Source organism: Amblyomma mixtum, chromosome 3, assembly GCF_055824585.1.
Source record: "Amblyomma mixtum isolate Tamu chromosome 3, ASM5582458v1, whole genome shotgun sequence".
Taxonomy (NCBI): Eukaryota; Metazoa; Arthropoda; class Arachnida; order Ixodida; family Ixodidae; genus Amblyomma; species Amblyomma mixtum.
In genome coordinates this window covers 418787056-418911984 of record NC_143014.1, presented here as the reverse complement: position 1 = coordinate 418911984, position 124929 = coordinate 418787056, and the positions used below count along the sequence as shown (strand labels likewise).

The 124929-nt window shown below is 48.5% G+C and overlaps 4 protein-coding genes, 17 non-coding genes and 1 pseudogene across 21 annotated transcripts; all 22 read right to left on the bottom strand.

The window, feature by feature from the left end:
- Positions 1-52249: 52249 nt before the first annotated feature.
- On the bottom strand, positions 52250-52331 carry TRNAI-GAU (transfer RNA isoleucine (anticodon GAU)). Its single transcript has one exon. It is a non-coding gene; the product is annotated as a tRNA-Ile (tRNA).
- A 195-nt stretch (positions 52332-52526) lies between these two features.
- TRNAS-GCU (transfer RNA serine (anticodon GCU)) lies at positions 52527-52608 on the bottom strand. Its single transcript has one exon. It is a non-coding gene; the product is annotated as a tRNA-Ser (tRNA).
- Positions 52609-52929: 321 nt separating this feature from the next.
- LOC149357838 (uncharacterized) lies at positions 52930-53794 on the bottom strand (annotated as a pseudogene).
- A 2490-nt stretch (positions 53795-56284) lies between these two features.
- TRNAS-GCU (transfer RNA serine (anticodon GCU)) lies at positions 56285-56366 on the bottom strand. Its single transcript has one exon. It is a non-coding gene; the product is annotated as a tRNA-Ser (tRNA).
- Positions 56367-58680: 2314 nt separating this feature from the next.
- Positions 58681-58762, bottom strand: TRNAS-GCU (transfer RNA serine (anticodon GCU)). The gene has a single exon. It is a non-coding gene; the product is annotated as a tRNA-Ser (tRNA).
- A 1672-nt stretch (positions 58763-60434) lies between these two features.
- TRNAS-GCU (transfer RNA serine (anticodon GCU)) lies at positions 60435-60516 on the bottom strand. Its single transcript has one exon. It is a non-coding gene; the product is annotated as a tRNA-Ser (tRNA).
- A 195-nt stretch (positions 60517-60711) lies between these two features.
- Positions 60712-60793, bottom strand: TRNAS-GCU (transfer RNA serine (anticodon GCU)). The gene has a single exon. It is a non-coding gene; the product is annotated as a tRNA-Ser (tRNA).
- Positions 60794-60988: 195 nt separating this feature from the next.
- On the bottom strand, positions 60989-61070 carry TRNAS-GCU (transfer RNA serine (anticodon GCU)). The gene has a single exon. It is a non-coding gene; the product is annotated as a tRNA-Ser (tRNA).
- Positions 61071-61265: 195 nt separating this feature from the next.
- Positions 61266-61347, bottom strand: TRNAS-GCU (transfer RNA serine (anticodon GCU)). The gene has a single exon. It is a non-coding gene; the product is annotated as a tRNA-Ser (tRNA).
- A 195-nt stretch (positions 61348-61542) lies between these two features.
- On the bottom strand, positions 61543-61624 carry TRNAS-GCU (transfer RNA serine (anticodon GCU)). The gene has a single exon. It is a non-coding gene; the product is annotated as a tRNA-Ser (tRNA).
- A 5077-nt stretch (positions 61625-66701) lies between these two features.
- Positions 66702-66783, bottom strand: TRNAS-GCU (transfer RNA serine (anticodon GCU)). Its single transcript has one exon. It is a non-coding gene; the product is annotated as a tRNA-Ser (tRNA).
- A 3734-nt stretch (positions 66784-70517) lies between these two features.
- LOC149357829 (uncharacterized) lies at positions 70518-71708 on the bottom strand. Its single transcript, XM_089576673.1, has one exon. The coding sequence runs from the start codon at positions 71706-71708 to the stop codon at positions 70518-70520; it is 1191 nt and encodes a 396-aa protein (XP_089432799.1).
- Positions 71709-73783: 2075 nt separating this feature from the next.
- TRNAS-GCU (transfer RNA serine (anticodon GCU)) lies at positions 73784-73865 on the bottom strand. The gene has a single exon. It is a non-coding gene; the product is annotated as a tRNA-Ser (tRNA).
- Positions 73866-78875: 5010 nt separating this feature from the next.
- On the bottom strand, positions 78876-80049 carry LOC149357827 (uncharacterized). The gene has a single exon (XM_089577976.1). The coding sequence runs from the start codon at positions 79917-79919 to the stop codon at positions 78978-78980; it is 942 nt and encodes a 313-aa protein (XP_089434102.1). The 5' UTR covers positions 79920-80049; the 3' UTR covers positions 78876-78977.
- A 426-nt stretch (positions 80050-80475) lies between these two features.
- On the bottom strand, positions 80476-80557 carry TRNAS-GCU (transfer RNA serine (anticodon GCU)). The gene has a single exon. It is a non-coding gene; the product is annotated as a tRNA-Ser (tRNA).
- A 53-nt stretch (positions 80558-80610) lies between these two features.
- Positions 80611-82169, bottom strand: LOC149357825 (uncharacterized). Its single transcript, XM_089577975.1, has one exon. It carries the CDS (start codon positions 82167-82169, stop codon positions 80658-80660), a length of 1512 nt encoding a protein of 503 aa, XP_089434101.1. The 3' UTR covers positions 80611-80657.
- Positions 82170-84886: 2717 nt separating this feature from the next.
- Positions 84887-84968, bottom strand: TRNAS-GCU (transfer RNA serine (anticodon GCU)). Its single transcript has one exon. It is a non-coding gene; the product is annotated as a tRNA-Ser (tRNA).
- Positions 84969-85164: 196 nt separating this feature from the next.
- On the bottom strand, positions 85165-85246 carry TRNAS-GCU (transfer RNA serine (anticodon GCU)). Its single transcript has one exon. It is a non-coding gene; the product is annotated as a tRNA-Ser (tRNA).
- A 1497-nt stretch (positions 85247-86743) lies between these two features.
- Positions 86744-90190, bottom strand: LOC149357822 (uncharacterized). The gene has a single exon (XM_089577974.1). It carries the CDS (start codon positions 90165-90167, stop codon positions 88983-88985), a length of 1185 nt encoding a protein of 394 aa, XP_089434100.1. The 5' UTR covers positions 90168-90190; the 3' UTR covers positions 86744-88982.
- Positions 90191-90417: 227 nt separating this feature from the next.
- Positions 90418-90499, bottom strand: TRNAS-GCU (transfer RNA serine (anticodon GCU)). The gene has a single exon. It is a non-coding gene; the product is annotated as a tRNA-Ser (tRNA).
- A 196-nt stretch (positions 90500-90695) lies between these two features.
- TRNAS-GCU (transfer RNA serine (anticodon GCU)) lies at positions 90696-90777 on the bottom strand. Its single transcript has one exon. It is a non-coding gene; the product is annotated as a tRNA-Ser (tRNA).
- A 196-nt stretch (positions 90778-90973) lies between these two features.
- Positions 90974-91055, bottom strand: TRNAS-GCU (transfer RNA serine (anticodon GCU)). Its single transcript has one exon. It is a non-coding gene; the product is annotated as a tRNA-Ser (tRNA).
- Positions 91056-124929: the final 33874 nt, after the last annotated feature.

Here is a 124929-nt window from a genome sequence, read left to right as displayed (position 1 = left end):
TCATTACCTTCTCTTTCGCTCATTTGCATTTTCATTTTTTGGTTGCCTGTTTTCTTTCCTCTACTTACTCCTTCCCTTCTTTCTTGTCTTCTTACTGACCCTTCTCATCTAATTCTTGGCTTCATTTTTTTCTTTGTGTTCTTCTCTTCTTCTTTCGTCATGTTGACCTCTTTCTTATTTCTTCGATTCTCTCTCTTCAATTCTGCCCTCTTCTATTTCTTTCTTCTTTTTGTATCTTCTGTTCTACCTCGGCTTGTATTGGCTCCTGGTTTGGCTTGCCACGGCTTGTGGATTTCTAAATCTACAAAACTACGGACTTGTGTTGGAAAACCATTTTAGGTTATGCCCGTATTCGAATAACGGCTTTCGACTTAAAAAAAAAAAGAAAATGATCTTATCCCGACTTTAGAATGGCGTAGAAAAGGACTGGTGCAGAAGAGTAAAATAAGAATAAACACAAACAGGGCGTGATCGGGCCGCCCAGCTGGGAAGCCTTGCTGAAGAAAAAAATAACTTGTAGACGACGTAGAGACCTGCCCCCGTGGCTATATCCCTGCTGTATAGCCTCAAATGGCCGTAAACAGGGTACTGACACATGTGGCGGTATCTTATAAGTACGAAACAGCTGTAGCTTACCGGTACTCAACTGTGAAGCAAAAACGTGGAAGGTTACCAATAGGGTTGAACTTAAACTGAGGTCGACGCTGCGATCCATTGGAAGGAAAATGTGGCAAGTAGCAGTAAGAGACAGGAAGAGAGCACAGTGTTTCAAAAAAAAAACAGAGGTAATTACACCCCAGTTGAAATCAAGAAGATGGAATGAACAGTGGTATGGCATGTAATGCGAAGACAAGATAACCGATCGTTGCAAGGGGTAAGGAATTTCACGAGAAGGCAAGCGCAGCAGGGGCGGTAGAAATATAGCTGGGTTGGTGAAATTAGGAAATTAGGAAGTTTTCGGCGATACGATCGCCCCGCTGGCACAAGAACAGGCTAACTCGAGAGTTGTGAGTCAGGCACTTGCACTGCAGTGGACCAAGTAAGGCTGATGATGATGATAGGCAGCATCAAGCTCTGCAAAGGAATTTCCAGGAAAGATATGCTGAAGGAGGAGAAAGAATAGGAGGAGATTATTCAGCGTCTCAGGTTCATAGTGGAAATGGCACATATGATTTGTATCTTGCACGCATGATGCCTAGGATTGCATCAACAGTAAAAACAGCTTGCTTAAAACGGGCAGTCGCCCACAAAGAAAAGCAAGGAAGTGCAGAAGAGGGCCCTCATGGCAAGCTATGCCAAACAAAATTGACGAAAGTTCGTTGCAGTTCTGCAGAACCTTAATCCAGAGCGAAACGTGCTTTTGTGCAATTCCATCTGCAATTCTTGACACATTTCTTTCTGCACTTCTTGCTTCAATTGTTTACACATTTCTTCCTTGAATTCTTTCTCACTTTTTAAATTTTGTTTTTATTTTTGTGTTTTTATTCTCACTTATGTGTAATTCAATTTTATTTTTATTTTTCGTTTTCTTTAGTTTATATAATTATATATATATTGTTATTATTTTATGGCTTATGATTTTTGTATGTTCAATTTATTATTTCATTTTATTATAGCTGTAATTTAGCAGCCGAAGCCCTCCTTTGCCAACGCCGCATTGTTCACCGCTCTGCAACGGCCTACTACCCTCAAACGAATGGCATTACTGAACGGTTCAATCGCACATTGAGCGACATGATCGCCATATATGTTGCCTATGACCACTCATATTGGAACCGCATTCTCCCATTTGTGATATATGCTTACAACACTGCCAAACAGAGCACAACTGGCTTCTCTCCCTTCGTTCTTCTTTACGGCGGCGAGTCTACCTGTACCATGGATACCGTGCTTCCGTATCGTCCCGATGTCTCCGAGTCTCTTACCCTTTCTCAAGCAGCGACCTATCATGAAGAATACCACCAGCTTACACGCTTTCTTACAATGCAGGATCAGAATCGCCAGAAACACCTTCGCGCCCCTACCAGTCCGCTTCCATCTTATACCCTAGACTCGCTCCTGTGGCTTTGGGTTCCTTCAACGAGTCCCGGTCTCCCCACGAAACTGATTTCAAAGTACCAAGGCCCGTACCGAGTCGTCTGCCAGACCTCTGAACCGCTTTCGCCGCCCCAAGATGCGCGCCGTCGCGGCCGTGAAGCAGTGCACGTCGACCGCCTCGAGCCTTACTACGATCCTCCTACCGTGTGTGCTCCCAAAGTCGGCAGGATGCCTCCTTTTTCGCCTGGAGGTAATCGTAGTGTAGCAGCCGCGCTCTCTCACTGTGGGGAACTGTGTGGGTGAAAGATGACGACGATTCAGAGGCGTGAAGCTCGCTCGCAGCCAGAACCTTTGCCTGGAGCTTTGCTGCACGTTGGAAGACGACCAAGGTACTGCTGAACCACAACACCCTCTTACATTGTTTTCATTTTCTATTTTGTCATTTTTATTTTGCTGTCGGCTGCCTCCAAAGGTCGGTTAGCATAGCGATATTAACTTGAAGAAAATAAGCAGTAGAGATTTCGGTCTAAAAATCAGCCCTCTCATTCATAAGAATAAGGCAGGGAAACAACAAAAGACGCACATATATCCGGTTTGATTATTTTAGGCCTTTAAAAAATTAATCTGCATCAGCTGGAGAAATGACATCGCATTCCTCAGGACATAACTTTCTGATCGCCTTAACCATCACCAACAATTCTGCGAGGGATATAGGCCCGAGGAGATGGCTGCCAGGGTAGGTGGGCTTATTTACCTGAGTCCAGATAGAATGAATTACTTCCAACGCCAGTCTTTTCTTCACAATTTGCAGCATCAGGAGCAGCTATACTGTACGACAGGTATTGCGCTAAGTGGCCCTATACCACTCTTCCTGAGCACTTACGCACAAGTAAATACTTAAGTTTTCTCTCCCGCCACAAAATATTACGCTTTGAGTATCCACTATATATCGTTCCTCCAGAAGTTTTACGCTGCCATCCAAGTCACTGACTTGATATCTTATTTAGCTTTCTTGAATGCTGTTTTCTTTGTTATTTGTTATTTGCTTAATTGCTTAGCGAGGGCCTCGATTCTGGCAGCCTTGATGCCATAGGAAGCATAAGAGGGTTCTCACACAGCTTCCACCCTCTCCGTTCGATGACGTTCTACGTCACACCTGCGGTAACTCAGGACGTTCTACGTCCGCCGCTTATGAACGTGGGTGGCGCTGATGAACACTCTCAAGGTTAGGTTACTTGTAAACATAAATACTCCCGAAAGCAGAAGGTTTGACAGCCGTCGCCGTAGCTCAGAGGTAGAGCACCGGACGCGTAATTCGGAGGTCGTGGGTTCGGATCCCACCGGCGGCATGTGGTTGTTTTTTCTTCTGCTTTTCTAGTCAATTAGCTTGAAGCGATGACATATATTAAATTGATCAACACCACAAAATAAATAAATTAATTTAAAAAAATAAAAAAAATCCCCTGTGCCCCTTGGTTTCTGTGGCTGTTGGCTTCTGTCATATTTAAAACGAGCCCCTCATTCCCCTTCCTTGTTTGCTTAATTGCTTAGCGAGGGCCTCGATTCTAGCAGCCTTGATGCCACAGGGAGCATAAGAGGGTTCTCACACAGCTTCCACCCTCTCCGTTCGATGACGTTCTACGCCACACCTGCGGTAACTCAGGACGTTCTACGTCCGCCGCTTATGAACGTGGGTGGCGCTGATGAATACTCTCAAGGTTAGGTTACTTGTAAACATAAATACCCCCGAAAGCAGGTTTGACAGCCGTCACCGTAGCTCAGAGGTAGAGCATCGGACGCGTAATTCGGAGGTCGTGGGTTCGGATCCCACCGGCGGCATGTGGTTGTTTTTTCTTCTGCTTTTCTAGTCAATTAGCTTGAAGCGATGACATATTCTAAATTGATCAACACCACAATATAAATAAATTATTTAAAAAAGAATAATAAAAAAATCCCCTGTGCCCCTTGGTTTCTGTGGCTGTTGGCTTCTGTCATATTTTTATCCGAGGTCAGCCAGCAGCGCAAGCAGCACCGTTTAAATCATAATACGCCGGCATTAGGGAGTATGTGGGTCGGATTTCATTAGTCAATACCGCGAGTAGGGAAGTGAGATATGCAGGCAGAGATATTATTACTGCTTGTTTCGTGTCTGTTTTCTGCACAAAATTCGCAGATGGCGAAAGCCTGCGGTGTTGCTCGAACGTTGGACATAACAGAATTTATGCGAACCACTACAATCATCATGTCACTGAAACGATGAAGAGGCTTAAAATCGCGACCTCGCGAGGCTGGCACATTCCCCGTGCGCGTGCAAGCGTTCTGACCCGGTTCGATTTCAGAGCCGAGTCTTCTCTAGGTGCTGCCCATCGTCGCCTCTTCGTCTCTATTCAGGGCTACTGTGCAACCTCAGCTAGCAAGGCATTTCCACCCAGAGTTCACGTAAGTATCCTTGCAGCCGTCATCGCGTCCACAGTGACGACCTTTGAAGGTGCCACCAGACGCAGTGCCGCAAAGCTTTTCTTCTGTTTCCTTTTCGGGCGCAGGCAGACACTTTTATGCAGTCTGAAGCACCGAACATGTGCTGCGGCCATGCCCGCGAGCCCTCAAGTCTGGAAAGCCAGCACCCCTCCAAAGTCCGGGAAGCGGGAGCTCAAGTTTCGCGCTCGCCCAGTTCATGCAATTGGTCCGGTAAGCCACGGGCCCCCTAAATTTCAGAAGCGCCGAATTCCGCTAGAGGTTGCGTGGACCTCACGCGCTTCGCAATATGCGCCGGCATTCTCGAAAGGTTTCTCGCTCGCAGCCCCATTCACTACACCGGCGTTCTTTGCATTCTGCAACTAGCTCAATAATACGATCATCGCAACGTTTACTGGCGCTTGATAACGCCCCGGACAGCTTTCCGTAAGTTGGGCTGTCCGCCAGAGCAGAAATCGATGCGCTAAATACGATTTGACCGCGAGCTTCGGGGTAAAAAAGGCTGTCTGGGGATACGGTTGTGTTCAGGCCCATTCATTTGTCTTATTTGTCTCAGACCTTAACCTTTGCAGGTGGAGATAGGCGGTTTAGCCACGCGCGCGTTCTTTCTCCGCGCTGCATTAACCAACGTGGCAGCATAGACGTGAATCCCAAGAAACCGTAGGGACACGTCACGTGATGCCTGCTCCACGAGCAAATGCTTCGTTGTGTGAATCTACTTAACGGTGCTTTCATGCTGGGCATAATCGTGGTGACACCAGAAACGCGAGAGCGTACCACTAGGTACAGGTACAGCCTCTTGCTACACACACAGCACTATTAGCTTATTTGGAGAAGGAAATCGTTCCTTGCTGCCCATCCTGTGTTGTGTGCTCATGTCATTCTCGACAGAACCTCTCGGCAGAAATTGCCAACGCGAGGACAGTTCACAAAAATGCCGATATGGCCATGACACCGAGGTTCGCCAGTTGCTTCAATGGCAGCCTTGTTGTGTTTACAAACCCACTTTCTCTATTCAGTGACAATTGCGACTAACTTCCCCTTGGAGGTGGATGATAGGAAATTCTGCTCTTTTCTTTAATGCTTTTCTCATTTCTCGTAGCAAAGAAAAGCGCCGATGCACCCAGTGCTTTTATGTCTCGGGTACGACTTCGCGCAAAAGAATAAAAAAACATGCACCAGCTTCTTCTTCCTCCTCTGGCGTTTCAATATCTAGAAAGGGATGCTCTGTTCCATACTTGCCTCTTGCTCAGGTCATTCTGGTCGACGCACTGGCATCGGAGCACGCCATGGTCATCTCCCAGCACTACGCCTTCGCGGTCGAGGACGGGAACCAACCGTTGGGCACGGCATCGCCACGGCACCAGCCCGAGCGTTTAGGGTGAGTGCGCTTGCAGACAAATTGAAAGGCCCTTCTTATTAACAAGCTCCGCACGTTGAACGTCCCCGCAATATATGCAATCACTGGACGCAATGCCACCCTCTCTGGACCCATTTGTGGACTTCTAAAGCCATCCCTTGCGAAACGGATCTTAACACAACCAAGAGGCTGTGCTAACTGCCGTCTTATGAAACTTTATAACTAGCAGAAAGTAATCCTGTGCAGGAAACTAGTTAATAGGATTGGGTGGCTGATTGTTAACGTAAGGAAGGGAACCAGTGATGCATGGTGAAGCGTCACGCAGCTCCTTCCGCGGATGTTCGGCAGAAGCGAACAGAATGAGCTTCTTGTGGTCCCCGGTCACTGCGGTGTCCTGCTGGACGGCTGTGTTGTCCTTCAGAGGACGAGGGTATGTTAAATACGACGCCATCGTAACGGACCTTTTCATGCTGTACACACAAGTGTGGTGTTTTGCGGTGCTGTTTGTACTAAAGGCGTCGGCCTTGACCTGAATTATCGACAAAGTAGTCCGCACGACCACAGAATCGCTGGCACTATGGATAAAGAGAAAGCGCTTCGTATCTCTCTTGCTCGGCTTACAGCGTACGTCTGGCCGCCACGCGTTCGCAAGAGCTCAGACCTGAAATGACACTGAAATGAACGGGTCGCTTTATAGTCTTGCGAGCGCTGTTTAAATAACAACAACCACCTGAGCTCTCCGTCGATGACCTGTTTAAAGCCATGCCACTAATGCGCAGGGCCTCCTCAGGGTTGGACTCCAAAGCGTGCCACTGGAGTACGCCAGCGAGCTGGGTCATTCGCATGGTCAGGCCTCCGGCACTGAACTCGGACCAGACTCAAGCAGCCTACTTCAGCGACGTTGGTGCAGCCGTGCTGGGCCTAGCTTGCTGCTTCAGCCACCTTGGCGAGGAAACCGACTGGTCACTGCCCTCTGCTTCGAAGGCTGCTGTCAACGGGGAACGGAGCAGCGGGGTGAAAGGCGGGGCGAAAACCGCCCGAGAGTTCCTGCGCTCAAAGACAGCAGCCCAAGGCGGACCCCGTCCGCGTGTCGCACTAGTCGGCGACTGCGGATTTGCTGCTGCGGCACCAGGTATTCACAAGGGGTAATTGGAGGTGGCTGGCCGATCGCTTCTTACTGCTCGATATAAGAGGGTTCTCCCTGGTATGGAGGAATTCTCCGGGGGGAGGGCTCATGGCGGCGGCGGCCGCGGGGGAAAACACACCACACTTCTTGCTGCTGCCGCTTTCTGCTGCTGCTCCTGTTTCTACCGGCAGCGCTCTCTGCGAGCTTCTTCTAAATCGTAGCCGGGAGTACTTATATAGCGGCGCTACTGTGAGCGGGGAGACCTGGACACCTCGAATGTTCTGCGGAAGAGACATTTGGCAGAGGGGAATTGCAGCGCAGGTGGCTCGACTGGTGTGCTAATAAGTCTCCCGGCCGCTATCTTGTCGAGAGTGTAGCGTAGGAGCGGCCCTCTTTCCACTCACTTCCGGTCGGTAATTCTGCGAACAAGAACAACACCCCAAAGCTGAAATGGCGGAGCTTGCATCCAGCGGTGCGAGCCTGGACACATTGCACCCTCCATTCCAAAACGTTTCAGGTGGCGGTGACGCGTCGATAGAAAAGCGGGATGCCTGCGACGCCACTTTTACCGAATAAAAGGTCATTTTCCATCGAAATGCTTTGAGGCGGGCCTTTTCACCAATCAAGGCTTCGAGAAGCGATCTACAGAGCAAAATCAGCAACGATGGGAGATTTGTTAGCAAGAAAATTTCGTTTATAGTTGGGGCATAACTGATTTTTTTATGATCTTACGCTACATTTATAACGTTATTATCATGTTGTGATGTTGGTGCGCTATACTTATGTTGCGTTATCCTGGCGAGCCTTTGCGCCAATGAAGGCTTCGAGTACCGAACTGCCCAGCAAATTCAGATTTGATTTGGAGGTTTCTATCCAGGACATTTTGCGGCGTGACCTACAGTGACCGGTCTCGCCGCATCGCCTGGTCCTTGCGTCCACCATACTGCGCATGCGGGAGGAGCGAGTGACGTCACCGCGCACAGCTGGCGCGCCTCGCCGCGCGCGCTCGCCGCTGACGCTGCTCTCGCCAGAGCAGAGCCACGTGATGTCACTGTTCAAGCTACGTATATGCTGGCATAGCAGAGCTAAGCCACCGCCAATTTTTTTTTTAGAGTAGGGTACTAACTGATTTTTTTATGTTACGCTACAATGATCACGGTATCGTGTTGTGATGATGTTGCGCTATCCTGTTATACGCTGTCTAGGATTTATAGTTTGTCAACTAGTCCACCATGTTCTTTTCTAACCTCTCGTCTGCAGCTACCCACCTGCGCAGCTTTATATGAAGTGTATACAATATGACCAAATGTAGAGTCCTGCTCAATAAGAGAGAGAAATAAGTCTGGGGATTTATTCATAGACATCTGCTTGATTAAGTGGACCAGCCCAGTTGTTAAAGTTATCAGAAATATTGCGAATTTGTCCAAAACCTTTGTCCCTCTCACATTCACCTCACGTACAGTGACCACGCAGGTCACCCGTAGGGTCTACTGCAGGACAGCTGAAGACCGTAGTTCAAAGCATTAAGCACACAAAGCGGGGTCTGTGATGATTATCATCTACGGACAGAATGAACGTTTGGGGGTGCCATGATCCACGGCATAAGTATTTTTAAATCAGTTTCAGTGGTTCATTTTCTTTTGCCACTGTTAGTACGCGGTGGGCTTGTAAGGGGGTAGAGGCATTTATTTTATATAGGTCGACTTAGTGTTACTCAGGGGAGGCGTCTTCTCCTTGGAAGTAACGGATTCGTTGCGTCATAATATTCTTATCGCCCCTACATTCGACAAACAAGCGACGCAAGTGGTTTGAAGCACCTGCGCATATTATTTGTGCTTATATACGGGAACCCGCAAGTAAGATCTGTAGCCGAGTGATCCATTAGCGCAATAACGGGACAGGGCTGGTAGCACTGGCACAATCGCTTTCATGCACTGAGTGCAGCTTTGGGTTTGGATTTTAAATGCGTTCTTACTGCAAGATATGACTGTTGTACTTTCTAGGCCGCGGTAAAAGAGTAGAGATTTCCGCTTCCAGGCGCCTTTTCACAAGCATGGCGTGGGCGACTCCTACAGGATTCCCCGCGACCGGACGTTGAATTGCTTATCGAGCTGTCCTGTTTAGTCGCAGTGATGTGCTCAGGACGAACTGGTGGGCTAGTTGGTCACACATACCGAATGAATGTCGCCGCGCAAGAAAGAGGCGAACACTGACTGAAAACGCATCACAAAGCGCCAGTCGCAGTGACGCGAACGTCGAAAGCTGTTGAACCTCTTCTTAAGGCAGCAGCTACTCGAAAGACAGTTGCGAGACTTTTGGGATTCGGCGCAATCCGATGAATTCTACCGACCACTCACAGCCGCGCTACAAACAGCGCGAAAAGAAAAACCATCTTAGCTGTTTGTGTGTCATCCGTATGCAGAGCACTCCTGACGTTGAATTCCATGACAAATTACTGTGAACGCTGAGAAATATCAAAAATACCTAATCTTCGCCGATTACGTCGCCAGGGCTGTCTTTTACAGATCGTACAAAAAACAAAAACTTTTTTGATTTCTTCGTATTGCACGCAGCCCTATCATGGCGTGAGTGTCATTACGAAGACGAGAACAACGTTCTCGAAGTCATGCTAGTTGTTTTTCAGGTGGCTGTCGTTTTCTCTGCTGAACAACGCGAACATCAGCTCTGCTTTACAAAACACGCAAAGATGACCCGCACAATTAATTTGTAGCCAACTAAAAAGATTGGTGGGGGCTTAGCTTTGGTTAAGCCTGGTAGGTTGCGAAAGCGAGTGCAGCGCCTCTAACGAAAGGACGCGGCACGCCGCGTCTAAGTAAGGAAGACAGTGCGCCGCGTCTACAGATCACGCGTGGCTACCGGCCGCCGCTGCGCGACGACTCGACTTGGTAGCCCATCTCTCACCCTTGTTTGGTGTCACGCTATGACGTCACTAGGCGTGGCATGACGTCATAGGTCATTGTAATTGTCACGCGTGGCTAACCGCCGCCGGTCCGCGTCGACTCCACTTGGTAGCCCATATCTCACCCTGGTATGACGTCAGAGGTCATTCTAAAGATCAAAAGTGGCTACCGGCCGCCGCTGCGCGAAACGCCGTTCATGAGCGCATTATTGCTTTCGCAATAAAATCACGGCATACGTTTTTGGTGATGCTAGGTGTATTTGTTTCTATCTTTATTTGAAACGTTTGTGCGCAGTTACGCCCGAGAAGAGCCTGACGTGACTATGCCACCCTACAGCGCTCGCAAGAAACGCAATGCCAAACAAAGGGTTTTACAGGATTCGCACACAATACATGCATTGAGATCAAGGCAGCTACAACAATGAATACGTATTCACAGTGTCTAATTTTCAAGAGCGGATACTAGAAATCAGCGGTGGATTATAGAAATGAAAGAAAACTGTTACGCTTCTATAATAATTTGTACAGTCAAACATTACAGTTGTGCTTGAGTACAAATTGTGCCAAGACGCACAAAGGCAAATACCATTGTTTCAAATTTCCATCAGTGGCACCGAGAAGACGCTATGGACTGAGTTTCAGTATCATATCTCATCGAAGATGTGAGGCATGACATGTATCGACATTAGTGTGTCACCACCACGGCCAACGCTCATTTTACGGCCATTTCATAGCTGTGGATGGTTGAACATGCAAGAGCCGCTGCCATTCGCGTTACGCAGAAGCGTGAGTGCGCCTTATATTGCTTGGTCCCCTACCCAATTTGGAAAGTGGAACTTCCGTAGTTTCACATTTTTTAAGGAGGTATCTATACAAACCCCAAATTTTCAGTAGCGGTTCCTTTTCCTTTACAAACCAGTAGCTTTGACTATGTCCCTGGGCATGCAGCCTTGAGCACCTGGCGCTACGAGGCCTGGACCATTCTAGGAACAGCGGGCTCCGGGGCCAGTTGTGGCACGGAGTGGCGTCACCCGATGAAGCCGTGGGCGAGATTGGCTCCCCGTCGAGCACCCCGCCGGAGGCCACTCTTCGATGCCCACCTGGCGTCGTTGACAGAGAGGACACCGACGCAGCGGTGGACAAGCCACACTTCACCGACGTTCGTTAGCATCGCACCGCCGCGGTAAGCGAGCTGAGTCGCCGTCCTCGCTAAGTTGGCCTTGCATTCACTTTGTTAGTGTGTGCACTAGACGCCCACGGCTCCTCGCCAAATGCTGACGCGAAGCGCGGCTCGCGCCCTCAGCGCATAGAGCGCGATGTATTTGCTCAAGAAACACTCAATGCCGGAGGTTAAGACCGGTACAAACAGAAAGCGAGACTTAAGCCTATATTCTTCCGTGTGCTGGTGAGCGTCTGTCCAGTGAATTAACACTCACATGCTGTCTTTAGGTGCATATGTACTTTGTTTTTCGTTGCTTTCGTTTAGCGCGCAGTCATATATGAGACGTGTGCGTTCCGCAAAGTGTCTCAATGATCACTGGCGTGGTCCACGGTTACTACACCGCACAGAACTCTTACAGAAATGCATGTTGATTTTTTCATTTCAAGTGTAATGATTTCAGGCATCGCACTCATTTCTGATTGGAGCTTGCGATGCACAGCTGAAGAAATTGGTTGCTGTGCTGTGTTTCCGCTAATATATGTTTTTTTGTGCTTGAAAAGACTCACTAATTTGTGGTTGCAAGCTTAAAGTGCCTTTGTATATGTTTCATAATACATTCAAACTGCTAAGCAGTGTTTTGGGAAAAAGAAAAATTAAACATCCAGACAGCCACCTTCTTTCCAACGTCTTTTCAACACCACATAGAATGGACTCTTCAACAGGGTGTTACTATTCAGAAAAAAAAAGAGATAAATGTTAAATTTTGGTTGAAACGTGGAACTGTGTGGAGCACGCCATGGCGAACGGCTGCGGCTCTGCGTTTCGGCTTGAGCGTGCGGGAGATGGCGCCAAGAGCCCGCGCAGCTAGAGCAGCACGCTGCCCCGGCTCCGGAACTGGTTACAGGGGGCAACGGTGACGCCGCGAAACGCTGGAACGGGCGCCAAAGGGATGCGCTCTAAAGAAAATGAAACACCCGGAATGCCGTTTTCTTTGTAATGCCTTTTCAGCACTACATAAAATTTCTGCGTTAATGGTCTCTTAAACAGGCTGTAAGTACCCAGGGGAAAAAAAAGATATGTAATATTTTGGTTGAAACATGGAAGAGTTCAAAGCAAGTCCCATCAATTATTTAAGCAAACTGCGCCCCTCTATAATCTCAAGCTAGCATTTAACAAGAAGATCGAGAAAATGTTGGGCACTGTTATAAAATGAAGATATATGCCACTACGAGGCATTGGCCAAATTCGAGCTGTTTTTAGGTACCGTACTCATCTAACTCCAGAGCGTCACGCGCGCCACTAGCGGTGGCACGCGCGTCCATAGTGAGAAGGCGGCGCGCGTTCAGTGAGATGGCGACGCTCACTCGCCGGAGCGGCAGTGAGCTAAGCAGAATTTTTTGGTACGCTTGTGATGTTATTTCAGACGCCATTGAACTTCGTAAGGAGAATAACAAATTGTTCTCTTGTATGCTGCCTGGGAATTTACCGGAATTTGCCTAGGACCAAGTCTCACGCGCAACTTACCGACCGAAAATGGACACGGTAACGTCCTTTTCACTCTGGAACTCGTCGACCTTTTACTTTCATTGCGATTCCGTATAGCACAGCTGACCGTGTGAAATATCTCGCGAAGATAACAGGTCTAGTACTGTCTTCTAAATTTTGAGGTCGGGAGGAAAGCACGCTGTGTGTATGAAAAAGACAAGACAGACATTGTTTACTGCACTCGGTAATGAATTATATCCAATCGCTTCTTCAGAGCACAATATGCGCCCCTTGCCGTGCGGCTGCTGAAAAAGAAATAATTTCTCTTCTTGCGTTTTTTGTTCCCAGCAGCGTATACCTTCTTAAATGCACCCCAAATTATCGGCTTTGAGATAAAAGCTTAAGGTGGGCGCAACATTTTCTATGTGTCGGGCGACATGCTGCTGGTCATCATTAAACGTCATGCAGCAGCAACCACTGTCAAATTTTACGACTGCCTACCTTAGTTCTAGTTATGCATGGAATCCTTTGTTCTTTTGAATGAACTTGGTTCTTCTGGGTGCTTATAGAGAGCTCGGCTACTATGACATGTTTTTCATATATTTCTGCTCCTGCATCTCAGGGACTTAGACATATTCACCAGATATATTTTCATGCATATCAGCGTTTGAATACAAATTCCTCCTAGAAACTCAAAGCACCAAATCTTGTGGGGAAATGCCGTTTTTTCTGTATCAAAGTCGCGCCGTTCGGCACTGTCCCTTAGCTGGGGAATTCGGGCCACTCGCTTGTCCCATTCGAGCAGTTCAATTGTGCCTTCTTGATTGTTTTCTCTAGTAGGAAGGTCTTCGCGTCCTCCCAGTCCCTCGGCTCGCAAGAGCTGATTCTGCCCGTATATAATGCCTACAAAGTGGTTGAGCATATATTCCACCTTCAGCAGCTTTGCATTCCCCAAAAAGAACAAACATAAAATATATAGCCCACACAAAAGTATCTTGCAACCATCAGTGTTTTCCTTTTGTCTTGAGGGTGCATCGCGCAGACATGCGCGATGTACCGGGCCAGCACTTCACGCCTGTCTTTCGACAAAATTTCTTTCACGTCAGGTACGTGAAAGGATTAAAAAAGCTTGATGCCGTTAGCCAAGTTGTTTCCTCGAAAAAAAAAACAAGCTTCTCAACCCAAAGGCAGACGCAGCAGCGCACAAGTGTTGTCATGTAGTCACGGAAAATCGCCTGCTACGGTGCTGAGCCATCTCACTCGGGACGCCAAACTGGCCGTTGGTGGCGCGGCACGCAGCTCCGCTGGTGGAGGCGCCTCGCGGGAGCACGGTGCCTAAACCGCCGTCTGTAGCTCATATAATGGTAATAAAATAAAAACAACAGGTGTTAGTCGTGAGTTGCTAACTTGCACAGTTTTCTCAAATACATTGGGTCATACGTATGCAATAAATAGCAGGTATAAGCCAGGAGGTTTCACTGCGAAGTTCTTTTAGTTTGTGTGGATCTTTGCTGCATGAAAAATGAAAAAAATCCGCAGCGCTACCAAAAGATACTGCTCTGTTGTCTTCCTGCATCATAAGTTGCGGTGAGAATTTTCAATGAGAAAAATTAATGCCGCAAGTACTGAAAATTTTAGGATGACAGTCTGATGGAAAAAGTTAATGCAAAACCTCCTTCAAATTCCATGCCACCTGTCTCATGCTGTATCATAACAGAAGTTGCCATTGCGATTAATTTCCGATTACTCACGATAAATCAATTTATTTATAGTAACTTCAAGGGTGACAAGGTAAAAAACGGATTCAAAGAATATATTCGGCCAAACAATAATAAAATAATTACAAAGGTTGATTGATTGTGTAGTAACAGTTAAGGCTATAGTCCATGCGGAAAGGCGATTCGATTCCTTCACGTACCGTGTTTGCTTAATGTAACTGGGCAACGGTGGTTTGTTTCGTAGCCCCGTGGCGAAGCCCTTACCGCAGCGCTTAAGCTCTGAATCTTTGTAAAGCAAGGTGAATCCTTGTCTTCGCGTTGTGATACCTTTAGGTCTTTAGAGGTGCCGTAAAGCCTCCCTTAATCCAAAAACCTGCTGCTCGTTTTCTTCGGTAGATTGTATACGTGGCCGAAATGACAAAAAAAAAACATTTCGTCTGCAGTATGGTGTGCCGTCCATCAGACTATGATAAATACACGAAAAGTTATGATTCTGAAGGTGCATATGTTGAAGGCGTGAATTTGGACGATAAAATATGGTATGAAAAACACAAAGCAGCGAGATGGACAGATTATAGACTGGACATCATTATGAGTGTGCTGCCTTTTCTGTTATGATTAGAATGAAACATACTTAATTTTTTCGCCATATTTTAATGACTGGATGAGGTAATACTGATTAGGGTCCCAAAGATATGTGCCGTATTCGTGTTTGAAACGAAATAACAATAATGATTTCAGAAATTCCACACGTAATTTTGAGGAAGCTCTGCCGAGCCCAAATCATGAGTGCTCCCACATTTCTCGAATTACTCGCTTTTCCAATGTCTGTGCGTTTCCGAGGCTAACAGTCTGCTATCGCTGTGCGCTCCGCTCCTTTTCCTGTTCACAGATGTGCGCACTGCATGAAGCACCGAAGCGGGAACTGGATTTGTGGTCGCCGGTGTGCATTCGTCAGCAGTGCGCTTGTACGTGGAGGCCTCGTAGGCACCGAGCCCACTGCGCGCTGACGACAGCGACCAGGAGCGTCATAACCAAGCGCTATGTGCGAATTTTAAAGCCTGCCGATAAAGAAGTCCTGCAGTGTCATTTTCAGCGTCTGGGTGTGATTTCGTACCTAACATACACCGTTGTTCTCAGTATCAAGTCGTGCTTTTTACGGCATATTTACGGCAACATGCGCAGGAATTTTTTTCTGGCGAACAGCATAAACTCCGCTAGAAGACGATGCAGTTCAAACTGAGAGATTCTGAAGTCTTCATAGATACTTTCTTTCCAGTTTCACACGCAACTTACCTCGCTGATTTTAACAGCTGATGCAATGCCTTGGTTTTTCAATGTTTGCTAATGTTCACGGATTTTCTAGAGGCCAGTCCCATAGTGTTTTGTCTCCGCTTCGGACAGTTTCGCATCCCGCGCTACCACTGCCTGGAACATGTTTCGATGGGGACTCACTGCCTCTTTTGGGTGACATTGATTTAGGAATCTCCCCACATACTTTGACAGAACCTAGGGCAGTGAACGTAGAAGGCAGGAACAATTTTTCTCTGTTAAGGGCATAAAACAGCACGGTTTTATGCTCAAAAATACGAACTTACTTATTCGTTCAGCTTGAAAAAGGTCACGTGATTCAATTTTACATGCTGGTCTTCGGAGACAGCGCACCCTTGCAATATGCTTCATGAGAGGGTTGAAGTTCTCATGAGCACACTCAACATGCAATGTTGAATTCAAGTTGGTGCCAGGATGGCCTAGTGTTTGTGAATTATTGAGGCTCAGTTGAAACTGATTGGAAAAGTGGCCACCATGCTAGAGATGAGCATTCTCAATAAAATTTCTGCATTGCTTTCATGTTGAATTGATGTTGAAATTTCTGGGGTGAATCAACACATCATGTTGAATCTCGGCTGTGGTAAAAAACAACCCTTGGAATACATTCGAATTGCGCCAGATTGACCGACTACCGATGAAATTGTTGGCGGTAGATTCACATGTATTGCTGCAATTTCTGGTTGACGTAATTCTGACATCCGCAGTCGTGTAGTGCTCCACGCATACAAACACGTGTGTGTGTGTGTGTGTGTGTGTGTGTGTGTGTGTGTGTGTGTGTGTGTGTGTGTGTGTGTGTGTGTGTGTGTGTGTGTGTGTGTGTGTGTGTGTGCGTGCGTGCGTGCGTGCGTGTGTGTGCGTGTGTGTGTGTGTGTGTGTGCATACGCTCTCGCCTTATACATCCATCAGAAAGAAAGCATGGAACAGTATTGCACACGAGGCTCAGAACAAAATTTATTGAAAAACAAGAAATACGTAGCTTACAAAGGCTCACATATGAGTCGAGGCAACTGAGGGCACGGGCCGTGCTGAGGCAGTGTGATACAATGGGAAAAGTCTAGAAATTAAAAATTCCAAATATATGCGATAGCATTTTATGGAGTTCATTGATACAAAAAGAAAAGAAGGCAAACGAAATGAAATAAACTCCTGCGGGAGCTCCGGCCACACAGCATGTTTAATACTCTGCAGTCAGTGGTCCTTTGGGCGCACATGTACAAGGAGAGACGTGGGCCTGCGACTTCACAAGCAAAAGAAAATTAGCAATACAGGCCCAAATTTCCAACACACATTGTGGGTGGGCAGCTGAAAAGTCGCTTGATGTGTTGCAAAGGAATAGGTTAGTATGCTGTCAGAAGTTCCACGGTACCCTTTCTGAGTTGGATGTGGCGGGTCGACCACCTGCGGAGGATCCTTTGCTCACCAAGGGTTCAGAGTTGACTATCTAGGTAGCCCTACAAAAGCACCGACAGACGTGCTAGCATCGGGAACATGAACCGACGGGGTTGTCGCGAGTGTTCGGCTGCGTTCCTATTCTGCCAAAGGATCAGGCCGATGGATTGCGTCAAGAGTCACTCGAACGCCCCGCGTAGTTTCCCTTCGCGCGACCCAGGGATGGAAAAAGCGCGTGAAGCCAAACGGCCGAATGTCCTAACCTGAACACACTCATCAAACACATGCGTTTTTGACTCAACTTGGCCACAGTTTACGCAGCGCCAGTCACAAACCATACCCCAGGAGTGGAGCCTGTCTCGACGCGCCACCGGAAATCCCTCACCACGTGCGGTAGATTGCTAGAATGAACGTCCACCCACTTCGGATGAGGCGCGCACGAGTGACGAATGTCCAGCGGTAACTCGGAGAAACAAAGGGCCTCACGAAGCCTGGATGCAGTCAGGTCGCGCCATGGCTCATCTGGAAACATCTCTCTCAACTGCGTATACATGCGTGCCGAGGCGGCGTAGAACGCAATAGGGGTTAGCGCCGTTGGTGCGTTGTTCCCCAGACCGCGCGGTACCAAGACACGCCGCTTACTTCTGAGCCAGTATAGCAGTAAAAGCCGCCCCACATAGTCTTACTCGCCCACAAGTTGTGCTGTCCATTTGACGCACAGAACCCGGCAAATGGTAACTAGACACGGCATACTCCACCACGCTCTCGTGGGCGAAACGAAGGTGTGTACGCGCGACGAGCTTTGTGCCGCCTTCTTAAAACCAGCTGAAAAGCAAGGTATTAAGCTCTCGCACGACATGAATGGGAGGGAGTGCCACAAGTGCCACAAACCAGAGTTTAGAGCACAGGACATTCTACACAAAGTACGCCCTCGCCGCCAGCGGCAAGGAAGACTCAGATACCGCGGCCACTTGGTGATGCACGGTGCTCACAATCCGCTGACACGTGCGCGGAGAAACGCCGCCAGCCCAGAATGTCACGCCAAGAATGGTGACTTGCGCGGTGAGAGCAAGGCCCCCCGGTAACGAGTCAACAGAGCGTCCCAAACACAGCGCCTGGCTTTTACTATAGTTCAACTTACCGCCAGAGAGGAGGGCGTACTCAGCATACTCGCGCGAGAACCACACGAGGCTGTCTGTATCGCGTTGCAGCAGGGTGACGTCATCTGCTTAGGAAACGGCTTTGACATGCGTGGTGCTCGGCAGCGGCGTGAGACGATGAATAATTGCATTCTTTTCTTTCGCCTCCTTCCGCGGAACTTTCCTTGAAATTCCTTTGTACAATTTAAGGCTGCCTATCATCATCATCATCAGCCTTACCAGGCCCACTGCACTGGAAATTTATCCCTCATACCTCTCGAATTAGCTCGGTCTTGTGCCAGCGAGCCGACCGTATCGCTGGAGACTTCATGAATGACCAGGAAGCTTTTCGTATCTGTCTTGCCTGGCTCAAAGCGTACGTTTCGACATCAAGCATTCCAAAGAGGTCGGACCGAAAATGACACTGCAATTAATTGGTCGCCGTTTAGCAGCGTGAGCCTTCTTCACATAACGACAGCCGCCTGAGCGCTCCTCCGAAGACCTGATTAATGCCGTGCCGTTATTGCGCAGGGCCTATTTATCGTTGAAATACATAAGGCGCCAGTGCGGTACACCAGCGACCTGGGTGGGGCGGCTAGTCAGGTCTCCGGCGTTCAAATGAACCCAGACTCAGGCGGCCTGCTTCAGGGACGTTGGTGCCGCCGTGCTGGGACCAGCTTTCTGCACCATCCACGCTGTCGGGGAAGGCGACTGGCCACTGCCCTCTGCTTCGAAGGCGGCTGTCAACGGGAAACAGAGCAGCGGGGCGAAAGGCGGGGTGAAAGTCGCCCGAGAGTTCGTGCGCCCAAAGCACAGCCCATTGCGAGCCCCATTCGCGTGTCGGACTATTCGGCTACAGTGGGACTGCTGCTGCACCAGGCAGTCCCAAGGGCCCAGCCAAGTGAGGTAAGTCGAGGTTGTTGGTCAATCGCTTCTTCGTGCGCGATATACGAGGGTTGTCCCTTGTACGGGGACGGGTTCTCCTGCGGGAAGGGTCATGGTGGCGGCCACGAGGAAAAACGTACCACACTTCTTGATGTGTCCCCTGCTGCTCCTGCTCCTGCGTCTATCGGCAGCGCTCACTGCGGGCTTCTTCTAAATCACAGCCGCGAGTACATCGGTGCGCTGCTGAGGTTGAGAATGCCTGCACACCTCTAAGGTTCTGCGGAAGAGAGGGTGCATGGAGGTTGATTGGAGCGCGGGTGCTCGACTGGTGTGCTGGCGAGTCTTCCGGCGGCCATCTTTTGGAGCGTGTAGCGGTGGAAGCTGCTGTCTTTCGACTCATTTCTGGTCGGTAATTCTGCGAACAAGAAGAGCGCCGCCAAGCTGAAATAGCCGCGCTTACATCCAGCGGTGCGAGCATGGGCGCATTGAATAGTCCATCCCAAAAAGTTTTATGTGGCGGCTACGCATCGGTGCAAGACGGGATGCCCGCGATGCGACCTTCACCGAATAAAAGATTATTTTTCATCTGTGTTTTGAGGCGGGCCTTTGCATCAATCAAGGCTTCCATAACCGATCCTGCCCAACATACTGAGTAACAATGGGGAGATTTCGGGCGAGGAAATTTTCATTACAGTTGACAAACTGACTCATTTCTTTGTTACGTTCCGCTACAATTATCACGTTATTATCATGTGATGATGTTGAGCTATCCTGTTACACAGACTAGGATTTATTCGTCAACTAGTTCACCAGGTTCTTTTTCTGGTGAACTTGCATATACTTGCATGGCTTTATATGAAGTGTTTGCTATTCCACCAAGTCTAAAGTCGTGATCAATAAGAGAGGGAAACAAGTGTAGCGAATCATTTATTGATACCTACTTGATTTTATTGATCCAGCGCAGTTGTTTCACTTCTATAACTTCTTTTTTCGCATACAATATCGAAATATCATACACAAATTTAATGTTGAATTAACAACAAATACTGCGAATTTGTGCAAAAGGTTTTTCTCTGTAGTATTCATCTCACGTAAAGTAACCATGCAGGGACAGAATGAACTTTTTGGCGTGCCATGTTACACGGTATAAAATTTTGTAATCAAATTGAGTGGTTTATTTGCTTTTGCCACTGATAGTACAGTGTGCACTTGTATGGGGATTTCCATCATAATATTCTGATCTGACGTATATTTGATAGGCCAGCGGTTTGCAGTACCCGCGAATAATATATGCGCTTAGACACGGGAATCCGCAACTAACATCTGTCGCCGAGGGATTCATTACGCGCAACGAAGGGACAGTGCCGATGGCGCCGGCACAATCACTTTCATGCATCGCGTGCAGCTCTGCAATAAATGCGTCATTACTGCAGGCTGGGGAAGTTATAAGTTCGAAGCCGCGGCAGATGGCAGTGATTTCCCCTTCCAGGCGACCTCCTTATCACAAGCATCGCGTGTGCGACTCCAGCAGCATTCCCCGCAACCAGACGTTGAGTTGCTTATCGAGCGGTCCTGTTTAGTCACAAGGATGTGCTCAGGAAGAACTGGCCGGCTAGTTGGTTACGCATATCGAACAATCCCCAGCGCACAAGATAGAGACGACGACTCACAGAAAACACACCACAAAACACCTTTCACAGTGATGCGATCGTAGAAAGCTGTTTAACCTGTTCTTACAGCGGCAGCTACACGAAAGGCAATTGCTATCCTTTTCGCGTTCGGCGGCATCCGATGAGTTCTCACGAGCACTCACAGCGGCGGTACGACCAGTGCTAAAAGGAAAAACATCTAGCTGTTTTCATACCATGCGTACGTAGAGCACTACTGGCGTTGGCGGCACTGAAAAAATAGCCAGAACAGAGAGCTAGAAATACCAAAAAAGCCTAAGATTCTCAGATCACGTCTTCAGGGCTGTTGTTTACAGACCTTACAAAAAAACTTATTTCTTTTCATTGCACGCAGTCCAACAATGGCGCCAGTGGTGATCACGAAGACGAGAACAACGTTCTCAACGTCATGCTATTGCTTGTCAGCTGTCTTTCGTTTTGTCAAGTGAACAACGACAAGACAGGTTCTGCTTTATAAAACACGCATTAGGAGGACACGCAGAATTCGCTTGAAGACCACTATAAAATCATGGCACAGGTCTATACTGACGCTCGGTATATTTCTTTCTAAATTTTTTCAGGCGTTTTTGCGCAGTCTTTCTGGAGGTATAACAAAAGCCCAAGAAAGCCCTGACGTGAATACGGCACCCTACAGCACTCGCATGAAACCCAATCCTTAACAAATGCTTATACAGTATTCACATACAACATATGCGTGAAGATAAAGACAACTACAACAATCAATACCTACTCAGTGCTTAATTTTGATGAGCGGAGATTACAGACAAACGGTGGAATATATATGTAAAAGAAAACTTACGCTTCTATCATAATTTGTACAAGCAAACATAACAGATGTGTTTGAGTACATATTGTGTCAAAGATACACACAGGCAAATACCATGGCTTCAAATTTCTATTAGTTGCACCGTGAAGACGCTATGGACGGAGTTTATAGTGTCACATCCCAGCGACGTTGTGAGGCAAGACGTGTGTCGAGGTTAGTATATCACAACTCGTGCCAATGCTCATTTTACGATCATTACACAGGTGTCGATGCTTGAAGATGCAAGGGCCGCTGCCATGCATGTTACACAGAACCCCGATTGCGCCACGTATTCCTTCGTTGCCCAACCAATTCGGAAAGTGTATCTTTCGTAATTGCCCTTTGTAGAAAGAATCTATACAAACCCCAAATTTTTACCAGGGGTTCCTTTTCAATTATAAATCAGTAGCTTTGACCACGTCCGCGTGCGCGCAGCCTGGAGCACCACCTGACACGGCAAGGCCTGCACCATTCAAACAACAGCGGGCTCCGGGGCGAGTTGTGGCACGGAGTGGCGTCGCCCGAGGAAGCCTGGGCGAGATTGGCTATCCGTCAAACATCCTGCGGGAGGGCGCACTTGTCTTCAATGCCCACCTGGCGTCTTTTATAGAGCACGACGACTCAGCGGTGGACAAGCGACGTCGCACCGACTTTCGCTAGCATCGCTTCGCCGCGGTAAACGAGTTGATTCGCCGTCGTCGCTACGGCGGCCTTGCTGGCTCTTTGTTAACATGTGCAGTAGGCGCCCACAGCACCTCGCCAGATTCTAATGATATGATGCGCGGCTCGCGCGCTCATCGTATAGAGCGTGTTTTAGGTGTTCAAGAAACTAGAAATGTCGGCGGTTAATACCAGCACAAACAGAGAGCAAGACTTAAGTCTATAATCTCGCTTGTGCCTGTAAGAGTCTGCGCAGTGTATTAACACTCACATGTCGTCTTGAGATGCATATGTACCTTATGTTTTTAGTTCCTTTCGATTAGCGTGTTGTCATATATGAGACGTGTGCGTTTGCCGAAGTGTCTCAATGGTCACTGGTGTGGTCGACGGTTATGACACCTAAGAGATCTCTTATAGAAATGTTTGGTTAGCTTTTGATTTCAATTATAATGATTTAGGTATCATACTCACAGGCATTTCTGATGACTTCTGAGTGGAGTTTTCTATGCACAGGTGAATAAATTGGTTAGCATGTTGCGGATTATATTTTTTTTGTCCTTCAAGAGATTCTCACTAATTTGTGCTGACAAGGTTAAGGTGCATTTCTGTATGTTTCGTGATGCATTCAAAATGAAACATCCAGAATGCCATTTTCTTTCTAACGTCTTTTCAACACCAGATAAAATTTCTATGTTAACGGCCCCTTAAGCAGACTGTAAATATCTAGAAAAAAAAGATATATGTGAGATGTTGCCTTAAAAGTGGAACAGTTCAGAGCAAGTCACGGCAATGATCAGAGCAAACTGCCCCGTCGATAACCTACATTCACCTAATTAGAGCGTTTTATACAGCGGGCTCAAGCTCATATACTGGCAATAAAAGACAACCTAAGTGTTGTTGGCTGTCTATAATAGGCACAGTTTTTCGCTAATAAATTTGGTGATGCGGATGCAATATATAGTAGGTAAAAGCCAAGAGGTTTAAGTGCAAATTTCTCTCAGTTTATGTGGATGATTACTGGATATGCAATAGAAAAGAAATGACTCTGGAAGTGCTTGAAAAAGATGCTGCTGTGTGTTCTTCATACATCATTAGTTGTGGTGCAACATTTTCCATCATAAAAGGTAATAACAAAACTTATCAGGCATATTATAATTTAAGTCTGATGCAAAAAGTTAATGCAATACCTATTTAAATATCTATGACATCTGTCTCGTGGAACACCAGAACGGAAGTTGCCTTTGTGATTAATTTTTGATTTATCACGATAAATATAATTATTTATAGTAAATTCAATTCGGACCGGGTACAGAAAAGGAATAGAAAAGGAATAGAAAAGAAAATAATGGGACAAACAATAACACAATTGTTACAAAGGTTGATTTATTGTGCCCTATTAGTTAAGGCATATTTGAACAAGTCCTTACCTTGAATGGCTATCGTACGTGCGGAAAGACGATTCCACTCTGTTCACATACCGTGTTTTCTAAAAGTAACTGGCAACGGTGGTTTGTTTCTGAGCCGCGTGGCGAAGCACTTACGGCTGCGCCTAAGCTCTGAATCTGTGTAAAGAAAACTGAACACTTGCCCCCACGTTTTGACTCCTTTCGGTCTTGAGAGGTTCTCTACAGCCCCCTCATGCGGTTGAGAAGGAAAAACCTGGTGCCCGTTTTCCTCTGGTAAAGGGTATAGGTGGCAGAAACGACGGTAAAAAAGCTCTGGTTCTGCGGTATGGTATACCGTCCTTCAAACTCTGATAAATACACGTAAAATCATGATTTCAAAGGTGTATAAGTTCAAAGCGTGAATTTGAGTGATGAAATATATTATGAACAAGAGAAAGACGCGAGATTTAAGGAGAGAATCTATAGTATGCAGAGTATAGACTGGAATTTAGGAGTGTGCTATCTGTACTTTTATAATCTTGATGAGGGTCTCAAACAGTTGTGCCGTATTGGAGTCTGAATAGAAATAATAATAATGATATCAAAAATTCAAAAAAATATATATGGAAGCTCTGCCGGCTCAGATTCATGACTATTCCCTCATTTGTCGAAATACTCGCTTTTAAAATGTCTTCTTTTATTCCCTTTCACTCCGTTTCTTTTCCTGTTCACAGATATGCGCACTGAAGCACCGAAGCGGAACAGGATTGTGGATCGCCGGTGTGCATTCGCAAGCAGTGCTCTTGTACGCGGCCGCCTCGTAGGCAGGCCACTGCGCGCTGACGACAGCGGCCAGGAGCGTCACAGCCAGGCGCTATGTGCGAAGTTTTACACCTGCAGATAAAAAAGTCCTGCAGCGTCATTTTCAGCGTATGCGTGTGATTACCATTCTAACACACACCGTCTTTCCTGGTATGAAGTCGTTCTTTTTACCGTATATTTACGACAACATGCAGAGGAAGTTTTTCGGGCAAACAGGAAAAACTGCACTAGAAGACGATGCAGTTTAAGCTGGGAGTATTTGAAGTCTTCATTGGTAATTTCTTTCAAGTTTCACAGGTAACTTACCGGGTTGATTTTAACAGCACACGCAATGCTTAAGTTTTTCAACCTTTGCTGCTGTTCACACGTTTTTTAGAGTCCAGTCCTGTGGTGCTTTCGGATTGTCTCTGCTTCGGACGGCTTTGCCTCTGGCGCTCCCAGAGCCAGGAACTTGTTTCAGGGGGATCTCATTGCTCCTCCGGGTGACATTGATTTAGGAATCTCCCGAAAAAAGTTGACAGAAATTGGGCCAGCGATCGTAGTAAGCTGCAGTAATTTTTATCTGTACAGGGAATACAACAGCACGGTTTTGTTGTCAGAAATACGAATTCATTTAATCTTCCGGATCTAAATAGGGCAAAATAATCAAATGGACATGCTGGCCACAAGTTACCGCGCAAAGAAGTCCTTCAAATGAAAACAAAAATCACTGCACATCTAGAAAACGTTTGCCTGACTTTACAGCATGTAGTACACTATTAGTCAAATCCTGAAAAAACACGGTACTCGGCAGTTTTTTGTGATATTTGAAAACCGCACCGCATAAGCGTTCTGTTTTGGCGAGGAGCTGCCGCATAAAGTTCAGTTGAGCTTTACTGGATTAAGACCGCAGCCAGAACCTGCTCTGATCTTTCTTTTTCAATAAGTTCTTTTTTCAGTTTCTCTCGTTTATCACGCCATTTTGCGGAGTGCGGGATAAAATATTGTTAAACAGCGCCGCCAAATTGTTTTCGACTTGTCTCTTCGGCAGACGAGTCCGCACTCAAACATCGAAGCCGCGTTCCGTACCGGCCGGCGAGCGTAGAAGTTCATGTCGCAGCGCATATTATATTTAGCTGTTACCGCCCGATATTGACATGAGCGAGTTCGCGTGCTTCCTCTTCGTGCTTTGTAAATTGGCATCCGACACAAGCGGTTGGTAAGCTTTTTATGCTGCATCAATCTCGGTGTTGGTTGTGTTCGCCTTATATGAATCCATCGGTCTATGGGTGATGATGTCTCATTGCTTTGCGATAACTCGTGTTACAAAATTGAAAACATCGTCCTTAGATCGTCCCGAAGCATCGTGTCTGTGAGTAATCATCATCGGTCAACGTTCCTCAAGACACTGAGCTTTTATTTTCTCCCCTACGCCTACGCGTTAGTGCCTACGCGCTAGATTAGCTTGTAGATTGGCCGCAGGCTTCCGAGACCCGCCGACTACGGCGAGTCTTGCTCTGAGGGGGAACAAAGAAGCGACGACACCTGATGACACAAACAAGACGTTTATTGCGGAAAACATATTACGCCAGCTAACAAAAAATACGCTAAGGAATCGAGGTCGTCCGACTCGAAAGCACGGTTGCGATCTATCATTCGCGCATGATAGGGCAGGGGAGAACATACAAGGCAGGACGGGACGAGGTAGAGGGAAAGTGTCCGCACTAGGCCTCGCCTCGCTAGCTGAGAGCGGCGCGCGTTCCCGAACCTCAACGGGCATCGAGTTTCCGCGCGCGCAGCAATAACGCCGTCCGTGGCGCTCGTGGCGCTGCGACGGCGGTGGCCACCCTTGCTAGTTAAGGCAACTAGAAACGACACCGCAGGGAAAGCTGTGAAGCGAACTAAGCGAGACAAGTCCTCGCCGCGCTGTATGACTATTAGGGCTATGAGATTTCATTAAAATAGTTTACAAACTAATGATAAGGTGTTTTCATGGCACATGAGAATTGCTAATGACGGGATAGGTGTTACTGGTGTCAAGTGAATAGAATATCGAAGCCCCACGTATGGCATATATCACCCCATATCTCTCGTGGCTGTGCGGTGCAATCCAAGAAAGGCACTTTGGATATTCCCTCACGCCTCTGACGTCGCCGATTAGGGAGAGAAAAGCGCTCAAAATTGTGGCAGTGTTTTTTGTCTAGGTGCGCTCTTTTTTCTTGATTTCCTTCCTTTTATCGTTCGCGCTGCGCCGTTTCGTTGTTGGACATCTTTCCTTGAATGTGTGTTTTGCGCTACCGTTCGAGGCCGCAAGGAAACGGCGAGTCTGCGCATACCTTTCTGATGACGAAAAAGATGGCTTCCCGTCCGCGTTCAGGCACCTGGCTTCATGGAAGGGAGAGTCTCTGTGCCTCTAAATGGAGAGTGCGAATTTTTTTCGGTCGCCCCATTTGGACACCAGCAGCATTTCATTCCAGCCGTTGATTCTTCCACCTACGCATATACGAAAGCACTTCAGATAAATGCCACGGCGCCGAAGCGAGAAGAGGCCTTCAGGTGACCAACAACTGCAACGGTGAAACTATCGTTAGCAACCACTGTTCTTATTTGTTCATATGCTACCTGGGTTGTGCACAGATCTTTAGGATCGGCAGGCCCTAGAAAGGTCGAAAGTGTACGAGGATGATTAACGATCGAAAAGTTTTGAAAGCACTATTTTCGCCAAATTCGTAACCACTTCGCGAAGCTCAAATTTGGTGTCATTAGTCACACCGGATTCCAGAACGACGTTCGTGCCTTCCTTTCGGCGTACAGAGGGCAAAACACATGCCTAGAACAACCAAACTGGCTGTTCCGGAGCTCCCAACACCGCTGCGACCAAGAAGGCAAAAAATGACGATAAAATCTTATGAATTTATCTGCACATCTTTACATCCAGACCATTATTAACTAAATCTTATCGCTAGTTATCGCGTGTTTTTGGCTTAACACGCGATAACTAGCGATAAGATTTAGTTAATAATGGTCTGGATGTAAAGATGTGCAGATAAATTCATAAGATTTTATCGTCATTTTTTGCCTTCTTGGTCTCAGCGGCGTTGGGAGCTCCGGAACAGCCAGTTTGGTTGTTCTAGACATGCGTTTTGGCCTCTGTACATGTTGGACGGGGATTGCGTCATTGTTACAAAGCTAGTACGCGCATTGCGCGTGCCGTGCTTCCATGGAACACAAAGCGACGCTTTGGATAGAAAGAGCGTTTATTCACATAGATCAACCAGCTTATATAGGTGACCGGGCGAGGGTAAGGGGAGGACGGGACGAGGGAAAGCGGGAGTAGCATGCGCTTGGCGTTCGCCGTAGTGAAGGCATAGCGTTCGCCATTGTGAACGCAGAGCGTTCGCCATAGTGGAGGGAGAGTGTTCCCAATATTTCTCTTCCCTTAATAAAAAAGTCGCTCTACTGGCTTCTTTTGGTGATGATGGTGAAAAACATTTATCGGGTATTAAATGTTTACACAGAGATGATTGCGGTAGGCCCTATTGGCCCTTTCCGTTTACAATACTAGGTGGAGCCCCTATTCCGGGGCCCCATTGGCAAGCAACGCCGCCCGCGTCCGGTGAACCAAGGCCTTTTGGCTCTTTAGCACCTGACAGCCGAGCAGGGCTGCCTCCCAGTCCTCTCTCCCAGTCCCCACAGAACTGGCACGCGCCATCAAAGGATGTGTTGAAGTGTTTCAGCACCGCCGGGCACAGTACAATGTTAGTGAGAATTTTGATGAGGAGGCGCTCGTCAGCGCGACCAAGCCCCTTACAAGGGGCCGGGTAGCGCCGGTGCACCTGCTTGTAGTAATCGGTGATGTGTTTGAATATAAGGGCCAGATTGACTGATTGGGAGTAGGCTTCCAAGAGCAAGGAGATAGCCCGGGGAGAGAGTGCGCGGGCGGCCTGATCGGCCTGGTTTCCTTGGAGTCCCTGGTGACCGGCGGCCCAAATCAGGTTACGCGGAGCAGGATCTTCGCATCGGCAGCTATATTGCAGAATGCGCCAGGCAAGCGTGGGAGCCCAGCCCAACTCATAGTTCCGACAGGTCCCTCGCGAGTCGGTGATGATGTGTTTCGACTTGCGATTAGTGAGAGCCAGAGCAATGGCAATGTCCTCCGCGTGTGTTGCGCTCTAGGCTTTGATAGTGAGCCCGTTAACTGTGTTTGTGCTGTGTACGACAGCGGCCGTGTACCACCCCCGTGGTGTGGGCCGGCAACGTCCACGTAATACACTTGTTGTTGGTTACCATAGTATCGCGCCAAAGCTTCCGAGCGCGCCTGGCGACTACCGCTATTGTCTTCTCTGGACATGTTGCGGGGAAAGGGTCGGACCCGGAGGGCGCGTCTCCGGGGTTCTGGCACTCTCTCCCTTTCCTCAATATGGTAGTCATGTTTGATGTGTAGCCGGTCCAAGAGCCGGCGACCGGAGGTGATCTGTGCAAGCCGCGTGTATTGGTTGGCTAAGTGGGCTTCTCGAAGCTCCCTGAATGTGTTTACCACGCCTAAGGCCAGAAGTCGCTGGTTGGACGTAGCGACCGGGAGGTCAAGAGCCGGCTTAATGACTTTCCGGTGGATGACCTCCAGTTGCTCACCATCGTGTTTGCACAGGTGCAAGTAGGGGGTTGAGTAGAGGATTCTACTCATTACGAAAACATGGGCAAGCCGCAGTGCATCCTTGCTTCGTAATCCGCCCCGCTTTTTGGAGACCCGGCGGACCATGCGGCCCACCTGGTCTCTCACGTGCGAAGTTTGGCTAGGGTAGTGTCCACCCTGCGTTGATGGTGTATGAAGAGGCCAAGGACGCGGATTTCCTTGGACTCCCGGATCGGTCCCGAGGGGAGACTGATTCGAATCGGGGTTGTGTCCCGAGGGGAGGGACGTATGTGCACAAATTCTGACTTAGATGGGGCGCACTGGAGTCCGCAGTAGGTCGCGTAGTCGTCGACTAGGGTCGCCGCTGCTTGCAGGCAGGATTCCATGTGGCCCCGTTTACCTTGCGTGGCCCAGATCGTAATGTAATCCGCATAAAGACCGTGATGCATCCCGGGCAAAGAAGAGAATTTGGAGGGAAGATGAAGCATTGCCAAATTGAAGAGCATGGGAGACAGGACCGCGCCTTGGGGTGTTCACCTCGAGCCGATAGTGTATGGCCCATGTTCCGCATCTTGTATGCGTATGTAGGCTTGACTGTCTGTAAGAAATTGTCTTATGGAGTGGAATATTTTGTGGCCACAGTTGGTGTTACTGAGGTGGTCCAGGATTACTTCGTGTTTGACGTAGTCGAATGTGCCTTTAAAGTCAAAGGCCAGGATCACCTTGTCGTTGTGAGGACATTCGACAGGATCTAAGATGTCGTGGTGGAGCTGCAGAAGTATATCCTGGGCTGACTTGTGAGGGCGAAAACCGAACATTGTGTCCGCGAAAGTGTGCTCTGTTTCGAGAAAATCAGAGAGTCTGTCGCGCACCATGGTCTCCATGACCTTGCCGACACAAGACGCGAGGGAGATGGGGCGAAGGTTCTCCACATAAACAGGTTTTCCAACCTTCGGAGAGAAGCTCATGACAGCCGATTTCCAACCGAGAGAGAGAGGAGTCTCTCCAACCCAAATGCTATTGGTGTATTTGAGGAGCGCGGCGTAGGCTGCGTCGGGAAGGTTGGCAAAGAGCTTGACCGTAACCTTGTCGCGCCCGGGTGCAGTGGCCCGCTTCATCTTGCTTAAAGCCGCCCGGATGTGCTGGAGCTGGAACGGCTTGTCCAGCTCCGTGTTCTCTCTCGCCTGCATACGAGTACGACGCCTGCCGGGCGTCCTTAGTGGTGCACAGGTATCGATCCCTGAGCGTGTGCGCTAGCTTTGTTGTCTTTCGTGTAAAGTTGTGCAAGGCATGGGCGTTGGGTTTCCGTGCGTGTTTGTATTGCATCGATGAGAGCGCGAAACAGACGCCACGTGTTCCGTGCGTGGAACGTCGCTGTGGTGGCGGCATGCACGGTGGCTGTGTCGATGCAGTTTCTTCCTGCCGCTGCCGAGAGCCTTTTTCTTCTGTGCTGCTGACGAATCCGCCGGTGATGTAGCCACTGGACGTGGGGTATCTGCTCGAGGGACCGCGCGCTCGACTTCTTTGTCTTGCGAGACCGGCGATGGCGTCTTCGCTCGCAAAGCATTGCCTTCCGCTGGGTTATGATCTTGCGCACGTGGGGGAGTTCTGTGTCCGACACGCACCTGGTCGACATGACACCTGACCGGTCCGGCTGGTGTCTGTACGGTGACCATTCGTGACCCTCCTGTAGACGTGACTGTTCCAGGGAGCCATTTTTCACCTGCGCCAAAGTTACGTGCATACACTGCAGCTCCAGGTAGAAGTGGTGTCCATTCATCTGGCTCCGAGACAATCTTTAACGATGGGAGGGAAGCATGTGTCCAGACGAGACCGGAGGCAATAGCCAAGAAGCGCATTTGAAGGAGACTTGCCCGAGGTGTTAGGTATCCTTCTGTAATTAAAAAGCAATCTGGAAATTTGGTTATCTAAACTCCCCCCCCCCCTTCATCTTTTTTTAGAGGCCACCCTTTATCGTTCTGACTGCTCTTTCAGCCAACCCATTCGACTGTGGGTGATACACTGGCGATCGAATATTATTCTTTTTCATGAAGGTAGCGAATTCATCACTGGGGAATTGAATTCCGTTCTCAGAGACTACAGTCCTTGGAATGCCAAACCTGCTGAATATCTCGAGCAAGCAATTCACTGTAGCTGTAGTAGTAGCTTGCCTCATAGGAACTGCCTCAACCCACTTGCTGTGCGCATCCACTACAACGAGAATCATGCTTCCCACAAATGGCCCTGCGAAATCGACATGCATCCTTGACCACGGTTCTCGAGCAGTCGGCGGGCTCTTTGGCGGTGCTGCGGCTGGCATGGGCAAGTTTTGGATATAATTCTGACAAGTTGCTGCTAGTCGTTCTATGTCGCGGTCCAATCCTGGCCACCAAAAGCATGATCTGGCAACTGCTTTCATAGCTGACGACACCTGCTGTGTTTCATGCAGTAGGTGCCAAACACGACGTCGTGCTTCTTTCGTCACTATTACTCGGTGACCCCAATAAACCAGCCCATGGGCCAACGAGAGACCTAGCCTTTTATCGAAAAATGAAATAATACTTCCATCTTATATACCTCTTGCGGTCGATGGCCAGCCATGCTTTGTCAACAGCGCAACCCTTTTAAGTTGCGGGTCAATAGCAGTTAATTGCTTCAGTTCATCAACTGACACTCTTCCGTCCTCGAATCCTTCCAGAGCAAGAATGTAATCAGAGGGATCGTCTGATTGCAACTCTGTCGTAGGGAGTGGCAGTCGACTCGGTGCGTCGGCATGTAGAAGCTGCTTACCTGTCAAGTACTGGAGCTTGTAACGGAAACCTGCAAAAAACAGAGACCAACGTTGTATGCGAGCGACTGCCAGCGATGAGGTCGGTCGATCTACCCTCAGCAATCCCAGGAGAGGCTGGTGGTCGATAAAAACTGTGAGCTCTCGACCTACGAGAAAATCTCGGAACTTGTTACGCCAAAAACAAGGGCAAGGGGTTCGTGTTCGAGTTGAGAGTAATTCCTTTCAGCCTTTGTTAAGGTTCGCGAACGCAAATTTATAGGCTTGTTCACCTTGCCATAAGCGTGGAATAGCACTTCGCCAACCCTATGTTGCGACATGTCACACTCCAGCTTTCGGTCTGCAGCCGGATTTAAATGGCAAGTACCTCTTCCTCACGAAGGCCTTGGCTTGCATAAATGCTGCCTCTTATTCGGTTCCCCAAATTCATCGAGTGTTCTTCTCTAGCAGCTCGTACAAGGGTGAAAGGACGGATGATAAATTCGGCATGAACTTTGCGTAAAAAGTAATCATGCCCAAAAATGCACGCCGCTCCTGCACATTTTGCGGACAATGAGCTTGCATGATTGCTTCGATATGCTGCTCTGTAGGATGTAAACCTTCGCGGTGAATTCGGTGACCTAAGTAGGAAACAGACGCCTCGCGAAATTTACATTTGTCCAGTCTGAGCTTAACCTCGTGCTCCTGGAAACGCTGGAGCACCAACCTTAATGTTTCGGTGCCACCGTGTTTTTCCGATATCTGTATATCGTCGAGGTAAGCCTGGACACCTGATATGCCTTGCAAAAGAGTGTCGATTTTCAGTTGAAAAATTGCAGGCGCAGAAGCTATACCGAAAGGCACGCGGTTGTAGCAGAAAACCCCCCGGTGCGTATTAATAACGCACATTTTCTTGGACTGGTCATCGAGAGAGATCTGATTATAGGCGTCACGCAGGTCGAGCGTGCTGAATTGCTCGCCGCCATTCAAAGACGCAAAAATGTCATCAATGACAGGTAGCGGCTATTGCTCCAGCTCATATGCAGGGTTTAGGGTTACTTTGAAATCTGCGCAGATTCGAACGGTGCCATCCATTTTTTAGTACCGGCAAAATTGGTGTAGCCCAATCTGCGTGTGTTACAGGGGACAACACTCCGATGGTTACAAGCCTTTCAATCTCTTTGGATACCTTTTCGCGCCAAGCAAATGGAAGAGAACGGGCCTTGAATAATTTTAGTGTGGCTCCTTCTTTCAGTGGAAGATGCGCTGGCGGTCCGTCAATCAGGCCCATTTCTTCTTTCTTTCCTTCTTTCCTTCTTTCCTTCCTTCTTTCCTTCTTTCCTTCTTTCCTTCCTTCCTCCCTTCCTTCCTTTCTTCCTTTCTTCCTTTCTTTCTTTCTTTCTTTCTTTCTTTCTTTCTTTCTTTCTTTCTTTCTTTATTTCTTTATTCAATACTGCAAACCTTATAGAGGTCCAAGCAGGGTGGGTAAAATGACAAACAAAACAATAATAACAAAGTTAGTAAACATCAAAGTGTGGCGAAAGGCAATAAAGAATCATTCCAGTCCGTTACTGTGCGAGGAAAAAATGAAAACATGAATAAATCTGTTCGCGCAAAATACGGCGTCAAAGAATTAGGATGATGGTGGCGTGTATACCTCCACGTTGAAAGCGACAGATATGGGGCAGGGTTAATAGATAATTCTTGTTTCCAAAGCAAGTAAAGAAATTCGAAACGTAAATTTTTTTCTTCGTTGTGCAAGACATTGAATACCATTAACCTGCATTATTTCAGAGGGTGAGTCATACGGGGAAAATTTAGAGTAAATAAACCTTACAGCTTTTCTCTATACCTTTTCTAGGCGGGTGATATTGTGTTTAGTAAACGGGTCCCAGACAACGCATGCGTATTCGAGTTTCGGTCTAATTAGTGAATTGTAAGCAAGTAATTTTACGCTAGGGGGAGAAGTTTTAAGCTTATGTCTTAAGAAGTATGGTTTGCGGAGTGCAGAAGAGCAGATGTTATCTATATGTAAATTCCATGAAAAAGTGTTAGTAAGTGTTACACCCAAATACTTATATTTAGTCTCTTCCAGCAAAGGCGACGAACCTAGCCTGCAATTAAAAGAAAGCGGAGCTTTTTTGCGAGAGAAGCGAAGAAAGACGGTCTTATCAGTGTTAAGTTTCATGTCCCACGTTTCACACCATTCAAAAATCTTAGCAAGAGAGGAGTTAAGATAGATTTGGTCATCAATTGAAGTTATTTCATGAAAGAGCACACAATCATCCGCAAACAACCTGATTTGCACATTCGGATCAAGTTCACTGGGAATGTCATTAATATGCAATAAAATAATAATGACCCCAGCACACTTCCTTGGGGCACGCCAGAGCCGACTGGAAGGCAACCTGATTGTTGCTCATTAACTGCGACAAATTGGTAGCGATTGGTTAAATAATTTGATATCCATATGATCGAAATTTCCAGAAGGCCAATGCGCCTGAGTTTCAATATCAGTTTGTCATGGGGAACTCTATCGAAAGCTTTGCTGAAGTCAAGAAATATTGCATCAATCTGGGCATTCTTATCAAGACATGAAGCGAGTGAATGTATAACTGTCACTAGTTGTGCAATTGTTGAGTATCCTTTTCTAAACCCGTGCTGGAAATTAGAGAGGACTGCGTGCGCATCTAAAAATTCATTAATCTGGTTGGCAATATGTTCGATTAGTTTACAACATGGTGACGTAAGCGATATTGGACGGTAATTTTGTAATAATGCACGGTCACCGTTCTTGTGTATTGCCACAACCCTGGCTATCTTCTAGTCGCTCGGTAATCGTGCATGAAGTAATGAAACACGAAATATAAAAACTAGAAACTTTGCAACAGATTCAGCATATCGCTTCAGGAACACGTTTGAAAGGTTGTCGGGACCACATGATGATTTAGTTTTTAAATTCAGTTGCATTGAAACTACGCTAGGGTATGAAATAAAATTTACATCACAGAGGTCAAACACTGCGTCACTGAATGTGCAAGCACCGGAATCTGAAAAGACACTGTGAAAGTAGTCATTGATGTGGTGCGCAATATCCCCGTGATCGGTAGCTACAGAACCATCAACCAAAATTTGCGACACTGGTTTCTTTTTTTCGCTTATATAATTCCAAAACTTTTTTGGTTCCTCTACAATGAAATTTGGAAGCACTGTATTAAAATTGTGTTCTTTCGAAGAGTGTACTGCGCGTGCAAGCCCTTCTTTTAAATCCTTGAAATGATCTAAATGCAAGTGCTGTTTCTTTAACCTTTTTATCTTTCGCATTAAGTGGATTATTTCACGCGTCATCCATGGCGTTTTTCTGTGAACAAGTTTACCTTTGCTCGGCACAAACTTATCTATACAGTAGTTCTACATACCTTTAAAGCGGCGTCAAAGTGCATTCAAATCAGTATCATTAATATTGATGAGGCATGTTTCCAAATGTTCTATAATGAAAGCATCATCTGCACGTGAGTAGTCTTTGACAGACCGTTTCACAGGGTTATTAGATTGAGTACAAGCGACAATGAGCAAGCGAACACTGACAAGCGGGTGGTCGAAGATGCCTTCCACAACTTCAACAATGTATTCAGGTAACCCTCTAGGCAAAAATACCAAATCCAATACAGATTTGCTAGTTCCTTGCACACGTGTTGGTTCCTGGACTATTTGAATTAGGTCATGTGTTAACATCATGTTAAGTACGCTGTTTAAATTATTGCTGTTTTGAGGAAGGGATTCAAAACGCTCCCAATTAACGCCTGCTAGGTTTAGGTCACCAATAAGTAGCAATTTGCTTCTTTGGAACCGAGACATGTGCTCTTCCAGTTTGAACAGATAATCAGCTGAGGCATCAGGAGGTCTATAAATGGCAATCAGAATGAAGTTATAGCCCCAGCATGAGATATTTAAGCACAAACATTCAAGGCCGGGAATCTCCTCCAAGAGAACAGCCTGTATGTGGCATTTAATTAGGACTGCAACGCCACCTCCCCTGAAAAGCCGATCCCTACGAAAAACTTGGTATCAATTAGGGAAGACATCCTCGTCGGCTGTTTCAGTCCGCAGCCACGTCTCCGTTATGACTGCAATGTGTGGGTCATTTTCTAGTAAAGAAACCTCGAGAGATTCTGTTTTGTTTACTACCCTACGGGCATTTAAGTTGATTATACGCAAGTGCTTGTCATATTCTTTGGAAAGGCGTCAAGGCTCGGGCTGCTCAGAGCGTTGATTGTTAATCTTGACGCGCATGTTTTTTGTCTCATGCCAAAAGAAGAAATCTTTATCGACCTCAGGTTTATCATGAAGTAGGTGTACTTTTTACCCTGCAGTTTATCTTTCGCACTTTCCCACAGGAGCTTCCGTTTCTTTTGCGTTGCTTGCGAGTAATCGTTTTGTACAGACATGTCCGAATCTTTAAGCTTGCTGCAGTTTTAAAATAGAAGTTTATTTTCGTTAAAATCTTGCAGATAGATGATTACCGGTCGTTTGTTTCCTTGTCGGCCGAGCCTATGAATGCGGCCGATTGATTCGCACTGTACCTGCAGCTTATCCCTCATTACCTCGGCGATAACTTTTTCCTTGAGGGCCGCTTCCGTTTCATCGTCGCATTCAGAAATGTCATGAATAATTACGTTTGACCGCCCATTTCTGTCTTCGGGATCAGTTAGTTTCTTTGACTGGAAGCCAATAACGTTTTCTAAAGACTTTAGAGTAGTTTGAACCTGATCCCCTTCGGTCGCACGAGATTCAGATAACCTTTTGTCAAGTTGAGTGTATGTCTGTTGAAGGCTGTTTATTAATGTTTCGATGTTAGATATTTGAACTTTTATTTCTGAAATATCGTTACGGATAACAGCTTGACCCTCAAGCAACTCTTCAAACATTTCCTTGTGCGTGGGACCTGGGTTCGTTTCAATGTCCCCGCTGAGAAGCAACTTGCACACAAGAAGACATTCATAGGCAAGGTCAAGACACTTCTGTGGGCACGGCAGGACAATAATGCCACGACAATCAGTCCGTAAACAACTACTGTGGGGACTAACCTGCAGAACGCAGAACAGGGTCCTGGTTAGCGTCATTGCCAATCCGTGTCCGCCGTGCCCACAAAAGACGAACTGGTATATACTATCCCGTATACTGTCTTGCCGTATACTATCTTGTCGCGCAGCATTCTATCGAGCATGCTTCCGAACTTGCAGCCATCCGCTATTTGGCGAATTTCAACAATGAATGTATGAACACACTCACCTTCCGCGCTGACGCCGGTTGAAAAAGCGGAAGCTCTCCGTTATTTCGTGGCGTTTTCAGTCAGAATACGCAGTTAGGACTCCAATTACTTCTTCGTACTTCAGCACATTAGCCTTCTTCGGTGATACTTTCCCTGAAAGTACTTGTACTGTTTGTGTGCTCAGTGCAGAAATGAGCAACGCCCTCTTCTTCATTGAATCTTCGATGCCATTTGCTTCGAAGTAGGCTTCAACTTTCGTTAGATTAACTCTCGATTTGTCACAGCGTTCGTCATACTCGAGAAGCTGGTAAATCTTCCATGGCCGAAATGGTTGTGTCCAACGACTCCGCCTTGAGGGTCATTTCAGGTTGGCTCTCGTCGTGGATTCGCTTTGAACTCGTCGCCACTGTTACAAAGCTAGTTCGCGCATTGCGCGTGCCGTCCTTCCATGAAACACAAACGGACGCTCGGGATAGAAAGAGCGTTTATTCAACCCCAGCAGCCAGCTTATATAGGTGACCGGGCGAGGGTGAGGGGAGGAAGGGACGAGGGAAAGCGTGAGGAGCATGCGCTTGGCGTTCGCCGTAGTGAAGGCAGAGCGTTCACAACAGTCATCCATCTGACACTCGTGAGACACTGAAACACTGAAAGCAACAGAGCGAGAAGCTGCCAGACTACTATCGACGCAACATAGAAGACGAGAAGCCAAAAAAACTAAAGGAGTGGTTCAGGGCGGTCGCCATGATATGAAAGAGAAAATTTCAAATCATGACCGGACCTGCAAAACAACAACCGCGCTCGATGGGGTCATAGGTGGGCAGACACGAGAGACGTACTGTGATGTGCACACGACACTGTCGAGGGATTTTTCAACGTGGCGTGTCGGCAGTGGTTCTTCGGACAGCAGAGCGTCGTGCGTGCCAGCCCCGCGTTGCGCGTGTGCGCGTGCGAATGGTGTGCGCGAGGCAGGCACGAGGAGTGGAGGTCTGACGTGTCAGCAAACCGAGGTGTAGAGGTAGACACCGCAGCACAAGTCTGGTCATTCAAGAGTGAAAGTGGCAGCTGTCGGACTTTGGGTCCGTGCTGCAGATGACTTCCCTTGAATTATCGACGCAAGACCATTAAGTCCCATTCAAGCGTGGAGGTGGAAGCCGGCAGACTTCGGGTCTGTACTACCGTGGACTTCCCTTGACTCAAGGACGCAGGCCTACTGCGTCCCTTTCGAGGTCGGAAGTGGCAGCAGATGGATTGAGGGTTCTTGCTGCCAAGGCTTCCTTGGATAGGCTGCACAAGCCTACGGTGTTTTGGAACGCCGTCGACAGGACCTGGCTACGGTTTTTCTGCTGCCGCTGCCCAGTTCTTGGGGGCGGCTGACAGGAGTTCGTCAGCGTCTCCCGTGTCCATCTTCGTTCCTCACCTCCTGGCTCTCTACCACCGCTTCCCTGGACGCAACGCTAGCGATGCATCGCAAGTCGCCAACCAGCGTCCATGGTGCCTGCAAGGCATTCCCGCTCCACGCTCCACCGGTGAACTTTCTCCTTTTTATCCGTAGTGTTGTACGCGTGTCTAGATGTGTTTTCCTTGGTGTTTTCGTTTCTTTTATTTGTTCCTTTCCTTTAAAGTATAAACACGGCTTCGTTTTGTTTTGTTTGATTCGTTTTCTTCTTCGAACCTGCACACGAAAGCGTTCCCCTTCAGCAGTTGGGGACGCGTCACTCCGATTCCCGACACATACATCACCCCCCCCCCCCCCCCCCCCCCCCCCCCCGCCGTCCATCCACGGCAGCCGCGGACGATCCTGCATTCATGATCGTTTCAAGAAGGTTAAAATTGACTCTCCTACTGATTTTGCATTGGGAAGATAGTAAGGCTGGTTGTTGTAAACCACTACAGTTTTATCTGCGGCAATTAGTACCTCGGCTTGTATCTTGACAGTGACCTTTCTTAAAGAGCCACCTCGCTATTTTTTGGAACAAACTTCGCGCCATATGGTGTCTATGGTATAATAATGTACGGGATATTACATGCATTTATAGATAAGCAAAACTTTCCCGCCTAAGGCTGTACTACTCAGCGATTTAGAATAATAGTTTACGGGCACTGAGCAGTTCGCTGGCACAACAAAATAAATGCCACATGACATACCCTTTTAAGAAAAGGAAAAAAAAATGACAGCCCGTCGAACTGAGTGGCGGCCGCTCACTTGGACACGGTCAGCGCGCATGTATCGTTCGTTGAAAACATGGTTGGGAACGCAGAAATAAGGTAGCGCATGAGCACAGTCACATGGGTTCTTTTTCACATTTCGCAGGCGTTTTTTAAACGCCAAGAAAAAGGACCACGCATGAGTTACACTGCTGCAAAAAACTGGATCGGTTCTTTGTTGACCTCCTCTACACCTTAAAGGAAAGCACGTGACCGTAAAGTGAATTACAGTAAATTTGTATATTTAATTTTAGCTAACGAACTAATTAAGCTGAATATAAAAGATACTGTGAGCAGCGCCACATGACGGAAAACAGTGTTGTTGGTTTCGCCCAGCACCGGTAGGCCACTTTTTTAAATCCTTGGTTCGTGTTACGTGAAACACCCTATATACAGGGTGTTTCACGTAACTCGAACCAAGGATTTAAAGAAAGCGATAGACCGCAGCCCACTGAAACCAACGATACATTGTTCGCCATGATGTGGCGCTCCTAAAAATATTTTTTATTGCGCTTAATTAGTTAATTAACTAAGATGAGTTATGCAAATTTTCAAATATTCATTTTAGTGCCAACGCAGTTACGTTAGGTTGTAGAGCAGGTTTATAAAGAACCAATAGAGTTTATTGTAGCATCGTATCTCTTACGGGATCTTTTTTTCAGGCATCTAAAGAAAGCCCGCGATATATGAAAAACTACTACGTGACTGCGCTCGTGCGCTATCATATGCAGCGCTTTCAACGGCCCTTCTAGCAAATGGAGCGTGCCCGCTGACCGTGGCGAAGTGAACGGCCACCGCGCCGCTGCGAAAAGTGCTGACGCACTGTCAAGCCGCTGCTAAGAGCGGCGGCCGTTCACTTCTTGCAGTTTTCTGGCAGTTTTCTTCTTGCTTGGCACCCGCCGTAGCCTCCAGTATAGCCCCAGTGCTAAAATAAATCTAAAGCAATTTACCTTTCTTTAAAAATTTTGGACGTTTTAAAAAAACACCCGGTATGTATATATATATATATATATATATATATATATATATATATATATATATATATATATATATATATATATATATATATATATATATATATATATATATATATATATATTGAAAGGGGGTTTCTGCACAAGTAGAACGGGGAAGGAGTTCACGGCGGGCGACACAGAATGGGCGAGCAAAACGGCGGGCAGCGCAGAACATGGCCAGTCCAGCCGAACCGATCTCGTGCAGCGCGGCGGCTCTTCGTCTTTCACCGGCCCTTCGTCTTCGTCGGCGATTCTTCAGTGATCTGCACAGGCGGTAACAGGCGCGGCCGTTATGGTTGACTACAATGCCCCGGGAACGAAGAGGAGCCACCCTGGCGACATATGGCGAGGGCAAGAGGAGTGGGTCGTAGTATGTCTTCAGGCGGCTGACGTGAATCTTTTCTCGGCCGCGATGGCGCAATCCGAAGAGGGGTTGAGCGGCTCCATGATGTAATTGACCGGCGACGTTTGCTGGACAACGCGATAAGGACCGTGGCATTCCGTGCGAAATTTTGACGACAATCCTGGTGGTGTGCCTGGTACCCAGAGATTCCAACCGGAAGAACATGTTGGCTGGTAATGTTATCGTGGCGATGCTTTTGGCGGCCTTGGGATTCGGAGGGTAAAAGAGCGCGCCAACTGGCGGCGTTCCTCGGCATGCTGTGCGACTTCGCAGAGGGGTGTCCACTCGCAGGCGTCAGGAGTATAAGGCAAGATGGTGTCCATCGTGGACGACGGCTCACGCCTGTACAGAAGGATGAATGGGGTAAATCGGGTGGTTGACTGCGTGGCGGCGTTGTAAGCGTATGTCGCGAAAGGGAAGCCAGCGTCACAGTTGGCATGATCTGCTGCGACGTACATCGTGAGCATGTCACCGAGAGTACGGTTGAAGTGCTCGGTCAGCCCGTTAGTTTGAGGAAGGCAGGCAGCGGTGGTCCGATGTACGATGCGACATTCGGCGAGCAGAGCTTCAAAGGCCTGTGAAAGGAAGGCGCGGCCTCTGTCACTGAGCAGCTCGCGCGGCGCGCCATGGCGAAGAACAAAATGATGGAACATGAACATAGCAACTTCGCGGCTAGTAGCAGCAGGAAGGGCAGCTGTCTCGGCCTACCGGGTGAGGTGGTCGACGCCGACGATAATCCAACGGTTCCCAGAGACCGTACAGGGCAGCGGGCCGCAAAGGTCGATGCTAACGCGATCGAAAGGACGTGCCGGGCAAGGGAGTGGTTGTAAGGGGCCGGTCACACGGGCACGTGGAGCGGATGTTTTCCGACGCTGACAGGCGATACAAGAACGGACGTATTTTCGAACATAGCCGTATATGCCACGCCAATAGAAACGCTGTGAAATTATTTTGAATGTCTTCAGCACACCGGTGTGCGCACACTGAGGGTCAGCGTCAAACTTCAGAGCGTAAATGGCGTGGAATTGCGAGAAGCCACCACCGACCATCAGGCATGTAGTTGCGGGGATATAAAAGGCCGTCCCGGAGGGCAAAGTGCGGAGCTTGACGCCGTAAAGTTCTAGAAGGCGCAACATTTTGTGACGAAGACACAGCGTCTATGAGGGACGCAAGCCACGGGTCTTTCCGCTGCTCCGCAGGCATATCAGCGATGGTAAGAGGCGAAAGTACGGGATCAGTTGCCGAGGAGCAGGCAGCGTCGCTGGGAAGGGGATACCGAGACAAAGCATCGGCGTCCATGTGCTTACGGCCAGAATGGTATTTGACGTGGATGTTAAACTCTTGAAGGCGAAGAGCCCACCAAGCGAGGCGACCGAATGGATCTCTAATGGACGATAACCAGCAGAGCGCATGATGGTCCGTGACGACGTCAAACCGGCGACCGTATAGATAGAGCCGGAATTTTGTTAGCGCCCATACAATAGCTAAACATTCCTTCTCCGTAACAGAGTAGTTGGATTCAGCTTTGGCAAGCACGCGACTCCCATACGCAACGACGTATTCTTCAAAACCATATTTTCGCTGGGCCAAGACAGCTCTGAGGCCAACACCCCTCGAATCTGTATGGTATTCGGTAGATGCTGTGGGGTCAAAGTGTCGGATTATTGGCGGCGAAATCAAAAAATGGCGCAGAATAGCGAACGCTTCGACGCACTGGGCCGACCAGCCAGATATGTCATTGTCCCCGCCAAGTAGCTTCGTCAGCGGCGCAATGATGGACGCAAAATTGCGTACGAAGCGCCGGAAATCGCAACAAAGACCTATGTGTGTTGTTTTGTACGTGAGGGAATACGTGCTCTACGTACGCGTTCGTTCGTTTCGTTCCCAAAGAAGGAACTCCGGTAAAACTTAACAACTGGTTTAATTGGCCGAATGGTAAAATAAGTAAACTTTACAGAACGATTGGAAGCACGACCTGTTCGTTCAGCGTCTCCCAAAGCACTGTCCTTCGATGCCGGGCCGAGTCCTCCTTTCTCCCTCTTCTGCCTGCCGCTCCCGCCTCTCCGACCTTGGACAGTCAAAGAGTTCCCGGAAAGCCTGCCGCCCGGTTCAGGGACGGTCGCGGGGGAACGGCCACGGGAGCCCCTTTCGGGCGCCTGCCGCCTGGTCGGCTCGCGCGCACACACTCACACACGCACACACAGGCGCGCACACACATGTACAGGGTCCTTGACCGAGGAAATCGCGTGTCGAATGGCGCCGCATTTTGTCCCCCCTTTTCGTCTCCGACACACTCCCCCCCAAAATGACGAAGTCGTTTGCTAGCCGGAAAGTTCCAGCAGGTACAGCCTGCTGGTTCTGAATGCTTTTCAACTCTGTGTGAAAGCCCTCCCTCTGCTCGTTGCCGATCCAAAATATTTCAGCCTGATCCAGTTCTTCGGCGGTAAGAGCTCCGACTTCGTCGTTGCGTCGTATCACCCTTGAGACGAATCGAAGCACCCAAGCTGTGACTCTGATCAGTCTGGTGAAGGAGCTGTAGCGCTGAATCTCCATTAAAGCAGGGGAAGGCACGTGAAATGACATTTCCTCGAGAGTGAGTTCTTTCAAAGGGACCGCCATCGATTTGCTCAATACTACAGTTAAAGTTAGGCCGTCTTCTGAGGCGATGCTAAGGTATGCGACCGCCCCGTAAGCCGCGAGACTGGCGTCTGCAAGGATGCGTAGATCCCTCTTTGTTGCCTGCCCGTCGACGTCCGCTCCATAGTACCGCGGCACCTGTATCTCAGGAGGGTGTTTCAATTCACCGTACCATGCAATCCACTTTTCGGCTATATCTCTTGGTAGGGGATCATCCCAATCCACGTTTTGTCGCCGCAGGTTCTGAAACAAAATCTTGGCCCGCACGATAAAGGGTGACAGCCAGCCCAGCGGGTCATAAATCCGTGCCGTAGTTTGTAGCATGGATCGTTTGGTGTCTGGTGTAGCAGTGTTGTCCGCAACGCACGGCGCAAAAGTCAGGCGATCTAGAATGGGGACCCATGTCGGCCCTAGTACCTTGAGTACGCCAGACATAAATCCCAGGAGCTTGGTTTCCTTACAGTGTTGCCCAAATAGCTGGCGCAGCCTCTTGTTAATCGATGACCATTTGTGCAGCTTCATCGAGGCGGCGTGGAAGATTGCGTTGGCTTCGGTGTATAACTTCACGGCCTCCTCTTCGTCGTCTGCACCCGTTAGCAGGTCATCTACATAAAGGTCTCGCTGCAGCTGCATCGCGGTGTTAGGAAAATCTGCTGTTTCTCTCTCAATTACTGAGGTTCGCAGTGTCACGGTTTGTAGGCAGCTTGTCTGCTCGGCACCGTCCTCCGTAGGTCCTTGAACGGTCCATCCAGCTGATGTTGCCACCGCCCTTAGTCGTTTTCCCAGTTTGACGGATCTGCCTGTCGTTAAGTCCCATGTATGGTCAGACTCGATGAGCAGCTCAACATTTCTCGAACCGTCGTCAATTGAGAAGTCCGCTGCTTCGTACCCAAGGGACCTTAATTTCTGAAGTACATTTCCCGGTGGCGAGAGAATCAGTTGGTCACAAATTACTTCTGTTTCCAGCACTTCGAGTTCGCGTTCGCATCCGCGCTTTGTTTTTAGCGTTACTCGAACTCTTCGGAACTCGCGTTCCTCTTGGTGGCCTCCGAACACACCGACGGTCAACCTTTCATGGCCGAGAAGCGTGCATCCTAGTTTCCGCGAGGTTTCAGCGCTGATGTAAGAGCGCTGACTGCCTCCGTCGAACAAAACTCGCACCTGAGCGCTGGAAGTTTTTCCACTACACAACGCAGTCGCTGTCTGCAGCAAAACGGTTCTTTTGTGAGTGAAGCAGTCTCCCGTGGCTGTCGCTTCGAGGCTGATTTGTGCACTCGTCACTGTTCGGCTCGCTTCGGGTGGCCTGTTACTAGAGTACGTCGGGTCGCACATCGTGCTGGCATGCTTCTTGCGGCATTTGTTGCACTGCACGTTTACGCGGCATGCTCGTGACTGGTGCCCAGTTTTCGTGCACCTGAAGCAACGACCGGACGAATGCAGATGTCGTTTCTTTTCTTCCACGGTTTTTGAGGCGTCACAGTTCTGCGTTTGGTGCTCATTGGAGTCACAGAAGAAGCAGGTTAGCGGTGTTGCACTCTGATGCAGCATCTCTGCGGATCGGACATCCTGGTCATGCGTTTTTCCATTCGGCTTGTGACTTTCTTTCATTCCTTCTCTAGATTTTTTATTCCAGGTCCATTCCTTGAAAAGCAGCCAAGTTCTCTCTACTTTCCACCTCTACTCTTAAAATGGAGAATAACTTCGAAAATGTGCAGACGGTACCTTTTCCGCTGTCGTCGGTAGTATGTGATGAAGTTTCGGAGACGGAGCCTTGTTGCTCGCTGGCGAGGCTGTCGGTGTCGGCAACGCACCTTCGGCTGAAGTCCAGTAAGATGTCCCGTGGCATTGCTCGCTGTACAATCAGAAGCAGCATTGAACTGTAGGAGTCCAACTTTCGTCCGAGCGTTTCGAGGCCTCTGATGTGCGCCGCCAGGGTATCGTAGAGACGGTGTAGGCCACGGACATCTTCCGAAGAACGCACTGGCTTCAAATCAATTAGCTTCTTCAGATGTTCTTGAACAATTAGTTCCTCGTTGCCGAACCGTTTCCTCAGGAGTTGGATGGCGTCGTTGTAACATCGTGCCGTCGATGGAAGGCCCGCCAGCGCAGCTGCCGCATCGCCTGTAACCGATGCTCGCAGGTAGTGAAACGTGTCTGTGTCAGTCAACTCTTCATTTTTGTCCACTAGCTGCTGGAACACTTCCCAAAAGGTTTGCCAGTCCGAGCACCGCCCAGTGAATTTGATTAATTCAATCTAAGGCAGCTTCACTCTCGTCTTAACTGACGTGGTCGCTAGGATGGCTGGCGTGGCCGTTTGGATGGTAGTGCCACTGCCCGCCGAATACACGGCAGTCTGCGTTGTTGATGAACCGCTGTCGATTTGAAGTTGCAATCCAGCAAAGCAGGATATGACACGATCTTGATAGTCATACACTTGCTGGTATTCGTTTTCAGCATCTTCTTCGGGTACTAATGGTTCAACTTCCTCGTTGACATGCTCTAGCTGTTGCTGCAGCTTGCTGAGTCGAGCGTGTAACGATACAGCTTCTGTACCTGTGAGGGACGCTTGGCTCTCCTCCGTTTTGTTGATGAGCTTCGTAATTTGAGAGCGCAATGCTCCTCGTTTCTTTAAAAGGCGCTCCATTCTCTTGTAAGGTTCGTTTAGCCAATTAGTTTGCCGGATTGATGACATCAGTAGTCGTCGTTGCCGAGACGTACCTGAAGTGGATGCGTTGAGCGTGAGCGTTGGAACGATGTAGCAATGATCTCACAAAATCCACAGCAGAACTCCCGGGTTTCGGCACCAAACTTTTGTTGTTTTGTACGTGAGGGAATACGTGCTCTACGTACGCGTTCGTTCGTTTCGTTCCCAAAGAAGGAACTCCGGTAAAACTTAACAACTGGTTTAATTGGCCGAATGGTAGAATAAGTAAACTTTACAGAACGATTGGAAGCACGACCTGTTCGTTCAGCGTCTCCCAAAGCACTGTCCTTCGATGTCGGGCCGAGTCCTCCTTTCTCCCTCTTCTGCCGCCGCTTCTGCCTCTCCGACCTTGGACAGTCAGAGTTCCCGGAAAGCCTGCCGCCCGGTTCAGGGACGGTCACGGGGGAACGGCCACGGGAGCCCCTTTCGGGCGCCTGCCGCCTGGTCGGCTCGCGCGCACACACTCACACACGCACACACAGGCGCGCACACACATGCACAGGGTCCTTGACCGAGGAAATCGCGTGGCGAATGGCGCCGCATTTTGTCTCCCCTTTTCGTCTCCGACACTATGAAGCTTCGAAGTTGCTTGAAGGAAACGGGTTTAGGAAATTGCGCCAGAGCACGGAGCTTGGCCGGGTCGCGTGTTCGCCAAATGCAGCCGGTACAGCCAGCGATGACAGCGCCGCCCACCGGCAGGTAGCAGCCACCATTAAGGCTGGCTATAAATATTCATTCAGAACGGCGGCTTGACATCGCCGCTAAGGCGCAGTGGATTAGAGGCACGTGTTGCGTATGGAAAGGTCGGCCGTTCGAATCCTCTCTCTGTACCGTAATTTTAATGTTTTTTCTTTTTTCATTTTCTAAATTTTTTCCCTTTTAGGTCGCAAATCGTGATGCTTAGTGGCGTATAACGCCGTTTAAGATTTTCAAAACATTTTATGCATACTTTTACACACATTATTCACAGCACTGGAATATCAGTTTTGAATGTAAACTAAATATTACATGGTTAGTAACAATACGTTGATATAGACTTTTAAGCATTATTTAGGGAATAATTATCCCTTTTAGGTAAGCCGTTGTGACAATCTTCAGTCACCGTGATCAATTCACCGAGGTTTCAAGCTTTGTGGCTGTACAGGCTGCAGTTGGCAAATACGCGGCCGGGTCAGGGAGAATTCCTTCTTTGGAGATGATGTGCCCCAAGATCGTCAACTGCCGAGCTAAGAAGTGGAACTTCTTACGATTCAGTTGCAGTCCGGCATCGGTCAGGCAAGTCAGAACCTGCTGCAGGCGCGTGAGGTGAGTACAGAAATCTGCCGAAAAGAAAACGATGTCGTCCAAGTAAAAGAGGCACGTGTGCCATTTCAGCTTGCGTAAGACGTTATCCATCATTCTTTCGAACCTGGGTGGCGCGTTGAACAGGCCGAAGGGCATAACGGTGAACTCGTAAAGGCCGTCAGGGGTAACGAATGCGGTCTTCTCATGGTCAGCGGCAGCCATCGGGACCTGCCAGTAGCCAGAACGCAAGTCAAGGGAAGAGAAGTATTCTGCGTCTTGGAGACAATCAAGAGCGTCGTCGATGCGGGGGAACGGATAATTGTCTTTGTTGGTAATTTTGTTGAGTCGCTGGTAATCGACACAAAATCTGATAGAACCGTTTTTCTTTTTGACCAGCACCATCGGGGAAGACCAAGGGCGGTGAGAGGGACGGATGATGCCACGGTGCAGCATGTCCTCAACGTGCTCACTTATCACTTGACGCTCAGCCGCAGGCACGCGATGGGGCCGCTGCCGAAAAGTCGGGTGGGAGCCGGTCTCAATGCGATGAGCCACGCCGGATGTACTGCCTAAAGGCTGATGGGCTGCATCGAAAGTGGAGCGGACCGGCTGCAGAAGGGCTGAGAGCTGTGCACAGTATGTGGACGGAAGAGTATCGTCGTTGGAGGCGCGGAAAATTTCGTCAGGCTCAGGTTAAGTGGCTGGCTCGGAATGCATGGCGTTTACAGAGAAACTGCTGGCTACCTCGTGGACATTAAGGTCAGAGAGAAGGCAGACAGGTTGAATGCAGCCAGGGGACTCACCAGGGAGCAGGGTAAGGGGACACGGGGATGGATTGTAGAGCACCTTTTTCGTGACACCCTGGTGGACATTGAGGACAGCAGAAGGTAGCGGCAGGTTATTTCGGCGTACGAAGGAAGCAGGCGGCGTAAATAAACCGGTGTCATCCGACGCGGCACGGCACGACAGGGATACAAGGGCAGATGCTTCCGGCGCACCTTCGACATTTTCAACGATGGTGACCTTGAGTGACCAAGGCACAGAGGTTTCAGAAGGAAGCTCGTCACACAAAGCAGAAAATTCAACTTCGGCGCGGGCGCAATCTATGACAGCGTTGTTGTGTGATAGGAAGACCCACCCCAGAATTATTTCATGTGAGCATTAGGACAGCACCAAGAATTCGAATGGATGCAATATATCGTCTGTGATGACCCGCGCTGTGCATGAGGCCAGACGGGCAATGCGCTTTTCACTTGCGGTGCGGAGCGAGAGACCCGTAAATGACGTCGTGTCTTTGCGCAAACGGCGGCAGAGTTTTTCGTGAATCACTGATACCGATGCACCCGTATCGATAAGCGCAGGTACCGGCAGTCCGTCGACTATGACCTGAAGAACGTTGCGTGGGGAAAACGGAGGTCTTGACCTTTTCGAACAGTGCGCAGTTCTTGCCTCCGGAACTGCGGAACATAGTTTCCCTCTTCAACGGAGCGAGGGCGACGGCGCATCGGTGACAGTCATGGACACGGAGCGTGTCGACACTTCTGCGTAGGTCATCTGTGAGGGTATTAGAGGTGGTTGGGGATACTGAGCCTCGGCATAGGTGAATGGAGCGACCGAAGGGGCTTGACGGGCAGTGGGAAGAACCTCGGCAACTTCATGGCGGATGACCTCCTGCAATGGCGCCACCAGAGGAAATGCAGCGTCGTGACTGAAGGGATGACGAGAGCTGACGCGTGACTTCCTCCTTCCTCCTGCTTTATCTGCGGTGACAGTTTGGCCAGGTCGGTGTGAGACGGGAAGGAAGCAAGGGACTCCTGCTGCTAGATCTGCGATGAGAGTTTCGCCGGGTCGGTGTCAGATGTGAGGGAAGCAAGGGACTCCTGCTGCTTGATCTGCGGTGACAGTTGAGCCGGGTCGGTGTCAGACGTGAGGAAGGCAAGGGACTCCTGCTGCGAGAGTGGAGAACGGGTGATGATGCGTCGCTTCCGAAGTTCATCGTAGTTCTGGCAATGGGTTATTACGTCGGCGATTGTTGTGGGATTGCTTGCGAGAAGCATCTGAAACGCATCGTCGTCTATGCCTTTCATGATGTTGTCAATCTTGGTGCGCTCAGACATAGAGGCATCCACGCGTGTGCAAAGGTTCACAACGTCCTCCATGTAGCTGGTAAAATTTTCACCAGGCAGCTGCGTCCCACTTCGCAGGCGTTGTTCCGCGCTCAGCTTGCGCACCGCGTGCCTGCCGAATACGTCAGAAAAATTGGTTTTGAAGGCTGACAACGTGGTGATATCAGCTTCGTGGTTCCGGAACCATAGGTTTGCAACGTCTGAAAGGTAGAGTATGACGTTGTTCAGCTTGAGTGCATCATCCCACTTGCTATGGGTGCTCACCCGTTCGTAAGATGCCAACCAGTCCTCAACGAAATGGTCGCCGGTGCCACTGAACACAGCGAGATCACTCTGGCGCAGCGCTCCAGCGCAGAGAACGGAGGTTGCGGTCGTCTGACGCCCTGGACCTTCGCAGCCGTATTCTCCCGCCACCCACCATGCCTAAGGAGTCTGCACCCGGTCCTGCCCCACCTACCCCGCACCTCCACCATATGAAAAGGGGGGGGGGGGGGGGTTCTGCACAAGCAGACCGGGGACGGAGTTCACGGCGGGCGACACAAAATGGGCTAGCAGAGCGGCGGGCAGCGCAGAAGATGGCCAGTCCAGCCGAACCAATCGCGTGCAGCGCGGCGGCTCTGTCTTTCACCGATGCTTCGTCTTCGTCGGCGATTCGTCAGTGATCTGCCCAGGCGGTAACAGGCGCGGCCGTCGTGGTTCGCTACGTTATATATATATATCCTGAAGAAGATCGGTCTTCCGATCGAAACGTCGAGTAGAATAAATGTTTCCTTTAACGAAGCGTATACTTCACTAAAGGTTGGGCCAAGATTTAAAAAAAAACTATGCTTTGTTCTGAACTGAAAACGCGTGGATGTTGTTCAAGTTTATCTGAAGTTACAGTACTATTTTTTCAGTCCTCCTATTTGAATAATTAGTCGAGATAAAAAAATAACTTTTTAAATATAGCTTGAAATGTTTAGGTGTCAGTACGAAAGTTGTGGAGCTCCGAAAATATTGTCCAGCCCGGGCAGTACGAAGGAGACAGACTTAGCGTGGCCATTTTTATTCGGGAAAAACGAAAGCCCACGGAGTTTAAAAAGTACTACGTGACAGCGCGCTCCGTGCGCCCGAATAAGCCGCGATTTCAGCGCTCCCATCCATGCATTGTAAAAACCATCACTCGCTTCGCGCCTTTCGTGCTGCTTTCGCGCCTTTCGTGCTCCGCGTTGTGCTTGGTTCTAAGATAGGCGTCAGTGGGTACGGTCGGCAATTGAAAGAAAGCACGGCTCCCGTTCCTGCGGCGATAAATGTGCTGTCCCGTTAGCAGAATGCAAGCGGAAGAACGATGACAATGTCATGAGTTTGAATTCGGGAGCAAGATCCCAACAGGCAAAGACGCATATAACAAGCCTGATAACGTCGTGTGAATTACGCTGAAGAACAAGAGCCGCGCTTTCTTTCAATTGCCGCCCGAACCCACCGGCGCTGACCTTGGAACCAAGTGCATCGTGAAGCCTGTCTTGGGCAGCACGAAAGGCGCGAAGCGAGTGATGTTTTTTACAAAGCACGGATGAGAGCGGTGTAATCGCGGCGCATCCGCGCGCACGGGGCGCGGTCACGTGACATTTTTTCAACTCCGCGGGCTTGCGTTTTTTCCCGAATAAAAACAGCTACACGAAGTCTATCTCGTTGGAAGTGCCTGGGTTGGACAATATTTCTGGAGCTCCACAGCATTCCTACTCACGCCTGAACATTTCAAGCTATACCTAAAAAGTTAATTTTTTTATCTGGACTTATTATTCAAATAGGAGGACCGAAAAAATAGTACTGTAACTTTAGATAAACCCTTACATCATCCACGCGTTTTCCGTTAGTTTATTTGTAAATCTTGGTCCATGTTAGCTGGGACACCCTGTATATATATATATATATATATATATATATATATATATATATATATATATATATAGCGCCAGTAGCTACAAAAGGAGAGCGCTAAGCGTTACAAGAGAATTACCCCTCAAGTCACTCTGAGTGCGAATGGGCCAAAAAAATGGCTGCTGATTTAGCATTGCTCAGCACAAAATATTGTGCAAAAGCACGTTTTTTTTTGCAGGTGGACACCACAGCCACGTACATCAAAGCGCGATTCAGTTCTCCATAGGCCCTGGGAGTCAGTTATGCGCCTTTCGTTTCCTCAAAATCAACGGACTCTAAAACACTAACGCCAACACCAATGAATCCAACGAATGCTGGTGGCCTATTCGTGCCGCGTTTCAGCCATAAAGTTGTCAACCCCAACGCATGCAGAGCACATCTTTTTCACCACTGTCACGTACCTCAAAGAACAGGTGAGGTGTCCACGGACCCAGGGAGCCAGTTATGCGCCTTTCCTCCCTCAAAATCAACGCAGTCTAAACCTTCGGTTGGTTTTGAGAAAAAGAAAAGCACATAGCTGCGCCGATTTGTAGGTGGATGCCACGCCTACTCGCAGCCCGACAGAGGTGTCCACTCAACACGTGAGCCAGTTACACTTGCTACTCGGAGGCTTAACACACACATCGCATAAACCCGGGAAGTACGGCTAGGAGTGCTCAGAATGTCCTCAGAATCGCACCACTCAAGAATGACATGTGCAACAAGAATGCTGGTAAATATTGATCTCTTTTTTATACCGCACGTTTTGTGACCCCCTCCAATACCCGTAATTACTGTTTGGAGCCTTTTAGCAAGCATTTTCATAAAAAATTTTATAAGTACACTCGCTTTCTTAATGCGTCCCGCTGTGCCCTTCTTCGTGGAGATAACGGTAAATGGATTTGTATGAGCAACAGAACAGAGTTGGAGGGACAACGACGAGGCTGGGACTCGAACCCTCGTGGGCAGAGCCCAATGGATTATCAGTCCATCGCCTTAACCGCTCGGCCACATCGCCGCAACGGAAGCACCGGCCTTCATAATTGCAAGCAAAGGCACCAGGCTTCCGAATTACGCAATTAATTTCTCAACTTTATAAAAACAACAGCGGCCACAGTTCTCTCGCTCTCTTTCTGCGTCCTGCCGTGCCATTCTTCGTGGAGATAACGGTAAATGGATTTGTATGGGCAAAAAAAAAGAGTCGGAGAAAAAACCACGAGGGTGGGATTCGAACCCACGCGGCCAGAGCCCAATGGATTAGCAGTACATCGCCTTAACCGCTCGGCCACCTCGCTTCTTTTTCTTTATTGCCGACTAGACAAGAAAATCAAATACAGTACATTAAAAGGTGCTATCTGAACATCCATGATGTAAAAAATAGCGCACAGGGAACACACGGGACGGAAAGTAAACGACGCGGACAAGCGCTAACTCGCAACTGAGGTTTATTGCTGACGCGCGCAATATAAGGTAGTCACTTTAAAAACATAAAACAAAAACAACCACAAACAGTCCGTCCCGTGTGTTCCCTGTGCGCTATTTTTTACATCATGAACGCTATCCAACTTGCCCAACTTTCCGCTTTGCTGAATCTGAACATCGACAGCACTCATAGGTTAAAACCATTTCAGGGCAACAAGTTCATTCAGAATAGTGTACCATTCGGGTTTGTCGGCTTCTTCCTTATACATATCTCTCAGGTAAGCAATGCTCTCAACAAAATACTCCCTAGCAGGTCGCAGATTTCCATCTGCGTGATGGACACCCATTCGTGTCTTCCATACACTATGCAGTACTAACAGCATGAACAGATCATACGGTACATCATCTTCGTTGTCAACTGGCAAAATCGGATGCCATACGGCGTTACTGGAAGGTCTTTCTTTAACGTCCTTTGCAGGATGTCCCACAGAAAGACCGCATCCCAACAGTCCAAGAACATATGGTCTACAATTTCAGGCTTGCGGCATAACATACAGTTTGTGGACCATGGGACATATATATCCCCTTCTCTTCCAACCATGGTTTCTCGGGGAGTGTGCCACTATGTAAGTGGAAAAAGAAAGTTTCCACCGATGGTCGCACGGCCATCTTCTTAACCCTTTTAAGAAAATCCCCACCCTGACCGTCACCATTCATTATGAGATAAATTGGCACTGGTCACACCATATCTGTGAGGTCCATATACAGCCGACTACGTTTTACGCCACTAAGGTACTTTATCGAGAAACGCGCTTTCAGTATTTGAAAAGCTCCAACGACTTCACACAAATACCCATGCACACCTCCACGATGAAAACCGTTCGCACACACAAGAAATTCAGGTAAGAAGTTTTTCAGCCGCACTTGCATCACTGTCCTCAAAAAGGGATCATTTTGGTCACGCAGGAACATGAATCTGGAGACAACTTGCCTTAAGAACAAATGCACAAGACCCAACCTGCTCGGCCACCTCGCCGCAACGGAAGCACCGGTCTTCATAATTGCAAGCGAAGGCGCCAGGCTTCCGAATTACGCAATTAATTTCTCAACTACGTAAAATCAACACCGGCCACAGTTCTCTCGCTGTCTTTCTGCGTCCCGCTGTACCCTTCTTCACGGAGCTCACGGTAAATGTATTTGTATGGGCAACAAAAAAGAGTCGGAGAAAAAACGACGAGGTTGGGATTCAAACCCACGCGGGCAGAGCCCAAGGGATTAGCAGTCCATCGCCTTAACCGCTCGGCCACCTCTTTTTTTTTACTTTATTGCATGAATGAGTACATCAGTAAAATATCGTAGTTGTCATGCCCCTTGGCAGACAACCGTGTCTAATATACTTTCATTAACACAAGTTGTTCCATCAGACACAATACATCATCCAAGTAATCTTGTTGCTTCAAGACTGCTCTTAATTTATACACATGTTCCACAAAATAATCACATACCGATCGTGCATCCAAGTCACAAAGTCCAGCAGCCATTCTGCTCCTTCAAATGCTGTGAGGGCTCAATAACATAATCTGGTCATACGGTGCAACACCACTTTCAGAGGTACTGTTCCGAATTCCGCGCGGTGTCAATGGGAAGTCCTGTTATGCGAAGCATACTACTTTAGCTACCACTTCAGCCCTTAACCGTGGTTATGCGCCTCCAAATCACGTGATATATGACGTCACACCACGTGACACGATGACGTCGCGACAGTAGAGAAACGGGAGCCCACCTCGCGCCGTCGCTGTGGTTGTGCGCCTCCAAATCACGTGATACATGACGTCACAACACGTGACACGATGACGTCACGACAGTGGAGAAACGGGGGCCCACTTCGCGCCGTCGCTGTGGTTATGCGCCTCCAAATCACGTGATACATGACGTCACACCACGTGACACGATGACGTCACGACAGTGGAGAAACGGGGGCCCACCTCGCACCGTCGCTGTGGTTGTGCGCCTTCAAATTACGCGACACGATGATGCCACACCACGTGACACGATGACGTCACGACAGTGGAGAAACGGGGGCCCACCTCGCGCCGTCGCCACCAGCCATGCTTCGCATTCTCCAGGCTTAACCAAGTTAAGCCTCAGCCATTTTTTTAGGGTTCTTTGCAAAACATCCCAGTAGAACACCCCATCCCAACAATCCAGGAACACATGTCCTACCGTTTCCGGTTTTCTACACAGGAGACAGTTCGAGCCCAAAGGAACAAAAAGGCCCTTTTCCTCTAGCCATGTTTTTACTGGTAGGGTTCCGGTGTGTAATTTGAAAAAGAATGTTTTGACGCCAGGTGCAACAGTCATCTTTTTAACTCGCCTGAGAACGTCTTTCCCAGGGCCTTCACAATATAAGGTTCTGTACAGTGGCGCTGGAAACAACTGCTCAATAAGATCCTTGTATAATCACTTCGGCGTTACACTCGCTAAATACTCTAGAGAGAACCGCACTTGCAAAAACTTGAACGACCATACAACCTCTCGCAGGAAGCGAGACACTGTGTACCACCGAGCATTGCACAAAGAGACCATGAATTCTGGAAGTGCACTGGATAATATGATTTGTATGAATGTTCGCAGGAAGGCGTCATTTTGGTCACGCAGAAAACAAAACCATAAAACAACCTGCCGCACATAGAGATGCATTAGAGACAGTCCCTCGACTTTTACTCTCCGGAAGAAATTATCTCTGCGAATTCGTTCCCAATTAGACGCCCAAATGAAAACCGCAAAAACTCTATGGAACCTTTGGATATTGGTTCGTGCACAATATAATACTCGAAGTAAATACATGATCCTTGGTACAAGAAAGGTGTTATATACAGTTGCACGCGCGAAAATAGAAAGATTATGGCCCATCCATCCTTTTGTCCGGTCCCGAATTTCTTCCGCTTTATCATTCCAGTAATTGGTATTCTCCCCATATCTGTCGAGCGGGACTCCCAAATAAACACCGGGAGTTGTAGCCCATCGAACCCCGCAGAACGATTCTGGTTCTAGCCGCCGCGGTGGCTCAGTGGCTGTGGTGCTCGACTGCTGGCCCGAAAGACGCGGGTTCGATCCCGGCCGCGGCGGTGTAATTTCTTTGGAGGAGAAATTCGAGGCCCGTGTACTGTGCGATGTCATTGCACGTTAAAGAACCCCAGGTGGTCAAAATTTCCGGAGCCCTTCACTACGGCGTCTCTCATAGCCTTAGTTGCTTTGGGACGTTAAACCTCATAAACCAAACCAACCATTCTGGTTCTAAGTCCCATTGCCAGTTTGCCTGCAAAACCTTTCCAACCGCTCGGCCACCTCGCCGCAACGGAAGCACCGGCCTTCACAATTGCAAGCAAAGGCACCAGGCTTCCGAATTACTCAATTAATTTCTGATCTTCGTAAAATCAACACCGGCCACAGTTCTCTCGCTGTCTTTCTGCGTCCCGCTGTGCCCTTCTTCGTGGAGCTCACGGTAAATGTATTTGTATGGGCAACAGAAAAGAGTCGGAGAAAAAACGACGAGGGTGGGACTCGAACCCACGCGGGCAGAGCCCAATGTATTAGCAGTCCATCGCCTTAACCACTCGGCCACCTCGCCGCTTTTTTTTTCTTTATTGCCGGGCTTTGATACAAAACAGAACATGATAATATGTACATACAGTACCCAGAGCTAACCAGGATCCCAAAGAATGGGGCTGACTTAGTCAGGTTAAAGGTCTCTTAATGTTACGAGGGGTTCCAGCCTTGGTAACCACTCAGGAACCTCCACTATTAGCTTTTCTTCCAGAAACTTGTGCATACTTTCTCTAAAATACATGCGGGCTGGCCGTGCGTCAGGGTCACAATGATACCCTGCTATGCGGGAGCGCCTAATACTGTGTAGGCCCACCAGTATAACTAAGTCTAACGGGACCCTATACTCGTTTTTGGTTGGAAGAACCTTATTCCATATGCGGGGAATGGAAGCTGTTTCTTTAAAGTCCTCTGCAAAACGTCCCAAAAATAGACCCCTTCCCAACAGTGCAAAAATACGTGATCAATTGTCTACGGCTGTTTGGATATGATACAATGCGACCTCCAAGGAAGAAATATCTGTTTTGCCACGAGAAAAGTTTTCACAGGTAAAGTTCCAGAGTGCAACTTAAAGAAGAAACTCCTGACTCCCGGTGGTACCTTTATTTTCTTTACCCTTTTGAATACGTTGTAGCCCGGCCCTTCACAGTACATGGCCCTGAACAAGGGCACTGGAAAGAGGCTGTCACACAAATCCTTGTAGAAATCTTTCCGGCTCACATCACTCAAATATTGTTTTGAAAATCTGGCATTTAAAAATCTGACGCTGGCAACTATCTCCTTGAAGAAACCAAAAATGCCACCCGTCATACGTATACTCAGTTGAAATCGCAAAGTCTGGCAAAGCCCTACTGAGCCTTACTTGGCACAATGTGCGCAGAAAAGGATCATGCACATCGCGCAAAAACAGGAATCTAATGAACAATTGCTTCGCAAATAAATGTCCAGGCCCGAGTGCCCCATCCGTCACTCTTCTGAACAAATTGGTTCGCCTACACCTCACCCATTCAGAGGCCCACACAAAAACAGCAAAAATACGATGTAACATTTGTACATTAATTCGGGAAGAATGCATCACTTGCATCACATACCACAGTTTGCTGATGAAAAACAGATTGCACACTGTGGCTCTCGTAAATATAGATAAATAGGATGCTTTCCTCTTTTCTGCCTTTTCGCGTGTTTCTTGCACCTGACGTCTCCAATACGGTTCGCTGTCACGGTAATTTTCCAGAGGGACCCCCAAGTATTTCACAGGGGTCGTGTTCCAGGTCACGTTAGCAAAATTTTCCGGTGTCTCTGGCCACTGTCCATGCCAGAACCCCACACACTTCCCCCAGTTAACCCTGCTGCCCGTCACAGTGCGGAATCGCTTTACCCCGTCGACCGCGTTACGAATGCTTTCGTGACTCACGCCAAAAACAGCAACATTATCAGCATATGCTAGGATCTTGACTTCAGCCGTCTGCAGCCGAAATCCTTGAACAGCATTATTTCTTATAATGTGCTTACACAAAGTTTCTATATAGATACAAAATAAAAGAGGACTGAGGGGCAACCCTGGTGAACACAGCGCTGAACGTTGATGGCGGCCCCCAACGATTTATTAACAATTAACCTGGTAGTGCTATTTCTGTACGCCAAGGCCACGCCCTCAGTGATAATAGTACGTAAATTAACATGATGAAGGATAGAAAACAATATGTCATGTGCAACAGGAGTCAAAAGCTTTTTTTAAATCTAGTTGGAGAACTGCCACACGAGCACCAATGGCGTCACAGCACTCCAACACACTTCTTTCTTTGTGAATATTATACGCAATAGACCGCCCCTTGATGCCCCACGTTTGATGAGGGCCAATAATTTCTATAATTGCCATCTGAAGTCTGGCAGCTAGCACCTTCATAAAAATTTTGCAATCGACGTTCGACAGCGAGATGGGCCTATATTCTGTGACCAGTTTAAGTTTCTGCGCGTCATCTGTTTTAGGAATAAGTACTGTGTGGGACGTACCGTAGAATGGAGGCAGAGCATTAGGATTGTAGGCTTCGTTAAATAAAGAAGTCAGCAAAGGAGTTAATTCACTCTTAAACACTTTATAAAAAACAGCACTTAAAACATCCGGGCCTGGAGGCCACCTCGCCCCAAAAAATGCACCGGCCGTCATAATTGCAAGCAAAGGCAGCAAGTTTCAGAATTACGCAATTAATTTCTCAACTTTGCCAAATCAACACCGGCCACAGTTCTCTCGCTCTCTTTCTGCGTCCCGCTGTGCCCTTCTTCGTGGAGCTAACGCTAAATGGATTTGTATGGGCAACAAAAAAGACTAGGAGGGACAGCGACGAGGGTGGGGCTCGAACCCACGCGGGCAGAGCCCAATGGATTAGCAGTCCATCGCCTTAACCGCTCGGCCACCTCGCCGCTTTTGTTTTTCTTTATTGCCTGACTTCGGAAAGAACCACAGTACACAAATGCACTTACAGAGCACAATGAGCAATAATTAACAACACTATCCGCCTGGCGGTGCGTGGCTTCGTCACGTTAATACTGTTTAAGCGTCACCAAAGGCTCAACTCTTTCGAGCCACTCGGGAGCTTCAGGAGCAAGTTTCTGAACTTCAATTTACTTATGCATGCACTCCCGAAAATAGATCCGTGCTGGCCGTGCATCAGGATCGCGATGATATCCTGCCATTCTGGAGCGCCAAATACAATGGAGGCCCATTAGCATAATAAGGTCGAATGGTGTCCCATCCTCACTCTCTACAGGCAAGTACCGAATACCATGAGAGTCGAGCGGAAATTCCTTTTTTAAAGTTCTTTGTAAGATGTCCCAAAAGTATACCCCCTCCCAACAGTGCAAAAAAACATGGTCTATTGTTTCTGGTTGTTTACAAATTAAGCAATGTGATCTCCAAGGTAGAAATATATGCTTCCTTTCCAAGAATTTCTTTACTGGTAGTGTTCCGGTATGTAATTTAAAGAAAAAAGTTTTTGCACTTGGCGGCACCTGCATCGCATTCACACGCTTAAGTACATCGCGTCCCAGGCCTCCATTGTATAAGGCCCTGTACATAGGTTGTGGAAGAACTACATCACACAAATCTTTATACAACTTCTTCCTGCTAACAGAAGATAAATATTCATACGAAAATCGAACAGACAGGAATCGAACACTCGCGACAACCTCTCTAAAGTAACCAAAAATACGTCCCGAGAAACTTTCAGTTGAGACAACAAAGTCCGGCAGTGCATTTCCGAGCCTTAATTGGCACACAGTGCGCAAAAACGGATCGCATACATCGCGCACAAAACAAAATCTGCTTGCAATCTGCCGCAGAAATAAGTGTCCCAGACTCAGGCCACCGTCCTTCACCCGCATAAACAAATTGGTCTGGCTGCAGCGTTCCCAGTCCGCAGCCCACACAAAAACGGGAAAGATCCGGCGAGGTCTCTGTGCGTTCATCCTTGCACAATGCAACACATGCATCACGTACCACAGCCTAGACATAAAAAACAGATTGCACACTGTGGCCCTTGCGAAATTGAAAGATGTCGCCCTTTCCACCTCTCCGCCTTTTCACGCGTGGCTTGCGTCTGTGCTTTCCAGTACGAATCGCTATCGCGATAACCGTCCAGTGGGACGCCTAAGTACTTTACTGGGATCGTCACCCAGGATATGTTTGCAAAATTGCCGGGCTTCGTTGGCCATTCTCCGTGCCAAAGTCCCAGGGACTTTGACCAATTCACTTCACTACCGGTGACCTTGGTGAATTCTTTTGCGCATGCCACGGCCTCGGTTACACCTTCCCGGTTCACTGTGAACACCGCGACATCATCCGCATAAGCCAGCAGCTTAACATCTGCCGCCTGTAGCTGGAAGCCACGGCCACCTCGCCGCAACGGAGGCACCGGCCTTCATAATTGCAAGCAAAGGCACCAGGTTTCAGAATTCCGCAATTAATTCCTCAACTTTGCCAAATCAACAGCCGCCACAGTTCTGTCGCGCTGTTTCTGCGTCCCGCAGTGCCCTTCTTCGTGCTGCTAACGGTAAATGAATTTGTATGGGCAACAAAAAAGAGTCGGAAAAAAAACGACGAGGGTGGGACTCGAACCCACGCGGGCAGAGCCCAATGGATTAGCAGTCCATCGCCTTAACCGCTCGGCCACCTCGCCGCAACGGAGGCACCGGCCTTCATAATTGCAAGCAAAGGCACCAGGTTTCAGAATTCCGCAATTAATTCCTCAACTTTGCCAAATCAACAGCAGCCACAGTTCTGTCGCTCTGTTTCTGCGTCCCGCAGTGCCCTTCTTCGTGCTGCTAACGGTAAATGAATTTGTATGGGCAACAAAAAAGAGTCGGAAAAAAAACGACGAGGGTGGGACTCGAACCCACGCGGGCAGAGCCCAATGGATTAGCAGTCCATCGCCTTAACCGCTCGGCCACCTCGCCGCAACGGAGGCACCGGCCTTCATAATTGCAAGCAAAGGCACCAGGTTTCAGAATTCCGCAATTAATTCCTCAACTTTGCCAAATCAACAGCAGCCACAGTTCTGTCGCTCTGTTTCTGCGTCCCGCAGTGCCCTTCTTCGTGCTGCTAACGGTAAATGAATTTGTATGGGCAACAAAAAAGAGTCGGAAAAAAAACGACGAGGGTGGGACTCGAACCCACGCGGGCAGAGCCCAATGGATTAGCAGTCCATCGCCTTAACCGCTCGGCCACCTCGCCGCAACGGAGGCACCGGCCTTCATAATTGCAAGCAAAGGCACCAGGTTTCAGAATTCCGCAATTAATTCCTCAACTTTGCCAAATCAACAGCAGCCACAGTTCTGTCGCTCTGTTTCTGCGTCCCGCAGTGCCCTTCTTCGTGCTGCTAACGGTAAATGAATTTGTATGGGCAACAAAAAAGAGTCGGAAAAAAAACGACGAGGGTGGGACTCGAACCCACGCGGGCAGAGCCCAATGGATTAGCAGTCCATCGCCTTAACCGCTCGGCCACCTCGCCGCAACGGAGGCACCGGCCTTCATAATTGCAAGCAAAGGCACCAGGTTTCAGAATTCCGCAATTAATTCCTCAACTTTGCCAAATCAACAGCAGCCACAGTTCTGTCGCTCTGTTTCTGCGTCCCGCAGTGCCCTTCTTCGTGCAGCTAACGGTAAATGAATTTGTATGGGCAACAAAAAAGAGTCGGAAAAAAAACGACGAGGGTGGGACTCGAACCCACGCGGGCAGAGCCCAATGGATTAGCAGTCCATCGCCTTAACCGCTCGGCCACCTCGCCGCTTTTTTTTCTTTATTACCGACTTGGCCGGGCAAACAAAACAAAAATACAATGACATGACAATAAAAGCACAGGTCAGTTTCTAGCTAGTGCACGATGATAAAATGGGTTAAATGGTTTTAGTTGGTCGAGGACAGGCAGCCAGTCATGCTGAGGAGCTTGCTGTCCGAAAACTTCCTGAGTATACATGATGCTCTCAATGAAATACTGATGAGCCGGATTCACAACAACATGTTCATGCCTGACATCCATTCGCGTACGCCATAATCTGTGCATGCAGAGCAACATTAGCAGGTCGCAAGGCACTTCACCTGGCTCTGCACATGGTAGGAAGCGTATTCCAAAAGGAGTCAGGGGAAATCTTTTTTCAGTGTGCGCTTCAAAACATCCCAAAGAAAAACAGCGTCATGACAGTCGAGAAAGATATGTTCTATAGTTTCCACTTTTTTGCAAATAAGACACTCTACTGACCAAGGTACAAAAAGGCCTTTGCTTTGCAACCATGGCTTCACTGGGAGGGTTCCAGTATGCAATTGAAAAAAGAAAACGCACTGAAGGCTTCACCGGCATTTTTTTTACTCTTTTTAGCACATCCCTTTCGGGACCCAGAAGATAAGCACTGCGATAAACAGGCACTGGCAGAAACACATCAAGCAGGTCCTTGTACATCTTTTTCCTTGTTACAATGGTTAGATACTCATCGGGAAATTTTGACCGAAGAATACGGACTGCTGCAACAACTTCTTGCAAAAAAGCACTTAACCCACTCCGCCCTGCAGACATGGATGACACAACATAATCAGGCAGTGATTCTGAGAATCGCACTTGTATAACAGTTCGCAGAAAATCATTATCTTGACGGAAGAAAAAGAATCTAGTGACTATCTGTCTCAGAAATAAATTTGATAACCCTAGCCCCCCGTTCCGCACCTTGTGGAACAGATTGCATCGGCTGGTACGTTCCCATGTTGACGCCCAAATAAATGTTGCAAACACTCTGTGCAACCTTTGCACTGAAGTCCTTGGCAAAGTTAACGCCTGCAGAACGTAAAAAATCCTCGCTATTAAAAACATGTTGCACACCGTAGCTCTTGCAAACATGGAAAAGTTGTGACCGCCCCATTTGCTTGTCTGAGCTTTGACTCGTTCGGTTTCATGGGCCCAATATTCTTTGCTTTCTCTGTAGTTGGTTAGCGGCACGCCGAGGTACTTTCCTGGCGTGTCTACCCACTTCATTCGACAGAATACTTCTGGCGTGGCCTGCCACTTTCCATGCCAAAAACCAAAACATTTCTGCCAGCTTATCGCACAGCCACTTGCATCACAAAAATTTACGGCTTCTCTCACCACTTCTTGCACGCTTTCCTGGTGTCTGCAGAACACTGCTATATCATCTGCATATGCCAATACCTTCACTTCATTATGACAAAAGGCGTAACCTCGAATGTTTTGCGTAGTTAACAGCTTTAAACAAAAGGGCTTCAGGTAAAGTGCAAAAAGCAGTGGAGAAAGACGGCAACCCTGCCTCACTGACGACAAGACAGGAATACTATTACTCAGGCGGTTATTAATTATGAACCTTGATGTACAGCCATAATAAACCATTTTCACGCCATCAGTGATGATACATCCTACATTCACATGTTCCAACAGCGCGAACAAAATTTCATGCAAAACTTTATCAAACGCCTTATGCAGGTCCAGTTGCATCATGGCCACACGACCCTCCGTTGCATCACAGCATTCAAGGACACTCCTAGCTACGTGTATGTTAGTAAAAATGGATCTGTCTTTTATGCCGCAGGTCTGGTGTGGGCCAACAAGGGTTTTAATTACTGTTTGGAGTCGTCCGGCTAGCACTTTCATATAAATTTTGTAGTCTACGTTAGTTAAGCTTATTGGGCGGTAACACTCAACTGACTGCAACCTACTCGGGTCGTCCGATTTTGGGATCAACACCACGTGGGAAGTTCGAAAAGACGGCGGAGTTAACTTTCTTTCGTAACACTTGCTTATTACGCGCTGCAATGCTATTGCCATTTCTGTTTCTTGTAAAGTGCGGCACCGAGGCCGTCCGGCCCAGGCGACTTGTTTAAGCTCAGCTGCATTATTGCAGCTTCGATTTCTGCTGCCGTTATGGGCTCCTCAAGTACCTGCGCCAGGTCCTCCTCGACTCTTGGCATTAGCGACAGGAATGCAGTTTTGTAATGTTCAACATCAGGCGTTTTAAGGCTGAACAAGTTTTGGTAATATTCCAGAAACGCCCCTTCAATCACCTCAGATTCGGAAGTTACGTCATTGCGATAACAAATTTCCTTTATCTCTTTAAAAACTGCATACTGTTTTTCGTCGCTGAGCGCCCTTTTTGTGGGCGTCTCCCCAAGCCAAAATCTTTCGCTGCGTGCCCTTATCACAGCACCTCGATATTTCGTATCATCTATTAGTTCAAGCTTAGTTTTGGTCTCTTTTATTTCTTGTCTGTACAACCCCGGCTTGACGCCTTCCATGCTGAGCATGAAATCAAGCTCGGTACGAAGTTCCTTTTCTTGCTGTTTTTCTTTGCGCTTTAAAACACATGCTCTTTCTATAGCGGCCACTTTCACGTCGCATTTAAATTGTTCCCATGTTTGTATAAAGTCTGTCTCTTTTTCTAACAAGCTTTTGACTGAGTCTTTTAATTTCTTGCTAAACTCCTCATCCTCCAACAATGAGTCATTAAATTTCCATAATTCCCAACTAAACTTGACAGTTCTTTTCCTCTCCCCAAGTGTGATCACGACTAAAGAATGATCACTGAAGCTGACGTGCACAGTCTGGTATTGGGAACACAAGGGCACAACCTCAGAAGGAACGTAAATTCTGTCCAGCCTTGCGTGACTAACGCCTTGGAAATGCGTGTACTGTGCTTGTTCTGAACCTTGCATTATAATGCCAATGTCTTCCAATTCTGCTTCATTAATCATCTCAGACAGCAGCTCGGCACTCGTGTCCTGCAGGGTTTTGTTGCTTGTTCTGTCTTCAGGTCTACACACGCAGTTAAAATCTCCAAGCAATAGTACACGCTTTTCTGTCAGCAGGAAAGGTTGAACACGGCGAAAAAAGGCATCTCGTTCGGGAATTCTATTAGGTGCATATACACACACAGCTCTCCACTCTACACCAGAAAAGTAAAAATCGCATGCTACAATCCGGCCACTTTCACAGGAAAATACAGTTTCCACGGCGACTTTGCCGTTTCGAGTTAAAATCAGACACCCTCCCGACTTTCCTTCTGCATGGCACACGCAAACACTGAACTGTGCACGGTAAATTTCTGCCATCGCATCTGTCAACTCTTCGCTTTCAATTTTTGTCTCTTGAACAGCCAACAGATCGATTTCGTTTTCGAACAAGAGACGCTTAAGCTGATTTTGCCTCCTTCGCGCAGAAAGACCTCTCACGTTCAGTGTGGCAATACGCAAGCAAGATGTTATTTGAGGCACCATCTAAATGGTTGGGATTCGCCGCTCTCGAAGTGACATCGGTTTGCAGCTCAGCTCATCAAAAATCCTTCCAGTTTGCAAAGTACGGTGGTGTCAGCACTGAACCCGATCGAAGACCGGGTTACCAACACGAAGACCCTGCAAGGCACCTCCGCTAAGGCGGAGGGACACCCGACGAAGTCCTACGATCAGGAGGGATGTTCGGCTTGGGCTTGTAGGCCGCACGTCGAACAGGAGGCGCTTTGGGAAGAGGTTCCTCATGGTCCGTCCCGTCGTAGCTCGTCGCCTTGTCATCAGCTTCGTCGTGCGTCCTCTTCGCTGGCAAAGTTGACGCCTCGGGCATCTCCGTGTCAGTGTCCTTCTCGTCGGTCGATTCCAAAACCGTCTCAGGTGCACCTACCGCAGCATCATCTGCTTTTCCCGCGGCCGCCTCAGTTCTGGTGTCAGGCACAGGTGGTTCTTCTGAGTTGGCAGCCTCATGTTCCGTGGGAAGCGTTGCTTTTTCTGAAGCTATGCTTTTCGGTACTGCGTCTTCCCGACTCTCACGGGTCGCCTCTACCGCGTCGACTTCGTCCATAATATGCTCCTCAGTAGTATCCCTACGACCAGGACCAGCTACGGTAGCATATGTTCGCACGCACTGGGCGTCGTCGTGGCCGAAGCGACGACAGAGCCCGCAACGTGGCACACGGCACTCCCGACGTATGTGTCCGGTGCCGCGGCACCGGAGGCAGAGCGGAGCTCTGCCAGGAACGTGGACGAGTGCGACGTCCTCTCCAACACGCAGCTGGTGCTGTAAGTCCTCGATGGTAACGCCCACCTTCAGCTTTAGTGTCACTGAGCGCGTAGTAGACGACTTGGCGACCCAGCCTTTGACTCTCCACTTGTCCCGAGTTATGTCGGTCACTTTTCCAAAAGCCGCCAGAGCTGCCTTCACGTCGTCATCTTGCACGCCGTGTAGCAGCCGGAACAGCTTCAGCCTGACGCCCTGGTTGCGTGGGTCAATGACCACGCAGCGGTGGTCCTTGACGTTGAACGCCTCCGCCTGTAGCATTTTGTTTTTTCCTTCTTCATTGCAGAATGTCACGGCCCAAACATGATTCATCTGATATGCCGCGAGGGCAACCACTTCCGGCAGCAATGACAGACGCTCAAGAGCGTCACGAAAGTTTTCAACACGGTATGGCCTGGCTTGGACGTCGCCATGCAAAAAAACGGTATGCAAAACACTCGAACCTGTTGGCAAATGCGGCAAAATCAGCTGGTAGTCCTCGTTCGGTTTGATCGTACTCCTGATACCGCGGCCCGGCTGGGCCGCTGAATCCGCTCCTTGGGAGCCCATGATACACACGTCCGTCACGCTCGGTGGCCGGAAGTCGAATCCCCGGCCACCTCGCCGCAACGGAGGCACCGGCCTTCATAATTGCAAGCAAAGGCACCAGGTTTCAGGAATTCCGCAATTAATTTCTCAACTATGTCAAATCAACAGCAGCCACAGTTCTGTCGCTCTGTTTCTGCGTCCCGCAGTGCCCTTCTTCGTGCAGCTAACGGTAAATGAATTTGTATGGGCAACAAAAAAAGAGTCGGAAAAGAAACGACGAGGGTGGGACTCGAACCCACGCGGGCAGAGCCCAATGGATTAGCAGTCCATCGCCTTAACCGCTCGGCCACCTCTTTTTTTTCTTTATTGCCGTTTTTGACACAGAACCAAAATTACAAAAAAATTGTAAAACACCTCAGCCCAATGCGGGTGATACAAGGGTGATTAAAATCTTTTCAATACAGCCAAGTCATCTAGTACAGAGAGCCAGTCAGGCTGTTCAGCTCGTGCCCGGTATACTTCTCTCAGGCACACGACACTTGCAATGAAGTTTTCTCGCACAGACCGCACGTTTACATCTGCATGCCGCACCTGCATTCTGGTTTTCCACAAGCTGTGGAGGCTGACCAGCATCAGTAAGTCACAGGGCACTCCTGTTTCATTTTGGATGGGCAAAAATCTAATACCGTAGGGGTCCAGAGGTAGATCTTTCTTGATAGTTCTTTGGAGGACGTCCCAGTGAAAGATGGGATCCCAACAATCCAGGAATACGTGTTCTATTGTCTCGGGTTTCTTGCATAGGATACAGTTAGTTGTCCAGGGGACGAAAATCCCCTTTTCGTTCAGCCATGTTTTAACAGGGAGCGTATTTGAATGTAACTGGTAGAAAAACGTTTTCATAGATTGGTTAACTGGCATGCTTTTAACTCTTTTTAAAACATCCTGACCTGGACTCCCACGGTGCAGGCTTCGGTAAAGAGGAATTGGCATCATTACATCCACTAATTCCTTATACAGCTTTTTCTTTGAAACTTTACTCAAGTAGTCAAGAGAAAACCGCACTTGGAGAAGATTGAACGAGAGTACAACCTCTCTCATGTACCCCACGATGGAACCACGCATATTCTCACTCGAAGACACCACAATTTCAGGAAGCAGCCTTTGCAATCGCAGCTGAATAACAGGCCGCAGAAAACTGTCCGACTGGTCACGGAGGAACATAAATCGTGATACAACCTGGCGTAAAAACAAATGAACAAGACCAAGGCCACCACCTTTGACAGGAATAAACAAATTGGTGCGACTGGTTCGCTCCCATGTCGACGCCCAGACAAAAACAGCAAAGACACGGTGAATCCTTTGAATATTGGCTCGGGATGCACTCAATACATTCATTAGGTACCATATCTTTGACACAAGGAAAATGTTACAGACAGAGACGCGCGAAAACATTGATAGCTGCCTCCCTTGCCACGAGTCGGCCTTCTCCTTCGCCCTTGACGCTTCATCGTTCCAGCAGTCATTAGGATCCCGATAACATTCGAGAGGCACGCCAAGATACCGCGTTGGCACTTTTGACCACTGCAACCGACAGAAGTGTTCCGGTGCATCATCCCAATTACCGTGCCAAAACCCACAGCTCTTGTCCCAGTTCATCAGGCAGCCAGTTTGTTGACAGTACTTTTCGACTAGGCTGGTAACTTCAGTAACACTGTCCTTGTTTGAGCAAAAAATGGCAACATCATCTGCATAGGCGAGGACTTTCATATGGGATGACTGCAGTTGAAAGCTGGAAATACGGTTACTGTTAATTATGGCCAAGCAGAGTGGCTCTATGTAAGTCGCGAACAGTAGGGGCGAAAGAGGGCATCCCTGCCTCACTGAAGAATTAACTTCTATTCGGTCGGTCAACTCCCTATTTACGATTACTCGCGTGCTGCAGTTCGCATAAGCCATTCTCACGCCTTCCGCTACAACGCGCCCTACGTTCAAATGGTCAAGAATGCAAAAAAGAACGTCATGTGAAACCCGATCGAAGGCCTTCGCAAGGTCCAACTGAATCATTGCAATGCGCACCCCAAGGGCGTCACAGCATTCCAGTATGATACGTGCAACGTGTATGTTTGTCGCGATGCTCCGTCCTTTGATGCCACAAGTCTGGTGTGGTCCAACCAATGTTTTGATTACGCCCTGTAATCTCTTTGCTAGAACTTTCATATATATCTTGTAATCTACGTTGGTGAGGCTTATCGGCCGATATGAGCCCACCAACAAGCGCTTCTCCGGGTCATCTGTTTTGGGAATCAGGACAATGTGTGATGTAGCAATAGATAGTGGAACTTTTTTGCGCTCGTACGCCTCAGAGAGCACATTGAGCAGAAACGGAGCTGTCATGCATTTGAATTCTTTGTAGAAACTGGCGCTTAGTCCATCTGGGCCAGGTGCTTTTCCGTTTTGCAATTCATCTATCGCGGATTCAATTTCTCCGACACTAATTGATATCTCAAGGCGCACCTTCACTTCATCCTCAAGCCTTGGCAATAGGGGCAGAAAATGAACCAGAAATGCTTCATCCATCTCCCGCTTATTTCCGAGAAGGCCGTTAAAGTGGTCCATTATAACCTTCTGGATAACTTTCGTGTCGCTAGAAACTTCAGCCCCGTGTCTTATCTGCGCGATTTCTTTCTGGCGAATGTAACGCTTTTCGTCGGACAAAGCCCGTTTGGTAGGCGTTTCACCAGTCCAAAATTTCTCAGACCTAGAGCGAATGACGGCTGCTTTGTACCTGCCTGTGTCTATTTGTTCAAGCTGGCTTTTTACTTCTCTCAATTCTTTCAAAAAAAAGGTCGGGCTCAGAACTTTCCATGTAGGTCAGGAATTTTAACTGCTCATTCAATTCAGTTTCCTTTTCTTTCTCTTTATGCTTATTAAGACAACTCTTTTCCATTGCTTTACGTTTCACCCATTCTTTGAAATCTTCCCACTGAACAGCCAAGCTGTCAGTCTGCGTCTCTAGTAAGCTGTGCAGTTCATTTGTAGTTTCATTTATGAAATCTTAGTCTTCCAACAGCTTAGCATTAAATTTCCACAAGTGCCAGTTAAAGGACGTATGTTTCTTTTTTTCACCAAAGGTTGCGATTACGAGGCAGTGGTCGCTGAATGCAACAGGCTGAACATCATAGTCCATGCAGAGATGCACGAGTTCCGCAGACACATACAGCCTATCCAACCTAGCATGGCTGTCACGCTGGAAATATGTAAATAGCGAGGACTATTACCGTAAGTAAACATTTCACCGATGTCTTCTAAGCAATGGTCACGTACAATACTATTCAATAATTGAGCACTTTTTTCGCGCACCGGCAGGCGCTTCATACGGTCCGCCGCTACACAAACACAGTTGAAATCACCCAACACCAGCAGGGTTCTGTCACAAACAAAATAATATTCAAGGCGATTGAAAAACTCTTGGCGTTCGGCTTCAACGTTTGGTGCATACACACAGATAACTCGCCAACACACTTTAGAAAAAGTAAAATCAACGACAAGAAGACGTCCACTGGTACAAGCGAAAACAGACTCTACAATAATGCCTAGATTGTTGCGCATAAAAATAACGCACCCACCCGAGGTGCCAACAGAATGACAAACACAAACATTGAAAACTGGACGAAAGTGGGACACCATACGATCAGTAGCTTCCTCACTTTCTATTTTCGTCTCCTGTACAGCTACTATATCAAGCGCGTTGTCAGCAAGTAGACGATTCAGCTGACATTGGCGCCTCCTTGCACAAAGGCCTCTGACGTTCAAAGTTGCTGCGCGCAGAGCTGTATCTATTCTCATCGCGATGCACTTGGAATAGAATGCCATTGAGGTACAGCGCCCACTCTACAAAACTGTGCAACATTTTCTAACTCACAGTGTGCAGTGTACATAGTAGTTGATCCAGGAATCCGAGTGCTGACGTCGGGAAACCACACGAATGTCCCTCGCCAGCCTTTCCGGACCCAAGGCACACTATCTGCTGGGTACTTCCCACCACAACAAAGGAAAAAACAAAAACAAAACACGAAACCTCATTGAGCAGCTACGGAGGCTGTTTCCCCGCCTGCCGGCGTTCGGCCGAGATGTTCGGCGGGGGCTTCAACGTGGAGCGTCGAATCCCCGATGTTTTAGGCGGCGGCTCATCACCACCCACACAAGGCAGCGGCTTCTCTCCGACGCTCTCATCATGGGAGCGTTTCCCGGCTGGAAGACCGGCAGCTTCCTGGCTGAAGTCCATGGCATCGGTGCTGATAGCCTCCACATTCTCCGGAGATTCGGCCGCGGCTTTCGTCACGTCTTCCGCCTCGTCAACACTTCCTTGCTTCGGTTCAAGGCCCACATCTCCACTAGGCTTTACAGTACTGCTCGTCGTCGAACTCTTTTTCGATAGAGGCGTCAGCGAAGGCGCCTTTTGAGTTAAAACTTGGCCAGTTGCCCTGGCTGCCTCCTCTGCATCCGCCTCGTCCATCAGCAACTCAGATGAGTCTTCACTGTTCCCGGGACCGGCAATGCTCGCGTAACTGCGAGCACACTGGCCGTCTTCATGCCCGAACCGTCGGCAGGCACCGCACCGAGGGACCCGACACTCTTTGCGGATATGGCCTGTACCTCGACAGCGGAGGCACAACGGAGGCCTGCCCGGGACGACAACCAGCGCTAGCTCCCCGCCGACGTTGAGCTGATGCGGCAAGTCGTCAAGCTTCACGCCAGCTTTTAACTTCAGTGTGATGAGTCTGGTGGTTGAGCCCTTCTCCGACACGCCTTGTACTCGCCAGCGCTCTCGGGCCACTTCAGAGACTTTTCCGTACGGCGCGAAGGCGACACGCACGTCCTCGTCAGGCACGTTGTAGAGCAGCCAGTGCAGCTTCAAACGCACGTCCTGGTTCGCAGGGTCAATCACCAGGCAGCGCCGTTCTTTCACACGAAGTTCGCCGATGCTGGCAATCTTCTTCACTGTTTCGGCTTCTTTGAATGTGACGGCCCAGACATGGCTCATGTGGTACGCCCCCAGGGCGATAACGTCCGAGATCAAAGAATGCTGAGCCAACGCGTCCCGGAAATCTTCCACCCGATACGGGCGGGCCGAGATATCCGCGTGCAAAAAAACTGTATTCAAAACGTAACGCCCTGTAGGCAGCCCTGGTAAAACAACCTGATACATACTTTCTTGTTCAGCAGACCTGTTACCGCGGCCAGACACGGCCGCTGAAGCCGCTCCAACGGAGCCCTGCATCCTGCGTCCGTTCACTGGCGTGGCCGGAAGCAGAATCCACCGCTCGGCCACCTCGCCGCTTTTTTTTCTCTTTATTTCCGGTATTCACATATACACACAAAACAAACCGGAATCACCAACTAAGTTAAAAACGACCGCACACCTTGTGCGGACGTACTTAAAAGTCCTTCATCGACAATAACGGTTCCAAACGTGACAGCCCTTCTGGGACACATTCCTGCAACTTTTGCTCCTCAAAAAAGTTTTATGCTTTCTCTAAAATACAGTCGTGCAGGTCTTACATCAGGATCAGCGTGCCGAACCGCCATTCTGCATTTCCAAATACTATGCAGGCACATTAACATAATCAAGTCAAAAAGGGTTCCGTCATCACTTTCTATTGGTAAGAAACGAATTCCATAGGCGTCGAGTGGAAACTCTTTTTTGATGGTACGCTGGAGCACATCCCAGAGGAACACAGCATCCCAACACTGCAGGAAAACATGCTCAATTGTTTCTTCTTTTCTGCATATTATACAATGTGTACCCCATGGAACAAAAAAACCCCTTTCGACCATCCACGGTTTTACAGTGAGAGTTCCCGTATGGAGTTTAAAAAAGAAGGACTTTACACTAGCTGGGATTGACATTGCTTTCACGCGCTTTAAAACGTTCTTCCCAAGGCCTGCTCTGTAAAGAGACCGATATAACGGTACGGGTAGAAACACATCGCAGAGATCTTTATAGAGCTTTTTCCCATTGACTTCGCTCACATATTCAAGTGAAAACCGTGTTGACAGAAACCTGCACGAAATCACGACTTCACGCAGAAAGCCATGGACGCCGCCAGGCAAACTCCCGACGGGTACAACCATATTAGGCAGTTGCATCCCCAAGCGAAGTTGACAGATAGTACGTAAGAAAGGATGATTCACATCCCTGAAGAAAAAGAAGCGATTGACCACTTGTCTCAAAAACAAATGCGCCAAACCAAGTCCTCCATTCCGAACTCGCAAAAACAAATTAGTGCGGCTTGTTCTTTCCCAAGATGATGCCCAAATGAAAACGGCGAACACGCGATGAAATTTTTGTATGTTTACCCTTGAGCAATGCAAGACTTGGAGGGTGTACCAAATTTTGCTAACTAAAAAAATGTTATAAATTGTGGCTTTCGCAAACATCGACCAATTCCACCCATTCCACTTATTTGCTCTATCTCGAAGATTGTCCACTTCTCTCCTCCAGTACGATTCATTATCCTTGTAACAGTCGAGGGGCACACCCAAGTATTTGAGTGGAGTTCTAACGAAGGTCATGTTGCCAAAAGTGGCTGGAGTCGCCGGCCAATCCCCGTGCCAGAATCCCAGGCACTTAGACCAGTTTACAGCGCTACCACTAACAGTACAAAACCTTTTTACACATTGGACAGCATGCGCGACACTATCAGTGTCGGCGCAGAACATCGCTACATCATCTGCGTAAGCCAAGAGACGGACTTCCGCTTCCTGCAGTTTGAAACCACGTACACAATCACTCTGTATGACACTTAAACAAAGGGGTTCAATGTACAAACAAAACAACAGCGGCGAGAGGGGGCAACCCTGGCGCACCGAGCGCTGGACTTGGATGCGCTCTCCCACCACCTTGTTGATAATTAGCCGCGTTGAGCAATCCCGGTACGCCATGGAAACCCCGGCTCTTATAATTCTACCGACATTTACATAATCTAAAACACTCAACAGAACATCATGAGGCACCCTATCAAACGCTTTCTCCAAATCTATTTGGAGCATTGCTACACGCGTACCCATTGCGTCGCAACACTCGAGTATACTTCGCGCTATGTGTATATTTGTTGAAATCGTCCAGCCTTTAATTCCGCATGTCGGCCACCTCGCCGCAACGGAGGCACCGGCCTTCATAATTGCAAGCAAAGGCACCAGGTTTCAGAATGCCGCAATTAATTTCTCAACTTTGCAAAATAAACAGCAGTCACAGTTCTGTCGCTCTGTTGCTGCATCCCGCTGTGCCCTTCTTCGTGCTGCTAACGGCAAATGAATTTGTATGGGCAACAAAAAAAAGAGTCGGAAAAGAAACGACGAGGTTGGGACTCGAACCCACGCGGGCAGAGCCCAATGGATTAGCAGTCCATCGCCTTCACCGCTCGGCCACCTCGCCGCTTTTTTTTTTCTTTATTGCCGGGCTCCGACACGGTACACAAACACAAAAGAAAATTTACATTGTACCCCTTTCAGGTGGTACTCACACTCAACCGTCTGCTGCAGGCATCGCATGCTAAAAGTCATTTAAGGACACCAAGGGCTCTACCCTCGAGAGCCACTCAGGAACGTGAGCACCCGTTTTCTGTATTTCAACAAACCAGTGCACACTCTCGCGGAAGTAAATTCGTGCAGGCCTCGCATCCGGTTCACAGTGGTATCCAGCCATTCGTGAGCGCCAAATAGCGTGGAGGCCCAGCAGCAGTATTGCATCATAAGGCACTCCCTCTTCGTTCTGTAGAGGGAGGTACCGTATTCCATACGTATCTAGAGGCAAGTCTTTCTTCAGCGTTCTTTGCAAGACGTCCCAGAAGTAGACGCCTTCCCAGCAGTGCAAGAATACATGATTGATTGTCTCTGGCTTCTTACATATCAGACAATCTGAACCCCAAGGAAGAAACATTCCCTTTTTCTCCATAAATGCTTTGACGGCCAGTGTTTGTGTGTAATCTGAAAAAGAAGCATTTGGCTGCTGCTGGTACCTGCATTTTCTTCACCCTCTTCAACACATTACCGCCCTGGCCTCCACGGTATGTGGCCCTGTACAATGGTTCAGGCAGAACAACATCTCGTAAATCCCGATAGAGTGTTTTCTTTTTTACAGTCGAGAGGTACTGCTGCGAAAAACGAGCAGCTAGAAATCTAACACTCATAACCACTTCTCTGGTGTATCCAAAATACGACCTTGAATGTTATCTGTTCCAACAATCCATTCCGGTAATGCATGGCCCAGCCTTACTAGACAGATTGTGCGCAAGAACGGGTTACTCGCGTCGCGAAAGAATAAAAATCTGCTGACAATTTGGCGCAAAAACAGATGGCCGAGCCCTAGTCCTCCGTCTTTTACACTTCTGAACAAATTTGTCCGGCTGCATCGTTCCCAGCTCGAGGCCCAGACAAACACTGCAAAGATGCGGTGCAGTTTCTGCACGTTAACTCGCGAACAGTGCAGTACCCAACGTTTTTAGATCTCTTTCAGTTTGCAAGCTCCCCCGTGCCGCGCCCGAGAAAGCGGCCCCCGTCCGCTTCCACTCACCACGCGGCGCTGCTGTCGCTGTCGGCCCGGAGGCGGCGGAGCGCTCGCGCTTGGCAGTTGCTGCGACAGCCTGTTCTCATCCGCGATAACATTGGGAGCGAACACGTCGAACTCAAATTTGCTGTAGTTTTGGAGCTGTCACGTTGAAACTTCAGCCTCATGGTTAAAGAAATGTTTCACCTGGCTAGTAAGGGTGAGATAAAGAGCAGGCTGATGCCAGTTCGAGCCGCCGCGGTGGCTCAGCGGTTACGGTGCTCGGCTGCTGTCCCGAAAGACGCGGGTTCGATCCCGGCCGCGGCGGCTAGAATTTCTTTGGAGGAGAAATTCTAGAGGCCTGTGTACTGTGCGATGTCAGTGCACGTTAAAGAACCCCAGGTGGTCCAAATTTCCGGAGTCCTCCACTACGGCGTCTCTCATAGCCTCAGTCGCTTTGGGACGTTAAACCCCATAACCCAACCAACCAGCCAGTTCGCAAAAAACCAATCGTTTGCATTGCGCTTTATCGCATCACGTTTGCGACGTTTAGCGCTGATTATATGCGTATGTTGGAGTAGAGCTATCAATATTTCTTCGGGAGAATGCACGAAACATTAATGAAAGGATAAAACTAGCGATGTTCCGCTTCTAGATCAGTCATGAAATTCCGCGCTATATTATCAACGAAGCACCGCACATGCGAGCAGCATTTTGCACGTTCTTTAGAATTCCAATTTCAGAGAACACAAGTATAAATGCAGACACACTTAGCTGGATGCAGGGAGGGAATAACTATAGAAGAGCTTTTTATTTGCAATGATAGCACAGACAGGAGCAGCGTACTGCACTTTCATTTCTAGAATGTTAATTTCATTGAACACAGACAAGCATTAAATGCAGACACACTAAGTCGGAAGCACGGAGGGAATAGCTACTTGAAGGCGAGCTTTTTTATTTGCAATGACAATATTCCTCTGTTCTCTAGCCGACGGTTCACGTCTCTCGCCTAGAAGTGGATGCGTGTCACTATGACAAAATGCAGCACTTGGCATGTAAAAGTGGCCATATGCTCTGCACATCCAAGCCGAACAAGGTTTTGCAATTCAAGCTCGTCTAGCAGCTCCCAAAAAACGTCCCTTTCAAAAACGGGACCTTCTTTCAAAGAAATCGGGATTGCTTTGTTTACAATGTTGGTAAACTCTAGCATCTTTTTGGTGGGATGCTTTAAGCACCCTTGCCTGAAGCTTTTGTATACTGGAAGATAAGTGTCACTGTAAACAACTGGCACAGGACAGCTGATATCTTCCATGCTGATATCTGCTGGCTCCTCCAAATCAGTCGGCGGCGACCATGGCGTAGACGCGAAGTGCCACGCTGGTCGGGCAAACAGCGTGGCGAGCGCCACCGCACGGAAGGAAACGGAAAGGCGACAATCCGCGCACCGCAGCTTTCAAACTGAAAGGGATCTAAAAACGTTGGCAGTACCTGCATCACGTACCACAACTTGCTGATGAAGAATAAGTTGCACACTGTAGCTCTGGCAAATGTAGATAGCCTAGCCCCTTTCCACTTGTCAGTTTTTGCACGGGTGTCTTCCAGCTGCCTTTTCCAATGCGGTTCGCTATCTCGATAACATTTCGGTGGGACACCTAAATACTTCACTGAGGTCGTTACCCAGGACACATTCGCAAAGTTAACAGGAGTGGTTGGCCACTCACCATGCCAGAAGCCAATACATTTGGCCCAGTTGACTCGACTTCCTGTCGATTGACTAAATTGCCGAACACAATCAATGGTCTTCCTTATGCTCTCATAATCAGTAGCGAAAACAGCTACGTCATCCGCATAAGCCAGCAACTTAATTTCTGTCGCTTGTAACTTAAAACCTTGAATACCGTCATTCTGTATTATGCTCAAACACAGGGATTCTATGTATACCCCAAACAAAAGAGGGCTTAGGGGGCAGCCCTGGCGCACCGAACGCTTCACGCTTATGGGGGCCCCCAAACTCTTATTTACTATTAGTCTCGTTGTGCAGTTTCGGTACGCCATGGCCACTCCCTTCCTGATGACTGACCCGACATTCACGTGATCCAAAATTAAAAACAAAAGTTCATGTGCCATGCAGTCAAACGCTTTTTCCAGGTCTAACTGAAGGATAGCAACAGGACTGTTCGTAATATGACAACACTCAAGAACACATCTTGCTTTATGAATATTAGACACAATAGAACGACCTTTGATGCCGCACGTCTGATGAGAACCAACTATCACATTCATTACGCTTTGTAACCGCCTTGCTAGCACCTTCATGAATATCTTGTAGTCCACGTTCGTAAGTGAAATCGGCCTGTAGGCTGTAACATGCTTTAACTTTTCACTATCTTCCGTTTTCGGAATTAGGACAGTGTAAGATACGCCAAAGGAAGGAGGTAGTGCTTTTAATTCATATGCGTCATTAAAGAGTACCGTTAACAAAGGAGAAATGTCTTGCTTAAAGGCTTTATAGAAAGCCGCACTTAAACCGTCTGGTCCAGGCGACTTACCCGAGTTTAAATTTCCTATTGCTGTTTGCACTTCGGATTCAGTAATTGGTGCCTCTAATCTCTGTTTCTGTTCGTCATCTAATCTTGGCATCGCTCCTAGAAACCTTCCCTTGAATGTGTCGATGTCTACGTCGTATTTTGCGAAAAGCGCCTGATAGAATTCAGCAAAAGCTTGCTTTATATGCGTTTCGTCATCTGCTACGACACCTCCCCATTCAATTTTATCAATACTATTGCGCTCAGCCCGTGCTTTTTCCATGCCCAATGCTCGTTTTGTTGGTGTTTCACCGAAAACCGCCTCTTCGGCTCTCGCACGCACCAGCGCACCGCGATAACGCTCTTGTTCCATAACTTCAAGCTTTTGTTTAATTTTCTTTACGTCCTCAATCCACTTACCAGGAGCTTTACTCTCCTGCTCAATTAGTTTCCGCAGCAGTTCTCTTAAATCCTTTTCCTTTATTTTTTCCTCTTTTTTCAAGCAGCTAGCCTTTTCAATTGCGTATATTTTAATTTGCTGCTTACATAGTTCCCACTGCTCCCATAACTTTTGTCTTGAATTTGGCTCTACTTTGCCAATTTCTTCTTTTATATTGTCACAAAAACGTTCACACTTTAACTGCTTATCACTAAATTTCCACAAGTCCCAATTAAAAGCATTGTCCTGTTTTGCTGTTCCTATCCTACACTGTACCAAACAGTAGTCCGAGAAGGAAACAGGTGAAACCTTGTAACTGTTGCATTTTGGCAGCAGGTCTACCGCCATATAAATACGGTCTAGACGTGCGTGACTCGTACGCTGAAAGTGCGTGAATTGCACATCCCGCTCACCCTCTAAACAGTCAGCCACATCTTCAATATTCCATTTTTCCACTAACTCGGACAGTCTTTCGGTACTTATGTCTCTGAATATTCTATCAATTGTTTTGTCACGCGCAGCCAAGACACAGTTGAAATCACCCATGACGATCATTTGCCTTTCGACAGTGAAGTACTCCTCAACTTTTCCAAAAAAGGCTGCCCTCTCGTCAACTTTGTTAGGTGCGTAAAGGCAGATTATTCTCCACTCCACATTCATGTAAGCATAATCAAGCACAATAAATCGTCCATGAGAACATGTTGCATAAGCCTGAACAACCAGGCCCGGCAGCTTTTTGACGAAGAGCACACACCCAGCCGACGTTCCAACTGCATGAGCCACTACTGCGTAATACCTACACGTGAAACGCTGCACCATGCTCCCGGTCTCTTCCTCCCCGTCTACTTTAGTTTCTTGTACCGCCAAAAGGTCAATGTCACAGTCTGTTATAAGTCGATATACTTGACTCTGTTTTCTTTTCCCCGCCAACCCCCTTGCATTAAGTGTGGCTATTTTCAGACAACATAGCGGAGCCATTTCGACAAAAAGGTGTAGAGACCGAGAGCATGGCGCTTACCTCTCACGTCCAGCGTATCGCTAGACGCTTTGTGTGACGCCAGGGTCCTCAGGTCGGTCGCCGTGGCCTTGCCGCAAAGGTGAACTTGCGGCGACTGGTCTTTCAGATGAAACGTTGGGGCGCGGCTTGAATGCAGGCCTCCGGGCCTGCGCAGCTTTCGTTGGAGGCTCCTCTGCAGTGGTGGTAGTATCGTTGGTCCCTTCGTTGAGAGTCAGATTGTGAGGGCGCTTGACGGGAGCACTAACGGTCGCCATGCGGCTGTCGCCGTCATCCCTGCCCTCGTCGCTGCACATAGGTTCGGGCACCTCGGTTTTTGAAGCACCTGCAGATCCGCCGTCCCCTGCCGTCTCGGTCTCCGCGGCGCCTGGAAGTTCAGGCTCCTTCCCTTGGTCGCTGGGCGTCTCGGTGTCCTCCGCGGAAGCAGGTGAGGAGACGGTGGCTGCTGCTACCTTCTCCGCTCCCCCTGCCCCCTTAGCCGCCTCCTCAGCTTCAGCGGCATCCATTTGCAGCTCAGCCTTTTCGTCCTCCAACGCAGCTCCCGTGGCCGATGCGTAGGTGCGAATGCAATCAGCCTCACGATGACCGAATCGCTTACATTTCTGACAGCGAGGAATTTTGCATTCCCGCCGTACGTGTCCAGTGCCGCGACAGCGCAGACATTGCATTGGCCTACCAGGCACAACCACAAGCGCAAGCTCTCCCGCCACCCTCAGCTGATGAGGAATGTCTTCGACTGTTACGCCTGGCTTCATCTTCAATAAAACAGTCCTTGTAGTAGAGACCATTTCAGTCATTCCTTGAACGCGCCACCTTTCGCGGGTCACTGCGGTGATCTTTCCGAACGCTGCAAATGCCGTTCTGATGTCCTCGTCATTGACGCCGGGCAGCATCCAATGCAGCCGTAGTTTGACGTGCTGGTCCTCAGGGTCGATGATCATGCACCGGCCCCCTTTCACTTGCATTTCCTTCACGGCGAGCAGCCGCTTGGTTGCCTCGGGAGTGCTGAGGGTCACCGCCCATACGTGGTTAACCTGGTACGCCCCCACCGCTATCACGTCAGGGAGAGTTCCGTTCTTGACCAGGGCATCACGGAAGTCTTCGACTTTGAAAGGCCGCCGTCGCACATCGCCATGAAGAAAAACAGTGTTTAACACCAGCCGTCCGGTAGGCAAAGTTGGCAAAAGAACCTGATTCTCGTTATCAGCAGTTTCAGCAATCCTGTTTCCGCGGCCGGCACGGGCCGCAATCGCTGCTCCAGTGGAGCCCATTCTACAAGCGTCCGTCACGCTCGGTGGCCGCAAGTAGAATGTGGCCACCTCGCCGCAACGGAGGCACCGGCCTTCATAATTGCAAGCAAAGGCACCAGGTTTCAGAACGCCGCAATTCATTTCTCAACTTTGTCAAATCAACAGCAGCCACAGTTCTGTCGCTCTGTTTCTGCGTCCCGCAGTGCCCTTCTTCGTGCTGCTAACGGTAAATGAATTTGTATGGGCAACAAAAAAAGAGTCGGAAAAGAAACGACGAGGGTGGGACTCGAACCCACGCGGGCAGAGCCCAATGGATTAGCAGTCCATCGCCTTAACCGCTCGGCCACCTCGCCGCTTTTTTTTTCTTTATTGCCTGCTAATACAGTGACAGGTCACACAAATGAATACATACATATATACTGAATAAGCACGTTAGCATGCGATGCGGGTATTTCAAAATTTCTTCAGACACACCAAGTCATCAAGGATGGTAACCCACTCAGGGGGTTCATTTTGTGCACGATACACTTCTCTAATATATGAAACACTTTCGATTAGGTTATCGCGCGTAGATCGCACATTGGCATCTGCGTGCCGAAAAGCCATTCTCGTCCTCCACAAGCTGTGGAGGCCCAGGACCATGAACATATCAAAAGGTATCCCTTGATCGCTTTCAACTGGCAGAAATTGTATTCCATAGGGTGTTATGGGGAGATCTTTTTTTAGAGTGCGCTGCAAAATATCCCAGTGGAAGACTGCGTCCCAGCATTCAATGAAGGCATGTTCAATTGTTTCCGGCTTTTTACACAGTAAGCAATCGGTTGTCCAAGGCACGAATATTCCTTTCTGTTCCAGCCATACTTTAACGGGGAGTGTGTTTGTGTGCAACTGGAAGAAAAACGTTTTGGCCGCCGGTCTTAAAGGCATCCTTCTGACTCGCTTCAGTACATCTTTACCTGAGCCTCCAGAGTACACAGTCCTATACAATGGGGTGGGCAGCATGCTGTCAACTAAGTCCGCGTACAGTTGTTTCTTTGACACTGAGGACAAATGCTCCAAAGAAAAACGTGCACAAAGTATTCGAAAGGAAGCAACTACTTCTCGATAGTAGCCGGTCACTCTTGTACTGGCAACATTGGATGTGGAAACAACAAACTCAGGCAGTGTTTTTGCCAATCTCGCCTGGATGACTGTACGGAGAAAATCGTTACTTTCATCTCGCAGGAAGAAGAATCGCGATACGATCTGTCGTATAAACAAGTGTGAAAGCCCTAGTCCACCATCGCGAACTTTGCGAAAAAGGTTTGTACGGCTGGTCCGCTCCCAAGTGGAGTTCCAGATAAAGACGGCAAACACTCGGTGCATCTTTTGCACATTTATACGAGGCATGAACAACACTTGCATCATATACCACACTTTGGCAATCAAAAAAACATTGCACGCTGCCGCACGCGCGAACACCGATAATCCGCGACCCTGCCATCCTTTTGTTTTTTCCTTCAACTCTTCTGTTTGTTCACTCCAGAACTGCGTCGAGTCCCTATAGTGCTGAAGGGGCACCCCGAGATACCGTGCAGGCACTGAAGTCCACTGTATACCCGCGAAATTGGCGGGTGTCGTATTCCAGCTCCCATGCCATATTCCCACACTTTTTTCAAAGTTAATCTGGGCACCGGTATAGCAACAGAAATTTCTGGCAATGCGCACAGCCTCTAGTACGCTTTCTCTGTCCTCGCAGAAGACTGCAACGTCATCTGCATAAGCCAGCATTTTAACTTCAGCGGCGTGCAGTCTAAAACCACGTATGTTTGCATCAATGATGACTGCCCTACAGAAAGGTTCGAGGTATATGGCAAAAAGGAGAGGAGACAAGGGACACCCTTGCCTCACAGAGGAGCGGACTAGCACCCTTGAACTAAGACACTTGTTGATGATAATCTGCATTGAACATTCTTCATAAGCCATTTTGACACCTTCTAAAATTATGCTCCCAACATTACAGTGCTGTAGTATACTGAAAAGCACCTGATGCGAGACCCGGTCAAAGGCCTTCGCAAGGTCAAGCTGTAACATGGCCACTCGGCCCTCAAGGGCATCACAACATTCTAGTACACTTCTTGCGATGTGGGTGTTCGTTGAAATTGTGCGCTCTCTAATGCCGCACGTCTGATGTGGCCCTACTAGCTCTTTAATTACCACTTGTAATCGTCCAGCTAGTACTTTCATAAAAATTTTGTAGTCTGTATTGGTGAGAGATATCGGTCTTATGAGCCTACAAGAAGGAGCTTTTCTGGATCATCGGTTTTTGGAATCAGCACTTTGTGTGATGTCCGGAATGAAGGAGGGACTTTTTTAAATTCATACGCTTCTGACAGAAGTTTATGCAAAATGCACGCCAATTCTTGACTGAAAGCTTTGTAAAAAGCTGCGCCTAGGCCGTCCGGCCCTGGCGATTTGCCCGACGGCAGCTTCTCTATCGCTGTTTTGATCTCGCTCACACTTATTGGCATTTCTAGGCTGTCCTTAACATCGTCATCCAGTCTTGGCATTCCGATCATGAAATCGCTGTCGAAGCCTGGCTCGAGGCGTGTGACATTGCCGAACACATCGCGATAATGGTCGATAAAAGCATTCTCGATCACCGCGGGATCTGACGTCACTTCATTTTGGAAACGTATCTGCTTGATCTCGTTTCTTGACGCCTGCCGTTTTTCATCGCTCATTGCGCGCTTGTTCGGCACCTCACCCATCCATAACCTTTCACTACGAGAACGTATGACTGCAGCCTTGTATCGCTCTGTATCGATAACTTCTAGTTCATGTCTCACTTTCTTCACGTTCTCAGCCAATTGATCGTGGTCAAAGTTTTGTACGTTTAAAAGAAATTCCAGTTCCCTTTGCAGCTCTTTTTGCTTCTGCAGTTCTTCGTGCTTCCGGCTGCTTCCTCTTTCGATTGCAATGAGCTTAACTTGGCTCTTAAATTCCTCCCATGCAGTCCGAAAGGTTTCATGCTTCGTTGTCAGCATCTCTGTTAATTTTCCCTTAACTCTGCTTGAGAACAGTTCATCATCAAGAAGCTTTTCATTGAATTTCCACATGTCCCAGTTAAATCGTGTCGTCTTAGCTTTTTCCCGAGTGCGAAGCTCACCAAGCTATGATCTGTGAATGATAGTGGTGTGACACTGTAACTGTTACATAGGGGCATCAAGTCTAGTGAAATATACACTCTGTCCAACCTTGCTCGGCTCTCTCTCTGATTGTGTGTGTACTGCGGAAGCATACCGCCAGTGAAGACTCGGCCCACATCTTCTAGGTTGTGCTCCTCAATTAGTGAGCTCAAAAGGAGAGCACTTTTGTCACGAACATGTGCACCTCTGAATCGATCCTCCGCAAAACACACACAGTTAAAATCACCGAGAAATATGACAAAGCGGTCACACTTTAAGTACTGCTCAATGTACTCAAAAAATACCATTCGGTCATTCACATTGTTAGGAGCATAAACGCATATGATCCGCCACAAGGATTCAGAAAAAGAAAAATCTACAATAAGCATGCGGCCAGTTTGGCAAACAGTCATACTCTCTTCAATAATGCCAGCACTCTTCCGTATCATCAGTGCGCACCCGCCTGACATGCCATTAGCATGGCATACACACACATTATAATGCGCGGTAAAAGGCGCCTTCCTTGGGCGCCGGTCCTGTTACCGACGCGTACGTCCTTTCACACTGCGCTTCGTCATGGCCGTACTGACGACAAAGCGTACATTTCGGGACGCGGCAGTCACGTCGAACATGACCGGTGTTTCGGCATTTCAAGCACAACGGTGCTCTGCCAGGGACAACAACCAAGGTCTGCTCACCGGCGATACGAAGTTGGTGGGGCAGGTCTTCCATGGTGAGACCCGTCCGCAGAACCAAGGACACCACTCGCGTTGACGATGATTTTTCTTGCACGCCGTGAACACGCCATTTCTCCCGGCAAACGTCAATCACCTTTCCGTAAGGTGAGAGGGCTGTTCGTATGTCGTCGTCAGGCATGTTGTACAGCATCCAATGCAGCTTCAATTGCACCGCCTGGTTGGCTGGGTCGACCACAATACAGCGATGCTCCTTCACTTTCATGTTCTTGACGCTTGCGAGCCTCTTGACGCCTTCGTCGCTCTTGAAGGTGATTGCCCAAACGTGGCTCATCTGATACGCCCCAAGGGCGATAACATCGGGCAGTAGGCCTAAGCCCGCCAGCGCATCGCGGAAGTGCTCCACGCGATACGGCCTGGCCCGCACATCAGCATGCAAAAACAACGTATTTAAAACAATACGGCCTGTCGGCAGTTGAGGCAGCAACACTTGATATTCCGGGTCTTCAGTATCAAAAATCCTGTTACCGCGGCCCTGCTGGGCCGCTGAAGCCGCTCCTACGGAGCCCTGCATCCTGCGTCCGTTCACGAGCGTGGCCGGAAGCAGAATCCGGCCACCTCGCCGCAACGGAGGCACCGGCCTTCATAATTGCAAGCAAAGGCACCAGGTTTCAGAACGCCGCAATTCATTTCTCAACTTTGTCAAATCAACAGCAGCCACAGTTCTGTCGCTCTGTTTCTGCGTCCCGCAGTGCCCTTCTTCGTGCTGCTAACGGTAAATGAATTTGTATGGGCAACAAAAAAAGAGTCGGAAAAGAAACGACGAGGGTGGGACTCGAACCCACGCGGGCAGAGCCCAATGGATTAGCAGTCCATCGCCTTAACCGCTCGGCCACCTCGCCGCAACGGAGGCACCGGCCTTCATAATTGCAAGCAAAGGCACCAGGTTTCAGAACGCCGCAATTCATTTCTCAACTTTGTCAAATCAACAGCAGCCACAGTTCTGTCGCTCTGTTTCTGCGTCCCGCAGTGCCCTTCTTCGTGCTGCTAACGGTAAATGAATTTGTATGGGCAACAAAAAAAGAGTCGGAAAAGAAACGACGAGGGTGGGACTCGAACCCACGCGGGCAGAGCCCAATGGATTAGCAGTCCATCGCCTTAACCGCTCGGCCACCTCGCCGCTTTTTTTTTTTCTTTATTGCCGATTTTGACGTACAAATCAAGAGGTTACAAGAAATAAAACATGGCGGCCACACTTCGGCCGACACGACTTTAAAATTTTTTGAGCGACATTAATCCATCTAGTACAGTTATCCATTGTGGTGGATCAGGCAGTGCGTTGTACACATTTCTTAAGCGCACAACGCTCTCAATGAAATGTTCGCGAACCGGGCGAACAACCAAGTCCGCGTGTTCAAACTGCATTCGTGTTTTCCACACCGCGTGGAGGCCCAGGACCATAATGAGGTCATAAGGTATTTCCTCTGAGGGATTCACAGGCAAGAAACGTATGCCGTACGGATCCAGGGGTAACTGTTTTTTTAAAGTTCTTTGGAGTACATCCCAATGAAAGATCGGGTCCCAGCAGTCTAGAAATACGTGTTCTATTGTTTCGGGTTTCTTGCATTAAAAGCAGTCAGTGTTCCAGGGAATGAAGAGTCCTTTATCGTGAAGCCAGGTCTTAACTGGGAGGGTGTTTGTATGTAACTTGAAAAAGAACGATTTGGCGGAGGGTAGTATAGGCATTTTCTTCACTCTTTTTAGGACGTCCTGTCCTGGGCCACCGCGATGTGGAGAACGGTACAAAGGTACAGGGAGCATGACATCTACAAGGTCTCTGTAGAGTTTTTTCTTTGTAACGGTTGACAGGTACTGCTGGGAAAAACGTACATTCAACAGCCTATACGATAAAACAACTTCATGCAGGTATCCAGTCACCCTTCCGCACATATTTTGCACAGACGAGACTACGAATCCAGGCAGAAGTCTATACAGTCTTACTTGTATAACTGTGCGCAGGAAGATATCATTCTGATCTCGTAAAAAAACAAAGCGTGCCACAATTTGTCGCAGAAACAAGTGAGCCAGGCCAAGACCTCCTTTCTTTACAGGCAAAAACAAATTCGTTCGACTGGACCGCTCCCAAGTCGAGGCCCAAATAAAAATAGCAAAAACCCGATGCATTTTTTGAATGCTCATCCTCGCCGCACACAACACATTCATGACGTACCAGATTTTTGATATCAAAAAAAGGTTGCAGACAGTGGCTCTAGAAAACATCGACAGTTGCTTGCCTTGCCACCCGTTCGCCTTTTCTTTAGCCATCAAGGCTTGATCCCTCCAGTACGGTTCAGGGTCGCGATAATTTCCGAGAGGCACACCAAGGTACTGCGTTGGCACCATTGACCAGGTGAGCCGACAAAAGGCTTCTGGTGTGTCCACCCAATTGCCATGCCAGAAGCCATGACTTTTATCCCAGTTTATCTGGGCTCCACTCGCATCACAAAACTTCTCGACGACATTAGTTGCCTCTCTAATGCTATCTTTGCTGGCGCAGAACACCGCGATGTCATCCGCGTACGCCAGAATTTTGACTTCGGCAGCCTGTAGTCTGTAACCTGTTATGCGCGCACTATGTTCCATCGCCAGACAGAGTGGCTCAAGATAAGCGGCAAACAGCAGTGGTGAAAGGGGGCATCCCTGCCTCACCGACGAGAGCACGCACAAGCTATCAGTGAGCTCACCGTTAACAATAATACGCGTTGTACATTTTTTGTACGCCATCGTGACGCCTTCCGTAATCACACTGCCCACATTCGTGTGTTCAAGTATGCAGAGCAATGCCTTGTGCGAGACACGGTCGAAGGCTTTTGCCAGGTCAAGCTGCATCATCGCGACGTGATCGCCCAGCGCATCGCAACACTCGAGCACGCTTCGAGCCACGTGCACATTCGTCGCGATAGTGCGGCCTTTAATGCCACAAGTCTGGTGTGGTCCAACCAACTTCTTAATAACGCCTTGCAGTCGCTTTGCTAGAACTTTGGTGAATATTTTATAGTCGACGTTAGCAAGAGTTATTGGGCGATATGAGCCTGGCAACAAACGTTTCTGAGCATCATCACTCTTCGGGATTAGCACGATATGCGAGGTTGTGAAGGACAAGGGTAGTCTTTTCTGGTCATACGCTTCGCTAACAACGTGATAAAGAACTTGGGCAACCTCAGACCGGAAGGTTTTATAGAAAATGGCCCCTAAGCCATCCGGCCCAGGTGCTTTCCCGACTGCCAGCTCATTTATTGCGCATTCTATCTCACTTGGTGTGATTGGTTGTTCTAGCTGTGTCCTTACTTCTTCGTCAAGCTTTGGCATCAACGGAAGGAATTCTTTTTGGAAACAATCTTTAAGGTCCCGTGGATGGCTTAGAATTTCTTTAAAGTGCTCGGCAATCGCATGCTTAATTTCATTTCTGTTAGACGTGACGTTTTCACCTATAGCTAGTTGGCGGATTTCTTTTTGACATGCGTATCTTTTTTCATCTGAGAGAGCCCGCTTGGTTGGCATTTCTCCCGCCCACAGCTTCTCGGACCTTGATCTCACTACTGCCGCCTTGTACTTCTCCGAATCTATCCGTTCAAGTTCAGTTTTCACTTCCTTTATTCCTCTAACACACAGACCAGGTTCGACATTCTCCATACTAACAAAAAACTGCAGTTGCTGGCGAAGCTTTGTCTCTGCTTCTTTCTGATTGCGTCGAATTGCACTACTTCTTTCAATAGCCATTGTTTTTACTTTCTGCTTAAAATCTTCCCAACGAATGGCGTAACATTCTGGCTCGCTTGCAGTCAAATTTTTCAGTTCTTTCGTTACAGCGTCGACAAAAGCTTCGTCATCCAACAGCTGCGCATTCATTTTCCACAAGTCCCAGCTAAAGATTCGTTTCCTCTGCGTCTTTCCAAAGGCGGCCGTTACCAAGCAGTGATCGCTGTATGCGATGGGTTTCACTTCGTACTCGCTACACATTGGTATCAATTCGGCAGAGACATATAATCTGTCTAACCTTGCATGGCTGTCTTGCTGGAAGTGTGTAAACTGCGGACGAGTACCGCTGGCGAAAACGCTACCAATGTCTTCAAGGTCATATTCGTGCACAAGTGTATTAAGAAATTCTGCACTCTTGTCACGAACACGCGAATGTTTTGCGCGGTCATCAACATTGCAAACACAGTTAAAATCGCCTAGCAGTATTATCACTTTCTGACAGTTTAGGTACGCCTCAAGCCTTTCAAAGAATGCCCGCCGTTCCATGTCAATATTCGGCGCGTATACACAGATGACGCGACACTCCAATTCGCCAAAGACGATATCAGCGATTAAGAGGCGTCCACTGTCACATGAAAATACTGACTGCACGCAGATTCCAAAGTTGTTGCGTATGAATATGGCGCAACCACCTGATCCACCAATCGCGTGAGAAATACACACATCGAAATGAGCACGAAAATTGGACACCATTCGGTCGGTGAGCTCCTGGCTCTCAATTTTTGTCTCTTGGATTCCCACTATATGTAAGTCATTATCTAAGAGAAGGCGACTAAGCTGACATTGTCGTCGTCTTGCTCCAAGGCCCCGTACGTTTAACGTCGCTACCCGTAGCGCTCTTTCGATATTAACCGCCATGGCTACACGGTAGAATGGTGCCCATTACAATAGCCCAAGGGTCTGTGGTCATCATACTGTGGCGATAAGCGCGTCGAAGGCCAGGAAAAAAAAATAAAACTCTAACCAACAAAAAAGGACAGTCCAAGTAAACTTGGCACCTCTTTCCAAGCCCGAACACGAAAAACGAACCGCTCATGATGAGGGCCATGGCGTTTACGGAAACCCCTCCCAACCCACCTTAGCTAGACAAACTAAATTTACGGGGGCGGTTTACCCGCCTGCCGCGAATCGACCGGAATGTTCGGTCGCGGCTTCAAGGTAGACCTCCGCATACCTGGGGCTTTGGTGGGTGGCTCGTCTCCGCCCCCGCCGTCCTCCTTCGTCCCAACGCTAAGGATCTTGTCGTGTGGTCGTTTCCCCGCCAGCAGGCTGGCTGAAGCGCTAAGGATGTCCATAACCTCGGGTTCTGAGGTGCTGGGAGCCGCTTCATAATCAACTGAGGTTTTCAGCTCGGCGCTCGGAGCTGTCGAAGAATCCTGCGAAGGCGGTTGATGCTGCTCTGCAGTAACCGCTTCGGTTCCGGGTTGCTCCTGCTGCGGCAGTGGAATCACCGTATTTTCGGCAACCTCCGTTCTTGCACTTGCCACCGATGCTGCATCGTCCATGTCCGCCTCGTCCATGAGCAGGTTTGAGGCGTCGTCGGTGGTTGTCAGTCCTGTTACGCTGGCATACGTCCGCTCGCACTGGCTGCTCTCATGACCGAAGCGTCGGCACGCACTGCACTTGGGGATGCGGCAGTCGCGACGAATGTGGCCCGTGCCACGGCACCGAAGGCAGAGCGGAGCCCTGCCTGGCACGACCACGAGGGCCAACTCTCCGGCGACGCTCACCTGGTGCGGCAGGTCGTCCAACTTTACGCCCGGCTTCAACTTCAAGGTGACCAGTCTGGTAGTTGAGCCCTTATCTGCTAGGCCGTGCACCCGCCACCGCTCTCGGCCGACGTCTGTGACCTTCCCGTACGGCTCGAAGGCAAACCGTACGTCGTCGTCGGGCACGCTGTGCAGCAACCAATGCACTTTCATGCGAACGTCCTGGTTGGCAGGATCAATTACGATACAGCGGCACTTTTTCACCAGCAGCTCACCCATGCCGACAATCTTTTTCACCGCATCTTCGTCCTTGAAAGTCACCGCCCACACATGGCTCATGCGGTAGGCTCCGAGGGCAATCACTTCCGGCAGGAGCGATAACTCGGCGAGCGCATCGCGAAAATCTTCTGCCCGATACGGGCGGGCCCTAACATCACAGTGTAGAAAAACGGTGTTCAAAACAAAACGCCCTGTTGGCAAACTAGGCAAAACAACTTGGTACTCATTGTCTGAAGCAATATTCCTGTTACCGCGGCCCTGCTGGGCCGCTGAAGCCGCTCCTACGGAGCCCATGACACACACGTCCGTCACGCTCGGTGGCCGGAAATGGAATCCGGCCACCTCGCCGCAACGGAGGCACCTGCCTTCATAATTGCAAGCAAAGGCACCAGGTTTCAGAACGCCGCAATTCATTTCTCAACTTTGTCAAATCAACAGCAGCCACAGTTCTGTCGCGCTGTTTCTGCGTCCCGCAGTGCCCTTCTTCGTGCTGCTAACGGTAAATGAATTTGTATGGGCAACAAAAAAAGAGTCGGAAAAGAAACGACGAGGGTGGGACTCGAACCCACGCGGGCAGAGCCCAAAGGATTAGCAGTCCATCGCCTTAACCGCTCGGCCACCTCGCCGCAACGGAGGCACCTGCCTTCATAATTGCAAGCAAAGGCACCAGGTTTCAGAACGCCGCAATTCATTTCTCAACTTTGTCAAATCAACAGCAGCCACAGTTCTGTCGCTCTGTTTCTGCGTCCCGCAGTGCCCTTCTTCGTGCTGCTAACGGTAAATGAATTTGTATGGGCAACAAAAAAAGAGTCGGAAAAGAAACGACGAGGGTGGGACTCGAACCCACGCGGGCAGAGCCCAAAGGATTAGCAGTCCATCGCCTTAACCGCTCGGCCACCTCGCCGCAACGGAGGCACCTGCCTTCATAATTGCAAGCAAAGGCACCAGGTTTCAGAACGCCGCAATTCATTTCTCAACTTTGTCAAATCAGCAGCAGCCACAGTTCTGTCGCTCTGTTTCTGCGTCCCGCAGTGCCCTTCTTCGTGCTGCTAACGGTAAATGAATTTGTATGGGCAACAAAAAAAGAGTCGGAAAAGAAACGACGAGGGTGGGACTCGAACCCACGCGGGCAGAGCCCAAAGGATTAGCAGTCCATCGCCTTAACCGCTCGGCCACCTCGCCGCAACGGAGGCACCTGCCTTCATAATTGCAAGCAAAGGCACCAGGTTTCAGAATCCCGCAATTAATTTCTCCTCTTTGCAAAATGAACTGCGGCCACAGTTCTCTCGCTCTGTTTCTGCGTCCCGATGTGCTCTTCTGCGTGCAGCTAACCGTAAATGAATTTGTATGGGCAACAAAAAAGGGTCGGAAAAAAAAAACGACGAGGGTGGGACTCGAACGCCATTATAGCGCTTGGAGGCTAGTTGGCACGACATTATATAAACAAAAACAGCGCAAATCATTGGGCATACAAAAGAAACTGCGCTAGCCCAGTGCGCTTCCTCTTTGTGTCCTGCCCTTTGAGCAGTCCTTATAATTAAAAAAAAAGTGCCAAAAACGTAAATACAACAACTCTCGCTGTAAAAGCTTTTCGGGGTTGTTAAGACGGGGTTAGCGCCGACATCAGCGTCATCGGCTTGGCGTCGTAACGGACGAAGTAGAGATGAGATGTTGCGAGGAAAGAAAGAGCTTCACGCACAATGTTTACATGACCCGCGTTCAGTATTGAGAGACAGTACAGGACGATGGTGCTGTGTATTGGTCATTTTTACAACCAAGAGAGGGCGCTTAAATCATCCAACAAGGAAAGGAGGTTTGTGATCTTTCTTCCCCTCATGTTGCTGAGAAGGGGAAAACCTTGGCGACCGTGATAGAATGCAGAACGTGTTCAAGAGTCGAACTTGCTCGATCGTATTACTCGAAGACAACTACAGGAGTGTTCAACTCTTTAATTACACGTTAAAAAAATAAAACAGAACGGAAGAACAACAAGAAGAAATTATTTACAGATTACTGCCTCGCAGATCGACCTGACGATACCTGCCACCGGTTCCCCCAAAGCAGAGTCTTTTTATCCCTATGTACCCGTCCTCAGTGGGAAAAGTAAACAATTGGATAATTTCTTAATTGTTCGTTCAATGAATGCTTGGGCACAGGACGACAAAGGAAATCAGACATGGGAAAGAAGATAAGCCTTCCCCATTCAGCACTACATATGTAATTGCACTCTCCACAAGCTTATAGCGAACATCCTCGATTGAGAGAGAGAGAGAGAGAGAGAGAAATCCTTTAATGAAAAAAAAAATTAGCAGGTGTTTAAAAATCACTGGTAGGCTACTGTGCGTGAGGAACGGAGTTCGGGAGATAAATATGGAAGAAGAGCGGTGAGGATAAGGTAAAAGAAAAGAAATGAAAAGGGAGACGATAATATGCGGCCATTAAATGCATACTGAGGCCATCGGCGAGTAATCATACGTTACGCATGAAACGATGAAGTGCATAGTCCGACAAATGTGCGAGTACTGTTCACAGCGTGAAGAATGCATGAGGGTAACATGCAAGGTGAAATGAGAGCTTGTCAATATGTTCAATTGATTTAAATATGCAAACAAAAAGTTCATTACTTGACCCTGTTGCCTAGGGCAGGCTAAGGGATCTAAAACACTGTCCATTGTTAGCAGAAACTAGGGAGGGCTTCTCCTCGCTTTCCCAAGCTTCAGCATACTTACGGACTAATAAAAGACAAGAATAGTATTCAGAAGAGGCTTGCAAAAGGGGAAAAAGCTTCAGACATTTTCTAAAAATTTTTGAGGACATCTGTACGGAAGAACAGCTGAACAAGGGCGATTGGTCGATAATGTTGCTGGCAGTCCTCCCATGTTCTGTGGCCTGCGTACTAGCGCGCCTCTCTGACGAAGATGCCAACAACTATCTGAAAGCTAAAAGTGCACTCTTCTGGTACATCAAAATTCGCGCAGAGGCTGATTTCAGATGCCAAATTCACAGTCGGCAGCGTCCCCACTATAGCATCAGAGACAAACCTGGCAGCTGCGCTCGTTTGCCTGATGAGACGTCTGCTGCTCCGAAGGGCAACAATAGGACAGTTTTAGTCCTAAGAAGAAAGGCCACTTTGGCAGCGATGACAGATCATTTCGGTCGGAACCCTAGCGAAAAGAGCAAAACCACGAAGGCTGGTATGGGTGCAAATTCTAGGAGAGAAGCAAGGTGCCTGAGGGCCATTTCAAGCCCACCGAACAATGTAGCCTCATCCCTTAAGAGAGTAACGGTTGAGAATCCAGAGGAAAGTGTCGTTTTTTTTTCTCAGAAGAAGCTGAAAGAGGCTGTTGCTCTAAGTCGGCAAGATGGATTGGTGACACTAGAACGAGCCGTGTAGCTCTGCAGAAAGTAAAGTGCACACTAGTTCTTCAAAGCTCGAAGTATGCAGTAAGCCACTGGAAGCTTCAGCTGATAATCTGGATTCAGGAGAGAAATCTGAATCAGAGCTGGAACAAACTGAAAAAGGGGTAAATAACGGTGTCATCAAACCGTAGAAAAACGAGCCAGCGGGCTCATAGAAAATCACGGGAGCAAATGATTTGCCAGAGTAGCCATCGCCTGGCACCGAGAGCGTGGCACAAGAGGATGGTTGGCGAGAAAAATATGGTTCATGACAAGCTGCAGGGCGTCTGTAAACCAACTTCTGAAGCTGTGGCGAAGGCTGCTAGCTTGAATGGTACGAGCACTGCTACAACTGCAGAAGGTCAGTTTCGAAAATGGGGCAGCGCGCAAGGAAAGCCGAACCCGACGGTTTAGTGAAAAAGAAAAACTTGCCGGCCCCGAAGTTCGTGATATCGAAGGCCCGCCGCGCGAACTGTAACTGCAGCTCAAGAACTGGAGGCGCGCAGGACAGAGCAGCTGGGGCAGTTTGCGGATATCGGCCGCGCGCGAAGAAAGACAAACTAGACGGTTTCGCAGAAAAGAAAAAAGGACAGCTCAAGAAGCCTACAAGTTTCAAGGCTGCCTTTCCATGTATCAGCCCGAAATTGTCACCGCGGAGCTCATCAATTTACTAGCGTCGCAATGAAAGCTAAGCTGATTGTAGGCGTGCCCAGGCAAAGCGAAAGTTGCCTGCGTCATTGTGTAGGCAATACGGGACCTCTGCAGGGTAGTTGAAACTTGCCGCGCGCTACCTAGAACCATCTACACCTACCGCGTGAATAAGCGCCGCCGATATTGAGCGGAAACATTTAACGGGGGGGGGGGGGGGGTTTCCTCACCAATAGCAGGGTAAAGCCATTATCATCAATCCATCCAGAAGAGTACTCGCAGGCATTTCGTTCACACACGATCGGGCCCTCCTCTCACTCTCACCTTTCCAAACGATACTGAGGGTTGGAGACGTGCAGCCGGTTGTGGAACAAATCATGACCGCGACAGGCCTACACCTTTCGGCTTTTATCGGGTGTCGGCTGCTAAAGCTACTGCCGGGCCGCGATCGCGCAGGGCGCTGCTGAAGAACACCCTTTCGAGTCGCAACTCGTGACGTCAGCAGATTCCGGGAGTCAAAGTATCTGCTGTAGAATCATTCAGCTCCGTTCAACTGCAACGACTTTGCGGCTTCTTCTTGCCGGCGGAAGAGCTGTCATGATCAGGCACCGACTTCCAGCCTCAGTCACGATGTGCTGTCAACTGTCAAAAACTGTCAGAGATACGTCTGTTTGGTCTGTTTTGCTGGACTGCACAGCAAGGCGGACGTTTTGTGCGTAATATGGATCAACTGTTAGACCATTAATTAACATAATAATTAACTTATGAACTTTTCATTTTTGAGATTAGGGACCAAAGTTATATTACGAAATTGATGGCCATCAACATCGAACGTAAGTCCTGTTCTTAAATTCCCAAATCCCCAATCTGTTTTCTCTTAGGTTCACATGGAAGTTCCCATGCGAGGTTTTAACAAGCCGTTAAAAATCTCGCGCGAGATCTTGTTGGTACCACGTGCAGCAAGGAAATGAACACTTTCCAATGCAAAGCCTCTCCCGCACTAGTAATCTACTCATCACGTGGCAACGCCGCGCCGTCATTGGATCAGAAGGCCTACTGCCGCACTGCCGCCGCGAAGGAATTCCAACTCGAGCCGCTCGATCCGCCACCGCCACTCGAAACAGGTATCCGCCCCGCGGCGGCGTGATCCGTAGGCGTGTTCGCTTGCATGTGAACCAGCGATTTAAACGCGATCTCACCGCATTAAGATTTGTCGGAAGGGAATCGGCTGCGCGTACGGCGCGCTTGCTGGGCTCCGGGACAGAAAGCTAGTGATAAAATGACGATTTCGATGGCGTCGCCGGATCCCTCCGCAGTGTGCCCTACAGGGATAGATTTCTCTCCAACAACACGCTCGACCACCGAACCCGCGAAGAAGCGTCTTTAAAATCGATTTTCTTCGTGACTCCGCGAGCGCTAATCGTGTGTTATCACCTTAAATAAGAGCTCAATTTCTGACGGCTATCTTCACTTCGTTTCGTTGCTGGCGGGATGTCCCATTGCTGTGCGCTATACTGCTTGTCTCATTAACAGCCTGATTACTTTTGCTACTGTAGACATTGCTGTAGACCTAATCAGTTATTTAACTATCTTATTCACATTGCTAATTACATCGTCCACTTTGTCTCTTACGGCATACCTTTGATTTTTTACTATGCCTAGTTTCCTCTTCACCGCTTTCAGGCTACCTCTGTTCTTGAGAACACGCTCGATTTTCTCTATATTAAACTTTCTTATGTGGGTTACCTTTCGCTTATTGATTAGACTTGATAGCTCTGCCAGTTCTATTCTATTCTGTCTATTCTGCGGTTAGAGGCTTTCATCCTTTGGCATTTTCTTAAGACCTTTCTGCTCCAGAGAGAGCTTTCCGGTATCCTGTCTAACCATCCTATCGTCTACTTCTACTGCGCACACCGTCATAATAGCTGTGGGATTTTCGTTCACTGATTGAGCATTAAGATCTTCGTACACGTTTAAAGCAGAATACCTGCTAAGCAGCGAGATCCTTAATTCCTCTACTTTCCCTCTTACCGCTAATTCGCTGAAGGGCCTCCGCTTCGTTCGTTTTGTCCGTTCCCTCGTCAAGTATAGGCCTATTCGAGACCTCACCATCCCGTGGTCACTATAACGCACCATTCCGAGAACCTACACGTCCTGCAGGATGTCAAGGTGGGCGCACAGCAGAGAGTGTATTTTATTTTTAGACTCACTATTGCGGCTCTTCCACGTCCATTTCCTGTTCTCTCCTTGCGGAAGAAGGTACTCATGACCTCTAAATTATTTCTCTCTGCAAGCTCTACCAATAACTCCGACCTGCTAATCAGAACCTATGCCATAGTCGCCCACTGTCTGCTAACCAGCCTGCTCTTTGCCAGCTTTGACATTGAAGTCACCCATCAGTACAGTACTATATTTCTACTTTGCTCGTTGCCGATTCCACGTCTTCATCGAAGTTTCCGGCGATCTAGTCATCATGGCTGGATGTAGGCACGTAGGCCTGTAGCACAACGACTTCGTAACGCTTACTATGATTAATTACAATAACTGCCACCCTGTTAATAGTATGACACTTGAAAAGAAAAATCGCGTTTTTTGGTAGATAGTGGACTGGGTTTATACACGAGGTTTAGATTCCAGGTGATCTCGAACATAATTCGAAGGCAGCGGAGTGTCGACGCCTCGCCTAACGTTTATTCTGACACCATTCAAACTTTCAACAATGAATGTGGAACCGACGTAAATACTGAGTCCTTTCGGGTGACAAATATAACATGGGACTGGGATTTCCGTGGTTCAACGCCATGTTTGGCTAAACAAGGAAAAAATTCTCCAAAATTGACATTTACACAACAATGCTACCCCACCTCACGATGTAAGGCTATCATCCTGTGCATCCACGCCAATTTACCCTTCAATGTATTCTGGATTGCTTAGACATGTTCTTGTGCGTGTGCGTAAAATGTCTACTTCACCGTACGTCAGCACTTTCTTTCACAAGCTGCACACCAAGACCTTGCCAGTGAAGACACGGCTTCAGAAAAAGGGGGATTTTTAGTTTCGTCGATTAATTGCCGTCTCTGTGACGTTCCAAACACAATTCAGCAGTGCTTCATTAATTGTAAAGATCCATAATTGTTTTCGAATGCCCTACAGCGGAAGAAGCGGATTACACTTTTCATAGTGCGCGGTACCTTACTGCTTTGCCACATGTTGACGAACCCCGAAAGATGTCCTAACTGGACTACACAGCTTATGGAAAACTCGCATGATAAATGGGTATTGTAAATTAGTTGCTTCTACGAAATCTCATTTAAGCCAAATGATTGCTTCAGTTCAAGGACTCTATCGCCACACGAATTTGTAACCGCAGTGCGCGTCCCTATTGGTGGCAGGCATAGCTTTGCCTTCTTACTATAGTGATTCGCTTCCTCAAAGTGCTTGGTTTTCGGGTGATTTTATACCGATAGCGGGAGTCTTTGTGAATAGGTCCTGTGCCCGGAACTTTGTATTACTGTAATAAATTGCACCGCAGCGGAGTGATCTAACGCTACACCCCACGTACAGTCTCAGATTGCTACCACAGCGTATTTTTAACGCGAGGGCATTAGTGGCCCGCATGTCGGAACAAACTGTCCAGCGCCGTCGTTGGCGACCGTTTCAAGCCTCGCAGTCAGCAACCGGCCGCTCCCGCAACCTGGGCCACCTAGGTCATGTGACCTTGTGGTGTCATCACAATCTGCCGGCGGGATTGTGAGCAAACTGGCCATTCTGGCAGGTGCCAGTTAAATTAATCATTGGTCGCGAGAGGCTGCTTGGAAAGAGCAACCTGGATCGCACACGTCTCACCGGTGGCAGCACCTGTCATCGTGGGGCAGTGGCGCATCGCATAACCGCTGCACCACAGCGCTAGCACCGGTATGAGGGCTCCCACGGACATATGAACGTAAAGTTGAGAATGACCTATTGAGCATATATGGACATTAACCCATTAAAGCTATCGCGTCATACCCTTAAGGCGGAGCTTAAGTGTCCCCTGCAGTTTTTTGTGTTCCCGCAAAAGGTACAGCCGTTAGTTTCTGGTCATGCGTCACGTGATGGTAAAGCAAGGCAACTAGACCGCTGTTCTAAATTCTTGGTAACGCGCTCATGCTCGTTGTCAACGGCATCATCCATTTCTGAGGCCCTGACACAGATAAGAGCGGGGTGGGGATTGTTGGGCAGAGCATACTTGGCCGAGAATAAGTGTGTCTCATCTGCCAAGCGTGAAATAGAGCAAGTGCTCGCATAAAAAACATGAGGCAGAGCGGCCGATAACGCATAAAAAGCGTCACGTTTAAGCGTGAAGAAATATCACTGTTCAGTAACAATGCCAAAAAATCAGCAAATGCGTGCGTGTAAAGTGAGAATTTTGCCTAGCACGTACTTTATTCATTTCCGAGGGTCCCTTCAGGCGCGGAGTGGCAGAGTTGTGTGTTCAGTACTTCCGAGTTGGGCTGGTGTGAGCTGCGGTCTGCTAGAGCGGTGCGTTAGCTCCCAGCCCCCGTCCGTGGATGGTGGGTTCTTCGGGGGCCGCAGGTACACCACAGGTACAGCAGCGAGGGAGGGAAGCGGTTCTGCGTAGCCGACCGAGTCTTCTTCGGCGCCCACCGCCGGCAGTCTAATCGCTGCCTGGGTCCCTGGTTGGTAGGTCAGGTGGCCAACAGCGTCGAGCGAGTGGAAATACACAGTTGCTGTCAGCATGGATGCCGCGAACATGAACAGGCCCAGGAACAGCAACATCCGCATTAGCGTTTCGGAGCTGTCCTCTCGGGCCACCAGGGGCTCCCAGCTCGAGGAGTCCTCGCTCGTGGGCAGGGAATCCAACGCGGGCGCGCCGGCCTCTGGATCTGCGACCCGCTGCTGCGACGCCAACAGGGTAAGCGAAGAATGTCCTGATCGCAGCGCGTTGCCGGCGGCTCGCACGACTCGGCCGAAGAGCGCGGCCGGAGATGGGGGCAGCACCGCTGCCTGAGGCTGTCCGTCGGGTGGAAACCGCTGCACCAACTCGTCGGGACGGGCCTGTGGCCGGCCACTGGTCTCGGTGTCGCCGTCGATTCGCGGGTTTGTCTGTCGCCCGCCGCGAGATGTGGTGTCTTGAGAGGTCCCCCATCTTCCAAACATGATATCTTGGAACATGGCCCTATGTTCTGTTGTCACGGTTCTAGTCAGTGCGGAAGCAAAACGCCGCAATGAGGGCGGGGCTTCTGGTTTCCTCCAGCCATATTTTTGATAGAGCTGCGGTAAAGGCAGCGAAGCGCGGCGTTTCGCCGCTGGAGCTGCAGGCACTTCGAGAGCAGCTTCCACTGAATTCGCGGTGCTAATACGCCCGACGTGGAGCTGCTCCGCGTAAGTATTTCCTAGCGAGGCATGACTCACGCTTGCGATCGGCGATGGAGGTCTGAGGGCGAAAGCGGGTGCTGTGTCGCCTTCGTCGAGGGACAAAGGGTGCTGCACGTGGATGTTGGGCAACGAGAGGTACCCTCTTCTCATCTGGACATGCCGTTCTGCTCAGCTCATTCCCGATGTGCTTCGATTCAAAAGGGTTGAAAATTGGGCGAGTTGGAGTGCTTCGATTGCCGCCGCTCGGGTGCTACCCTCAAGAAGAAAATGGCGCCTGGCCACTGCAAGGGATTGGCCGGATTGGCGAAGACACCGGGGGCGACTCAAAGGTCTTTGTTCTTTTCCTTTTCAGAACAGCGCACACAAGACATCTACGCTTTCCTCAAATAGACACTTAATATACGTATGTAACATGTTGTGCGAACACAAATAACACCGGGTATTTTCTGTAGTGAACCGCATCGTTGCAGAGGTCTAATAGAATCTAACGCAAGAGACGAAAAGAAGACGAAGAACTGGTGTGCGCTGGACAACAACAGTGAGGTACAGGTGGGGACAAGATTAAACGGAGCATATGCTACTCCATGGCTTCTATTATTTTACGCACTCCCTAATTGAAATTGCCAGCAGTAGTATGTTCATGCTTGTAGCGGACGTTAGTGCGCTTTGTCACGGACAAACAATGTTTATTTCTGTACGAAGAGCGTGATTGCACTTGAATTGAAATAGCATTCTCCGTCTACTTATGTGGGCACCTCTACGTGGGTTTCTGTAGTCCAGGGTGTCGAACCGGAAACGGAACCTAACCTGAACCCGAAACCGGAAGCGAACCTGAATTTTCGCCCTGAACCGGAACCGAACCGAACCCATATTTTTTTCGACATCTTAGAGTTGAACCCGAACCGGAACGATTTAAAGGAACCGTTCCGAACCGGTTCGGGACTCGGCTCAGCCCCACTATTTTTTGCACACACAACAATTTTTTTTGCAGCAAAATGAGATAGTCTAGCGCGTAGGTTCGCCCATCCGAAGGTGTCCGCGCTAGAAAGTGCGAAAATGGCACCCATTGTATGCGCAACAGAATTGAATGAAGCCTGGTGTCTGGGAAGAAGCCTAATTGACGCTTCTGTAATGTACTAGCACCAATTCTAAAGCATTGTACCTCAGGTATCTGTGAAATCTTGAGTTATTACTCTTCCCCGTTTACATGTTTGCATATGGTTTTAATCAAATTGCTAGCACTGATCTAAAGCGATGAAGGACTTTAGACACCCAAATTTTTGCTTGCGTCTTTTCTTCTTTCAAGCGATGCTTTCGACATTGGTGTATATGGAGCATCCCGTGGTATTCCCCTACGACCAAGAAATAAATTATATTTGAATTTCTTCTTGACGCTCTTTTGGTTTCTTCAAGAGAGCGATGGCTGTGACGTGTAGTTGAAATCAGGTTACACGAAGCACAAAAAAAACGGCAATATGACTGCTAATATGTTATTAGTTCTAATTCTAGCCTATGAAGCAGGCTGGTTTATGTGCAGTAGTTAGTGAACACAACGTATCAGCGTTTATATCACAGTTTTTCCGCTCCTGACGGGACCTAAAGTTCAACTGCACGTTACAGCTTCGTTCCGTTGATGAAACCAAAACGGGACTAGAGACTAAATTCTTTTCTAAATTATTCAGCGGCCGTAGGCGAATACAACACAGTGATCCAGGTATTCTATTACCTAGGGTATCATTTGAAAGAAGGAATCGCGCAATGAAATTAGTTCTGCATAGTACTTTAAACACCGATTGAGAATACCTTCCGCTTCTTTGCGTCATTTACCACAAATATATGAAACATTGGCGCAACTACTCAACAACGTTGTTGCGGTGTTTTTTGAGGAAAGCAAATGGCGCCGTAATAGTCTCACTTCTAGATGGATTCCTCAATCGCGCCGTAAGGGAAGGGATGAAGGTGGGAGTCAAAGAAGAAAGAGAGAATGGGTTGCCGTAGGAGAGGCCTCCGGAAAAATTTGGACCTACTAGAGATCTTTAACGTGCACTGACACCGCACAGCACACGGGTGCCTTTTGCGTTTCGCCTGCATCGACATGCCGCCGGGTTCGACCCCGGGTACACCGAACAAGTAGCAGAGCGCCCTAAACACTGAGCCACTGAAGTGGGTAGTGCAACATTTACTTTTTAAGCGTAGGCTCTCTCCGACAGCAGGTAATAAATAAAAGCCCTCGCGGTGGATGCGTGGCGCCATAAAGAAAAAAAATGTCTCAGTGGCTGTGGAGCTCAGCTGCTAATCCAAGGCTGCGGGTTCGATCCTGGCCTCGAGGGCCGCATTTCGATGGAGCGAAATGCAAAAACGCGCGTGCGCTCTCGCACGTTGAAAAAAATTGCTGATGGTTGGGCTTGGTTAAACTTAGTGTATACACAAAACCTTCTTACACGCTGCTGAACGGGTTGTCCGATATTTCTGTGGATAACTAGAACAGAAAACTGGGCAAGTTGGAACGGATTCATCTTAAAGCAGCGCGAAACACGGGACGAGAGAAAGAAACAAGAGACGACACGAGCGCAATCTAACAACTTGGTCAGGAGGCTTTGTTGGGATGAGGCGGTTTTTGCAGACCCCTTTTAAAGTCCTCGGGCTCTAGCGGGCGAGGCACTCGCGGCGCCACAGAGTCGGTGTCGAAAAAGCAAACACCCAAAAGCTCAACATGAGCACGTAGGCACCTACACTTTGACACTGCATGGCCGCCATCTTGGAGAAAGAAAAATAACGGACAACTAAAAAGAAGCCCTAGGCTTCGACTCTGGATTCGGTGACCTTGGAACAGCAAAAAAGTAAAACACAACCAAAAAGGGCGTCACGTGCGCCCCCGACTTCTTTCCTGCTAATGGTCAGCTCAAGGCTTCGGCAGTATCGGGGCCGACCTTGAGCCGGCAAAAAGTAAGAGATACACAAAACAAGCAGCACGTACGCCTGCGCTTGCGCAATGAGATTGGGTTGTCTAACTGAAACAGCGTGCATATTCGTCCTCTTCCCGAGACACATATAGGTTGCACGGTCACACTATGTTAAAGAAACCCGGACACATCAGTTTTATACAAACAAAAGCAATTGAGAGGCTGCCGCCACTTCTGTGACAATCATCGACAAATTTAATGGAGAAGTAACAAGAAATGTTCCGTGTTTGGGCAAAAGGTTTCTCCCTCTAGAATTCAGCGCACGTACAGTAATCATGCAGGTCACCCAGACGTTTTACTGCAAGACAGCTGAGTGCCTTAGTTTAAAGCATTAAATACGGGAAATGCTGTCATGATTAGCATCTGCGGTCAGAATGAACTTTTGGGCGTGCCATGTTTCATGGTATAAAATTTTAAAATCAGTTTCAGTCGTTCATTTTCTTTTGCCACTGTTAGCACGGTCTGCGCTTGTATGGCGATTTAATATAATATTCTTATCTGACGTATATTAGAGAAGCAATGGATTCCAGCGGTTTCCAGTACCTGCGAATAATATATGCGTTTAGATACAGGAATCCGCGACTAACATCTGTCGCCGAGGGATTCATTACGCGCAATGAAGGGACAGTGCTGATGGCACTTGCACAATCGAATTCATGCACCGTGTGCAGATCTGCAATAAATGCGTCATTACTGCAGACTGGGGCAGTTATAAGTTCAAAGCCGCGGAAAAAGAGTGGTGATTTCCCCTCCAGGCGGCCTCCTTTTCACAAGCTTCCCATGGGTGACTCCACGAGTATACCCCGCGACCAGACGTCGAGTTGCTTATCGAGCGGTCCTGTTTAATTACAGTGATGTGCTCAGTACGAACTGGTGGGCTAGTTGGTTACGCATACCGACCGATCCTCAGCACACAAAATAGAGACTACTACTGATAGAAAGCACACCACATAGCGCCGTTCAGAGTGATACGATCGTCGAAAGCTGTTTACCCTCTTCTTACAACGGCAGCTACACGAAAGGCACTTGCGGGCCTTTTCGCGTTCGGCGGCATCCAATGAACTCTTCCGAGCACTCACAGCTACGGTACGACCAGTGCGAAAAGGAAAACCATCTAGATGTTTTTACCTTATGCGTATGTAGAGCACTACTGGCGTTGACGGCACTGACAAAACAGCCATAACAGACAGCTAGAAATACCAAAAAAGCCTAAGCTTCTCATATGACGCCTTAAGGGCTGTCTATTGAGACCTTAAAAGAAACAAAACGTTTACTTCTTCGCGTTACACGCAGCCGTACAATGGCGCCAGTGGTGATTACGAAGACGAGGGCAATGTTCTCAACGCCATGCTATTGCTTGTCAGCTGTCTTTCGTTCTGTCAAGGAAACAACGACAAGACAATTTTCTGTTTTATAAAACACGCATTAAGATGACACGCAGAATTCGCGTGAAGACTAATAAAAAATCATCGCATAGGACTATACTGATGCTAGGTGTGTTTCTTTCTATATATATTTAAGGGGTTTTTGCGCAGTTCCCCCTGGAGGCATAACGAAAGCTCAAGAAGACCCTGACGTAAACACGCCACCCTACAGCACTCGCAGGAAACGCAATCCCTAACAAATGGTTTTACAGCATTCACATACAACATATGCATGAATATAAAGACAACTACAACAATCAATACCTACTTAGTGTTTAATTTTGATAAGCGGAGACTACAGATCAACGGTGGCATATAGAAGTAAAAGAGAACTGTTACGCTTCTATCATAATTTGTACAGGCAAACATAACAGATATGTTTGAGTAAAAATTGTGTCAGACACACAAAGGCAAATACCATGGCTTTAAACTTCCATTAGTTGCACCGTGAAGACTCTCTGGACTGAATTTTTAGTATTACATCTCAGCGATGTTGTGAGGCAAGACGTGTGTCAGTATATCAGCACTTGTGCCAAGACTCACTTTACGATCATTTGACGAATGTTGATGCTTGAAGATGCAAGGGCCGCTGCCATGCACGTTACGGAGGAGCCTGATTGCGCCATGTATTCCTTGGTCTCCCAACCAATTCGGAAAGTGAATCTTTCTGTAAATGCACTTTGTAGGAGGAATGTATACAAACCCCAAATTTCCAACAGGGGTTCCTTTTCAATTATAAAGCAGTGGCTTTGATCACGTCCCCGCGCGCGCAGCATGGAGCACCTGACACTGCGAGGCCTGGACCACTCGAGGGACAGCGGGCTCCGGGGCGAGTTGTGGCACGGAGTGGCGCCGCCCGAGGATGCCTTGGGCGAGACTGGCTCTCCGTCAAACACCCCGCCGGAGGCCACACTTGTCTTCGATGTCCACCTGGCGTCGTTTATAGATCACGACGACGCACCGGTGGACAAGCGATGCCGCATCGACGTTAGTTAGCATCGCTTCGCCTTGGTAAACGAGTTTATTCGCCGCCCTCGCTACGGTGGCCTAGCTGGCGCAGCCGCCGCAGGAGTCCTGGACAAGGTACTCCACCTATGATGACTCCCAGGACGCTATGAGCAGTCTGTAAAAGTTTGCCCCCTCTCTTCTATCTGGAGTAGCATGCTAGGCCAATAACCAATAACCAGGCAGACCTCTCCTTTATTTATTAAAGTCACTCTTCTCATCTACTTCTCCCTTTTCTTCTTTCACTTCTCTTTCTCTTCTTATTTCTTCTTCTTTTCTCTTTATGATTTTCGCCTTTTTCTCTCCAATCTTAACTCCTTTGTTCGTGGTTTTCTTCTCAATTCATCGTCCTTCTCATCTTTTGTTTTCATTTTCTTCGCTTTTTGATTTTTTCGTTCTTCCTTCTCTGCTTCTTGCGGTTCCTATTCTATCTCTTAGCTTCACTTACTTCTGTATTGTCCGCTTCTTCTTTCTTCACGTTTTTCACTTTCATCCCCTCTGTCTCTTGGCTTTTCTTCTGTTTGCTACTTATTTGGTCTTTACCTGCTTTTCTCTATCTTGGCTTAACTTAGCTCATGGATTCGCTTGCCATGGCCTGCAGATTTCAGCAAATAAAAATTCGATGGATCTCTTCGAGGTGGTGTACGAATACGTATAACGGCTTTGGCAGTAAAATAAATAAATAAACACAACCTGAGTTTCGAATTACGAACAAAAGAATGCACTCTACACACAAATACACCTATACGGGAGCAAAAGCGGAGCAAGCTGTTTTATACCGCACTTCCTTCTAAGAAAGGGAGTGGGCAAGAGGACAGCTTACTCCCTTTTAACTCTTTTCGGTTTAGAGCGGTGGTGAAGAAGACTAAAATAAGAAAAGAGCACGGCCCTTGGCAGGGCCCCCTAGCTTGGAATCATTACTGAGGAAGAAATAAACTTGTACACAGTGGAGCGACCTCTGCCGTGGCTGTAGGCCAGAATGGTTGCACCAAACGAGAGTAAACTGGATACTGACACAGGCAGCTGCATCTTATATATGAGATTGTAACAGCTGTATCTCTCCGGTACTAACCAATGGGGCAGAAACATGGAAGCTAACAAAAAAGGTTCAGTTTAAATTGACAAGTAACGTTAAGAGAGAGTACTTCATTAACACCTCTTTTTGGGCTAGTTGATACATACTTCAAACGTTAAGAGACAAGAAGAGAGCGGAGTGTGTCAGGGAACAACCGAGAGGTAAATGCATTATGGTTGAAATCAAGACGAAATGGACATGGGCAGGGCATCTAATGCGAAAGCAATGTAAGCGATGGTCGTTGAGGCTAACGGACTCGATTCCAAGAGGAGCCAATGGCAGCAGTGGCGGCAGAAAGTTAGGTCGGTGGAAGACACTGGAAGTTTTAAGGAATACGTTCGCCCAGATGGCACAGGACCGGGTTAATTGTAGAGATATGATGCTTTAATACTGCAGGGGAAGTAGTCAGGCCGATGATGAGACAGGCAGTCTTAAATTTTTTAAAGCAATTCCAACGATAGGTTTCGAGAAGGAGGCGAATGAAAAGGAGGAAATCATCCAACGTTTCAGGTTCATCGGAGAAAGAACAAATGGCTTATGGAGAATCCCGTAGATCTACGAAGGTAGAAATTTGTGGGAGGAATCCAGCACCAAAAACTCATCGAAGACAGCTTGCAATGAGGCAGAAGGCACTCACCTAAATTTGACGTGTACTTTAAGTGCAGGAAATGATCAGACAAAAGTGAGGACCATTTGCAGTGCTTCAGCAGCAAAAACTGCTTGTTTGAAATGGGCTCCCGTCTACAAGAGTAAAGAAGGAAGTGCAGAACAGGCCCGCAAGAGAATCGATTCGGATACATCAGCCGTTTCGTTCATTAGGGTTCCGCTGTGGCCGAGGGTCCACGCGAACCTGGCTTGACGAAGATGAAAAGGATCAAAAAAAGAGAATAACAAAACATGCTCGGTTGGAAGATATCAGGCCTGCACAAACTGGAAGTGCTTCAGCCAAAAAAGACGCTGCTTGCTGAGGACATAACTTTCTGGTCGCCATTATCATGGTCAGAAATTGCGAGAAGAGTACAGGGTTGAGGAGAGGGGAGGGTGGGATTATTCAGCTTAGTATAGCTTTAATGAATAAACGGATACGCCAGCCTTTTCCTTAGATTATGCAGCGCCAGCTGCGTAGTAATACTGGGCGCGGGTATTGCTCTAAGTGGTCCTATACCATGCTTCGTCGATACTTAGGCATCGATCACTGCCTGTTTTCTTGCCTCCCACCAGAATATTAGGCTTTCAGTACCTACTACACAATCTTCATACCGCAGTTCTACGCCGCCATCCTATGAATAACATGGCTTCTAATTTGGACTTCCCAAATGCTGCTCTGTTTGTTTCTCGCAATGCCCATTTTCCTCTGAGGTGAGGCAGCAATGCTAGAAGCATTTTAAAATATTGATACGAATGCGTTATGCAATATGTGTGCAGCACTTCATTACGAAATACTGGGAGTGGCGAATTAAGCAGTATCCTCGTCGATTTTATTACCTTCTATTATGTTCGTGGCCGAACTTCACGGAAGGCGCAAACCTGTGGAATTGCTCGAGCTTGCCCGGAACCGAATTTCTGCGGACCACTACAATCATCATGTCATCTAAACGGTAAAGAGGCTGAAGAACGCGACCCCGCGAGGCTGGCGCAATCCCCGTGCGCGTGCAAGCGTTCTGCCACGGTTCGATTTCACAGTCGTGTCTTCTCGTCCTGCTTCCCAGCATCACCTATTCGCGTCTTCTTAGGGCTACTGCGCAACCTGTGCAAGCAAGGCCTTTCCACCCAGAGTTCACGTAAATATCCTTCAAGGTGTCATCGCTGCCACAGTGACGACGTTTGAAGGTGCCTACAACGCCGCCACGCCTTTTTCTTCTTTGTCGTTTTCAGATGCAGGCAAACGTTCTTCTGGGTAGTCTACAGCACCTAACATGAGCTCCGGCCATGCCAGCGAGCATTCGAGTCTCGAAACGTACTCCAACGTCCAGGATATGGAGCCTCACGCCTCGTGCTCGACCACGTCGTGCAGGCGGTCCGGTAAGCTATCACCCCACTAGCTTTCTTGGGCGCCTAGTATCTTCGAGGTTGCTTAAGCGAGGCAGCGCTACCCGCTGAGGCTGCGTTTTGCACGTCGCCTTTGCGTGGCCAAGGGATTTCCTCACAACGTGTTCGTTCAGCAGCTTTGATTTTCATAGGCCTTAACTGAAATGCGGGGCTGCTGTTCAGAGCAGCCTCTATTGCGTGTACCTCAGGCGCCTGGCGATACGCGCTGGCAGTCTCGCAATGTTTCAGACATGGTGCCGGATTCACTGATCCGGTTATTTTATTTTGCTATCAGCACAACCTGCTCCACAAGAATCACTATGCGCCGCGGTGGCTCAGTGGTTATGGCGCTCGTCTACTTACCCGAAAAACGCAGGTGCGACCCCGGCCGCGGCGGTCGAATTTCGATGGATGCGAAATAATAGAGGCTCGTGCACTGTGCGATGGCAGTGCACATTAATGAATCCGAGGTAGTTGAAATTTCCGGAGCCCTTAACTACGGCGTCTCTCATGGCCTGAGTCGCTTTGGGACGCTGAGCCCCCATTAACCAATCCGCAAGGCTCAATGACGCTTCGTAAAGCCTTGGATAGTTCTGTATCACTTGGGCTGCCCTTCGCCTTAAAACCGACGCGCCAAATGCGGTGTGAACACCGGTCTGTGGGATAACAAGGTAGTCCAGTAATGTAATTCCGTTCAGGCCCAATGATTTGATTTTTTTTAGATGGATTCACACACCGGCCATTTGCCCGATGACCAGGCATCATGAGACGTAAACTCCCGTTCAGTGAGGCCCACGCTCTGGCTTGAATACTAAGAAATGCTGCATGCATGTCTAATCCCCTTATCGTTACTCCTTTGACCTTCGCCTTTGCAAGTAGAAATGCGCGGATTAGGCATGCCCATGGTCTTTAAACCCACAGCACTTACCACCAACGCAGCACAGGCGCGAAACTCACGGAGATGAAGTGGCACGTCACGTGACGCCTTGTCCGCGAACTAATGGTTCCTCTTGTGAATCCACTTTAAGGTGATTTCACATAAGGCGTAAAATTTGTGACTAAAAATGCAGAGAATAACGCTCACTGCAGGCAGAGCACTCAGACGTCGTAGTTTATTCGGAGAAGGAAATCGCTCCTTGCTGCCGATAACGTACTGTATGCTCGCATCATTTTCGACATTACCTCTCGGCAGGAATTGCGAGCAAGAGTACTATAAACAGCAGATCGACATTACTGCGTTCCACGGTTGGCTGATAATTTCAAGGGCAGCCATACTGGGTTGAAACAGCACTGTTACAATTCAGTGTCATTTGCGACTTACTTCTTCATGGCGGTGGACGGCTGGTAATTATTTCTTTTTGTTCATGTTTTTGTTAATTCTCGCAGCAAGGCATGCCTCCGGTGCACCAGTTGTTTTCGTGTCTCGGGTAGGACTTCGCCCAAAACAAACCTGCACCAGTTTCTTCACACACCTCTCTCGTTTTTCGGTATCCTGAAAGGGATGATGTATTGCATACTGCCACATCGGTGCAGGTCGTCCGGTTAGGCGCATTGGTATCCGAGCGCGGCATTGTCATCTCCCAGTACAACGCCGTCGTGGGCGAGGACGGAAACCAGCTGATCGGCTCGACATCGCCCCGGCACCAGCTCGACCGTTTAAAGTGAGTGCGCTGCCAGCAATACTTAAAAGACCCTTTTTACTGACAAGCACTGTTATATGGTGCAACGTCTTCGCAATATACACATTCATCGACGCATTGTTTTCAATCAGCGGACTTCCCAAGCCACCCATTAGTACAGTGGCCTTAACACAGCGACCAAAGGCAGCGCTAACTTCTGTCATCTACAATTTTAGAACTAGCTGAAAGTAACTCCCCGGTGGAAACTGTAGCAAAAAGGAAGGATTGGTTGCTTGCTAAAAAGTAAGCAGAGGAGCACAATGATCGAAGCATGGTGAAGCAACGCACAGCTCTTCGAGCGGACATTCAGCAGGCGAGGACAGAACGGGCTTCTTGCCGTCCTCTGTCGAAGCAGGTGTCCTGCTAGACAGTTGCATTGCCCTTCAAAACCGCCCAGTTGAAGGCGCGAAGGCTATGAGAACTGCGACACCATCGTTAAGGCCCTTCTTCTGATGCTATTTGCACAACTGTGGTGTTTTGTGCGAATGAGTTGGCCGCGACCTGAGTTATCGGCAACGCACTCACGCCACGGCCACTACATCGCTTGCACCTTGCATGGGCAGGAAGCACTTCCTATTCCTCTTACCGGGCTCACAGAGTATGCCTGGCCATCACACGCTCCCAAGAGCTCAGACAGGAAATACCACTAAAAATAAACAGGTCACCTTTTAGGAGTGTGAGCTTTCTTCAGATAACGACAACCTGAGCGCTCCGCCGGTGACCGGTTTAAACTATGCTATTATGGCGCAGGGGTCCCTCAAGTTTACACTCCATGGCGTGCGACTGCGATGCGCCAGAGTTCTGGGCCAGGCGGATGGTCAGGCCTCCAGAATTCTACGCGGCGCATCCGCTGGCTCCGTATTTCACCGCCGTTGGTGCCGCCGTGCTGGGCCCAGCCTGCTGCTCCATCCAACATGTCGAGGAAAGCGACTGGTCACTGCCCTCTGCTTCGAAGGCTGCTGTCAGCGGGAAAGGGAGCGCCGAGGCGAAGGTCACTCGAGAGTTCCTGCACCCAAAGACAGCAGCCCAGAGTGGGCAACTTCCGAATGTGGCACTTCGCAACGGAGCTGCCGCTGCGGCACCAGGCAGCCACAAGGGCGTAACCGGGAAGTGTGGTAAGTGTCTGTGCTCGGTGTATCGCTTGTTCCTGCACGATATACGACGGTTCTCACGATTTCAATACGTTGCTACGCCCGAACACTGATGGCGGCAGGGGCTACACAATAAAAAGCACCACACTTCGTGTTGTTGCCCCTGCTGCTGTTCCTGCTTCTGCCGGCAGTGCTCATTGCGGGCCTCCCCAAAATCAGGGCCGAGAGTCCAACGCCGCGCTACTGTGGGCGGGAAGAGCTGCATACATCGGAGGCTTTGAGGAAAATCGGGGGGGGGGGGGGGGGGGGATTATCTCACATGAGACGTTAATGAGACCCCTGGCAGCCAACGTGACGAGTATGTAGCTGTAGAAGCTGCGGCCCTTCCACTCGTATGTGGTCAGTTCTTCTGCGAACGGACCTCTCCAATCGGGAATGCCAGCGCTTACAACCAGCGGTACGAGCCTGGACACATGAAACCGTTCATCCAAGAACTTTGACGTGGCGGTGAGAGCCAAGGCAAAGGCAGGATGCGCGCGATGTCTCCATCGAATAAAAGCTCGTTTACCATCGAAGTGTTTCGAGCCAGACGTTAGTACCCCTCAAGCTTTCGAGATGCAGTCCAGGCAATAAATTGGGTAATGATGCAGAGATTCGTTACTAAGCTAAGTTCCTTTACAGTTGGCACTGAAATTTTGTGCTATTAAGAAATAGATATACGCTATGGAGGATTTATTCTACGTCCACTAGTTCATCATCTTCTTTTTGCAAAATCACCTCTGCAACCAGTGCGACCATATATAGAGTGCACGCTCTTTGCGACCATATCTACCACCTTTGCCAAAAGCAAATGGGGAGCTACGCCGGCGGCCGCAGGGGGCTTGCTGCCGAGCGACGGCGCTGCTATCTTCGGCGCGGGCTGCTGCTACCCGGCTGCGATTGTTATCTGGCTGAGGTAAGCATGCACCCTCGTTTAGTGCAACAGCACTCCAAAGGCGCGAAATTACTGTCCGAACATACAACCTGCTTGATTCTTATGATCCAAGGATGGAGGGCGAGAGTGCAGGCTTACGTCACCCAGTTTACCTCGCACCCGGGGAGCAGCCCTGTGTGCCGCAGCGCCGCAGACCTTGCTCCCGCTGCCGTCGTGGCTGCTCGGTTAGTTTTGGAAAAGACGGTACAGTCGTGATCACTATGAGATAACCAAGTTTCAACGTTTCTTTATTGATTTTTGTATTATTATATGATGCAAACGCAATTCTTTGTTTTCTGACTAATTTTCCTCTTGGCGTTTAAATGAAAAAGTGATGTTCAAGGTTAATGAAGAAAGAACCAGAAATTTTGCGAATGTGTGCAAAAAGTTTGTTCCTCTCTCATATCGCTCTCGACAGTACTATCGGCCATAAAAATAAATAGACCACGCAGATCATCCGAACATTTTACTGCACGATAGCTCGACACATTACTTTCAAGAAATAAACAGAGAAAGCGCGGAAAGAGGCATTGAAGGTGTCATCGGTGTTACTCTAGTGATGTGTCATCTCGCCGATTCCGAAATAAAGCACGAGTAGTATCTGCCGCCGAATGTTCCACTTCGCTCAGTAAAGGGGGCACTGGCACAATCTCTGTCATGCGCTGAGTTGTTGACACTGGCGAACTTCGACCTGGGAAGAATTCGTAGCAGACGAAGGTGAAGGTGGATGAGTCGTCAAGACGCAACAATGCGGCAGGGACTGGCGGCTGCGGCACCAGCGGCGGAAGCAGCGGCTACGGCGGCGGCGACGTGAAGTGGCCGAGTCTGCCTTTGTGTCGCCGGACGAACGTGATGCTGTTGCAAGGTCCGGCTGATGATGTTGAATGAAAGACGGCTGCGGCCTCGGCAGAGGTGCCGTGCTTCGGACATCCGGCGGGGAACACGAGCTCGTGTATTCACCTCCTGGGAGATAGCGTAAAATTTCTTACCCATGGACGCACAAAACAGAAGACATACCCCTGTGGTGAAATCGACTGAACAGTCTTTACCACTTTCCATCGACCAGCTACAGAGAGCATCAGCACCGCCCCCTGCAGTCAGAGGAATCACCAGTGTCCACAACGACACATCTGATTGGACATCGTTCATCGAACTTTGTTCTAGCCAGGAATGTAGGGAATACGAAGTTTATTTAAAGGGCAACTGGTCTGTTACTAAGACAATTTTTCCTAGACTGTAAATATGTAAAAATAAATCTACTCTACAGTTTCGTTCATACCGGAGTTAGACACCGTCCTTCGGATCTGAAACTTGTGGGGCTGAAGCAGCAAGACAATCTAAGGGCCCCTCGTCTCCAACAGAGTGCCGCTTTGCAATAAATGCGTCGCTACAGCAGGCCGCCGCAGCTAAAGGGGCTCGGAAACTCCTTCTAAAGAAAGCACATCAACTGTCTCAATCACTGCAGTGTGTTGTCAAGAGCACCTGAGCCAAACAATACACTTTTACGCGCAGCATTAAACCCACGACCACGCTCGAATGTTGACGAGCCCTTCCCGGCGACTTTTTCATGTTCGCACACTCCTCCGTCGCCCGCACCAGCGTATGCAAGTTGCGAGATCGCTACTCGTTAAATTATTTCAGACGTCAGACAGCGACCTTGACCGCGACAAATAAGAAGCGTAGCTCCGGCGGGTAAGGAAGCTCCGCGCAGAAGTGGGTCCGGCGGAGGAGCCGACCTTCCAGCGTGCAAAAAGTGACGAGATAAGAGGGAGAGGCGCGAAGACGCTGAAATTCAAGTTTTAACAACAGATAACTAATCTTCTACAATCCGCACAAAAAAAATTCTTGCTGGGGGATATTCGTAAAGCGCGATGCTTGAACATCTCAGGCATACCGGAACTTTATTAGAGCCCCTTTCAGAGCCCCTTTAAACGTCTAAGGCTGCTGCAAAACAGTGGCGATTTACGCTTACAGACACCCTGTTTTTCACAAGCACCGCGGGGGTGGTTCCGCAAGACTTTTTCGCATACAGATGACGTGCTGCGTATCGAGCAGCCCTGTTTAGTCAGTGATGTGGCTGTCGAAAGCTGTTAAACCCTCTAGCATGTCTTAGTGATACGGTCGCAGAAGACAACGACACGCCCCAGCACGCCTGCCAAGCACGAGCAGATTTGATTTTAGAGCGCAGCTCTTAGGCGCCCGTTTATGCGTTTTGCGGTGTCACCGTCGTCGTTGTCCGTTGTAACGAGGAAAGGGTAAAAGCGCAACCTCCTCTCCTCCTTAGCAAGAAGCAAAAAAAAACAACGCCGCGCGTTTTGCGCCGACGTGCGTAAAAAGGGGGAGGAGGAACCCCTGGTGAGCAACTAGCCTTGTGTGTGTAGCTGCCCTCTCTCCCACTGCTCGCTGACGCGATCCGCGGGGGGATTGCCGTCGATTGTTCTGACTGTCTGAGACGGTTCCACCCTATGTTGACGGAGAGGGTGTAGCCTTGCGTGCGCCAAGAGATGCCCTCCACCTCTTCAATCGCGCGACGGCGGCGGCGCCGCGACAGAAAGTCCCAGATGCTCTTCGAAGCCACTCCTGGCCTTTGACCAATGATGATGCGCGCCCAGCGCGAGGAGGAGGAGGAGACTGCACAGCCGACACTGGGTGTATGTGCACACCTGCTTTGGCGTAAAGAACAGACAGACGGGGAGTGAGCCCAGCCTATATAAGAAGGGCGTTGACCGCCCGAGCCGCCATTTAAGCTTCAGTGAACAAACTGTGTTTTGTTTGTTTACCTCTCTCCCTTGTAATAAGGGAGTAATTACTCATTGGCATCCACCCAAGCGCAGCCATACGGCTACAAAGGAAAGCTATACAGCTTTCTCAGAAACTTCGTAGTTAAAGAAAAATTCGTCCTGGTCCGGGGTTCGAACCCGGGACCACCGCTTCACCGGAGCAGTCGCTCTACCAACTGAGCTAACCGGGACGAATTTTTCTTTAACTACGAAGTTTCTGAGAAAGCTGTATAGCTTTCCTTTGTAGCCGTATGGCTGCAGAATTGGCCATTCTGCAGAATTGGCCATTCTCTACCAAACATTCATGATGGCGCCTAGTCCTCGAGAGCAGTGGCGTAGCGTACAAGAGATGCGCCGCTGTACTGGCAGGTGGGTGTTTTTGTCACAGCCACCAGTAGGGATTGTGCGACCCACGTTGCTCCTCCCAATCAACGTCTTCCCGAGCACTTGTCTTCGACTTTCACCCGCTGTCTTTCGTAGAAAGCGAGCATAACGGCGGCATAACGCTCCTCCGAACCTACAAATATTCTCCCCTTTGGCTGCAACTTGCGCGGTGCTCTCCGAACTTACCCGAGCTTACTGCAGGTACTTTGTGGACATAAATTGTGGACACCTTCTGTACAGGCCACGCATGAGGAAAGTAATGCTTGCACATTGAAAACAAACCTTTTAATAATTTTGATTTCTTCACGTTCCACACTGCCGCATAATGGCATCAGTGGTCATTAATTAGCCGAGGACTAAGTTCTCACCGTCATGCTAGTTATTGGCAGGTGCATGTCGTTTCGTCAAATGAACCATGATGGCGTAAGTTCCGCTTTATAAGGCAACCATTCAGACGACACGCAGCACTGAGGTGAACGTGGCCCGAAAAATCACGAAAATGGTCTGTAGTTATGCTATATTTTTTCTTCTTTCTTCGAGACAGACAATTATTTGTACACAATTGCTGGAGCAGGCATAACAAAGGCCTTGAAAGAGGCCGACGTGGCTATGCAACCCTCACATAGTCGCAGCAAACGCAGTCTTTAACACACTGTTTCACATAATTCATACACAATACATACATGAGGATAAAGACAGCAACAACAGTCAGTATCTATTTACAGAATATAATTTTCAGGAGCGGAGACAAGAGTGCAATGCTGCAATTTACAAGATAACAAAAAAACTTACACACGTATCATAATTTGCACAGCGAAACAGACGTACTCACAACTTCTGTCTGAAGTAGCAACTTCAGAGACACCAGAGACACACAAAGGAACATATCAACATCGTTTCAGATTTTTATCACAGTCGCACAGCGGACTGTTTGGACCGACTTTTCAGCAGCATATATGTGCGTCGTTGTGAGGCAAGAGGTGTATCTACCTTAGTATCGCCACATTGGCCAACGCTCATTCCATACGTGTCCCTTTCATGCACGTTACGCAGAAGCGCGAGTGCCCCACATATTCAAGCGAAAGCTTCTCTCCGAACTGCAACTTTCAAGGTCAACAAGGTTTCACTTTGACCTTGAGCCATGCTTCATACGTCTGATGTCATACCACGTGGCTGGCCTCAGCTGGAGTCGGGCTCCGATTCTGCCGCGCCGCTCGCCTCGCCGCTGCACCGAACCGACCGAACCTCCGCCGTACCACGTGACATGACCACGTGATTAGCTATATATAGTGCGCGGCCTTCCGCGCCCCCTTCGTTCAGAGCCACTGGGGGCTCGACTCTGCTGGGCAATGAATGCAGGTCTTTCGTACCGTTAGGTACAACTGAGCTAAACCCCAGCCGTTTTTTTTTTGTCATGCTCTCAATTTTGACACTGAAACTGTTTCGTAATTGCACCTTATAGGACGCATCCAAAAAAGCCAAAGTTTTTAGCAGGGGCCATTTTATAAAGCATCAGTTTTGACTGTGTCCTCGCGAATGCAGCCTGATGCACCTGACGCTGCGAGGCCTGGACCGCTCGATCGCCAGCGTGCTCCGGGGCGAGTTGTGGCACGGAGTGGCCTCGCCCGAGGGAGCCTTCGGCGAGGTTGGCCGCCCGCCAGACAACCCGCCGAAGGGCACACTTGTGTTCGACGTCCACCTGCTGTCGTTCGTAGAAAGCGAGCATAACGACGGCGAGGTGGACAAGGAACAGGACACAGACGTTCATTAGCATCGTTTCGGAAGGGTTTACGAGGTGAGACTCCGGCCGCGTTACGCCGGCCTGGCTGGCGCTTTGTCAACGCGTGCAGTGGGAGCCCACGGTTTCTCGACAAATTCTAATGATGCGAAGCCTGTTTCGCAGGCGCATCATAAAGAGCGAGTTGTATGACCTCAAGAAACAACGGATGCCGGCAGTTAAGATTGGTTGAAACAGAAAGCGAGACCTATAGGTACATTCTGTCTTGTGCTTGTGACAGTCAGTCTAATATATTAGCACTGGCGTGTTGTCTTCAGACGCATACGAAATTAATATTTTCATTGCTTTCCATTAGCCCGCGGTCGTGCGCGATGTGTGGGTTTCTCGAAGTGCTCGACTGGTACGACGCCTGAGAGCAGTCTTAAATGTGTGGTTAGTTTTTGATTTATGAAAAGGGTACGCGAGGTTGGCTATAAAATGCTTGCGTTATGTAGAGTATAGGCCACCGAGAGTTCATGCCGCGTACAAGGCCCCAAAAGCGAGCCGGTAATTTACAACACGATTTTAAGAACTCCCGCTTCCGCGCCTCTCAGCGACCACCGGTGGCGAGCTTTCGCCCAAATCCGCGCGCATTGCGTAATGTAGCGCTCTTCACGTCAGCAGCGGAATGCCATTTTTTCGCATGATCGGCTTCAGCGCGCATCTGTGTGCACAGGATGTCATGCTTCAATTGAAGTCCGACATCATAGACCCCGTGCAAGGGACGGGCACGAAGGCCGTGCTCGGGCTAGACCTTAACAAGGCTTTCGATAACGTCTCGCACGAGGCTATCCTCACGAACCTATCTAACAGTAATCCCGGGGTGCGGGTATTCACATATATCCGCTCCTTCCTCTCAGAGAGGACCGCGGAGCTTAAAGTGGGTGAGATCAGGTCTGACCCCATCCCCCTCGGAGGCAGAGAAACACCTCAAGGTTCAGTCCTCTCGCCTCTTCTGTTCAATCTGTCCCTCATCAAACTTCCTTCAAAACTCGCCACCATACCCGGGTTGCATCATACTTTCTACGCGGATGACATATCACTCTGTGGGTAACAAGAGGGAGTGACGGCCAAGTGGAGAGTACACTGCAGCACGCGGTAGACATGGTCGAAACATACGCCCAAGCGGCTGGCCTCTCGTGCTCGCAGCAAAAATCTGAACTCTTTGTACTCAGAAACAAGCCCAGAGGCATACACCTCAAAAACTACGTTCCGCCTCCTCCGTTAAACGTATGCGTAGGAGGTTTCCCAGTGAAGGAGGTATCCACCATACGTATCCTAGGGCTATACATGCAAACCAACCGCAAGAACACCCAAACTATTGACAAACTCAAATATACGGTCAGTATGACGATGATACTCATCAGTCGAATAGCCAACCGCAGACGGGGCGTCAAGGAAAAGGGCCTCTGGCGTCTGGTTCAGGCCATCGTTCTCAACAGAGTCGTATATTCAGTCCCCTACCTCCGCCTCTATGCAGCGGAGAAGCATAAAATCGATAGTATCATCAGACAAGCGTACAAGACCGCCCTCGGTCTACCGCGCTACACGTCAAGAGAGAGGCTCTTAGGGCTCGGCATACACAACACGCTAGATGAACTCTGCGAGGCACACCTCACGACACAAGCTGAGAGACTCACTCGTACTAGTGCGGGCAGAGCCATTCTCTCCTGACTAAGAATGTCAACGCACCTCCGAGCGGAGACGCTATAACTCAGCTACCAAAACATATCGGGAAGAACCTGCTCATAAAACCGCTCCCCAAGAACATGCATCCCGTGCACCACGAGGGACGTTGTCGGGCCAGAGCTCGCGCTCTGCATGAAAAGTACAAACAGCACTCGAGAGTGGTGTACGTGGATGCTGCGGAGTACCAACACAACAAGGCCTACGCGTTGGTGGCGGTGGATGGGCCCGACGGACTGCTCGCTGCCGCGACTATCAAAACAAGCTCCTCTGAGATCGCGGAGGAGGCGGCAATAGCTTTAGCTATAACTAATACCACCACTGATGTTATTTTCAGCGACTAAAAATTCGCTGTTCGCAATTTCGCGATGGGCCGAATAGCACCCACCACCCTCAGCATTCTTGCAAAAGCAGTCCAACCTCCCAGAGAGGTCGAACTAATTTGGGTGCCGACCCACTCGGACAATCCGGGGAACGAGGCAGCTCACAATAAAGCCCGACGTTTCGGCAACCGGGCAGGGAACTCGCCTCTTCGTCCGGGGTTTACGACAGACGGCATGACCTCTTTTCGTGACATTACCCACCATTATACCTTGGGCAGGCGAGTTTATCCCCCTCCGGCTAAAACGCTGTCCAAAACACAAGAAACCACGTGGAGACGGCTTCAGACGCGCTCCCTGACGAATTCCGCGCAACTGTCGCTCATGTACCCCTCTCAATACGAACCCCAATGTTTCCGCTCTGGCGACCGCGCCACTTACGACCACATCTTATGGAATTGTAGGGAAGAGCCGCCTCCGGCGGAGCTAGTACAAATCCCTTCTCTCGAGCGGTGGGAGGCTGTGCTGGCCAGCTCAGACCCGAAGACGCAAGTCCGGGCCGTCGAGTGGGCCAACAAGGTCGCCAATAGTCACGGACTAGCGGCCACCTAACACGGCCCTCTGATCACCAAGCTCTTCTTGATGAAATAAATGTTTTCTAATCCAATACAATTCGCCGCGCCAAGGCCGTCGACGCCAAACCAGTTTAGAAGGCGTTGGCTCCGCCCCCTGGGGAATTCCCAACCGCGTCGGCGGAGAGGCCGAGTGCGAGGACGAGCCGGCGGACCAACATTTCGGCGTGCATAAAGTGACGAGAGGAGGGAGATAGGCGCGAAGACGCGAAAATTCTAATTTTCAATGAATCAATCAAGCATTATTTAACATCGTGATCTTGGGTGGCCACATACAACAAGCCAAAAAGAGGCTTGACGTGGAATGTGCCCCCCTGTACAGGGCATAGGTGGTTACATCAGTGGGGTGACTGACAAATAAACAGTAAAAACAACATGCTGTATCTGCATGCAGCAAAGGTTAATAATTGCACAAGACCACTATACAGGCTCATTAATGGACAGAAAAACAACAAAAAAACAGCAAATGCATCCATTCAAATTCGTTAAGATGGTCATTTAAGCACCAAAGGAGTTATATATACTATTAAGCATTTGGGAAACCAGAACTGGAAGCATTTGGCAACCATAATTAGTGCGGGAGAGAGGTATGCACCAATCATCATTAGCTCGCGTTGTGTACGGTTTGTCTTTGGGGATTAAGCGAGCTAGAATGTTGACTACAAATAACCCAGCTTTTAGAAAACGTATAAAAAAAATTTTTTCTGGATGATATTTCTGACGCTGCGTCCTTAAACCTCATAGGCATATCGCATCTTTGTTGAGACCTCTTTTCACAGCCCCTTTAAAGCCAATCATTTTGAAATCGCATTCGTGGTATTTCTGATGGCTTCTGAGTTGTTTCTGACGCACTGCTGATGGAAATTGCCTGCAGTGTTTTTGATTTATATGTCTTTTTTACTGTTCTTGATGAGATTCTTGTTTATTTGTGGCGTATACATGGCAAATTTAGGATGCATTTTTGTATTTTCATGATACATTCCAATTTCTAATGTGTATTCTGGCAAAAAATATCCTGAATGCCATTATTTTTTAACTTCTCTTCAACATCACCTACAAACGCTATGTTGATGCTCCCTTCAACACACTGTATACATACAAAAAATATTTATATGCGAAACTTTCGCTGGAGCGTGAAGAAGTTTAGAGCAAGACCCCCAAAGATTAGAGCAAAATCCTCCCATCTATGCTCTCATACCAGTAAATAACGTCAAGAGTGAGAAAATATAAGGCACTCGAACGCAATTGAAATACATGCGTCACCGATACGTTCACCTATTTCGAACTGTTCTATGAGCAGGCTAATGCTCAGATAGTGGCAGTAAAAGACCTCCCAACAAGTGTCAGTTGTTAGTTGTTAATAACCAGAGTATTCTCAAGGAAATTGGACGCCACTACGCAATTGCCGATAGGTACCAGCCAATAGATTTTACTCCAGTGTTTATTTAGTTGATGTGCACGATTACAGCTCAAGCAATTGAAAAACATTTCGGGCAGTGCTTGACGAAGATATTGCTCTGATGGCTTCATACATCATTATTTGTGGGGAATATTTTCCGTCATACAAGTTTATGCTTGAACTGAAAAATATCTAATGATGTCAGACTGATGCCGAAAAGTGAATGCAAATTTTCCTGAGATTTTATGATGTCGGGCTATTCTAAAAATGTAAAGAAAAACCTCGTCATGAATCTATGATGCCGGTCGTATGCAACACTACAACAGATGTTGCATTTTTCATTAGTTCCTGATGACCCATTAAGAATAAATTTATGTTGAACAACTGTAGGTGCCGGCGAGGGCATTAGAGGGGAGTGGTCCCAAAAGAACACTATATAAAAACATTGTGGGGCGAAAAATGATGAAGTAGTTGTACAGATTAATTCATTGCGCAATATTAGTTTAGGCGTTCTTGAACAAAAGGTGATCTTGAATGGCTACTGTCGGTGCGGGAAGCCGATCCCACTCCGTTGATGTACATGGCAGAAATGACGCACAAGAAACCACTGGTTTTTCGAGATAGAATACATCCTTGAAAGTGTGATAAATACACTCAGAAATATTATGCTATGCCGTGGGTGTATAACTTCTCTGCATAAATGTGGACGGTAAAATATTTTATGAATAAGAGAAAGCAGCAAGATTTAAGGCAAGGACAGAGAGTCAACAGGTTTCATTGGGAGTGTGCTGGCTGTTATGATTACAATGAAAGAGGGCCTTTTTTAACCGTATGAGGGTCCCATGTATGGCGTATTCGAGTTTGGAAGAAACTAATAATAATGATATCAGAAATTCAATATTTATTTTATTAAGGGAACTCTGCCGGCCTATATCCTTGCCTGCTCTCTCATTTCTCGAATTTTTCGCTTTTTGAATGTCTGCCCGTTGCGAAGTTCTGAGGGCCGTAATGGTTACAGACTAATATCGCTGTGCACGCCCGTTCTTTTTCTGTTCACAGATGTGTGCACTGAAGGACCGAAGCAGGAACCCGATTATTGGCCACCGTCACGTCTTCGTCATCAGTGCGCTTGTACGCGGCGACCTCGCGGGTAGGCCACCTCACACTGAGGACTGAGACCAGGGAACGTCGGAACTAGGCGCAATGTGCGATGTTTTATACGCGCAGATAAAGTAGTCCAGCAGTGTGTGTGTCAGCGTCTTGGTGTGATTACGGACATATAAAACATACACCGTCTTTCCCGGCATGAAGTCGTGCTTTTTACGGTATAGTTACAACATGTACGCTATGTTTTTTTTTTTTCGGGGAAACTGCAAGGACTTCGCTACGAGAGATCACGAAGTTCACGCGGATAGTTTTTGCACAATCTTCAAGGGTATCTTCTCTCAGGTTTCAAAGTCAACTTACCGCAATAAGTTTAACGTTAAAGCCTACTGACAGAATGGTTTAGGTTGTTGAAACATTGCTGGTGTTCCTGTATTGTTCCCACATTTTCTAGGTTTCAGTCCTACTGGGTTTTATAACTACAATCAGGCACAACGTTTCTGAGAAACGAGAAATATTGTTAAAATTTCGAAAATTTGCTTGCGCGGTCACAAAAGGGGCCAGCATTTGTATTCGATTTACTTTGCCCCATTGCGGGTTTGAAGGCTAAAACAGTTCGTATTGATGTCAGTAAAACTGCTGTTGTATTTCTTCTATGGAGAAAATTTACTGCAGCCTTCTATGTTAACTGCTGTAGGTGGTGCCAGTGTATGTGGGTATATGTCACAAAGAGGCAGTGCGTCCACCTCGAACCAGGTGTCAGGATCTGGTAGCCCGGGAGGCAAACGGTCCGAAGCGAAGACAAGCCGAAAGCACTGTCAGTTGCCGTGGAAAATATGCCTTCATGCAGACAACACGCACGGCGTCGGTTTGGGGTTGGCGACGTGTACGCTGCATGACATCGTCCGCACGGGCTTCGTATATCACGCAATTTCACGGAATGCGTGATACACTGTTAAAAACAGCGCCTCAAAGCTGTTTTCGACAGGCCTCTACGGCAGTCTGGAGTCCACACTCAAAGCTAGTCGCCGAGTTTGGAATCAACGTGTGGATGTAGGAGGTGTTACTGCGCATGTGTATAGGGTTTATTCTGAAGCTAAGGAGCAGCAAAAAAAACACAATACATTTAATAAAAATATTTTAATGCACCTAGTACTAGACAAAAAAAGTTGGCATCGACACAGCGAGCGCAGCCAGTTGCCCACTGCTTGTTGGTGTCTTTTGTATGGCCGTCTCTGCAATCTCGTTGAGCGCCTTCGTTTTCAGCTTTGGGATGTCTTACAAGGTGTCCTTTCAACGCCTGTTTCAACCTCGGAAACAGGTTGTAGTCACAAAGAGACATGCTTAGGCTGTATTGTGGCTGAGGAAGCCCGGTTATACCTTGTCCGATTGAAATATGTCTCACAGTGAACGACGTGTGCGAGGGAGTGTTGTCGTCGCGTAGAACCCACGTTGTCGCGATCTCTCGACGCACGAGCTGGGCGCGTTGTGTCAGCCTCTGGAGGACTTACCCGGGAGAAATTCGTCCAGGAGGGAACAAATTCCTTATAAGCTGCTACTTTGAAGTCATGGAACACGATAAAAATGGATTTCACTTTAGATTTCGATATCCGCGCCTTCCTGATGTGTCACTGAGCTCTGAGCGAGTTTGACAGAACCTGCTGCGGCGTGCTTTGCTGTGCCCTTGCGTGTTCTTTTTGTGAGTCATACTGAAACAACGACGTTTCATCTCTAATATTAACTTTTGTTAGAAAATCTGAATCACTGCTGACTCGTTGCTACAATAAGAATTAGTTACTGGGGCCTCCATTAGCTCAGGGCTCAAAACTTATGGCACGGGTTATGCGCACACAATTCGCATTTGCAAATGTTCCGTGACAGTTTGATGCGCTTGCGTTTTCGTAATCCCTAGCTCTTCTGCAATCATACAGGCAAAATTAAACGCTAATCAGTGTTCACTGATGCACGCGCACAATCAGCATTAGCGTCGGTAACCGTCGGGGACAAGCGCCCTGACCACTCTAGTCGTGGACGTCTTCACTGCCGTCTGTGACGGTTTTGTGCTATTTGAACACTCGCAATCTTCACATTATATTATTTCTTTGAGCTTCCTTGATTATCTGAAACGCGCTGATAGGGGCGTTGTGAGTTCAAGGGAAAACTTTGCGTAGCGCTGTCTAATTTCGCCCCATTGTTTCCTTCACACAGAAATGAAATACGGGTATTCTCAAGTACGTCCAATCGTTTAGCCTCTTCGAAGGCAACCTAGCTAACCGCAACCTTCCCTTGAAACCGTTTTCCCAATCAAGTGTACGAGCTCCAACGAAGGACTTGTCTCATTACTTTCAGGACAGGCCCTGTTGCCGCCCGACGTGCGTACGTGCAAGTTAGCATGTTTCCTCGGCGTGTTATGCAAATATTTTGGCAGCCGACACAAGTGGCTGGTGAACTTCTGTGGACGAAAATATTACATCACACACAATTGAACGTCACGATCAAGAGGCGAAAAAGCGAAAAGCCAGTCATTTCATCAAATGGCATACGAGAAGCGAACGTAACGTAGGGAAAATCTCGTGACAAGTTTTATTTTGCAGTGATTTCAATTTTGGTTGTTTTGTCTTTTTGTAATTCCACCTGCCTGCTGTTGATGGCCTGTGGCTCTGCGCAGGCTCGTGCAAAGAAATACGATAATGTCGTCCTCCGAATTTCCCTAAAAACTGTGCCTATCAGTAATCGCGTATGACCGTGCGCCATTCCTACAGACCGTGAGCGTTTCCTGTCTCCATAAGATGGTCAACCAACCACAAGAGTTCAGTGCCTAGGCGCTGCATTATGTTGCAGAAATACCGTGGGCTTCAGAAAATTCTGGCAGTGACAGTAACGAACGAGCTTGGCGAAGCGACAGTTGATGGTAGCAGGGGTGGTATTCTCCCGGTGTCGCCTTTTGCGACATGTCTCATTAGGGCGGGCCTAAAAAAGTGCGTGCAGTTGCTCGAGGAAACGGAAAACGCCTTTGGCACTTTCGTCTGCGGTGCTTTCGTTCACTCCAAGAAGCGACAATTTACCACTGCTGATTCCCTAGCAGCAGTAGTTTCGTATCTTTGAAAGCAAGAATATTTGCCATCACATGACGTCTAATGTTCAAAAAACATTTGCAAATTTAATATAAACTTGCTTTACTTCATTTAAGTCTATAAAACACCGCGAAAAAGCTCCAAATCTATTTTTGTTTCGTTCCGGACGGTTGTGCTAGGTTTCGGCTGCGTTTCGGGCAGTTGCAGACGGCAGCAGTGTAGCTGGAGGTCCCATT

Bases quoted from the DNA above. Each gene is read 5' to 3' on its own strand.
- LOC149357829 (XM_089576673.1), bottom strand. From the start codon at position 71,708: ATGCAGGGCTCCGTTGGAGCGGCTTCAGCGGCCGTGTCTGGCCGCGGT.
- LOC149357827 (XM_089577976.1), bottom strand. From the start codon at position 79,919: ATGCAAGTGAAAGGGGGCCGGTGCATGATCATCGACCCTGAGGACCAG.
- LOC149357825 (XM_089577975.1), bottom strand. From the start codon at position 82,169: ATGGCTTATGAAGAATGTTCAATGCAGATTATCATCAACAAGTGTCTT.
- LOC149357822 (XM_089577974.1), bottom strand. From the start codon at position 90,167: ATGGGCTCCGTAGGAGCGGCTTCAGCGGCCCAGCAGGGCCGCGGTAAC.